This window comes from Prionailurus viverrinus, chromosome C1 (genome assembly GCF_022837055.1).
Source record: "Prionailurus viverrinus isolate Anna chromosome C1, UM_Priviv_1.0, whole genome shotgun sequence".
NCBI lineage: Eukaryota > Metazoa > Chordata > Mammalia > Carnivora > Felidae > Prionailurus > Prionailurus viverrinus.
Window position 1 is genome coordinate 3,798,210 of NC_062568.1, and position 120,128 is coordinate 3,918,337.

The 120,128-nt window shown below is 40.9% G+C and overlaps 1 protein-coding gene across 5 annotated transcripts; it reads right to left on the minus strand.

The window, feature by feature from the left end:
* Nucleotides 1–11,086: 11,086 nt before the first annotated feature.
* On the minus strand, nucleotides 11,087–110,617 carry SP100 (SP100 nuclear antigen). 5 transcript variants are annotated; one of them, XM_047869562.1, is made up of 27 exons: nucleotides 110,471–110,617; nucleotides 70,825–70,987; nucleotides 68,898–69,066; nucleotides 65,376–65,459; nucleotides 63,039–63,101; nucleotides 62,255–62,401; nucleotides 61,714–61,797; nucleotides 58,747–58,893; nucleotides 57,953–58,033; nucleotides 56,365–56,448; nucleotides 54,715–54,804; nucleotides 53,522–53,575; nucleotides 52,798–52,881; nucleotides 49,135–49,194; nucleotides 48,155–48,208; nucleotides 37,824–37,874; nucleotides 31,682–31,750; nucleotides 28,882–28,929; nucleotides 27,546–27,650; nucleotides 25,726–25,868; nucleotides 21,877–21,918; nucleotides 19,901–19,933; nucleotides 15,141–15,256; nucleotides 13,582–13,702; nucleotides 13,228–13,299; nucleotides 12,546–12,689; nucleotides 11,087–11,381 (listed from the first exon to the last, which is right to left on the minus strand). In XM_047869562.1, exons 1-27 carry the CDS (start codon nucleotides 110,500–110,502, stop codon nucleotides 11,256–11,258), a joined length of 2,466 nt encoding a protein of 821 aa, XP_047725518.1. In that variant the 5' UTR covers nucleotides 110,503–110,617; the 3' UTR covers nucleotides 11,087–11,255. The 5 variants fall into 5 exon arrangements, with proteins under 5 accessions (XP_047725518.1, XP_047725520.1, XP_047725519.1 ...); XM_047869564.1 differs by lacking the exon at nucleotides 65,376–65,459; XM_047869563.1 differs by lacking the exon at nucleotides 37,824–37,874.
* Nucleotides 110,618–120,128: the final 9,511 nt, after the last annotated feature.

Here is a 120,128-nt window from a genome sequence, read left to right on the forward strand (position 1 = left end):
CACACCAGACACAGGGACAAAGATTATATGGAGAGAGAAACATAGGGGACAAAGTAAATGCCAAGGAAAGGGAAAGTAGGAGAGGGACGCAGAGAAACCCTGAAGACCCAACGTTCAATGGGAGTGAATGAAACGTTGCTGGAGGTCAGTGAGGCAGGGAGAGAGGAGACACAATGGGACATCAGGGGGAGAAGCTTCTGCCACAGGGGGGCCATCCCTGTAACAGTGAGTTTTCAGAACCCTAAATGCTGGACACATGTTTTGGCAAACACTACATTACTGATGTATGGAAAATTCTACAGAAGTGGTTCTAAGAAGTATTATTGATGTAGACATGTATTAAACTACCTTTGCAGAAAAGAACACAAGAATAAACACAAAATTCAGCCAAGATCATTTTCAGTGAGCGAATGAGAAGAGCAGGCTAAGAGAAAAGAGGAAAAACAAAAAGGTAGAATTCAGGGTAAAAAGGAAAGCCCTTGAGAGATGGAGAGAGAAGGACACAGAGGTACAGACACACTTCTCAGGTGGACTGAGGAGAGAGGGGGACAAGGGGTCTATGAGGGAGACAGCTGAGGGGTCTTTATGGATCATTATATATCCCAGGGGCAGAGCTATCCAGATACAAAACTCTAGTACAGTCTTGTGTTGTGGGTCTGGTGGATATACAGAAGACAATTTCATCCTGTCACCCCAGAATTAACCAAGAGGGCCAGCCAGCAAGGACAGCATATGGCCAAGCACCTGAAGTAATCAGTAAGGCTGGCTGAGGGAGTCTGATGTGGTGATGCTGTGTATGTTGCAGCACAGTGTCAGCAGGTGGCCCGGGGAGGCAGGAGAGGGAGACCAGTGCGCAGCAAAGGGGCTCTTGCCCAACAGACGAAAGTTGGGCGTGGAGTGGGGATGTACTGAAATGGGGGGGTTCTACAGGGATGTGTAGAGCAAGATGGCAAGAAGAGGTGAGGGGACAAAAGGCACATCAGGTCATAAGAGGCAGAAATGGAAAGCCCTGAAGAGAAAACACCCCGAGGCTGAGAAGAGGATAAGGAACCACCAGAAAGAGAGGCAGAGGCAGGGAAATGGGGAGAGACAGCTGGAAGGGGAAAAAAGAGTGAGTGGCCAGAAAATGGGGAGCAAGATGAGCAAAACTGGCCGCTTCGGCCACTTGTCCTTACACAGTGTCTGGTGAGAATGACTGGAGCACCATCAACTTATGGGCCACAGGATTCCTTGAGAAGATGGCACCATCTGGAGCAGGGACATTCCTGCCCGGAAGTTACCCAAGCAGCCGGATCTTTCCTGGTGTCCCCTTATTATGGGGTTTCCTGTTGGTTCCTTGGCCCCATGTTAAAACCGTAAGGGGTTTTGTTTCTTTGTGCAGTGATCAGCAGTGAATCCAGCGAGGAGGAAGAGCTCCCTAAGCTCTGAGCTCAGCACAGGGACAGGAACATGGGCCGGATGAGGAAGGCGAGGCTGGTGACTTGGGGCTGCAGACCATCAGACATCTGAATTCAGAGCTCCTGCTTCCTGATGCGCTGTACTTGAGCACGCTCTACAGCCTGTGGTCCTGTCCACCCTGGAAACACATTCTCTGCATTTACCTCATGTGCCATTTTGGGAAATGTGAGAGACAAGGCCCTATTCATTGAGCATGTGTGCTCATATATAAATGTCAGAGTAGAAACAAACCAGCATATCTCTGTTTGTTTTTTCTTTCACGCCATCATGCCTGTTGTGGTGTAACAAAAAATAGGTACTTGGTCTTTGTCCCCAGTTCCTGGCACAGAGCTCCCCAAACCCTTGGAATTTCCTGAGTGATAAGAGTGTCTTTATGCTAATTAGAAGGTTAGAACTTTCAGCTCCACCCCTTGACCTTTGGGGAGAAAAGAGGTGGGCCATTAAGTTCAATCACCAATGGCCAATGATTTAACCAATCATGCTTACATAATGAAACCTTGATTAAAAAAAACCCCTTGAACAGTGGGGTCAGGAGCCTCCAACTTGGTAAATACACTGATGCGCTGGGAGGGTTGGTTGCGTGCTGGAGAGGGCATGGAAGCTCTGCAACCCCCCCCCCCCCCGCCCCCCACTCCATCCCCATACTCTGCCCCATGCACCTCTTCCATTTGGTTGTTCTTGAGTTGTATTCTTTATAATAAAACTGTAATCATAAGCAGAGCACTTTCCTGAGTTCTCTGAGTCATTCTAGCAAATTATTAGACCTAGGGGGCATCATGGGAACCCCCAAATTTATAATTTGTGGGTGGAAACATGGGTAGCTTGGACCCCATTTGTAGCTGGTGTCTGAAAGGGGGGCAGTCACATAAGACTGAGCCCTTCTGCTGTGTGGTCTGTGCAAACTCTGGGCAGTTAGTGTCAAAATGGAATTGAATTGTTCAACACCCAGTTGGTGGTGAAGAGCTGGAGAATTGACTGGTGTTGGAATGACCTAATTCCCGTTGGAAAAGACACTGCACAGTTGGTGTCAGAAAACACACACACACACAACTATTCCTACTGATGTCTTCAATTTAGGTACTGATTTCTGCCTTAACTAACCCGCATCATCCATAGATCACAAAAAAGGTAAGTGATTTTTGATTGCTTTGATACACATATTGTTATATGAAACTTGGAAATATCTAAAAAGCCCAACTAAGTCCTTCTGACAGGAGTTCTCCAACATGCCATTAGCTTATACTCCAAAAATAATTTTGGAAATAATATCTCATAATTCTCAAACATCAGTAAGGAGTAGGTGGAATAACTATTACTATCCTTGTTTTATAGATGAGGCAACTCTAGCACATAAATGTTTAAGAACCTTTTCCAAAGTCAGATGGAGAGTTAAAGGCAGAGTCAGAACCATTGTTCCGGATGCTCCGATTTCAATATAGCAGATGTATTCCCTTTAGAAGGAAGAAAGGGGGAAAACCAATCAGACACATCTGCAAGTGTTCGTTGTTACAGGATTTATAACTTTTATCAAGCAGTTACTGTTTCTCTTCCATGGATTTTATGAACAAAATTAATTTGAAAATATACGCCATGTGTAATAGCAAATAAGATAACTTAATGTCAAAATGCACATTTTTTTTCCAACAAAAAGATTCATTTTAATTGTTTGCTATATTTTTCATAAGCAAAAACTAAGTTTACTTTTCTCACCGCCTGTTTTTAACAAATGTGTATTTTCTTGAACACTAGAAGTCTATTTGTTACTCATGGAAACAGGTTCTGGGTTGGCGAGGGATGCTGAGTAGGGCTGGGGGCAAGGAGGGAGGGGGAAGGGCTCTGATCCACACACTCATTCTGGGATCCATCTTCCGGTGTTGCCCCGGTCAAGAAATAGAGGCAGAGGAAATGTGTAGGGATTAGTTGGAAGGATAAACAGAAAAGCGAGGTGTTAGGAAAGGCAGAGCGATATATAGCAAAACTGCCCAACTTGGGAGAATTTTCTCAGCTACTGGTGATGGCGACAGAAACAGTGTTAACCAAAACCAAGGGGGTCTGTTGAATTCAAAGAGCAGACTGGGGTTCCAAGAGTTTAATCATATTCCCTGGTCTTTCTCATAGTTTTCTTAAGGAATTTCTTTTTATGTTGGCTCCTTGCCTGCACACTGTGGATCTGATTGCTCTGTGCACACACAGCAGCCTCCTGGAGGGGAGGACTGCAGAGGAGACCAGGAGCCTCTAGGTCACCCTGTGGAATCATCAGCAGGAAATTCAAAGGGACTCTGGAGCATTAAGAAACAGAGAATTATATAGTTGGTAAAAAGGAATGTCCAAGTAAGATTGCTAAATTAGGTGTACAGCTGGTTAATTTCTATAGAGGAATAAATATCACCTTTGCAGTTAACTTCTCTACAAGCCTATAAAGTTATAGCAGTGTATTAATTTCTACAGTTTACCTCTAACCTTACCAGGCTATTAACTGTCTGAGCCTTTATAAGTTGTAAGTTGTTGAAAACATGAATACACACTTCTCTAAAGAAGACATCCAGATGGCCAACAGGCACATGAAAAGATGCTCAACGTCGCTCCTCATCAGGGAAATACAAATCAAAACCACACTCAGATATCACCTCACGCCAGTCAGAGTGGCCAAAATGAACAAATCAGGAGACTATAGATGCTGGAGAGGATGTGGAGAAACGGGAACCCTCTTGCACTCTTGGTGGGAATGCAAACTGGTGCAGCCACTCTGGAAAACAGTGTAGAGGTTCCTCAAAAAATTAAAAATAGACCTACCCTATGACCCAGCAATAGCACTGCTAGGAATTTACCCAAGGGATACAGGAGTGCTGATGCACTTGTACCCCAATGTTTAGAGCAGCACTTTCAACAAGAGCCAAATTATGGAAAGAGCCTAAATGTCCATCAACTGATGAATGAATAAAGAAGTTGTGGTTTATATATACAATGGAATACTACTTGGCAATGAGAAAGAATGAAATATGGCCTTTTTGCAGCAACGTAGATGGAACTGGAGAGTGCTATGTTAAGTGAAGTAAGTCATGCAGAGAAAGACAGATACCGTATGTTTTCGCTCTTGTATGGATCCTGAGAAACTTAACAGAAGACCATGAGGGAGGCGAAGAAAAAAAAAAAAGAAAGGTTAGAGAGGGAGGGAGCCAAAACATAAGAGACTCTTCAAAACTGAGAACAAACTGAGGGCTGATGGGGGGTGGGAGGGAGGGGAGGGTGGGTGATGGGTATTGAGGAGGGCACCTGTTGGGATGAGCACTGGGTGTTGTATGGAAACCAATTGGACAATAAATTTCATATTTAAAAAAATAAGTTGTAAGTTGTTAATCAAATTATTGTAATATTCTCTCAGAGTGGCAGACTGAGGTCAGTCAGGCAATTAAGAAAAATTATCCACACTTGGCAATAAGGCAATAAGGTGAAAGGCATGTCCTGATTTATTATTTACTATTAATTAGGGCCTGACTTTGTGAGGTTGCATGTTAAAATTTATAGATTTTTTGTCCAGCAGAGATGCATATTATTTGTTTGGTAGAAAAGATAATACCAGAGATTATGGGTTTATTGCCTTGTAGGACATTAACCAGTTTGGGGTCTCATTTAGGAAACTTGTTTCAGCCAGCATGCTATTACTGGCCAACTTTATAAACCTTTGTTCCTTGAATTCTATGTTGGGGGGTCACACACACTGCAATTAATAAGGAAACTCATTCATTTATTTAGAGAATATCAGTGACAACGATTTGGAAACAAATGTTGGAAAAGAGAGCCAGGAAGCTTCTAGCTCACCATCAAAAATTGTGGGGCTCCTGGGTGGCTCAGTTGGTTAAGTGTCTGACTCTCAGTGTTGGCTCAGGTCCTGATCTCACGGTTCGTGGGTTCAAGCCCTATGGGTTCAATAGCTCGGAGTCTGCATGGGACTCTCTCTCTCTCTCTTTCTCTCTCAAAATAAATAAGTAAACTTGAAAAAGGTATGTCAGATAGGCATGCAAGTCTTGGGTTTGAGGATTTTAGGAATCTGAATTCAGAGCTACTTTCTCCTGATGCCTTTTACTCTAAGCACCAAACAGATGAAAATGAATCAATGATATTAAAACCCCATTCTCTGCATTTCTTTGCCCTACTACCTATGCAAAAACATAAGCAATCCTTATAAATTCATATTTAATAGTATGGCCGCTGTTGACTGAGTAGATCCACTCATATTTTGATGCTATAGACACATGTTCATAAAATGAGAGCTTTGTGATTAGCTATTTCACGCCTATTAATACTGAAGTCTGGAATTTGTACGGTGTTTTCCACACCCATTCTCTTCTACCTTTTTATCTTCTGGGGAGCACAGAATGCTCAGTACTTCTCTCCTGGGTAATCATACTGTTATCATTTGGTCAAAAACCCCCAAAAGCTCAGAAGTCCTGCTATCTAATTACTGTCAAAAAGAAAGGAGTCAAACAGCCACAGGCCAAGTCAAGTTTTAGATTTTGATGGAAGTCCTCCAGCAAGTTGTCCTGATTCAATCAGTTGAAGATTACCAGGGACAAACAAGCCTGGATTTCAACAGATTTATTGACTCCTTGCAACAAGAGAGAGGAACACACACCAGAGAACCATGGACATTGCCCTGAACAAAGATACAGATAGTTATTATACGGTTTGGGAAAGGGTGGAGTTTAAGCATAATTTGTTGGATGCAGTGATTTGATAGGTTCAAACCAAGCCTGAGCTGTGTCAAGACCAGGTCTGGATTGTGAAGTGAACCCAGGGTCCCGTCGCTGGAAAACTACAAAGTTAGGAAAATGCGAAATGTTGTCTTTGGAAACCCTGTATTGGAAGCTGTGCCCCTGGATTGGAATCAAGATTCCATTTCTATCAAAATAACTCAGGGACACGTGGGTGGCTCAGTTGGTTAAGTGGATGACTCTTGATTTCAGCTCAGGTCATGATCTCACTGTTCATGAGATCGAGCTCCAAGTCCGGCTCTGCATTGACAGCATGGATCCTTCTTGGTATTCTCTCTCACCCTCTCTCTCTGCCCTTACCCCGCTCATGCGCACACACTCTTTCTCTCTCTCTCTCTCATGAATAAATAAATAAACATTAAAAAAAATAACTTAAACCTTCTGAGCAAGGGTGAAATGCTTTTTTTTCTCTCTTGCTGATATCATTTCAAACAACAAGTTTCTGAGAGTGTGTGGATTTTGACAACAAAGTTCCTCAGTGAGTAAGAAAGCACTAGTCCTTCAAAGAAGGGTTGTTAGGACATTTTATAGCTGCAGCAAGTTCTTAGGAGAATGTTTCCCATTAAATTTGCAGCTGGCTTTCTCTGTATCTGTTATTGGAGTCTCATGAATGGCAGGGCAGGTTTTTGCTTCTCTGACTGAACTAATTTCGACTTTCTCAATGCCCTTGAGTACGTGGTGGTTTACCAAAGGACTCTGCAAAAAAAAAAAAAAAAAAATATCTCATTTTAACTTCACCATGATCAGGAAATGTAAGGCAGAACAAATGTTGATAGCCCTGTTTTATACATGAGGAAACCAAAGCACACACGTTTAAGGTTTTCCCTTCCTTCTTTTTCCACAATGCCAAATAGCAAATTAAAAGAACAATTAGAGGGGCATCTGGGTGGCTCGTTCAGTTCAGCAGCCAACTCTTGATTTCGGGTGAGGTCGTGATCTCACGGTTTGTGAGCTCCAGCCCCGTGCCGGTCTCTTTGCTGACAGTGTGGACCCTGCTTAGGATTCTCTCTCTCTCTCTCTCTCTCTCTCTCTCTCCCTCTCTCTCTCTGTCCCTCCACTGCTCTCTCTTAAAATAAATAAAAATAGAACTTAAAAAAATAAAAGAACAACTAGAATTACCACCTTTGATTTCTAGAACTCAGTCCCATAGCTGTTTATTTTCTTTAGAAAAATAGACAGAAATAATATTCAACATGTCTCAATTCTGACTGTGAATTGTGTGAAATATCGAGATGTACCGCTCTTCAAAGTACAAGTTGCTATTTTCTTCTCATGCTTTATAAATCTCATGGGTATTGGAGACACTTTTTTACTCCTGGCATACCTGTTAGAAGAGAAATGTGTGCAAATCAGATTCCTGGCGTGCAAAGGAATCTTCAACAAAATTTCCACAACACGTTAAATCCAGTTGTCTGTGAGATCATTCAAAGGTAAGATAATAGGTGTTAAAGAGTCCAGATTAATCTTTTTTATTAAAGTGGGCCATCTGTTATATGAGATAGAATCTGAACATTTGTAATTGGTAAGAGAGAAGTTGTTTCTTGCTTGCGGGAACGAGCTCTGTGGTATTCTAGGCCATGAGTAGGAGGAGGGGTCTGGGGAGATTGGGTCTGGATTGGTGTTACCTCTGGTTTATAGATGAGAGGCAAAAGTGAGGGTCTCGACAATGCCAACACTCCCACACGACGCAGCTCTTATTCGTTTTGTAAAGGGAATGTCCCCCGGGCTCATCTGGGTCACAAGCCATATGGCATGTCTTCAGGTCTCATTGATACACCCACGTGAACATTCCTACCTCTCTGAGCCTTCTGACCCCTTCTTCGGTACTAGGCTAAGGCATTTGGTGCATCTCTCCACTTCATTTGCTAAATGCCATCCTTTTGTCTAAGCTTCAAAGAGCCAGTTCAGTCATAGACATGACCAGGTCCGGGTGCCTGTGCCTGGGCCTTACTCCCTGATCAGAGGAGAGGGCTTCCATGTCAATGAAGTCTCCATTATCCAGGTTTTTTTTAAGTTTATTTATTTATTTTGACACAGAGGCAGAGAGAGGGAGACGGGCAGAGAGGGAGGGAGAGAGAATCCCAAGTAGGCTCCTCGTTGATTTCATGGATCTCACAAACCGTGAGATCATGCATGACCTGAGCTGAAATCAAGAGTTTGGATGCTTAACCGACGGAGCCACCCAGGCACCCCTCCATTATCCAGTCTTATGTTCTACCCTTCCTGGTCGTACACCCTAAACACCCACTGCTACAAGTGCTTTGCTCTCTTGTCTCCAATACATGTCAGCCAGCTCTTTCTGGGTCACGCTATGGCGATAAACAACGCTTGAGTTTTAGTGGTGTAGACAACAAAGTTTCCTTCTTGCTAACTCAAAGTCACAGTGGATCGGGGAGCCCTCCTGGGGTGGGGTCAAGTACCAGGTGGGATCAATCTCTAGGCTCTCTCATCTCAAAACAAGGCCTCCATAATCAACGTGGCAGGAGAGGGTACACAGGGAATTCTTAGTGCCTTTCTGTGAATTAGCTTGCAAATGATGTGATCATAATACATCGGTCGGTGTTTTAGTCATTTAGACGTGCCTAATGCAAGGAGCTGGAAAACTTAGGGGGATATATATGATATTTGGACAATACTACTGTTTCTGCCACAAAATAAAAATGGGAGGTTGAAAAGAACCAATCCTAGATAATAGTGAAAGAATGAATCCACATTGCTGATCCCCGCAGTTCAACAAAGCAAACAAAAAAGAGGTAGCATTTAAAAGGTAAATCGAGTGGCGCCTGGGTGGCTCAGTCGGTTAAATGTCCAACTTCAACTCAGGTCATGATCTCACTGTTCATGAGTTCAAGCCCCGTTTTGGGCTCTCTGCTGGCTCTCTGTTTTTGGCACAGAGGCTGCTTCGGATCATCTCTCCCCCTCTCTCTCCTCCCTTCCCCTGCTTGTTCTCTCTCTGTCTCTCTCAATAAATAAATAAACTTAAAAAATATTCTAAAAAATAAATAAAAGGTAAATCTAAATGAAAAATAGAACTTTATCAGGAGGCAAAGGACTAAAAATAGAATATGTTAAGGAGAGATCTTCAAGAATAAAATGCTTTGCTTGGTCAGTGATGGAGTTTATTGAATTTTTCTAGCTAACTGTAGCCCCAGAAAGTTTATTTTCTGGCAGGACCCCCGAACTTTTTACCTGTGTAGGAGACCATTCTCCTTTCAGTCATAACATCAGGAAAGGGAGACAGAGCTTCAGTCACATTTGTTTCTGAATCACCCCTAAACACTCTCATCAGTTGCATTAAGAAACTTCTCCCACTAGGTGTACCGGGAGATTAAAACCACATTTACTGCCTGAACCTCTTCCATCAGGCCATCGTGACATTTCAGGCCCCACAATTAGCTGAGGGTCCATTCAATAATCTTTTAAGGACATGGGAATTTTCTCTCTCTTTTTTTTTTTTTCAGAGCATCGTTACCTTGGAAAGTAGACAAAGGTCTCTTTGGGAAGGGCTATCAATTTTGGCTTTTATGGCCTCCATTTGTCTATCTATCAACTAGCTAAGTAGACAACTAGAAATGCCTCCTTTTGCTTGAATTAACATTCTGAATACAGAATCCCTACTGTGTGCAGCCACAGTGGTATATTCATGTGCCTCTGACATGATTTTAAACAGCTCACATACGTAAATTAATTTCATCTTCAAAATGTCCCATTCCAACAACAAAATTTCATGATTGAATGAAGTGGTGTGTTGGAGAGTCACCTTTGGAACAAGCTGGAGGCAATCATTCCCGAGTTGAAGTATTTCCCTGAAGGACGTAGTGCATGCTCTGAACCAGCTACCAATCTGGGGTACTCCTTGTCAGGTGCTCTAGCCAGAAGATGCTGGATCCGGGAACCTGTCCAGCAAGGCTAACTGATCTGGCTGGTAAAGAAACAATGCACCTTTTTTAGATTCAGACAGTTTATGACTTATGTAGACAGCAAAAGCAAGAAGAACACAGGCACCCGCTCCCCATGTCCTTTGTCTCGTGGGGTGGCACCCAACAAAAGGGGACGTGGCATTTGCAGCAGCCTGAGATGCGGCACACGCTCAGGTCACAATGGAGCAGTTACGGGGCCCAGCAGCCGGAGTCTAAAACAAGAGGCAGAGGCCTCACACCTCATTGGAATTTTACAGCCTGAGGAGACAGCGTGTCGTGATAACCTCTGCAAGATAAGGCGGTGAGTGGCACATGTCACCAGCCTCCTATGCTCTCGTGTTCTGGAATGATCGCAGGGCCGTCTGCCAAGACTCAGATCGAATCAGCGGCAGTTAAACTCTGCCTATGTGGTTTATGTGGAGACGTGCAAGGTCACGAGAGTGCCACGGCAGAGCCATTCATCAACAGAACCAAAAACTGTCGGAGATTTCAGGGCCCAAGTGAGGAATGCTTCCATCAGCTGAACCAATTATGATCCGTGAATTGAAAATTGGCTACTCTGCTTCCTGATGCCACTGGGTATGAGGCAAAGAAGGATGCTATCCAGTATTCAGTAAGGTAATCGGTGACCACAGTATATAAATTACAGTAGCTTTCTATTAGGGATCAATATTTGGTAATAAAATATATCGGGGGAAAAGTTCACTTTCACAATAATATGAAAAAATATTAACTACCTGAGAGTGTTAAAAAAAAAAAAAAAAAGGAAAGAAAGAAACAGATAAGTCCTGTGTGGAGAGGAGAAAAGAGGTGGAAAACTTTACTTAAGGACCTAATAAAAGATTCAAATAAATGGAAGCACACAAGATGAGCCTTTGTGGAAAGATGCAACGTTTTCTATTATAAATTTCGCTCCAAATAATTCAATAAGATAACTTGACAGGATAATTTTAGATTTTATTTAGAAAAATAAATGAGTGGAAATGGCAACAAAAAAAATATATTCGAAAAAGTTTTTTGCACAGCAACAGGCAAAATGTTCACATTTTGACCACAGCGCCTTATCATGTAGTTGCTAATGATGGAAGGGGGGGGATGGGCTACTTTATAAAAGAGGGGGCTCCAGCTGAGAACTGTTCTCGCTTCTTTCCTGAATCGCAAAGGTGTTTCTGAAATTATTCTGAAATACGTCCTCTACTTGACTTCCCAGTCTGATGAATTTCTGGTTGTTCTGGAAAAGCAAAGACAAAAACAAGAGTAACCATTGCTGCTGAGTTTGGCTCTCATTGTCTCATACAATCCAGGCTTCATTTTAGACGGTCCCACGTGTTAAGTGAGAATTAATACAGTTAAGAGTAGCTTATGTTCCCTGATAACTTGATCATTTCTCTCAGAGATCATCTCTCCTCAGAGATGCAAAAAATTGTACTGTATTATAGTCCAATTCTTCATCAGAAACGTATTGATTCATTTTTTTCCCCCAAATTCTAGTTGTTCGATTTTCTCACATAGCACCTATGCCTTGCATGACCACGGTGGGACGGAAATGTTGAAGGCAGATTCATGATGTCCCCTTTCCTCCTTCACCCCTTGAGATATTCCTTGTTTATTACTTTTTTGATATAGCCCTAAAAAATTCGTATATAAAGAAATCCAGGATTTTGAAATTTGAGAAATTTGATTGGGTATCTTCCTTTAGAGAAAAGAGACACTAGTTGCCTTTTACAACACACTTCTCGCAAGGGAGTGATCTGGGAGGCCTGGCGCCTGTAGGGATGCCCTTCCTGGCACCATGGCCTTGAGGGATCTGTCTGGAAGCAGCCTCCCATGCTCTGCGTCCGGACTGCAGCCCTGGGAACCAATGGAAATAGGCACTCGCCCGGGTGTGAGGGGGGAGGCCGCTGTCCGCACATCCCAGAGAGGCCGGATACCAGCAGGCAGGTGCACAGTGGCAACAGCAAACTGTGCACGGGCAGAGTCTGTGCCTCGGCACCCAGTCTCCCTCCACTGGCTCCCTTAGTTAGGCCGAGTAAGCGTAGGAACCCGGGACAAAGGTGGAGACTCCTGGGACACGCACATAGCTACCCAGGTCCAGGAAAACATGCGTTTCCATTTCTTCTGGAAGGAGGTCGTCAGTCTACTGCTCTCTGTGGGCAAAAACTGAGTATCTACAAGTGAGTAAACGATGAGGTCCCAAGGTCATGTTTGCAAAGACAGCTTCTGGCTTGCTATAATTTTCCCCACCTTAGACCACGGGCTTTTAGAATACTTCCAGAATTTGTACTTGTGTGGGCTGGCCACACGATAAGGGAAACTGCAACATTTCCCTGATACAAGACCATGAAAGGCAGAGTGGCTTTAAGACAGAAAGAGGGACGCCCTGGGTGCCGCTCACCTTGTAAAATGCCCTGTGGTTCTGAAAGATGAGGCTCATGTCCTGCACAAACCCCTCCACTCGGATGTACAGTTTCATATTCAGCTTTTTCTTGATTTTGCTTAGCCACATGGGCTTTTTCAGGCCATGAGATGCCTCTCGACCCTGTTGGTCAAAGTGCCAAAGGACAGGCTATTAGCACTGTTCCCAGTCTACCCGCTGTTACAGATGGACGGCTTGTGCCCTCCCCACCTCCCCCTCACCCCCCTCATTCCTGGGTTGAAATCCTGTAACCCCCGTTGTGATGGCGTCAGGAGGTGAGGATTTGGGAGACGATTAGATTGTGAGGGTGGGCTTCATGAAGGGGATTGGTGCCTTGATAAAAAGACCCCAGACAGCTCTCTTCCTCTCTTTCCACCTTGTGAGGAGACAAAGAGAAGTTGGGAGTCTGTAAGATCACACTGGCACCCTGATCTTGGACTTCCAGCTGAGAAATGAATGAAAGCAAAAATGTGAAAGCTAAACGTCTGCTGTTTAAGCCGCCCTGTGTGTGGTACCTTGTGACAGCGGCCTAAGCGGCCAAGGGCTGAGTAACCTGACCCAGCCATCCATCAATAAGACGAAAGATAATAACACTGGTACCCACTGGATTCATCTCACAAATTTGAGAATGCCAGTTTGGGGCTTTGTTGCCGTTACTTACATAATGCGGTTTTGAGGCAAAAAAGGAGCTTTTTGAACAGGAGTAGACCTTCAAAAGGACAAACTCACATTTCTGCAAAAGATACAGGAGATTTTAAGTAAAAAGCAGCTTAGAGAGAATGAGGTGTACATATGCTGGGACAGAATGCCCAGCTCCCAGACCTGTGGTCTGTGAAACAAACATGGAATGGGAATTTTCTTTGCAATACAAACTTTAGTGTTAGGTCATGTGATCAAAGCACAGCAAGGAACAGCAGTTCACCCTTGGGCACCATCCCTCCAGCCCCTGCAAGACTGTGTTGCTTCTCTCAAGTCAACAGAAAGGAGGAGACTTCAGGTTTACATTTCAACTCACCAACTGCTCCTCAGGCAGCATCCGCCTCTTCAGGACCTCTGATTCCTGGTGACATACCTGGCTTTGTGGGTACCTTTCCTTAATAGCTTCTACCCTGCAGATGATGCAACTCCATGGGTCCCTAGAAGGTTGGGCATAAGGTCAGCAAAGGTAGGTGCTCTGTGAATCAGCCACTGTTTCTATAGCTGCTGAAGCCCTCTGTTCAGGAATGACTGGTGGTTTCCACCTTTTATCCAGCTTCTCTTTTGGACACTCCTTTGCACGAGAGCCCCATTTGGGCACCCTTGCCAGGCACCCCTCCCACTAATTGTGGTACCAGGACTGACCGTTTGTTGAGTGAGATGCCGTGGTGGGTGATGGTCTTTCACCTCAAAACTAAGAGTTCTCATCTGAGCCACTGTGGGCTCAGTAATGAGCCCTGTGAGGATTGGAAACTGGTACCTTCAGCGCTGGAGTCTTGGGCTTCAGAAAGACATCAGACCGTAGTAACAATCAGGAAACCAGCTCTTGTTTCTCAACTTTGCTGAATTAGCAAAAGACCACAGAGCTATAGGCATCCTCTCCTCTGGCATTGCCATATCTGTGCCTAGAATCTGCGCTGCAGAAATTTCTTGGAAAGGAAATCTATTGACAGAGTGGTGCCAGACATCTGCCATATTCCTCCAGATTCATTCTTCATTCTTCTCTGCCAGGCTACCTGTGCTGAAGAGCTCTCGATAATCAAGTGGATACAGTGATCCTTCTTAGACATGCCATTTGCCTCTGTCCCTGGCTACCCCAGTGCTTGCTTGAGGGGCCCACTATCAAATATCCATGGTGTGAAGTTGGGGACTATACACGGGCTCAACAATAAAGCAGACCTGTCTTCTGCCTCTGCAAATTGCCCAACTACAGAGCTTTATGCTGAATCTCTGAGATGACACCATTCCCTGGGGACTACCTGGGAGAAGGTAGATTACATTAGACTCTCCCATTATGAAGGGACAATGCTCTGTCTTCATAGGGACAGACACAATCCTGGTTGAAATCATCCATCCTCCTTGGCCATAGCAATTCTGCTCACACTACCACTTTCAGAATGCCTTATTAGTCTCCGTGTTATCCAACATACCATCAGCTCTGACCAAAGATACATTTGCTGGGATTTTAGAGCAAAGGAATGCAATGTAAATGGCCTTCTGAAGGCTCACCACAACCCCAGATTTGTCAACTTTTTAATGTTCCCATCACAGGTATGTTCTTTAAACCACCAGCTAATGTATGGTGTCGTCACCCCCATCAAAGTTCATGGGTCTGTGACCTGGTGGGGGGAGTGGGGGTAACATCTCTTTCTATTACACTTAATAACCACTTGAAGAGTTTTTGCTTCCCATTAATCTGCTGCTTCCGGCAGTAGTAAACAGCTTTGGGCCATATTTCTGGATCCTGATACTTTAAGACTCTGGTGCCTCTGCATCAAGACCCATACAACCAGAGTCAAACTTTGCAGGATGAATGCACATGGTGGGAGGAGCTGTGCCACAAGAAGGAAGGGCAAGAGGGGGCCAGGTCTCACCAACCTTTTAGCATCTATAGGGTGGATGTGGCATGTCTCATGAAAGGACCTTGAACAAGTATCACAGCAGAACAGCATCCCGTGTCCACCGCACACCTCACATTCATTTGAGTTTTCCGGCTGGAAGGGGAGATAATGTAGACATCACTGGGACTAGTAAGTCCCCAGAAGGTCAACACATGGGGCTTTAGAACACATGGCCTTTGCTTGTACCAAGGTGACACTTACAAATTTCTGTCCTCAAAATATTAAGGAACAACACTGAGTGAGGATTTCAAAAGAAGACATTCTGGTCTGCAGTGAAGTTTGGGAGGGGGTGGTTATTAGACCATTACGGTTTTCTTTATGAAGGCAGAGATTCTGATACAGACTAGCAACGACAACAACAAATGAGGGATTAAAGATAACCTGAGAAATTTATTAACAAATAAATGTAATACGGTGAATATAATACAGTGTCTTATCTAGTTGTCTACATTGCATCATCTACATTGAGTCATTGAAGAGTGATTTATCTAGAGTTTAATGTAATGGATTAAACTTATGACATAACACTGCATCCCATTTTCTTGGCCATAAGTTTCCCATGATTTGAAGGACCTGAGAAGGAGTTCCTGCACTATGGCCTCTGTACCTGGAGGGTCCTTGGGCCTGTGGCAGTACCTCTGGGTTGGAAAGACATGGGCACAGATGACCAGAAGGATGCCAGAGCTCTTTGGTTCTGGGAGCCTGGGGGAAGATACCCATGACTCAGCTCGGCATGTAAGGTGCGGAGGTGCTACCTCCAAATGGCCAGGGAGGGTCCTACCAGCAACTGCCACTGTTGAAGCCCAAGGCCTTACGCTCATTTTCTGAGCACATAGAAGATTTGGTGTTTTTGTATATAAGGAAGATGGAGGGGTCCACAAAATTGGCTGATGCTGGATTTTTCACCTCAATCTGTGGGACCTTTAGCCAGATTTAATTTCATTTAGTAAAGTTAAACATTTGATAGTGTTTGTATCTAAGTATTATGGAGTAACAAACATATGTTAAGAACAATAGAATTAATAGACCAAAATAAGAATTGGTCAAGGAATGAGCCCATTGATGGGCAAAAGAAATCACACCTTTTTCCTCCTGTGTTGTGTGTGTGTGTGTGTGTGATAATCTATGTGGCAATAACACGTGAATCCCTACATACTATAATTTCTATGTAAGAAGGTGGTGTGTCTGTGCTGGAGAAATGCCCAGAGGATGAACACCTGAATACTCTCCTGGGACTACCTGGGAAGCAAGAGAACCAGTTGAGGAAAGCCGCATGGTGGGGGAACATTTCATCCAATGGGTGGCAGTTCTACACCTAGATGAAAATATCCTGTCTATACTGCGGACTGGAAGAAGGATTTATGTCCTCATGTGACAATCTAGGTACAAAATAGTGCACAGACTTGGGGACTGGCCAACCCAGTGATATGGTTGGGTCTCTTGATGGTGATGAGGAAGGGGAGCAGTGACAGGGGGCACCATTTCGCCTCTTCCTTCTAGAAACACTCTTCATACTTTGTTCCAGGATATTCCACTCTCTTGGATTTTTTCCCTAACCCTCTGTCTCTTTTTGTTCAGGTTCTTCACTTGGAATGATGGGAAATCTTTGGGGCTCTGTCCTGTGTCCCCTGTTCATTCCACTCTGCTGGATGACCACAACTCCTCCCATGACCACGCCTTCCACATCTATCCCCAGACTTTAAAGCGGTATCTCTAGTTACCTTTTGAGTCCTCAAACATCCAAACTCAACTTTCCGTCACCTCCGGGTGGATGTTTTTCATCATGTCTGAACACATCCCAACCCCAACCACATTCCTTGTCTTGGATCTGCTCCTCTTCGGTTGTCCCTCATCTCACCAAGCACTCCAGCATCCACCCAGAAGCCTGGAAGTGAACATATAACCCTCCCTTTTCGCATCCCAGATATCCATCCCATCACTGGTCCTGCTGATCTTATTTGTCAAATATCCCATCTTCTTCTTAGTGCCTCTGTGAGGTCAACAGCCACAAGGATGCAGAGCCCTTACTTACAATGCTGCCTTATTAGCCAAAGCACAGTGGCCTGTTTTTTGGGTTCCAGATCATAACAGTCAGAATATCATCCCTGTGCCCAATAAGCTGATGTAAATTGGGATATGTCTCAATTTGTAAATTCTTTTCATCTGTAAATTCAATATAAGAAGGACACAAAAGTCACACATAAGAGGAAATTCTAGGCTCTTGTATCTAGCCCATGTCTTCCCTTTATTGAAAGGGAAAACTTAAGGAATAGCCTGTCAGGGACATACCTGGGCACATCCCCACATGGGCCTGAGGTGGTCCTGGTATGGGGCCATGTAACCATTTTTCTTTTTTGTCATAACAGATGACATTCGTGGATGCTGACCATTGATGGGTCAAGATTTCTGGACCATCATCTTATAAAGTGCACTGCAAATAGGCCCTGAGAAAGAATGAATAAACATGCCAATCCCATGCTGGAATAAACATGCCAGTCTGTAGTCTAGGAAGCCTGTGAACTTGACATACGTCTCTTCAGTCTTTTTTCTTATTTTCTTCTTTAAATGTTTATTCAGTTTTCATTTTTTAAATTTTTTTTAATGTTTATTTATTTTTGAGACAGAGACAGAGCATGAATGGGGGAGGGGCAGAGAGAGAGGGAGACACAGAATCTGAAGCAGGCTCCAGGCTCTGAGCTGTCAGCACAGAGCCTGACGTGGGGCTCGAACTCACGGGCCGTGAGATCATGACCTGAGCCGAAGTCGGACGCTTAACCGACTGAGCCACCCAGGCGCCCCAGTTTACTCAGTTTTTAGTGTGAACAGGGGAGGGGCAGAGAGAGAGAGAGAAGGAGACACAGAATCCAAAGCAGGCTCCAGGCTCTGAGCTGTCAGCACAGAGCCCGATGTGGGGCTTGAACCCACAAACTGCGAAATCATGAGCCAATTTGGAGGCTTAACTGACTGAGCCACCCAGGTGCCCCTGTCTCTTTAATCTATTTAGCAAGAAATTTGTCCTTTTGCTTGGCAGTGGTTCTCAACCTGCTGTACAGTAGAATCACCTGGGGAGCTTTAAAAAAAACTCTGATGCCTAAGGCCCACCCTCAGAGATTCAATTAATTGCATGTGATTTTGGTGGTTTGCTTCACCAGGATGGACACATAGTATGTTTTAAACATTCCCCTGGTGCAGTCATTAGTGGAGACCTCTGGCTTCTAAAGCAGTGGTTTCTGGATCAGCAGGAGCAGCATCCATTGAAACTTGTTAAAAGTGTAAATTCTCAGGCCCCCCACCTCACTCACTGAATCAGAAGCCCAGAGATTCTGATGGGCACTACAGATTGAACAGCACTGGCTCACTGTGGTCAACTTTGTGCATTAAAACCACTAGAGTTGCTTTGGAAAATGTCAACCTGCAGGCAGCACCTTAGAAGACTACTATGAGAACCTCTGAGGGTGGGATCTTCAGCTGATGGCAATGAGCAGCCAAGGTTGGGAGCCCACGGTCTAGAGGGATTTCTTCCATCAAGGCCTGGGAGCTGTAAGTAGAGTTATTATCAGCCCACGAAGTCTGTCACAGAAAGGTTATGAAAAGGAGTGAGGACATTCTTGCTGGAAGAGGTGCCTTTTAATCTTCACAGAGGGCTTGGTGGTGAGCTGTAAGAAATAACCCTCTGTGTCCATTTCAGAAATCAGAAAAGTTGCACAGACCCCAGGATTCAAGGGTCCCACCTCCAGCAGAGGAATGGGAGTGGTGTGGATGCATCTAGATCGTGCTGGGCAATGCATTTGCTAGAAGGCCAGCATGGCCTTGGCGACCTTTTTCTATCCCCTCTCTGTTGGCGTCCCATATCAGTACAGCTGCACATCATACTAAAATGGGAGGTTCCCCCTGGAGTTGTGCAAAAAGCTGACTGCCTAAAATGTCCATCTTGTTGCAATGAAAACAATCAAAGTGTGATTTATCTTAGACAGAGGGGTCATCTCTGCTGTTGGCCGACTCTAAAGCAGCCAGCCATAGCAAAGCAGAGAATGGACAGAATGGTCTGCCATCGAGCACTACCCGAGCAGTTAGCGTAGAACTGTCTGTGACTTGCTCCGTGTTGATGGCTTCAGTCTTAGCCAGCTCAGCATCCTGATGGCTCCCTTCAGATGGACTCCAGGGTTTCCATAAGGACCGTGAATGCATTACTCTGCAGCACCCACTTGCCCTGTGTATATTTCTCTGCAGGACTCGTGACAGGGTCCACCCCTGGACTTGCCAGCTGGGCCCAGCCTGTTCCTTCTGGCTGATGCTTAAAACCATCTTAGCTCTGCCTGCACCTTAGAGTAGATATTTGGGGTTTTCCTTGTCTTCCCTATCACCTTTTTTAAATGCTGATATTCTCTCAAATTTGCTCCTTACCCCTAATCTGCAGGCCAGTCTTGACTATTACCACTGGCTCTAGAGGCCCCAGTGATCTAGAGTTCTGCCTCCCCTACCCACTTTCGAGGGGAAATAAAGAAACAGGAAAGCTTCCCTGAACAAATTGAAAGGATGCTTTCATGCAGAGACACCAGCTCCAGAACCATCTCCCTGGTGTGGGTGATGTGTCTGCCGTTCTCTGCTCATCACACACGGTGACATGCTCCAACTGAGTATGCACATGCTTTGGGGGAGCACAGCAGTGACACAGATAATGTATGGAGGAACAAGGCCAGTATTATTCTGGGGTTACAGGTGGGAATTAGTACTTACGTAAGGGTCATCTCTCCCATGCTCTGGGACAGTCTGTAGAAAAGAGATAAAGATTGAATGACAATATTGTATATGATTTTTTATTGACCACACATTTGAGCAGACTTCTTTATGTAAAGGATTCATGCCACAGCCCTCCCTCTGTTTTATATCTGTTTTTATGGATCTATATATCTAACAGGAGAATTAAAAAGCATGAAATTGTTTGTTTCTGGCAGTTTGGCTCAATGTAAGTTCATTCTCTGGCTCTCAGACCCAAGGCAGGCCTTTGTGAAGCTATGAGGGGACTGTGGCCCTGGATGCCACAGATGGGGCTGGGATTGCAATGAGAGAATCAGGCTGAGGACTGAATATCCACGGCCCCCAGCAGCCACAGTGCCCAGAATCCTGGACACCATGCAGCTGTCCCAAAGAACCCCACTGTCTTCTGCAGCTCACTCAGGACATAGCCCTGAAGATAAAATGGGTCTAAGGTCCCCAGTCCTACAGTTCTTCTTCCTGAAGCCAAGCACCTCACCACTTTCTCCTAAATCCCAAAAGCTTGCACTGACTGATACCTGTGGAATGAGTTGGCTTTCTTCAGTCTGGAACAACGGCGGCCTCAACTTTCACCTCCAGCCCAAGGCATAGAGGCTATAGACAAGTCACACAGTGTGATCCAAAGTACAATGGCTTGGGAGGCAGCCACATCACTGCTTGCCTCTCAGAAGGGCCTAGAACCTCCACCCCACCCCGATAGTTATGGTCCCATATTAGACAACAAAGTTGAAACAATCCTTTGGGTCTGTTTGGCCTCCTGCGCACTGCTGTTGGCCAAGCATACACTTAGTGCTTAGCGCTTGTTCCCCAGGTGTTTGTTAAATGGATACATAAGTGCACAAACAAATGAACACAACTGTCACTCAGAGACAAGGTTTCTTAGCAGCTGGTAAATGATTGGATTGGAGTTTTATAGCTTACTATCTTGGAACACCTCAGCTATCACTATCAGGCTTAACAGGAATCGTATGAGCAGGGAAACCGCCAGAAGCACCACCTGTCATTTGATGACACAAAGGACAGAAGCCTAGGGTCTGGGGAAGGAAGAGACCCTCTGGAGCGATGCTCTGAGACCTGAGGTGGTCACAAGGCTGTAACCCTCGGCTCCCTAGCACTGGGTGGAGATGTTTGCTCTTAGTGAACAGAGCAAATAGTATCTCTTTCTCCAGAAAACCCAGTGGATGCAGACCCTAGTGACTGAGTCTCTAGCATAAGGTCAGTGGGGCAGGTTGTCCCAGAAACCAGCTTGGTGAAGACCGTGACTTTCTGGTGCGGCAGAGATGGGCCAAGGTCACCTCTCAAGGTCACCTCTATTGGAGGTCAAGAAAATGGAAGTTCTTCCATATCCTTTCTGCACCACACAGGTTCTCTCTCACACATACTCTTGGAGAGGCCATAGAAGACACCAACTATCCCACCACCTTCCCTGGAATCCATACAGCATGAAAACCACTGGTCCATGAGCTCCAGAAGGGGACTTTGAAGGAAAGAGAATTTGCTCCATAGACAGAACTGAGGTGTGCAAAACCCATCTGGTGAGGCCTGATGCTTTTACACAGAGACGCTCAGCTACAAAATCATGTCCATGGTGTCTCTCCACAAAGGAAAACTCTTCTGGGTCAACAATGTCTTGCCCAGTGCATATCAGCCTTCCAACCTCTCTATTCTCTAGGATTACATCTCCATAAAGGAATTGAAAGTTCCCTTAAAGAAAGACCTCTTGAAGAAGTCCTCAGTGTGAGTTTGTGTGTGTGTGTGTGTGTGTGTGTGCGTGTGTGTGCGTGTGTGTGCGAGCACACGTGTGTGTGCATGAAAGAGAGGAAAGATATAAGAGAATGGGAGAGAATGTGATTTGGGTTTCTTGCTTCACCAGGTGACACACGACTATTATCTCTTCCAAGGGGTGAGACATTGGTAGAAGGTCATGTGATAATTACCTTTCTTCTCCTTTTTCTTGGTGGGTCTGGTAGAAATTTATTCTGAAATAGAAATGAGATTAATGCCAAATGGGTCCTTGTTTCTACTCTGTGAGCTTTGTATCTCCAACTGCCTTCCAGATATGCCCCACTGTCAGCACAAATTCAAAGTGTTTTCATGGAAAATAACATCCCTCTCCGAATCCCTAACACACTGCTCTCTCTTACCCAGATTTAGCTTTAAGGGCAACTTTAAAAACCGTGCCCTCTCTTTTGCTCCCCTCATAGCCATGCCAGGTTTTCCTTCACAATGTCTTCTATACCCACTGCTTCCTGTCCGACCTCCAGGACCTCTCTAGCTTGTGTCTTTATACCTCACATGCTATAGCTACTCCACTGGCACTTAGCCAGTGAGTGACAGACTGGGGCAGGCTCTTAGTGGCCTTGGGCACATAAAGGTGTCCATGCCTTTGGGGAGACAAGTGCGAAGAGCCATTATGTAATGGTGATGGTGATGGTAAGGTGATGATGGTAAGAGTGATGAAGTGTAAACCATGCTCTCACAGAGTATTTTGGATCCAGAGATGGGTCAGTATGGTAGGCTAAACAACGACCCCCAACGATGGTCAGATTCTCAGACCTCTGAATATGTTAAATTAAGTGGTAAAAAGGACTTTACAAATGTAATTAAATTAAGGATCTTGCAATAGGAAGATCATTCTGATTATCTGTGTTGGGCCAATGTAATGACAAGCATCCTTTTGCAAGGGAGGCAGGAGGGTCAGAGTGAGTAGTAAGAGGTGTAACGATGAAACATGAGGTTGGAGTGACGTCAGGAAGAGCCTTGAGCCAAGGAATGCAGGCAGCTTCCAGAAGCTGAAAAAGGCAAGGAAACTTCTGGAAGGTTCCAGAAAGAACCAGCCCTGCCAACACCTTGCCTTGAGCCCAATGAAACTGATTTCAGACTTCTGGCCTCCAGAACTGTTAGGATAATAGATTTCTATTGTTTTAAGCCACCCAGGTTGTGAAAAGTTGTTACAGCAGCCACAAGAAACAGAGGCAGAGGGTTTTAAAGGACTTTAGAGAGTATGCTGTTTGAACTGGGCCTTACAGGCTGATTGGGGGTGTATCAGGCACAGAGGCAGTCAAGGTCACATGAAGTATCTGTGGCTGCAAGCACTCCATCCTCCAACCCATCTTGCATTCTCTGATCAGATTAATACTTCTATTTAAAAAAAAATTTTTTTTTTAGAGAGAGAAAGAGAGCACAAACAGGGGAGGGGCTCAGGTAAGAGAGAGAGAGAGAGAGAGAGAGAGAGAGAGAGAGAGAGAGAGAGAAAGAGAGAGAATCCCAAGCATGTTCCACATTCAGTGCAGAGTCTGACATAGGGCTGGGTCCCATACCCTGGAATCATGACCTGGGCCAAAGCCAAGGGTTGGATGCTTACCGACTGAACCACTGGGGTATCCCTGACTGGATTAATACTTCTAAAGCAGTGTATCACCTATGTCAGTCATCACTAACTCAACACCCCCCTCCCCCCATGATCCCCTTATGATGAAAGGAAGGGTCCAGACTCCTTCCTCTGGCCTTAAGATGTCTTCCATCCGCTCAGCCCACGTAACAAGCCTACAACTTCTTGACAAATCACAGGCAGGATTTTCACTCCATCCTTTCTATGTAGAATGCCTTGTTCTTACATTTTTGCTCATCAGGACTATTCTTTTTTTTTTTTTTAATTGTTTTTAATGTTTATTTATTTTTGAGAAAGAGAGAGAGAGAGAGAGTGAGCAAGCACTGGGGAAGGGGCAGAGAGGAGACACAGAATCTGAAGCAGGCTCCAGGCTCTGAGCTGTCAGCACAGAGCCCAACGTGGGGCTCGAACTCACAAGCCTAAGACCATGACCTGAGCCAAAGTTGGACACTTAACCAACTGAGCCACCCAGGCGCTCCAGGACTATTCTTTTAAGACTCAGTTCAGAGCACTATCAACAATAGCCAAATTATGGAAAGAGCCCAAATGTCCATCGGCTGATGAATGGATAAAGAAGACGTGGTATATATACACAATGGAATATTACTCAGCAACCAAAAAGAATGACATCTTGCCATTTGCAACAATGTGGATGGAACTAGAATGTATTATGCTAAGCAAAATAAGTCGGTCAGAGAAAGATAAATATCATATGATTTCATTCATATGTGGAATTTAAGAAACAAAACAGATGAACATAGGGGGAAGGGAAGGAAAAATAAGATAAAATCAGAGAGGGAGGCAAACCATAAGAGACTTGTAAGTACAGAGAACAAACTGAGGGTCGCTGGAGGGGTGGTGGGTGGGAGGATGGGCTAAATGGGTGATGGGCATTAGGGAGGGCACTTGTTGGGGTGAGCACTGGGTGTTATACGTAAGTGATGACTCACTAAATTCTATTCTCGAGATCATTATTACACTATATGTTAACTAACTTGGAAGTAAATAAATTTATGTTTTACTTTTAAATCAATATTTTTTTTAAATGTTTATTTAATTTTGAGGGGGGTGGTATGGGCAGAGAGAGAGAGAGGGAGACACAGAATCCGAAGCAGGCTCCGAGCTGTCAGCACAGAGCCTGATGCGGGGCTTGAACTCACAAACTATGAGATCATGAGCTGAGCCACAGTGGGACACTTAACCAACTGAGCCACCTAAAGTTGTCCCTAAATAAAATTTTAAAAATTAAAAAAAAAAAGACTCAGCTCAGTGGAAACCATTCCATGAAACTGTCCTCAACCCCAAGCTCAGAAATAATCCTCCCTTCCTGGAGCCACTGCATCTCTTCCTGCCAGCACCCCTCCTTATAGCACCGTGTGCTGTGTGGTCCCCTGGTGACGAGGCTCGTGTGCCACCTACTGTATCAAGGAGGTACCTGGTCCTGTGTCGTAAACACGTAGCCCTCTTCCGGCATGGCTGGGGCTCACACCTTACACCCTGTGGATTTAGATGCAACTCGGTAGATATTTGCTGAGCAAAGAGCTTTTCTTCATCATTAGAGTGGCACAAGGAAGGGACATCTGGGTCATGCGACAGAGTCAGAAGGCATGAGCTTGTCTGCAATAGAGACCCAGCCTGTTTTGTCCACGTCAAGGGGCTGATATGGGGGCCAAAGGAGATATTTTGAAATGCAATGTATTTATATTCTCTTTCAAGGATGAATCTCAGAAGGCTATCAAAAGAAATAACGGTAAAATATTCTGCAATCCAAGAAACATTTATACTGATGTGTTATTTTCAGATACAGAGATCTACCATGCCACTTTAAACTTTAGTCTCCCCCCAACCCCCGACACACACCAATTTACTTTCTGTGACCAGATTACACAGTGGCAATTATTAGTGGTTGAGTCAGAGACATAATTTACGGTTCTGCCTTCAAAAGGGTAAGAGCTTGGGGGGTGCCTGGATGGCTCTGTCGGTTGGACATTTGGCTCTTGATTTCGGCTCAGGTCATGATCTCTCTGTTTGTGAGATCAGGCCTGCCTCAGGCGCAGTGCTGACGGTATGGAGCCTGCTTGGGGTTCTCTCTCTTCCTCTCTCTCTCCTCCTTCCCTGCTCATGCTCTCTCTCTCTCTCAAGATAAATATAATTTTAAAAAACATTAAAAAATTCCAAAAAACAAAAGGATAATAGCTCATGCATTTAGAGGATTAACGTCTAATATAAAGCAGCCAAAATACTCTTGAGTGGAATGTTAGTACATAACATGTGCATTGTGATCTGGGCAAGGGGGTCATGGCAGTTTTCTGGACACTGAGAAATTCTGCTGATGCTTGGAGCTGATGAACCGTGACACTAAACCCTTGATTTAAGCCCTGTGTCATTGGGATACCTCAATCAGCTGTTTCAGGGGGAATCCACCACACCTCACGCTCATCTTCCAGTTCTTGGATGGTCCGTGGTTTCCTTCAATTTCAAATTCCCTGAGGGTGAACCACCTTCCATCCTCCCCCTTTATACACCTCTGTGCGATTCCTGTGAGACAAAAATAAGAAGTCATAAGGGAGTGCCTTCTCAACTATAAAACCCCCCCAAATATGCCCCCCCCTGCCCCGTGGATCTTGGCTCAGAATCTGTAGCAAGAGAGCTGAGATCCCTCTCAGGGCCCTACAAGCAGCCTGAAAGGCAAGGGCAAGAGGGAACTTCCTGCTGTGTGCACACATATCATTGACCTTTGTGCAACAAGGAAAATAATTAACACCAACATGTATTTTTTAAAAGTATTTCACTACATTCAAAAGAGAAACAACTGAATGGCCCTGAAGATGGATGAGCAGGCTTCTTTTTCCTGCCTTCTCTGAGAGGTAGGCTGGGTTTCAGAGGGGACGCGAGGCCACACAGGTGGATGAGTGGCTGCTGTCACCACCGCCACATCTGCCTCACCTTGTTGGTCATCCAGCTAATGGCAATCAGTTATTTCTCATATTTTGGACTCAAAGCTATTTTATGCGAAAAGCATGGAAATATCATCAAGGAAGGGGGCAAAGTTAAAGTACACACCTGAAATTTGGCCCCAGGGAAACATTAACACTTGTTGGTGCCTAAAGAACTATATTTGGGGAAGGGGGAATCAATTATGACGGATGAATGTTTGTAGTGTACTTTAACAGTGATGATTTGCAAAGTATTTTATATCCATTATCTCATTTTTTCCCCCTCATAATAACATGGCAAGTTTTATCATTATTCTCATTTTGTACAGGAGGAAGGTCAAGGTAAGAAAGACCAGGAATTTGGCCCAGACGAAACACACACTTTTGGTATTGCTGAAACATGAATCTGGGTCCTCGAATTCTAAATCCTGTGCTCCTCCCAGCGAGATCAAGGCTCTACAGATGTTATGAGGATGGTACCGTGAAGGTTGTTGCCAGATTTCTCAAACATGTACCTTTTCTGCCCTGATATTAAACTACTTGATCTCATTGGGTGCTGGACAGCATCCTGTGGACCATTTCCATGGGGGAAAGGAAAAATGTCCTGTTATGTTTGCTAATTTTAAGTGTGGAAATACCATTTTTTCCCTATCTGGGATGCTGTGCAGAAAAGACTTAACAGGGCAGACCTGAGGCTGCTACCTTTAGAAACGTCTGCTTGCAAGGTTGGCTCTTGACTGGTATCTGGGAACTTGCATTTAGGGAGGGGTCCTACCATTCCTAGAACTTAAGAGTGTCTCGCTGCCCTAAACTGTTTATACAAACAATATGGTTTCCTTTTGGGAGTCTAGAACTTTGGCATGTGCTAGGCAGAGGGCACCTACGTGATGACCCCCTGATAAAAACCTGGACTCTGAGACTCAGAGGGGCAGATTCTTCTGGTAGACAGCATTTCATACATGTTGCTACAATTCATTGCTAGAGAATTAAGTGCACCCTGTGTGACTCCACCAGGAGAGACCCTTGGAAACTGGCACCTGGTTTCCTTTGGACTTTGTCCTGTGTGTCTTTTCCTTCCTTGATTTTACTGTGTACCCTTCCAATTTCGGAAATCATCACCATGAGTTCACTATATGCCGAGTCCTACGAATCCTCCTAGGGAATCACCACACCTGGGGATGGTCTTGGGAAACCCCTGACACAGGTGTCTACCCCTGAACAATATATTATTCACACAGGTACTTTCCAGTTGAAAAGCATAGAAGACCATGAAGCCCACCTTCTTTCATTTTTCTCTTATATAAAATCCCCTTTGCCTCTCCACAGGTCACAGGAACTTTTGGGAGGTGAAAATTCATATTTGTATCTCTGGGAATTCTTGGACCTGCAAAGAAGCATTATTGTTTTTATTCCACTTTTCTCTACAACTATGCACTGTTCTGACCTCCTCCCTCTTGAGATCTTTCTTTTATAATTTAAAATGTATTGGAGGGATTTGCCCCATGAACTCATTACCCTTCTAGGTCTTTCTTCTATAGCAGATTAGATGCACAAAGATAATGTCATCCTCTAAAAGCCTGCATTAAATGTCTTGTGTGGAGGTGTCTGTATCTCCAAGTTTGTTGACTACAACTCCCCATCATGCAATAATTTTCCTCCTATCATATTATTGCTTTGAAGTTATGTAGATGGAGATAAGCCCTTCAGCTTTTAGTTTTGTCTCCTCACTTGAGGAATCAGCTGAGGGACAGAAAACAGGATTGTAATGGAGTGCCTAGAAGGGATGGTGTCTGTCTTCCCTCATTGTTCTCTGCCTGTTGCACTTTTACTTCATGTGAGCTTTCTCTGTGGCTAAAGGAGAAACTCAGGATGGAGTGTGCTAGAACTGAAAATTGCTCAGGGAGGGGACCTCTGCACAACCTTTGGGCAGGGTCACTGGGATCTGATTCTGCCGAAGCAGGTGTTGCAAGTCTTAAAACTGACTTCAGAACATTCTGGCCAACATTTAGGGGGATTCATTAAAGACACACGCTGGGGCTTCTCTCTGGGATGGGAAAGATGGGTGGCCATGGTCTTCCCAGAGTCACTTCGGTTACAGCTGGGGTAGGCCTAGAAGGCCACCCAGTCTAATTTACCTGCCACTCACCCAGAGAAGAAAATGGAGTAAAACACCCACAAATGGTGATCCAAAGTCACATAACCAAAGGAAGTTTGGGAATTAGGACATAGGTCTTGTATTACCAGCGAGGGTCCCTCTTGATGGGCAACCTATGGCTCTCTAAGCTGTAAGAGATCAGCTAAAAATCATGTGAGTCACATCCTTTGTATTTTTTTCTTTATATTTTCCTTCTTCAAGCATCATCAGTATAGTGAAAGAAGCTCTGTATGGGCCCAAGGAGGCCTAGGATCTCTCAGATCAACTGACTAATCAATGGAGTGGGTGTTACTACCATCTTGTCTTGTTGTTGAAATTAACCAAGGCCAATGAATATCATAACATTTGTCACTTGCTCTAAGAGCCAGTTAAGAAAATTTATGGATAACTCCAAACACAGAGTATAAAACAAGAATTTAGATACTTAATTATCAAAAGTATATTAATTTCTTCCTTTTACCTCTTTTTCTGACTCTTCTCAAAGGCCCAGTGTGGACTGTTTTTCTCCCTGAGAAAGTAAAAAAATAACATAAATGTGTCTTGTTTATAATATTACATTTCAAATAGTATTGTTTTGCAAAAACACCATTCAAAGGTAACTTTTCAGAAGCCTGTCTAGTACTTTGAGAAAAACAGCAAATGTGTGGATCAGGAGTCAGGAACTTTTTCCTGTAAAGGACCAGGGAGTAAATACTTAAGTACATAATTGCTGTTGTGACTACTCAAATCCGGTGTTGTATTGTGAAAGCATTCATAGATAACATTGAAATTAAAATATGTGGTTGTGTTCCAATAAAACTTTATTTATAAACAGTCAGTGGGCTAGATTTGTCCTGTGGGCCATAGTTTGCTGAACCCTGGCCTAGACTTAGTTACAAAGATGATACTTAACTGAGATTCATCTTATATTTCTTTTACTATTATCTCTAAGTCAGTCCAAATAAATTTGGAATAGTGTTTTATGTATTTCCAAAGCAACTGGGTAAGAAGAGTGAGTTAGACATCTATTGAGTGCTTCTTGTGTGCCAAGAGCTATCCTTAGACCTTGTCCTTATCAACTTACTTCATCCTTAGAACAAGTGATCAGATAGGAACTAATACTGTCCTCATCTTACATATGAGAAAAGTTAATGCTCACAGATAAAAATACAAATTAAAGGAAGATGCTGAAGACTTCCTTTGGGGGAGGGGAAGGGGAAAAATAGCTTCAAAAAGAGAGGGAGGCAAACAATAAGAGACTCTTAAATACAGAGAACAAACTGAGGGTCGATGGGGGGCAGGGGAGAGGGGAAAATGGGTGATGGGCATTGAGGAGGGCACTTGTTGGGATGAGCACTGGATGTTGTATGTAAGTGATGAATCATGGGAATCTACTCCCAAAGCCAAGAGCACACTATATACGCTGTATGTTAGCTAACTTGACAATAAATTATATATGTTTTTAAAAGGCAGGAATATAAGGTCTCAAGAGAGATCACATGGTGGATTCTACAAGTAGATAGCTGCCCCAAACTCCAAACTTGAAAGAAGATTTTTGTGTTGAAAGTGGTGGCAAAAAGGATCAAGGAGTTAAGAACTAACCCAATGAAAGGGAACTTCTAGAAACTGATGCCCAAATTCTAAAAGGTGTAGGTAGTGATAGCACAAAGGGTTGATTTAAAAGATGTCCCAGAAGAATGTAGTATCTAATTTATGTGTTGATTGTGTCCAAAAAAAGATTGAGTCATGTCCATGTGCATATTTGTATCTACCATTATTCAAAAGTGTTTGAATGTTGAGGGCAGGGACACACCTGGATGCTTTTTCTTTCTAAAGGTCTGTGCCCATGGCTGGAATCCTGGGGTACTAATTTGGGTGGTTCAGGGTCCAGGATAAAATCTCCTCCAGATACTCAACCATCTGGTCTTTCCTTTAAGCAGACTATGATCAGATGAGGCTGGAAAGGAATCTTTTTCTTCAACCAAGCACAAAAATCCTTCATTTTGGGGGCCTTTGCTATAACAAAGGGTTTTTAAAAACTCATCAAGATACAATGGACCCAGGAGATATTTATTGATGATGCCTATTCTAAGAGGAATCACATCCCAAGATCAAGCATGTTCTACTCTACAAAGTATCACCCTAAGGAAGTTTATCAAGATTTTATGGAGGTGCATAGAGAGGAGAGATTCCCAAACCTTCATAAAGGAATCATAAGCATAGCTCTTGATACTAAAGATTCAAGAGATGTAAAATAAGTAACACGTAGACCTCAAATAAATAAATAAATAAATAAATAAATAAATAAATAAATAAAACTTTCTTTAAAAATTGCTCTACATTGATCGGTTCCAAAGAACATGATTGTGCCAAGTATGATAGTTAGTATGGTGGCCAGGTGACAAAAGCCAACCCACAAGTGTGGCTCTCTGTGGAACAGCCCTTTCCTGTCACTTGTGATGATGAAGCGGTAGGTTTGCCCAAGAAAACTAGCCAGTTTTGACTCAATCTACTTCCCTTCCTTCCTCCTCCCCCCCGCCCCTTCTCTCTTTTCTTGCAAGGGTCAAGGCCCACTGTCCCATGAGAAAGCTCTCTCTACTTTCTCCGTGCTGTCTGTCCTCTCCTTTCCCATAGGTGGCCAAACTTAAACCCCAGCCCTAGCTACAGTCTGAGTCTGTTGAGTAGTAGCCATTATTGGCAAACATGCATTCTCTTGCTCTCAGTTTCTCTATGTCTAAGTCCTCTTGGGACTAGTGTGTGAGCTAGACTCTCCTTTCATCAAAATCACAGGATATAAAGCTGTATGTGAGGTTGAGATGGGCCTTGGAAGGCAGTGAGTCTATTACTATTTATCTTACTTTATAGATAAGGAAACTGAGGCAGAAGGGAGAGAGTGACACACTCAAGTTCACATGATTACCTCAAGGTCATGGGACATGAGGAAGGACAGCTACATCATTTGTGAGTGACATAGTGTTTTATGGCTAAAACGACTTCTAAGCTGAAAAGCTATCAGCTCAGTAGAGGCAGCACTGCAGTGGCACTTGGGCCCCAGTTTCTGATTGCAGATTCACCACCAAATTACTTTTTTGTGGTGTTGCCATCTTTCTCTCCCTGTCACATTTTGGAAATTGACTAAATCTGATGTATTTCTCAATAGTACAGCTACATAAAGCAATAGGGAAGTAGGTTGTTAAAAACATAGAATAAAGCATGAAAATTTAGATGTTTAGTTACTGAAAATGGAAAATGCATACATATTTTACATCTTTTTTTTTTACCTTTTGGTCTGCCTCTTTTCCTTGGAGCTCTGTTACTCAGATTTTGGATTCTACGTTTGTATCTCCTCACTGAGAAAACAAAAATATAAAAATATTGCTAAACATCCAATAGGTCAATGAAGAAATCAAAGAAGAAATTTAAAAAATACATAGAAACAAATGAATATGAAAACACAACAGTCTCAAATCCTTGGGACACAGCAAAAATGGTTCTAAGAGGGAAATTTATATTGATACAAGAATACCTCAAGAAACAAGAAACATCTCAAATACATAATCTAACCTTACACCTAAAGGAACTAGAAAAAGAATAAACAAAGCCCAAGGTTAGCAGAAGGAAAGAAATAATAAAGACCAGACCAGCAATAAATGAAATAGAGACCACAAAATAGAAAATATCAATGAAACAAAGAGATAGTTCTTTAAAAAGATTCAAAAAATTTAGCCAGACTCATTAAGAAAAAAAAAAGAGAGGAAACAACATCAGAAGTGAAAGAGGAGAAATAAGAACCAACACCACAGAGATACAAAGGATTATAAGAGAATGCTACAAAAAAATTATATGCCAACATATTGGACAACCTACAAGAAATGCATAAATTTCTAGAAACATACAATCTTCCAAAATTTGAATTAGGAAGAAATAGAAAATCCAAACAGGCAAGTTACTAGTAATGAAATGGAATTGACAATCAAAAAAATCCCCCAAAGTCCAGGACCAGATGGATTCACAGGTGAATTCTACCAAACATTAAAGAAGAGTTAATGCCTATCCTTCTCAAACTATTTCAAAAAATAGAAGAGGAAGGAAAGCTTCCAATTACTTTCTATGAGGCCAGCATTACCCTTATACCAAAACCAGACAAAGACCACAAGAATGCAAGAAAGCAAGAAAGGAAGGAAGGAAGGAAGGAAGGAAGGAAGGAAGGACGGAAGGACAGAAGAGGGGCACCTAGGTGGCTCAGTCAGTTGAGCATCTGACTTCAGCTCAAGTCATGATCTCATGGTTCATGAGTTTGAGCCCCACATCAGTCTCACTGCTGTTGGCCTGTCAGCACAGAGCCTGCTTCAGATCCTCTGTCCCCCTCTCTGCCCCTCCCCTGCTTGTGCTCTCCCCAAAATAAATAAATATTGAAAATGTTTTAATTAAAAAAACAGAAAGAAAGAAAGAAAGAAAGAAAGAAAGAAAGAAAGAAAGAAAGAAAAAAAACTACAGGCTAGTATCCCTGATGAACATAGATACAAAAATCCTCAACAAATTATTAGCAGACTGCAATCAACAATACATCAAAAGGACCATTCACCATGACCAGTGGAATTTATTCTAGAAATGCAAAGATGACTCAATATTTGCAAATCAATATGATGTACCACAACAACAGAATGAAAGATAGAAATCATTTCAATAGAGGCAGAAAATGCATTTGACAGAATTCAACATCGTTCATGATAAAAACTCTCAACAAAACAGGTTTGGAGGGAATGTAACTCAGCATAATAAAGGCCACATGTGAAAAACCCACAGCTAACATCATACTCCATGGTGAAAAACTGAGAGCTTTTCTTTTAAGATCAGGAATAAGACAAGGATGTTCACTCCTACCTCTTTTATTCAATATTGTACTGGAAGTGCTAGCCACAGCAGTCAGACAAGAAAAAGAAATAAAAGACATAAAAATTGGTAAGGAAGAAGTTAAACTATCACTATTTACAGTTGATATGATACTATATATAGAAAACCCTAAACACTCCACAGAAAAACTATTAGAAGGAATAAATGAATTCTGTAAAGTTATAGGATACAAAAGTAATGTGCATAAATCTGTTGCATTTCTATACACTAATAATGAAGTAGCAGAAAGAGACATTAATAAACCAATTCCGGGGGCACCTGAGTGGTTCAGTCAGTTGAGCATCTGACTCTTGATTTCTGCTCAGGTCATGAACCCAGAGTTGTGGGATGTGGCCTCATGTCAGGCTCTGCACTGACCATGGAGCCTGCTTGGGACTCTCTATGTTCCTCTGCCCTTCTCTCCCACCCTCTCTCTCTCTCTAAAAAGAATTCCATTTGCAATTGCACCAAATATAACAAAATACCTAGGAATAAACTTAACCAAGGGGATGAAAGACCAGTACTTTAAAAACTATAAAACATTGATGAAAGAAATTGAAGATGATGCAAACAAATCCAAAGATATTCCATGCTCATGGATAAATAAATATCAAAATGTCCAGAGTAATCAAAACAGAGGTTCAATGCAGTCTCTATCAAAATACCAACAACATTTTTCACAGAACTACAACAAATAATACTAGAATTTGTATGGAACCACAAGAGACCCCAAATAGCCAAAGCAATCCTGAGAAAGAAGAATAAAGCTGGAGGCATAACACACCCCAATTTCAAAATATATTACAAAGCGGTAGTAATCAAAATAGTACGGTAATGGCATAGAAACCGATGCACAGTCAATGGAACAGAATAGAGAGCCACACTAGTATGGCCAATTAATTTATGGCAAAGGAGGAAAGAATATGCAATGGGAAAAATACAGTGTCTTCAACAAATGGTCCTAGGAAAACTGAACAGCTACATGCAAAGGAATGAAACTGGACCACTTTCTTACACTATATACAAAAACAAAATGAATTGAAGACTTAAATTGAGACTTGAAAACATAAAATTCCTAGAAGAAAACACAGGTGGTAATGTCTTTGACCTCAGCCTCACTAACATTCTTCTAGATCTTGCTCCTCAAGCAAGGGAAATAAAAGCCAAAATGAACTATTGGGACTATACCAAAATAAAACTTTTGCATAGTGAAGGAAACCATCAACAAAATTAAAAGGCAACCTACTGAATGAGAGAAGATATTCACAAATGATATATCCAGTAAGGGGTAAAATATATAAAGAAGTTACACAATTCATAAAAAATGGTTAAAAATGGGTAGAGGATATGAATAGACATTTTTTCCAAAAAAACCCACCATACAGATGACCAACAGACACATGAAAGATGCTCGACATCACTAATTATCAGGGAAATGGAAATCCAAACCACAAGGAGATACCACATTATACCTGTCAGAATGGTTAGAATCAAAAAGACAGGAAACAAAAAGTGTTGGTGAGGATGTGGAGACAAAAGAATTCTTGTGCACTGTTGGTGGGAATGTAAATTTGTGCAGCCACTGTGGAAAATAATATCGAGGTTCCTCAAAAAATTAAAAATAGACATAAAATATAATCCAGTAATCCCACTACTGGGTATTTACCCAAAGGAAAAAAAAAATTCTAATTCAAAAAGAAGTATGCATTCCTATGCTTGTTGCAGCATTATTTACAATAGCCAAACTATGGAAGCAATTGAAGTTTTCATTTACAGACGAGTAGATAAAGAAGATGGGGTGTGTGTGTGTGTGTGTGTGTGTGTGTTGGAATATTACTCAGCCATAAAAAAGGATAAGATCTTGCCATTGGTGACAACATGGATGGACTTAGTAGGTATAATACTAAATGAAATAAGTCAAATAGAGAAAGAAAAACACCATATAATTTCACTTACATGTGAAATATAAAGAATAAAACAAATGAATAAACAATAAAAAAGCAGAAACAGATCTATAAATATAGAGAACAAACTGATGCCAAAGGGGAGGAGGTGGGGGATGAGGAAAATGTATGAAGGAGAGTGGGAGACACAGCCTTCCATTATGGAAGGGCTAAGTCACAGGCATAAAAATTATAGCCTAGGGAATATAATCAATCTAGGTAGGGTGACTGTGTGGGGAACCAGCTGCACACCCACTGACAGTAGGACCATAAGAAGACATGATTCTCATGGCCCTCTCTGGGGAAAGGAGGAGCTCAATTAGCTTTTCTTGAAAGATATTCTGTCCAGAAAGATGAGATGAACTCAGCAGGGGTGTGGACCTCCTCTAAGGGGGAAGTGGTAAGCACTCAGCTCCTGTTTTAGAGGAACTTTCATGGACAGATTCTCTTAAAGAGGAGTTCTTTAAAGAGCCCACAAACGTGGCTCATGCATCCTCCATATCTGGAAGACAGGAAGAATTGATCATAAGAAGGCTATTCCTGCTTCTTCCTTCTCCCCCTCTTCCACAACTTGAATTAGCTGAAAACACAGATACTGAGTAGGGTTAGATAAGAGTATGCATAAAAGAAGCAGCTGGTCTCACCCAACTTCTTCACTACATGCTTTCCAGTTGTAATATTATATCAGTTCAGGCTTTTTAACATTGTATGAGAATATCACCGCTGCCCAAAAGGATGAGCACAACTCCAAATCTTACCTACGACTTCGTCTTGGGACAAGAAGAGAACGATTTCAGAGAACAATTTTGAAAAGAAGTAGAAGGAACAAAGGTGATTTGTGCTTAAACTACCAACTCCAACATTTTAACAAAGCAGGCAAGACAGAGAGGTTTCACAAAAACTCAGAAGAACAAAATCTGGGACCTGGGTAAGTGTAACCTAAGAAATAAGTAAGGTAGGCAAGTATGGAGGTAAAATGATAGAGACAGTAGAAATATATGTATATATTTATTCATATGTTTATATTTTATTTATATTGTTTACATAAATATAGGCATGTATTACATACATATGAAATGGGAGGAGTTCAGTTATGTTATATATATAATGATGAGATGACAGAAATAATCAGAAGAAATGGAAAGGAAACAAAATATATCCAAATATGTTTTGACTCCACAAGAAATACCCTGCCACCTCTATGTGCCATATCAACTTAGTAGCAGTATTTCATAGGATCTGATGTTAAAGAATGAAGAAAAAGAAATGTACTCTATAAGAGGAACATAAGTAGAACAGGATTGGGAAAGAGAAAAGAAAGGACAGATACCATACGTTTTCACTCTTATGTGGGTCCTGAGAAACTTAACAGAAGACCATGGGGGAGGGGAAGGGGGGAAAAAAGTTAGAGAGGGAGGGAGGCAAACCATAAGAGACTCTTAAAAACTGAGAATAAACTGGGGGTTGATGGGGGGTGGGAGGGTGGGGAGGGTGGGTGATGGGCACCTGTTGGGATAAACTCAGGGAGTTATATGGAAACCAGTTTGACAATACAGTTCATATTAAAAAAAAGAAAGAAAAGAAAGGAGAATAAGATGAGGAAAGAAAGGAGGAACACAATGGAAAGAAACAATTGCAAAGCTGGATGCAGAGAATGAAGTGTCACTCATTTTTTTTCATCCTCTGCTGCATGAACACAGTATGGCGTATGCTCTGATTGAGCTTGGTTTAAGTAACTGTTTCCCAGGCTTAGATCTGATGTGATACCAGGACTCTAGCTTCTGCTTAACTGATTCAAGTTCCCTCTGTCTGTTTCCCCTCATTCTGTTGAGGGGTGTGTTCATTAGTTACAGCAAACATTTCCAACATTTTCTCTTGGTGCCTCATTTCCCATTCAGGGCTAGTTTGTCTCTGACCATGTAGCTCTGTGCTATATTCAGGTTCTAGCTCCTATTCTTGCCAAAGAGTCTCAGGTGCCAAGAAGGCCAGGTTTGAATCAATAATCTGAGTTTTCTTCCATATGTGAGGAAGTCAGTGACTTTGGACGAAAACGTGAAGGGCAAGTAGCAGATTGCTATTTGTCCCCCATGATCATTCTCTCCTCCTTTCATAGAAATAGAGTTACAGCTGAACCCATGGCTGCCTGACTAGAGATTATATTTCTTGGCCTCACTGGCAGCTAGCGCTGGCCATGTGAGTAAGTTTTGGGCAATAGGATGTGAGGAGAAGACTCTGGATCTTTCCATTAAAAGAAATAGATAGGTGATTTCTCTGCCCATTTTTCCCATTCCCACTGGTTGGGAGACAAAGGTCTGGTTAGACCTGATTTCTTGGACCCAGAGAGGGAAACTATGTGTTGAGGAAGGCAGGTTCTTCCTCCCATTTCTGGACTGTTTGATGAAAGAGAAATAAATTATGTGGCTTAGACCACTGTATTTTGGGCTCTCTTTGTTACAACAGCTTAGCCTGTACTCTAAAAAATTCATTATTTATGAAGCCCATTGGAGATTTCAGAGGTGCAGCAAAGAAAGGTCTGGAAGGAATATCAGAGTTGCAGTAGCGCACACGTGTGAATTCACAGATTTACCTGTGCCTTTTCTGAGACTGCTTTTTTTACATTTATATCTTCTCTTTTTTCCTTCAAAAAGAAAAGAAAATAATCCTTTAGAATTATAAACAGAAATTTACAAGATTTACATGCCAGTTACCTTCAAGCATTTTATTTTTAAATTTTCACTCCACTTTTGTAGTGCTAAATCTCCAGCTACTAACATACTATCTTGGTTGTCTTTACACTGAAAACAAAAATAGCAGCAAACACAACCTACATTTATACAGTACTGGTCATTTACTATATACTTTTACCTATTCACATGAGGGTTTCTCATTCACAATAAAGATAATGCAAAAGGCAGCTGAAGTTGAATAGGGGCTGACAGAGAAGAGGGGGACTGTCAGAAGGATCAAGGAAAAGTAGGTATCAGAAATCACAAGTATATGTCCTGGGTTTTGGGGTTTGCCTTGAAAAGCTAAAGATATAATCCATGTTTATAACAACAAGAACTTAAGAAATAAGTAGAAAAAAATCAGAGAAATGAAGACAAATTTAGAAGGGGATAAACGAGATTAGATGTTTCAGAAATTAAAACGAAGAACATAGATTTGTAAAAAAAAAAAAAAAGAAACAAAAGGAAACAGGAAGTATAAGAACAATTAAGAAATATTAGAAAAAAATAACCAATGGAAGATAGTGAACAAGTCAGCAGACTTCCTAAGAAGAAATTCAAAATAATAGAAGTACTTCAAGATAAATTCAAGAGCAAAGTTTTTGAAATCATAACAAGAAATGGAATATACATATCATAAGTACATGTATTTTCACCCTGTAGCAAAGAAAATTGACTCCAAACCACCAACCCTGAGATATAGTCCAGCAAATTTACTGGACTTTAAAGATAAAGAAAGAATGGAATGGGCATTGTAGACAAAAATGTCAAGTCATTTTCAAGGGTGGGGATCTTATTGGCTATAGAATTTTCTCCAGTAACACCTAATGCCACAGGAAAAATGGAGAAAAATCTACAAGATGCTTCTAGAAATAGTGAGTAAATTATTTTTCACATGTGAAAAACAAAACCAAATACTTCTAAACAGGGAAATTCTGAGAAGGTTGTTCCTGGGAGTAATTATTGAGAAAACTACTAGGGGATTCACTTCAGCAAATCAAGATGAGACAGGAAGAATTTTGGCAAAAGAATTACAATAAAAGTGGTGAGTGAGGTGACAGACCAGAATGTTAAACATACGTGCCCTGACAATGTAGAAATGATATAACAGCAAAAAAAATGTGTGAGGAAGGGGGAAATATGGGTGGTAGAGTAGGATCATTGACTGGTGGGGTCACAGCATGTTATTTGGGCAAATCAAGGAGTAATATAAAAAACATTTAAGAGCAGAAAGCTAGGGGTGCCTGGGTGGCTCAGTTGACTAAGTGTCTGACTTTGGCTCAGGTAGTGATCTCATGGTTCATGAGTAGGAGCCCCGGGTCGGGCTCCGTGCTAACATCTCAGAGCCTGGAGCCTGCTTCGGGTTCTGTGTCTCCCTCTCTCTCTCTGCCCCTCCCCCCATTCATGCTCTGTCTCTCTCTCCTTCAAAAATGAATAAACATTAAAAAAATTAAAAGGGCTGAAAGATAAACATAAGGGTAACATCATGATGGATCTGGAGAATATAATGCTAAGCAAAATAAATCAATCAGAGAAAGACAAATACCTTATGATTTCACTCTTTTGTGGAATTTAAGAAACAAAGCAAATGAACAATAACAAAAAAGAGACAAACCAAAAAACAGACTCTTAACTACAGAGAACAAACTGGTGGTTACCAGAGAGGAGGTGGGGTGGGTGGGTGAAACAGGTGAAGGGGATTTAGGGTAAACTTATCATGATGAGCACTAAGTAATGTATAGAATTATTGAATCACACCTGAAACTAACATAACACTGTATGTTAACTACACTAGAATTAAAAAAAATACTATTTGACATCAAAGGAAAAAAAAAAGAAAAAGAAAATCATGATCTAAACTTGGATGGGAAAGGAAGAGTGGACAGAGAAATAGGGCACATGCTTAATTTATCAATTTGGGGGGACAGAAATTAATGGGTACTGTCTAATACAGTACAGAGGGTATATAAAAGGAAGGTATATGAAAGTAATGCTAAGAGTAACCACTAGAACAAAAATATAAACATTCCTACGTATCACAAGTATATACTTACTCCTAACCAATGAAAATATGAGAAATGAGTACAGCTCAACCATTCATTTCTTTTAAGGGAAAGACCCAGAAGTGGCTTGCACTTCTTTAGCTCAGGGGCCTTTTGCCAGAACTTGGTCACAAGTCTGGGACTAACCACAGGGAAGGTTGAGAGGTTTAGTCTAGCTAGGCAGCCATGTGCCCAACAGTAACCACTGGAACAGAAATGCAAACCTTCCCAGCTATCAGAAGTACGCACATGCACATAAATGCATAGAAGATAATGTCGATATTTTTAATATCCAAGACACTAGAATACATAATATAAATTAGCATAACAGGAACCAGACCACACATTTTGGTCCTATCAATAAAAGTAAATGGATTTAAATCACTTGTTTAAACAAAGAATTTGAGATTGAATTCCAAACTAAACTCCAGCTTTGAATCATATATACGAGACCCTTGGAAAAACATATTTTTAAGATGTTGAAGACAAATGTATAGGCAAAAGTATATTGAGCTTACATCAACAAAAGAAACCAGGGAGTCATCATCTTAATATCATAGGAAGTATAATTCAGGCCAAAAAGTTTTAAGAAAGTAGACATTACGGAAATACGAGAAACAGGTAGAAACACACGACTAGTAACAACTTTATTTTTACCTCCCTCAGTCAATGAGAGGTCAAGTGCACAAAACAAGAAGGCCCAAATAATACATTTAACAGGGTTGATATGATTAATTGATATTCAACTTCATATCCAAAAAATAGAGAATGTTCATTTCTTCCCAACTTTTTTTTTTTTTTTAAGGTTTTATTTATTTTTGAGACAGAGACAGAGCATGAACAGAGGAGGGGCAGAGAGAGAGGGAGACACAGAATCAGAAGCAGGCTTCAGGCTCTGAGCCATCAGCCCAGAGCCCGACGCGGGGCTCAAACTCTCGGACCGCGAGATCGTGACCTGAGCTGAAGTCGGACACTTAACCAACTGAGCCACCCAGGCGCCCCTTCCCAACTTTTCTTTTCTTAAACAATTCTTGGGTCGGGGCGCCTGGGTGGCGCAGTTAAGCGTCCGATTTCAGCCAGGTCACGATCTCACGTCCATGAGTTCGAGCCCCGCGTCAGGCTCTGGGCTGATGGCTCAGAGCCTGGAGCCTGTTTCCGATTCTGTGTCTCCCTCTCTCTCTGCCCCTCCCCCGTTCATGCTCTGTCTCTCTCTGTCCCAAAAATAAATAAAAAAGGTTGAAAAAAATTAAAAGAAAAACAAAAACAAAAAAAACAATTCTTGGGTCAAAGAGGACTTATAAATCCAAATTGCAGACTATCTAGCAAATAACAATAATGAAAATATTTGCTGTGAGAACCTATGCACTATCTAATTTTAAAAAGCACTAATTTTGGAAAGAATGAAAAAAATACATGCATACAGTCAGTCGTTTATTCACAGATTCCATATTTGTGCACTCACTCGCTAAAATTTATTTTTAACCCCCAAATCAAGGCTCATGGCACTTTCATGGTCATTCATGGGTGGGGACAGAGCAGTGGGTCCTTTGAGTTGCTGATGGCGCATGTTCCCAGCTAAAGTGGAGCAAGGTCATGTTCTACCTTCTTGCTTCCACTCTCATTCTGTACACAAGGGTCCCTTTGCCACTTATGTAGTGTTTTTGCTGGTGATTTTGTTGTTTAAAATTGCCCCCAAGTGTAGTGCTGCTGTGTGATCTCTTGTTCCTAAGCAAAATAATTGTGATGCACCTTATGGAGAAAATCTGTGTGTTAGATAAACTTCATTCAGGCAGGAGTTCTAGTGCTATTGGCTATGACATATATTGGCTATGAAATACATACATACATATATATATATATATATATATATATATGTGTGTGTGTGTGTGTGTGTGTGTGTGTGTAAAATAAGATATCTTTAAGTAGAAACACTCATAAGAACACAAAGGTATGTGTTGATTGGTATATTGTGACCAGAGGCTCACAGGAACCTAACCCTATATTTCCTCTAGAAGCCATGGTTCAGTATTAGCTAATTCTGTGTTTAGGGTGACTTTATAGAACGTATCTACTCTGAATAATGAAAATTCGTTGTTTATGTACATATATATGGATATGTATATATGAGTATACAATGTATTTTCAGAATCCATCCACTTTTTTTCATTGCCTTTTATTTCAAACATATTTTTCAATCTCAGAATTTTTATTTGGTTCTTTTTTATAATTTCTATTTCTTTGTTGATATTTGCTATTTGCAGAGAAATAATTTTCTTACTTTTTACAAGACTTTATTAAGCGTGTTTAAAATAGTTGACTTTAAAGTCTTTGTCTAGTAATTCCAGTATCTGGTTTACCGCACATACAGTTTCTATTTTTCCTGAGCACGGGGCCATACTTAGTTGTGTTTTTTTTTTTCTCTAACGTTTATATATTTTTGAGACAGAGAAAGACAGAGCATGAACGGGGGAGGGTCAGAGAGAAAGGGAGACACAGAATCTGAAACAAGCTCCAGGCTCTGAGCTGTTAGCACAGATCCTGACACGGGGCTTGAACTCACGGACTGCAAGATCATGACCTGAGCTGAAGTCTGACCCTTAACCAACTGAGCCACCCAGGCGCCCCTTAGTTGTTTTTTTTAAATTTTTTTTTTCAACGTTTTTTCTTTATTTTATTTTTTTTATTTTTGGGACAGAGAGAGACAGAGCATGAACGGGGGAGGGGCAGAGAGAGAGGGAGACACAGAATCGGAAACAGGCTCCAGACTCTGAGCCATCAGCCCAGAGCCCGACGCGGGGCTCGAACTCACGGACCGCGAGATCGTGACCTGGCTGAAGTCGGACGCTTAACCGACTGTGCCACCCAGGCGCCCCTTTTAAATTTTTTTTTGCATGTCAAATAATTTTTTCTTAAAAACCTAACATCTTAAATAATATGTAGTAAGCCTAGAGATCAGATATCCCCCTTTCCTCAAAGTTTGTTGCTATTGCTGTTGGGTTTTGTTGCTTATTTTGTGCTTTGTTTCTGTCAAGTCTGTGTATTTTGCCATGTGGTCCCTGAAGTTTCAGCTCAGTTAGTTTAATGGTCAGCTAATGACTGGAAAGAGATTTCCCTGAAAAGCTAGAACCGATAAGTCTTCCAGTATTTGTCAAGGGGCTGTAAAAGCCTGTGTCGATGCATGCCTTCAATGCACAGCTAGGCAGTTTACAATTCCACCTTAGCTGTCACTTCCGGCTTGAACAGAGCCTCCAGGTTAGAGCTGAGGGTTTTCTTAGGTCTTTCCTGAGCCTTTGCATAGCCCTGAGCATGTGCATTTTCCTAGACGTGTGTGTGGCCGTCCAGATGGCCAGGGATATTTGCGAGTTTTCTATCTATCTATCTATCTATCTATCTATCTATCTATCTATATTTATATATTATATATAATGTATTACATATTTATATGCATACAAGCTATACATATTATACTATAGTACTGTATATTTATATTTATGTATAATATATAAACTGTAACATTTATATGTATAAAATATATACTTTTATAACTTTATATATATTTATTATTTATGTATGCATTGTCATATAAATATATAATAGCTTTATACTTTATATTTATATATTTATACATTACATATATTATATAATTTATAGACATATTTTATATATTTAATTATATATGTGTCACATTCTACCTGTAGTTTACTTATAATTTTTATATATTTTCACATATGACACATTCATATTTATATATTATATATTCTATTTATCTATATAAATACATTTCCACATTATATATATTTGCACATAGTATGTAATTATATATCTTTAAATAAGATATATAAAAATATACACTTACATACATGTTGGTGTGTTATATGTGTGCATGTTTTCAGAATCCACCTATTTTCAAACACCTCTACTGCTCCCAGCTTAGTCCAGCCCAACAGTCCCCTTGCCTAGATCATTACAACAGTCTCCTTACTGACCTCTCATGCTACCCGCCTAAAGTCTATCCTCCATGTGGACTACAGAGCAATCCTTTAAAAACATAACTGAGATTCTACCGTTCCCTAGCTCAAACCCCTCCAATGTCTTTTCCTCTTACTGAGACAAGAATCCAAAGTCATTGCTATGGCCTCTGAGGTCTATATGACCTTAAAAACCACTTTCCACTCACCCCTCTTTACCTCTCCAGCCAGCGGTCTCCTTGACATTCCTCAAAAGACCCTGCACATCTCAGCCTCAGCACCGTGGCTTATTCCTTCACCCCACTCAATATCTACTTATGTTTCAGTTTGTCAGTGAGGCTCTAACTGGCCACCCCGTATAAGATGCATGTTTCTGCTTGTGCCAGGCTGTTGCTCAGTAAGCATCTTGGCTGCCACCGTTTTCACTACAAACATTTTGCTGCATAACTAATTGGCTGTAAGGCAATTTTGCTGTAAAAGATAAATCGTGGAAAATAAAAGAGGGATGTAATGGAACATGAAAAATGAATAACAAAATTAAAAACACTTTATTGGCAAATAAAAAAATATCCGAATACATTTAAAATGTGTAGTGCAGGTTCATGGCAACACTGAACACACAAGTAACTGATTTTATTTTGTGGATTATACCTAAGCCCTTTCTTCAAAGTCTTTTGTTCATAATATTATAATAAATAAATAAATAAATAAATAAATAAATAAATAAATAAATAAATAAATAAATAAATATATATTTCTTTGCTTGTTGATTTGTCTCCATATTCAGCATTACACTTTTTCTTTCTTCACTAAAATTTCTTTCATCATCAAGAGAGGTGTCAGTTTCCAAATACTAGGATGTTTATCTGTAACTGAGCTTTGTAATGTGTTGTGAAAGTTTTCTACGCTGTTCTTGGCATATTGTTACATGTCTATTGAGGGATATTCCAAACTTCTGTGGGAAATGTGGCCTTAAAACTATACCACTGAATAGACCGTTATGAGGGCTATGACTTATATAATACAAAAATGTGAGTACTGTGTCAGTGAAGAAACAAAACCAAACTGCCATCCAGTTCTTCAAAAAATTTTTAAGGCAAAATTGCCTTATAGCTAATTAGTTATGCAGTAAAAATGTTTGCAGCAAAGATGTCTACAGCAAAGATGCTTACAGTGAAAATATGAGACACAGTTTCTGTCACTCTATACCTTCAATTACTCTTTATTTTCTCTTCACTTCAGCTGAGGGGAAAACCATTTTATGTAGTGTCGACATCAAGTGCAAAGGTCCTGAGGCAGAAAATTATTTGGTTTGTTCAAGGATGCCAGAGTGGTGTGTGAAGAAAAGGATAATAGACGAGATTTTAAGAGATAATCTTAATAATATTAAGGGATAATAATAAGGGACATCTAAAATATTATATATTTATTTACTTGTGTATAGTCTATACCCCCCGTCCACTAGAATGTAAGTTCAGTGAGATTTTGCTCACTTCTTTGTTCCTATTGAGCAGCTTTGGCAATAGATACTTGTTGAATAAATAAATGAAGGATGTAAAAAGAAAACAGAATACATAAGTAGTGAGAAGGATCGTGTTCGTGAGTTGAAAGACTCAATGTTTTAGAAATGTCAGTTCTTTCCAAATTCATCCTAAGCAATTTCAACAAAAATTCAATAGGATTTTCAAAGGAACTTGACAAGATGCTACCAAAATTTACATGGAAGAGAAAATGCCCAAAATAGCTAAGATAATTTTGAAAAAGAAACAAGTTGAGAGAAACTTGCTTTACCAGATATCAAGGTATTATTAAGTGACAGTACTAGAGTGATGCAGAATTAGATAGAGCAGTGGATGAGACTAGAAAGCCCCCAAACAAAACCATATATACACATGGCATCTCAATGCAAGCCATATGTGACATTACATATGGAGAAGCTGGGACAACTGGTTATCCACGTTGGAAAAAAATTAACCCCCCTACCTTATATCACACTAAGAAAATCAACTCCAAAAGGATTAAAGAACTAAATGAGAAAAGAAATAAGAGTGTCTTAACCTGGTATTCCCCAAAACAAATTTTGAGTTAAGTGTTTGTGTTCAGGAAGTTTATTTGTGAAACTGTGTCAAGGATTGGGAGTCAGAATGGGAAAGAGGCAAAGAGTAGGAGAGACAGCCAATGGGGATGGTTGCCACTGTGGTCAACTGGGTCCTGATGCTGCTCATCTTAGAAATGGAAGAGAAAGTATTTATTCCTGGATCCTGTCCTTCATTCCTCAAGATATTCGTCCATTTTTGGTTCAAGCTGCTGAGTATATGTATTGCCATTTGCCGAGATAAGGGTGACTGGTAGTGAGTTACAGGTTTGGGAGTGAACTAAAGAAAATTGCTTGGGGTTACCTGGGTGACTCAGTAGGTTAAGCGACTGACTCTTGATTTAGGCTTAGGTCATGATCTCACTGTTGTGAGATCGAGCCTGCATTGGGCTTCACACTGAGCGTGAAGCTTAAGATTTCTCTCTCTCTCTCAAAAAATTTTAAATTTTAATACAGTGTAGTTAACATACAGGGTTATACCAGTTTCAGGTATAAAATATAGTGATTCAACAATTTCCTATTGGCCATCATATTTTAACTGACATCTGGATCCGCAAACTGTATAAGTGTTTGTGAGATTTTTTTTTTTTAATTTTTTTTTCAACGTTTTTTATTTATTTTTGGGACAGAGAGAGACAGAGCATGAACGGGGAGGGGCAGAGAGAGAGGGAGACACAGAATCGGAAACAGGCTCCAGGCTCTGAGCCATCAGCCCAGAGCCTGACGCGGGGCTCGAACTCACGGACCGCGAGATCGTGACCTGGCTGAAGTCGGACGCTTAACCGACTGCGCCACCCAGGCGCCCCAAGATTTTTATATTCAATCAGAAAAAAAAATCCTTTGCATTCTGATTTCCTCACATGCAAGTAAGTAAATAAAATGACCACAGATTTCCTATTTAAATAAAGATTTGAGAGCCTTGTCTCATTTAAATTCACTCCGGATTATGTAATGGGAAGAAAGATATTCTTAGTAACAAGCAAATTTGTACACCATATAAGACTTTTTAAAAAGTGTAAGAAAATTCTTATTGGAAGAACATCAAATAAGATGTAAGTGGGTAAAAGTTTCTGTTCTCCTTAAATTAATATGCATTTTCAATGCATTTTTTTTCAAGTTTTTATTTAAGTTCTAGTTAGTTAATATATATAGTGAAATTGGTTTCAAGTATAAAATTTAGTGATTCATCACTTACATATAACACTCAGCGCATTTATGATCAGAGATTCCAGTAAACTTGGGAAGGAGGTGGGGGATCTTCTCAAGCTGATTCTAAAAATCACCCCCAGTGGGTCGTCAGGATGGTGCTACCTGTGAGCTCTTTTTTTTTTTTTTTCTGTAGCCCCTTTGATTACAAAAGAAAATCTAGTATATAGAGAGGTAAAGGCACTATGTGATTAAAGTGGTGGTTCAGTTACAGTGTAATAATGTAGGGAATATTTTTTAAATTCCCACCTCACGTAAAAGCAAAGGGGCAAAACCCATGGGATTATAGGTGTAAACATTACAAATGGGGCAACATATTAGCAACATATATGATGAAGATTTAATGCATATATCAGATAGGCTTTTCTATATTCATTTGGCAACGCAAGGAAAGACAACCAAACACCACAACAGGAAATATCGACACAGTACTCTATGACAAAAGAGTTCGATGAAGAAGAAAAAAGAAATGGCCAGTAACAAATGAAGAATGCTCAAGCACCTTAAAAATGAAGATAGTGCATGTTAAAGCAATAGTTCAATTAAGATGTTAAATGCTATTATTGTTTAGCTTTGATGTATGAATTTTAAAAGGCAAGATGGTATAGAATTACCATATTAAGAGAAATAACAATATATTCCAAACTGAGATAACACATGCATAGAAAAAATCTGGGAAGGCATACACAAATGTTTATAAGAAACATTTTAAAATCAGAATAAAAGGCAATGTGAAGATATGGCCATTTGGAAAAAATAGTTACTTTAAAAGGCATTCACTTTTTGTCTTATGAAAGGTATAGAAAATGATAAGCTTTAGCATTAAAAAAAAACAGTTCATTTGTAACATAAAAATCAAGTAAATTCTTATTCACTCTTACTTATTTTCTCATTGTGTTTTCCCGAAGTAGAACTGTTTCCAATATCCATGGTATCTAGAAAGTAATAGGTGGTGGTCAGATGACTATAATTTATAAATAAAAATTACAAATCTTATGACAATTCCTACTGTGGAAGGCTTGAGTTTATAATGATCTAAGTACCATTTCTGTCTTCCTTCTAAAGGAAACAGACAAGTACTGGATTGATATCTAAGGTCTTCCTTTATTTCTCGGAGACTTTGAAAAAACTCTTAATCACTTCAGTACATCAGTTTCCTCTTTCATGAAACCAGGGATAGCAACTGTTATCCTGTTTAGGCTTTAAATTTTTTATGAGAATAAAATAAGATCTTATTTACAAAAGTTACTGAGAAATCACCTGGTTAGTCAATAACATGTGGGAGGGCATCCTTCAAAAACATATGTTGAGTTTAAGAATAGTTATCTGGGGCCTTGGTTTCCTGACAGGTAACAGGGCCATTTGTCTTCCGAGGCTTTTCCAAGGTCGTGACAAAGTGACACTATTATCTACCAGCTGAAGAACACTTGGATTTCTTCATTCCATGGACAAGGGTGGATGTCACTATATAAATCCAATACTTTAGTATTGATATATTAATAGAGTAAATGAGATACTGCCATTTTTACCAGTGTATTTCTACTACATCATACATGTAAATCGACCAGCCCACCCTGTTAAACATGACTGTATAAAGATTTCTTGCCTCCTTGTCATTCCCAAAAGGCTCAGGCCAAGCAAATGCAAAGAATGGGATTTGGGCTTGGATGAATCCCTTCTTTATCAAAGGGTGCTCAGAGTCAAGTCCAGCAGGAAATGAAAGCTCTGATTTCAGACTCCTGACATCCTGTAGCCCAGGGCCATGTGGGGGTATATCCACCCCAAGACCCTTGGGCAGCCTTACCCATCATGTCAGATGCTTGGCTACTCTTACCCCTTGTTCCTTGGCCTCTTGACATACCTTTTGAAAAACACATGACACAGGAACACTTCTTATTTCCAAGTCCTTGCGGCTCTGCTCCTAAATTGTGATTTGTAAAGAGTTTTCATTTGTATCTCCTCTCTTCCAATGATCCTCTGTTCCCCCACTCCTCCACCAAAGGGTCTCTCTACCTCTGAGATCTCTTTCTTTGTTTTTTCCCCCATTGTCTTTGGCCTTTCTCTTCAACCTATTTTTTCACTTGAATCATTTTCTCTTTGCCCCAAATCTGTATTTTTGTTCTTCCATTTTTCTTTATATGCTTTTCCTATCCATTCATTTATGACATTTATTACCTACTTTTGTATTTACTTTATGTGATATTCTTAAAATAGTTTTTGTAAATATTCTGTATAACACTATAATAAAGTAAATTTTGCCAGAGAAATTTCCAAATGTTGGAATATAGGAAGTGAAATTTTTTTTCACTCATTCAATAAGCTTTCAAAGCCTCTTTCAGGTGCCAGGTGCTGAGATGGGTGCTGATAATAATTCAGGCACAAGACTACTGAAGCATAGTGGCTGCCAATCTTATGAGCAACCAGGGAATTGACACAGAAATAAATGAGGAAACATATTGAAATATGAAGAAGCATGTGCAAAGATCTAGATCCATTAAATGCAAGTAACCACAGGAAGTTTAGTATGTCTGAATACGAAGTGAAAGAATAAAGGGCAATGATGAGGATGGAGAAATAAACAGGAGCCCTGAGTTAAGTGACTTTAGAGGCCACATGAAGGAGAACTAACTTAATACTAAAGGAAATGAAAGGAAATTAGATGCAGTTTTGAAAGATCAATTTAGCTAAATCACTTAGCATACATTTGGTGGGAACAAGATTAGAACAGAACCCTGTAGACCTAGTTCAAGTGAGAAGTGATATAGATGTGGATTAGAGTGTTAGCACTGAGAATGGAGATGAAGGGACAGGTCGGAGACATTTAAAAGGAAGAACTGATACAGGTAGGTTATAGATGTGGTGTATCAACTGAGGAGACAACGTTATCAGGGATGACTTTGAGAATTTCATTGTGAAAGAATGCGACAATTAACAGTGTGTTTTAGAGACAGAGAACATTGAAGGAGCAGATATTTGTTTTAAGGAAGAAGATGATGCGCTCAGTTTTGGAAATGTTGTTTGAAGGTTTTGAAAGACACCTAAAATGGAGAAGGCTAGGACCTTCAGGACCTTGGACAGAGGCCAGCCTTCCATTTGGATGAGTGCGTTTAGATGTTTTGAAGACAGGGCTGGGCTGGATATGTATGCTTAGGAACTGTTAAGTTGTGGGTGTTGATTGAAACCATAGGAGTCGATGAAATTCCTGGGCGAGGCAACTTGTAATCTGTGTGAGTTATAGGGGACACGGATACCTGGACACACATTGCCCTGAAAACTCACTGCTACTGTGAGCCACCCTTTGCGCCAACATTGCTTTTGTCTTGTGGCCATTTCAGATCCCACAATTTCTCCACCTCACTTCTCTTCCTTTTACATTCTGCCATCTTTCTCTCATCTTTTAACTCTCTCTCTACATGGTTCTCTGTGTGCCTCCCCTTTCTTCTATTTATTCCCCTAGGTATGTACCTCATTCCATCTATTTTTCTATGCTTCTATCCCTGGATCTAGTTTTATTATTGAAGTAATCCTCTTCCTACTGTCACTTCCTTTTCTATTTTCTCTTTGCTTCTAGTCTGTTTCTTTTAATCTTATCTTGATCTTTTGGCTGTTTTTATAATTATAATCTTTGTCTTTATATTTTCTTTATCTGTATTCAGCTTCATCTCACAGATTGCTACTTTCATCAAAGTCAAATGCCTACTCTTTTGACATTGACCACACTGTTGACCATTATTACTTTTGCCAGTTTCCTATGGGCTCTCTACATTGCAAGACTCAGTCAGTCATGGACTTTATTACCATGTTTCTTCATGCAACTTCTGAGAGGTATCTGGAAAATCATCACTCTTCTCCCTCCAAAACTCCCCAGTCTGGTGATATTTGGATTCCATGTCCACTTGAAAAAACTTGAAGCTTACTCGGTCAGATGTCTTTCCATTTGGAGACCCCAGACTATTTTTTCCATGCTTCCTCCTTACATTATCCACTCAGTGTCACCTCCCTGCATTCAGGAACACAGCTCATCTTTCTCTTTTGGCTCCCTCAAACCTGTTGAAAGCAGTCCAAATCTGTGCACACATCTCTGCCTATGTATAGGAGTCTGTGTGCGTGAGTGTGTGCATTTGTGTGTGTATGTACATGCTATGTTTTGAGGGGAGAGGTAAGGTAAAGAAAGGAGAGCTTTTCCTCTGTGCAGACAGGAAAACAGAGATAATTCACAATATCAAAACTGGCTTCTCCATCAGATGCTTATAGGTTGGCATCTCTTCTGACTCTCTTCCTCTACTCATCTGAAGAGCTTAGAATTCATAGGACACTGAAGAGAAAGACACACTATAGGCAGTGACTTCGATGTGGTCACACTCATCTATGTTCACTGCTCAGATGAGTTGAGAAAACACCCACTCCAATGACTACACCTTATATCCAACAAAGATTTGCACTGTCACCTTTTCTATCTGGCCGCACCTCATTCTCCTCCTTATTTCTCAATTTTTTGACCATTTTCCTGCCTCATGCATTTCTATCTCCATCACTTGATTCTTTGAGCTTCTCTCCCTGATTTCTCTTGTCCTCTGTGTGGTTTTCTCTTTTCGTCAGTGATGTTCTTCATCTCTATTCCTTTTTATTTCTCTATTAATCATTTTTGGTTCTTCCCTTCTAGGTATTTTGAACACCTTATAGCTGGCTCCACTCCTACCATCTTTTTTTCTTTATGATTTTCATTTTTACCTATTATCTATCTATCTATCTATCTATCTATCTATCTATCTATCATCCAAATAGCTGTTAAATAAATTTTCTTGTGATACATTCTGCTGATACTATATATCAGTTCCCTTATATCTTCTTTCTGGACTTTGATCATGGGATACAGCTCTTATATTCCTGCCTGTTACATACAGCAGTCACACTTCTTGACCCTTGTACATTTGTATGTGTATTTCCTCATCCCAAAATGTGGATGACAAGAATTAGCCTGCCTAAGTCTTAAGGATATTGTTATGACTAAAGTAAAATCTTATTTGCCAAAGTACTTTAAAATAACACAATATAATCAAATTACAATGTAATGGACATCTGTTAAAAACTATACTAAAGTTTGAAAGTTGTTTATCTGAAGCTTTATTTCTGTCTATAATTACATAGCAGGACCAGTTGTCTTTTGAGGCTTTTACAATTACAAATGACATTAGGGCCAATTAATGTATCACTATAGAAGTCTAAGATCTTAGTGTTAGCAGGCATAACAGTAGGTATTAAAAAAGATACCACCAGTTTGCTATTAATTTCTTCTACAACAGCAATATATAATTACATACATTTATTCAATAGGACTCATCCTGTTAAACATGAATTTATAATAATTTCCTGTCTCCTTCTATTTTCTAAAATGCAGAAAAGGAGTTCCCAGGATTAACTGGATACAGGTCTTCAAGGTGCTCAGAATAAAATCATCAGGAAACAGTAGCTTTTAATTCCTGACATTCTGCAGGCCAAGGCTTGGCATCCTAATCTTCGTTACCTGACCCACTTCTTAGGTCTGAGCTAGAAGATTCCTGAGGTTCTTCCGTGTGGCTCAATTCTGAAAAGTCACCACTGCTGATCCCTGCAGAAAGAAATAAAATTCCTTAGCAGTCTCAGTCTGTGTCTTACAAACCAATCCGGCACCAAATTTTTTAAAAGGAAAATTGGAAAGGGAAGCTCATGTAGGAGAGGCAGGAGTATTCCTACTGCCAGGCTACCCTGTGGCTCCATCTGACCTGTCAGTCAAGGTTGCTCCAGGAACCATCCCCGGGGCTGGGCTAGAGGACAACTTTGCCATTTGTCACTATGTCCTACCCTCTCCACTTGTCTTTACATACTTCTTCCAGTTCTGTTGTTTATCCAGGAAGTCTGTGGAAGCAGCATTTTCAAGATGTCAGAGCCTCCATCAGCTAGGCCCTTAATAATCATGTGGAGCAGAACGCCTCTCTACCCTGGGAACTACTTTATCCTATTGAGGCGAATGAAGAATATACTTCTATTTTACTTGTGCCACTGAACCTTTTGAAGACTACATATTGTATCAATTAGCCAATCCCACCTATTTCAAAATGTGTAATATGAATCAATTAAATTACCAACAAATTCATTTTTTTTATTTTAAAGGATATAACAAAAATTTTGAGCAACGTTTTAGCAGTAAAGAAAGATATTTGTTACATCAAAAGTGTTTTTTTTACATCAAAAGTTTTAATTGAGCTTACGTCTTTTCCTATTGTTTATCCCCCAAATAGGTTTGTTTCCAATGTCCACAGGATCTAAAAAACAAAGGAAAACACAACTAGTCATCTACAACTAAAGTTGTAAAACTTATGACTACTCACATTGTAGACAGGATTTGGATTCGAAAGATACTATGATGATCATTTCTGTTTCTTTCCATCTAAAGGAAAAAGATCACTACTAAATAGAGCCAAGAACCACAATTCTTTGGCCCTAATTGCAAAATCAAAGAAGTTTTGAAAATCCATATTTTTCCTACAGGTTTGCAGCTAAGTACCTGGGCAGTGAATCTGGACTTGAGCTGTCATGAGTCCATGTAAAATCTTTATTTCTCACACTTGGTGTTAATTCACACAATTTGTTGCAGGAACATTAATATAGTATATTTGAGAATGGGATTCTGCCCCAGACCCTCTTGGATTTTTTTTTGTAATGTATAGGATATAAACCACATTGTCTTTCTGAAAAGAGATTATTATTGTATGTCTGGCTTCAAATATTTGAATAAAAGACTGTGGATGTTTGGTAGGAGTCCAGGCTGGTCTGTCTTTTCTGGTAACTTTCCATATGTGATGTGTAAAACATCCTTAAATGTTTATGGGCTAGAGTTTTCTCATCTGTGGAATGGGGAGAGAACAACAGTTATCTGGCCTATTTCTAAGTTGTTATAAACATAAAAGGATATTTTATCAGTGAATATATTTTCAAATATCATTATATAGGCCAATGTCATATTACGGTCATGTGTCATAAGTTATAAATTGAATTTGATGGTAATAATCAGAAGCTTTTCCTTCTGTTGATAAACAGAGTCTATGATCAGAGTCTTCTGAGTTTTGAGCAAGTTTATGACAAAATCAAGCAATGTCAGATACCCCACTTTCTCTACAGAATAGGAGTGGACAGGGGTAGAAACCACTACATAATTCAATACTTTGGGGTTAATAAATCGGAGAGCATGTCATACAGATTGTACTGCCATTCAACTAGAGTCATTTTGTTAAACCTGAATTTATAATGATTTCTCTATTTGCATTTTTCAAAATGGCCAAATGTGATAAATGCAGAGAATGGGATCATAGACTGTGAAGTGTGCTTGGAGTAAAATGCCCAGGAAACGAGAACTCTGAACTCAGATTCTTCATGTCTGGGAGTCCAGTATGACGGTCCTTACCCTCCTCATCAGGATCACTTCTCAGTGCTGAGCTCAAGACTCCTGGGGGCTCTTCTTCAGTAGACTCTGAAGAGTCATCAAATTTTTTCACTGCAGAAGGAGCAAATATCCCTTGAAAGTCTCAGTGTATGACAAAGGAACCGAGAAGGAAACACTTGAGAAGTTCTAAAAACCCAGGGCAAGAATATTCCCAAGGATATTTGGAGTCTGGTATTGAAGAAGGCAGATCTTCCCCTTGGCAGCTTCCCTGAATCCCACTTGAAACATGGGGGATGTTTCATCTAAACTTCTAAAACTTCTCAGAATGTTTACTTGAAAAAAAAATAATTCTACTGTGTTTGAGTCCTTGACTTCTTTGGGTTTATTTGTTATGACTGTTAGCCTAACTAACTAATACAAAAGTTAAAACAAAACCATTTTAAATTAAAGTAAATTTATATTTTACTTTGAAGGCTATAGCAAAGAATTAGAATGAATCTCTTGTGGAAAACGCTATTTATTTGTAAACATGAAGAGTTCTTATTTGCCCTTATCTACTTTCCAAACTCTTTTTTTTTGGGTATAGGTGATTTTCTGATATCCGTGGGCTCCACAAGGTAAAGGGGAGGAAATAATTATTCATACTCAAGAGTCTACAGATTCTGTGACAACTCAATGGGCTTACAACATTTTTTTTATTCCTGAGGGAGAGAGAGAGAGAGCGAGTGAGCTGGGGAGGGGCAGAGTGAGAGAAGGACACAGAATCAGAAGCAGGCTCCAGGCTCTGAGCTGTCAGCACAGACCCCGACGTGGGGCTTGAACCCACAAGCCATGAGATCATGACTTGAGCCGAAGTCAGATGTTTTACCAACTGAGCCACCCAGGTGCCCCAATCATAATAATGTTTTGATGATCATTTTCTTCACTTTTCTTCAACTGAATCCAGTTCTGGTGGCCTGGGTTCATAATGCTGAGTTCCTGCTTAAATTTCGTTTTCACTCTCCCTGTGAATTTGTAACTGACTTTTAAACATTACTAGCTCCAGTTTCCTGATCTATAAAGCTGGGATTACCTGGTTACCCTATCTCCCTGTTAAGGTTTTTATGAAAACAAAATGCAGCTTAGTTTACAAAAACCCTTTAAAAAATCACAGTGTAAGCCAATGGATTAAGTAATTTGGGTTTGAGAATAGCTGATCAGAGGCCATTTCCTCACCAATAATTAAATGTCAGCACAAATTATTCTTCGAAGATTTTCTGCATTTGGGACTAATGACAATATTGTGAACAAATAGAGGAACACCATGCTTACCATGTCGGCTAGAATCTAAAGCATATAGGTAGAGAATAAGTACATTATTTCAACCTTTAGCACTAATACATATAATAGTGTATAGTAAAAAAAGTTTGTCATTTTACCAATTTGTTTTTGCTACATTTTTTATATACCAATCAAATGGATTGGTACAGTTAAACAACAATCAATAATGCCTTCTTGTCCCCTTCTACATCCCAATAGGCTCAGAGAAATTAAATGCACAAAATAATCTCCTAGAAGTAATAGCATTAAGGCATATGGGGCATGCTCAAAACAAGATTCATCAGGAAAACAGAGCTTTGGATTTAGACTCTGAGTATTTGTTACCCAGGGTTTCAATCCTAATATTCTTACCTACTGTAATATGGAGTGGTGAGCAGGCAGCTTCTTGGGACTCTTTTCTCTTCCTTGATTCTAATGAGTCAAGGTTATTGGTCACTGCACAAAAGAATAGGAATCTTTAGGGGTCCCAGTGTATGACTAAGAAACTGAAATATTAGCAGGAAATCTCCTCATAAGAAAACCTAGAAAAATCTTGAAAACCAATGCATGTCATGGCCTGCAACAGTGCTGCCTTGCTTGGTCTGTCCTTCTAAGCCACCTGCCTTGTATGATCGTCACCTCCATCCCCTGTCCCCAGAGGCAAGGGGCAACTTTGCAGTGTTTGAACCTTACCTTCCTACATTTCTTCCTCTTCTACTTCTTAGCCCCTCTACTGTCACTTCACACTTCCTATCTCTGCTGCTTCTCATAGGGAACCCTTGGAAATCTTGTGTTGACAATAGCAAGCTTCCTCTACTCCTTGCCAACCTGGTGCCATGATGAAAGTTGGCAAGGCTGAGAAATAAGCGCTGTGTCCATATCATAGACATATTTTGGGGTTGCCTTTTAGAACAGTTTGCTAACCCTAAGACCAAAGCTAAAATGTGCACTCTTTAAAATTTGAAGCAAATTAACATTTTACTTTGACAGATATAGTGAGCGATGAGAATGAACATATCATTTAGTCATGGTTCATTTGTAACATCAAGACCAGGTAACATTTTTATTTGTTCTTACATATTTTCCAAGTATGTTTCCCCCAAATAGGCATGTTTCTAATATCCTATGGGTCTAGAAAGTAGAAAGAGAAAACGAATCACCAATTTGTGCACTAAAGAGCTCCAAACCTTAGGACAGCTCCTGCTACCCTGGAATTGAGGAAACACATTTTGATAATTGTTTTTAGCTCTGTGTTACAAAACAAAAATGCAGAATCCAGGATGCTAGTCTTGTCAGTCCCATTAATTTGCCATGACACTTTGTAGAAGACCTTGATATGATTGCGTTTTCTCTAGAAAACAAGGGTAACAGTGTTTAGTCTCCTTACCCCTTAAGATTGTTGTGAATTAAAAAGTAAGGTATTATTTGCAAAAGTCCTTTGAAAAATCACCATATATGCCATGAATTGCTGAAGAACTCTCAAAAATGATACTTGGGTTTCAGAGTACTTAATCTGAATCTTTTTTCTGCTAACACTAGATAGCTGGCTGAGTTGTCATTTGACACAATTTGTGATCAGAAGACAATATGACCTTCTAATAAAGGAATATTTAGCCTTCTGTTCCCTGTAGAAATCACTGTATAATTCCAACACTTTATAAGCATAGAAACTAGCTAATTTGAAAAACAAACTCATCATTTTGGAAACCTCTTTCTACTATATAATCCATACATGGACCTATCAGGCAATAGGCCTCATCTTCTATAAATATATATATATTTCGTATATGATTTCTTATCTCCCTTCATTTCCCAAAAAGGTCAAGTGAAATAAATGCAGAGAATGGGATTCCAGGATAAACTGAATCTATCATGCAGAATAGGCACAGGGTAAGATGCATCAAACTGTAGCTCTTAATTCAGATTCTTGCAGCCAAAGCCTGCTTTCCCACTGTCTTACCAGGTCCATTTTCCAGTGCTGACGTGGAGGCTTCTGGGGGCTCGTCTCCATCACTGGATTCTGCAGAGTCACTGCTGATCACTGCACAGAGGAGCAAAACCCTTTAGTTGCAGGTGGGGCCAATGAGCCCACAGAGCAGGCAACACTGTAAAAGAGCACTAGAAAGACCTGGAAGCTAAGTTAACACAAGGCACCCTGGTCTGTGCTTGAATGTGTATGACTTGTGGGCTGCTCCAGGTCCTAAACCAAAGGTGACGGAATCCATGCACGGAGGGCAGCTTTGCTCATCCTTCCATCACTCTTCTTTCCCCACTGTCCTGAGACCTCCTACGCCTGCCCTTGTGCTACCTCTTACTCCTGCTCTCATGCTACCTCTATCTTTTTTTCTCAATTTATTTCTTGACTTTCCTCTTGGCTCTGACCATTTCTCTTCCTTAGGCCTCTCTTTCTGGCAATGGTATCTCTTTACACCTCTCTTTGTCTTCCATCTCCTCTCATGAATATCTTGGCTCTCTGACTTTTTTTTCCCTTTCCTTCCACATCTACCCCCATACTTTCTTCTTTTGATTTAGAAATAGTCTCCTGTACGTTAATACTTTAACCTAACCTTTCTGTCTTTTGGTATTTTTCCAATTACTGGGACTTTCTCCTGCAGAGCTCACTGCCTAACTGGTTCCTCACCCCTTGCCTCCATCCAAGGCCACCCGGACTGCCTCGATGGACCCTGCTGACATGTCCCAGCCCCTTGCCTGGAACTGGTGACTCACATTACACACTCGTACAGTCATACTTACCTATTATGTCAGAGGCCTGGTTACAGTTAGTCCTCGCTTGGGCTTGCTGATCAACTGTCAAGTTAAAAAATGGCTTTTCTTTCTTTATATCCACCAGATATACAGAACAGGAATTTATTTGGATCCCATGGCCTGGTAGCTCTACTCCTGGATCAAATTGTAATAAATGAAGAATTTTCATTTGTCTCCCCCAAAGGGAGTAAACATGCTTTACTCCTATTGATAAGTCCTTCTCCCTGTAAATCCACTGCAGGGATGAAGCTTCACCCCCCACCCCTCTCCCTTCCTGCTGCTTAACTGTGTCCCTTCCTCTGTGCCTGTCTGGATTCTGGGCTTTGGAGGTTTTTTGTTTTTATTTTCTCTTCCCATCCTTTTATGAGTTACTTTTTGCTCTTTTAAAAATAAGAAGTATATTGGGATACCTGGGTGGCTCAGTCAGTTAAGCATCTGATTCTTGATTTCAGCTCAGGGCATGATCTCACGGTTCATGAGTTCAAGCCCTGAATCAGGCTCTGTGCTGTCAGCTGGGGCTTCTCTCTCTCCCTCTCTCTCTCTCTCTACCCCTCCCTGCTCACATGCACACACTCTCTCTATAAAATAAGTAAACATAAACAAATTAAAAATTAAAATTATATTTTATGTATAATGTACATAGATAAAAATAAGCAAATCATAAATTTTGAATCACCACAAAGTGAGCATATCTGGGTAACTATCACTCGGGTCCAGAAATAAAAGATTACTAATACCATGGAAGCCTTTTAGTGATGGCTTCCACTAATTGTCTCCATCATGTAATTCAAATTAATCACCACTTTGATTAGTAATTCCACTGATAATTAATTTTGTCAGTTCCAAAATATACACGAGTTTGTATAAATAGAATCATGCCTTTTCTCTCTCATTTGCTATTTCTCTGTCTTTCTGTCATGGGGCAGGGTGATCAATTCACGTTCCTTTCTCAGCATGATGTGTGTGGTAGTCATCTGTATTCACTTTGCTTTTTCACTGCTGTATAGTATTCCATTGTAGAAATAACCCATTAAAAATAAAACCATAAAAATGAATTTGTGCCATTTCAAGATTTTAGTTATTATGAATAGTCCTGACCTTATGTGCATTTCTTTTAGTTTTTTTGAACAATGTGCCTTTCTGTTGGTTTCTGTTGAGGAATGCAATTGCTGAGTAACAGGCTATGTGTATTTTCAATTTTGAAAGAGTATACCAAACTATTTTCCAAAAGCATGTGTAAAGGCAGAGATATAATTGAGAGAGCTAGTAAAATTCAAGTAAAGAAATGGAATTTGGTGTGGTGGGAACTTGGTGGAAGGGAGAATGAGGGGGGAATATGCAACTGCATGGGAAGTATCCTTCAATACTCCATACCAAACAGTGTCGACCTCATGCTGAGGGCCACAAGAAGGCACTGAGTTTAAATAGCAAAGACATATGAACTGGTTTGCATTTTTGATATGCCCATTGAGCTGAAGTGTGCAGAATGGATCTGAGGGGAGCAAGATAAGGAGGAGGCCAGCAGGAGAGTTCCTCTGTTTGAAGTGAGAAGTGATAGGAATCTGGATTAGAGTGAGCATCCTGGAGGTGGAGAGAAATGAGCAAGTTGGACATATTTTAAAGTTGGAATTGACAGAAGTGGCAAATAAAGTCACAGTTGTTTTAATCCACTGAATTTGGGGACTGTTTGTTACACAGCAGTAGATAACTGATACAGCCTCCAAATAGAGAGAGCTTTCAGATCTTTGAATACAAAAATTTAGGAACTTGAAGGGATGAATCTAGAAAGCAGGTCCAGACTGGAGATGTGTGTGTAGGAATCCATAGATCACAGATGGTGACTGAAGCCATGGAGAAATGAAATGCCTGGGTAAATGCTTATTTTTATCTGAGGGGGTTAGAAGGCCATTTTGGTCATTGCAGACACCTTACCCTTCTCAACGGTCTTAGAAAGGGCCCTTTGTGCTTTCATTCCAGTGACTGACTCTTCAAATTGGACACTGATTTGTCTTCTGTCTCATCAGTTGGTCCACTCTTCACCAGTTTTTCATTTATGGTCCCTTAGCTCATCCTCTACATAGTTCTCTCTATGCCTCCTCCCATTTTCTCTATTTACTGGTATTCATTTCCTTCTGTATATTTCTCTATCATGCTCTTTTTCTCAACAATTTTTTATCACTGTCTCCCAGGGCCCAGCAGTGTCTAGGATGGGGCAGGGGAGGTTGTGAGGGCACAAGAAACCAAGAGTAAGATTTTCTTTACATGTGCCCCAGGGCCTCGCTGCCTCCCCCGAAAACTGGCCCTGCTGTCCTCCACCTGATTTTTCAGTGTATCCATTCTCTGTTACATTTTCTACTTTCTCCCATTCTTCGTTTCTTAATTATTAAAGAGCCTCTTCTATATTGATTTTTTTCTTTCTATTCATCTGCCTCATCTCAAGCATTCCAATGATCATCAAAGTTCTCCCCCTGTGCCACTGTCCCCTGCTCCAAGTCCTTCCATCTGTCACTTCTTTCCTACAAGTCCTTCACTGGGGCTTCCGTACTCACAAACTGACCAGCAGCATCACACATGGCTTCCATGTTTCTGCTACAACTTCTGAAGAGCAAGTTGCAAATTACTCCTTTTCATCAACTCCACAAAGTGGTACTGTTTGGATTCCATGCCAATTTATCTAAAACCTATGTAGTTCATGTACTTTGCCACCAGTGTTCCATGGTTCACTTTTTCATATTTTCTCTCCTCACATCCTCTCTTCAGGGACACCCCCTCCATTAAAGACCTGAGCTCTGTTTCCTGCTTGCTTACTTAAAAGTAGTCAGAGGCTGTGCACAAGGCTGTGGGTCTTGGATAGGGCCAGAGAGGTGGTTGGTAGAAAGAGAAAAGAGGAAAGCTTTTTTTCTCATGGAAAAACAAGGATAGAATTAGAATATTGGTAGGAAAAGTAACAATTACTTTCTTCATCACAGGGCAATGTGCTGGGTGTCTCTTCTCTTGTATCTCCATTATTCACGTGGATAGGTGCTTGTTCACAGGACTCTGAGGATAAAATAGACCACAGCTGAGGCCCGACAGAGAGACCTTATTCTGCCCATTTCCATTTTGCATCTCACCTGACTTCTCTTTTCTTCTCATGTTTCTACTATAGCTTGTCTGCATATATTGCCACCTTCACCTCATGAAAGTGTCTGTGCTTCAGTGATTCTGTGGCCAATCTCTCCCTGACTTCTTTTGACTTTTCTTTCTGTCTCTCTTTCCCGATTAGGTACTGCAGAATTTCATCCTTTGTCTCTTTGTTAGTCCTTCCTAACTTTTCTTCCTCCAGGTCTCTCCCATCAATATATTAGCCTCCACTACTGCCCCCTCTGTGTCTGCATGAGTTTCCCCTTCTTTGTTAATAGATATTTCCTTGGGTTGTGCAAGACTCCATTCTCTGCCACCAGCAAGGACTCCTTGGCCTCTCTATGCTCATGCAAACCCAGGCAATCAGTCTTACCTGCTGGCTCAGACTCTTGGGCACACTCTTTATTTGCTTCTTGGCTTTCTAGTGCATCATTTTTGTCACTCGTATCTTTTCTGTTTGCATTTATCTGTTCTGTTTCACAGAGGTTCTCCGAGAGTCCATTTTCAGATGGGGTTGTACCTAAACCATGTTTTGATTCATAGATGTTTTATTCTCCTCTATATCAATCAGGGCCCAACAGGAAAATACAAATCGCTCTAGCTTTTACAGCAGAGGGAATTTAACCCAGGGGGTTAGTTATGCAGTTGAAGGAACAGCTAAGAAGTCCAAATAAAAGAATGCAGGAACCGGAAGAATATTTAACAGTAAGCTTTGGAAGGTCAGAGGGTGAGCACAGAGGCCAGGATCAATGGGTGGATAGAAGCTGGCCCCTGGCTGGCATGCTTGGTGGGAAGTGGTATCATGGGCGAGATGCAGCCGTTGCCAGAATTATGGACAGATCCGACTTCTCCCTTGTTCCTACTCTCCAATCTCTTGTTAGTGCCCCATGTCGGGAACTCAACAGGAAGCCAGCAACAAAAGGAGCTGGCAAGTAAGTCCACAGGGGACAGTGTCCAGAGATAGAGGGCAGAGCAGCAGAAGGTAAGGAATGAATTCCAGGGCAAACACCCCAGGACTTCCTTGGAGAAATTGCAGAAGGAAAGATGGACATTCTGGGTAATCAGCGATACAAAGAAGCAGCCCCCACCCTTCTAGCACATTCCAGAATGGAACGAGAACAGCAAGGGATCACAGAATACAGTCAACAGGAACAGACCGTTGTAAGATGAGGACTGTGGGCACGACCAGGTCAGGCTTCGATATGAGTTTTCACCAGTTCCTAAGGGGAAGAAATTGAAAGTTTCTTTCAGAAACTGAAGTATGGTCTGTGCTGTTCTTCCCCAATCCCCTTTTTTATAAAGTAGGAGGTGAAGATCCCCTCCAGGTATCAATACAGAGGCCATGTGGGCTTGGCAAATCCCACACAACTCTTGTAGTCAGACCCCAGATGGCAGAGTGGAGGACGAGGGTCGCCCGCATCCCAGGCTACGAGGGCCTCGTTCAAGCCATCTCACTGCGTGTCCTACACGAGGTACTTAAGTAACTGGAGATGGTTGATCCTGACTCCCGTGGCCACAGTGATGCCACCTTTGCTTCCAGAGCTGCCCTGACCAGCAGACTTACCTGGGTTCTTACAAAGTTCTGGGGCTTTGTCCCTACCTCCTCTCCCTCCACACCCTCCCTTTTCACATCTGTTCAGTCTATCTTGTTGGCCTGTTCATGAGGATTCTGGGTCTGATTCTCCCATTTTTGGTATTTTTTTTTCTGTATCTTTCTCTGCATATATTTCCCAATTTTTGTCTCATGTTTCTGTCTTTTTCATTAGATTACTGGAATGGCAGTACAGGGTTATTAATGCAGACTCTGTCACAGCCAAAAGGTAGAAACAACCGTCACCGACTGAGGAATGAATAAGCAAAATGTTATATAGCCATACAAGGGAATACTAACCACTAATAAAAAGGAATGAAGGACTGATTCATGCTACAACATGGATGAACCTTGAAAACATCACACTGACTGAAAGAAGCCAGACACAAAGTCCATGTTTGTGTGATTCCATTTACATGAAATGTCTGGAAGAGGTAAATCCAAAGAGACAGAAACTGGATTAGTGGTTGCCAGAGGCTCGGGAAGAGGGGCATAGGGAGTGACACGGAGCTGCCTTCTAAGGTGATCCAAATATGTTGGAACTAGATAAACGTAGTAGCTGCACAACATTCTGAACACACTAAATATCACTAAACTGTATACTTTAAAATGGTTAATTCTTGGGGCGCCTGGGTGGCTTGGTCGTTTGAGCATCCGACTTCGGCTCAGGTCATGATCTCAAGGTTCATGAGTTCAAGCCCCACGTCGGGCTCTGTGCTGACGGCTGGGAGCCTGGAGCCTGCTTCCGATTCTGTGTCTCCCTCTCTCTCTGCCCCTCCCCCGCTCAAGCTCTGTCTCTCTCTCTCTCTCTCTCTCTCTGTCAAAAATAAACATTAAAAAGAAAAAATTTAAATAAAATAAAATAAAATAAAATGGTTAATTCTATGTTATGTGAATTTTACTTCCATCAACACACACACACACACACACACACACACACACACACACACACAGACTCTGGGTTCAAAATGCCTGGGTTCATCCTTGCTCATCGGATTCCAGGCTAACGGCCCACAGGGTCTGCAAAATGAGCACATAAGCAAGGCTGACCTCCAGTGGCAGCCTGAGCACTGTCAGGCTACAAACCTACAACAGTCAGAGCAAATTGTTAATCAGTGAGGTGTTAGTAACATGGGTATTTCGGGGCACCTGGCACCTGGGTGGCTCAGTCAGTTGTGTCTGACTCTTGATTTTGGCTCAGATCATGATCACTGTTTGTGAGATCGAGCCCTGTGCTGGGCTTTGTGCTGATAGCACAGGGACTGCTTGGGATTCTCTCTCTTCTTCTCTCTGCCCACACCCTCCTCTTCCCGTGCACTTTCTCTCTCAAAATGAATAAACAAGCTTTAAAAAAAAATAACATGGTTATTTCGATTCTTTTAACCCTTTCTTCCCTGTTTTCATTTCCCTTCCTTCTCTCCCTCAAAGTGCCCACATCCTCCCCTCCACCTCTGTACCACTTCCTCTTTTCTGTGACTGGCATTCTCTGAATAGCATCTTGAACAACATCCCCCACATTGAAATTGGTCCCATCTGCCATCATTTAATATTGACCATGGGCCCAGTTCTTAGCCCTTCACAGCTTTACACTGATCTTCTCCTATAGGGGCCTTTCTAAATCACAATTACTTCCTGGTAGTTAATCTGCTTAAATCTGGTTTTACTGACACACTGGGTTTCTGTCCCTTCATCTTGGTTATTGGGCCAATAGTTTCTTGTCATAGCTACTCCTCCAGGATTTTTCCTCTGGTTAGATGCTCACACAAATACCGCTCCTTGCCTTCTCCTTGGTCCTTAACATTTCTTTCCTGATTCCCCAAATCCACTCAGGACTGGGGCCTGAGTTCCCTTTCTCCTTTTCTTCTTTGCAGATGAGAATCGGTATTTATCAGGTTACATTCACCTTGTTCAAGGCTCAGTTGGATATTAGGACTGTTCACCGCCTCTTCTCCATCACTTTCTTGGTAACTAAGTTTTTCTTGGATTGCTGAAGAGAGGGAGACAGAGGAGGCAATTAGGGATCCCCATCAGAGACCAGGAACAATACCTCAATATTGCACAGTTACCAGCTCCCATCCCCCAAGCTCAGTGTCTCTGATCCTCTTTGTAAAATTCCCCCATCATCCCTGGGATAGAAAAGAGAACTCCCAGCAAGAGAATCTATGTTTCTCACACAGAAAGGAGCTCCTCCAATATAAGGATAAAGGAAAACATCATGATCCTATTATTAGCCTTGTAAAAGAATTTGTGGATGGCCAGGAAATGCATGTATCAAAATAAGTAAAAGGACTGAAATGTGTTTCTGAACTGTTCAAACTGAAAGGAAGAAACAGGGATTTCCTTGGGAGATGAGCTAAGCTCCGAGAGAGATCCCTGGGTATGAAAGAGAAAGCCCAGCTACTTTAAAGATGCTGCTAGACAAGAGGAGGGTTGGGGTAGGGAGGGTGAGGGCTTCCCAAAGACACAAAGCAGGGGACACCAGGAGGAACGAGACAGACCTCTCAGGGGCCCAGGTCCCGGGAACAAAGGACACTCCGCAGCTCTGAGCACTGAGCAGACTGCAGTGCTGGAGGACGACCTCAGACGCCTTCCCCGCGGGCTCCGGGCTCGGGAGGCTGGGACACCAGCCCAGCGCCCCTGCCTGCAGGTGACCCAGCACACATGGGAGGAAGGAAATGAACCAGGAAGCCTGGTGGGGAGGGCTGTCTGTGGGGAGTCCAGAGAGGAGGGGGCACCAGGGAGGAGGGGACCTGCTGCCTCAGGGCTGATGACGGGAGCTCCTCCTGGGGCAGTGCCAGTGGGGGTGAGTTCCACTGGACGGTGGGAGCCACGGGTGCTTCGTCATGCCAGGACGTGGCCTCAGATCCTGGGAAAACCAGGTGGAAGATAAGAGAGAACAAAGGGAAAGGTGAAGGGGGCCTGTGCGTGGAGGGTCCCATGGGGGCTCAGGGGCCTCTGAGCACCAGATGAAGGTGGGAATTGGGGCACAGGAGAGGGTGCCGCACTCGGGCCACAGCCCCCCGAATCTTGGCTTTGGGTCGCTGACCGACAGCTCCCGGGGACAACAGGGTCCGGGAGGTGACAACTGCCACCTCCGCAGGGACAGGTGGGCAGCGGCGAGTGTAGGTGCGTGTCACCCCAGCTCGGGGAGCCCTGGAACCTAACACGTGTGATGTGGACAGTGAACCTGGAAGGGGGGGGGGGTCCCTGCAGTCCACGGAGAGGATCAGAGCCCCTGAGATGTAGGCAGTTGACATGTAACCACCATTCTCTTTGTTCCCATGGCCCAGGGCATCCTGGTTGCAAATGTAATATTGACTTGAAATTTCTGATTAGGTATTTAATTTCCTTTATTCCATTTCTAACTGTACTGACTTGCTGTAGAAATTTTGTTCTCAGATAAGGTTACTGGTGACACAAATCAACAAAGCACATGCTTTTTAATTTTTTCCTTGCTTATAAAACTGTTGATATCTCTTTATTGCCTATTAATAAACTTCTAATTTCTTAGCTTTTTCTTTCTTTGAAGAAAATCTTCTTCAAACTTATCTCTCACAAATCAGGTCCACAGTCTTCTTCTCACTCTCTGAGACAAATCAAATTTGTCTTTGGTTTTTTGTTGTTTTTTTTTTAAATTTTTTTTAATGTTTATTTATTTTTGAGACAGAGAGAGACAGAGCATGAATGGGGGAGGGTCAGAGAGAGGGAGACACAGAATCTGAAACAGGCTCCAGGCTCTGAGCTGTCAGCACAGAGCCCGACGCGGGGCTCGAACTCACGGACCGCGAGATCATGACCTGAGCCGAAGTCGGATGTTTAACCGACTGAGTCGCCCAGGCGCCCCATCAAATTTGTCTTTGTTTTGAAGACACGCTGGACCCTTGGACACTCCATGCCTGATCCCATAATGCCAACCCTCCTCAGGACATGTGAGCCTTCTTCTTATGATGTGTCTCTCCCTTATTTGGAGAACTCCACTGACACTAAACTCTGTTGAAATAAAAGGTTTTCTAGGCAAGTAATAAAATTATACATACACACACACAAGCATTCTCTTAACTCTTGCAGGCCTTAAAATAAATGAAAATAAAATCATTTAAAAAATAAAATAAAGACTCATGCTTTCCCAGGAAAAAAATCGAGAATCAAACCTTTAGTTTTGTAGAACATCTGGCAGAGCATTGTTTTTGTGATTATTTGAATAATGTTTGTTTCACCCCGAAAGACTTAATAAAACCAATTCTCCAAGACACCTGGGTAGCTCAGTCAGTTGACAGTCCATCTTCGGCTCAGGTCGTGATATCATGGTTTGTGAGTTTAAGCCCTGCATCAGGCTCTGTGCTGACAGCTCAGAGCCTGGAGCCTGCTTCTGATTCTGTGTCTCCTCTCTCTTCACCCCTCCTCTGCTCTCTCTCTCTCAAAAATAAATAAACATTAAAAAAATTAAACAACAACAATTCTCCTTCTTTAAGGGTAAATTTAACCTTGGGTTAATTTTCTGGCTCGTTACTCTGGAAACCTAATCAAGGTGGCCTCTCTCCTGTGTTATTAGGCCAACATCAGCCTACTTAAAACCTAGTGTAGGGGCACCTGGGTGGCTCAGTCGGTTAAGCATCTGATTTCTGCTCAGGTCATGATCTCACGGTTCATGAGTTCAAGCCCCACATCGGGCTCTGTGCTGACAGCTCAGAGCCTGGAGCCTGCTTTGGATTCTGTGTCTCCCTCTCTCTCTACCCCTCCCCTACTTGCAGTCTGTGTAGCTCTCTCAAAAATAAAATAAGCATTAAAAATTTTTTTTAAAAAGCCCTCGTTTAGCCCTAGTTTAGGGTTAAAAATGACTGTAAAATGCATGTGGATTGGGAGGGATTATCTGGACACTACAAAGCACACTCTGGTCTTCCTTCAGTGTGGTGACTCTTTTAACTCTCCTTGTCCCTTGTGAGGTCCCTGAAACTTGCAACTACAGCCCTGTTACATGAGATATTGATACCCATGGGCATGGTGCTGCTAAGCCGGGGTGGGTCCTTTATCCACAGCTAAGCTGACAGTTGAGTTGGGTAGTAGTCAACTTGGTGGACTGCAGTGTGGACCACTGCAAGGAGTTCCACAGAAGAGGAGCAACTGCTATTGGCCTGTTGGGATGCTGTATTTCCTGTAATGTGTCCTTCTAAGTCAATCTGATGCCATTTGCTTCTGGTTATCCTGTGAGTCTAAAGGCCTAGTTAAGCAGACCTCCAGGTGGGTGTTGTACCATAGCCATTATACCATAAGCTTTAAGAAGGCTCATGATTTGTGTTTTCTTATATCCTCACTGCCCGGCACTGTATGTAGCAAATTGTAGTGGCTCAATTACACCTGTCCAAAAAAAAAAAAGAAAAAAAGAAAAAATATAAAACATCAAAAGGTAGATAATAAGCCTAATTACCATTTTCGAAGCTCTTATAAATGTGATCTAAATCAGGGTATTCTTGCATGTTGACCTCGCTGAACAATGCTTCTAGAAGTGGCAGGTCAAATGTCTTCTCCAGCTCATTTAGAACGTTATACACCACTCTTTGTACAGGGACCAGGTTTCTACAAGAATCTTGACAATCCTTAAAAAAATATTGAATAGAGAAAATATAAATACAGACTTCCAAGTTACAGAAGAGCCCCCAGAAAGTGATTTTATGGGTAATGTATTCCAGGTTCCCTCCATAGGTACCTTCTCATATAAAGTTTTTTTTTTTTTCGTTTTTATTTATTTTTGGGACAGAGAGAGACAGAGCATGAACGGGGGAGGGGCAGAGAGAGAGAGGGAGACACAGAATCGGAAACAGGCTCCAGGCTCCGAGCCATCAGCCCAGAGCCCGACGCGGGGCTCGAACTCACGGACCGCGAGATCGTGGCCTGGCTGAAGTCGGACGCTTAACCGACTGCGCCACCCAGGCGCCCCTCATATAAAGTTTTAGAATTTCTACATATTTGTATGTAACTCCTTCCTCCTTAAAAATATTCACTTGTAAAACTGATCTCCTCACCGTCATTTACGTTAGATGTGAGAGCACCTATGAAGAGTAACAGTTTCAAAGTTAAATAATATGTAGCCCTTTAAGAACCTGGCCAGATGTTTTAGGAATACATGTTTAGGAATGATGAGCAGCTGTCCTGTTACGTGCACAATCCTTGCCTTTTCCCCAGGACTGACTTGGCCTTAAAGAGCTCAAGGAAAGCAGGTGACAGTTCTCCCCTTTTGTGAACGTGGCCGTAGAGAAAGCATATTCATAGGGCAAAGAGAAGACTTGCATTGGGGCACCTGGGGGGCTCAGTCAGTTAAGTGTCCAACTCTTGATTTTGGCTCAGGTCATGATCTCACGGTTCATGAGATCGAGCCCCTAGTCAGGCTGTGTGCTGACAGTGAGAAGCCTGCTTGGGATTCTCTCTCGCCCTCTCTCTTTGCCCCTCCTCCGCTTGTGTTTGCTCTCTCACTCTCAAAATCAATAAATAGGGGCGCCTGGGTGGCGCAGTCGGTTAAGCGTCCGACTTCAGCCAGGTCACGATCTCGCGGTCCGTGAGTTCGAGCCCCGCGTCGGGCTCAGGGCTGATGGCTCGGAGCCTAGAGCCTGTTTCCGATTCTGTGTCTCCTTCTCTCTCTCTGCCCCTCCCCCGTTCATGCTCTGACCCAAAAATAAATAAACGTTAAAAAAATTTTTTTTTTAAATCAATAAATAAACATTAAAAAAGGAAGACTTGCATCTCTGTATCTCCATTAATGCCTACTACTAAAATTCACCCAAATTCCAAGACTCCAGAGGTACCATTAAAAAAAAGAGAAAAAGAAAAAAAGGAAAAGAACCCTAATAACTGAAAACTGCTGGAGAAAGAATAACAATCATCAATTCCCACATTTTGTCCTAACAGGACACCAGTTTCCTGTAGGCTTTAATGTTTTCAGATCTAAGGACTCAAACTGATGTCCATTGAAATGTGTTAATTATTATTCTATTAAATTAACTCATTTACGTTACACAGCAATTCATTAAAATTACCTTTAATTCTTAGTTTATGTTATATTCTATGCATTCCTACAAGGCATTATGCATCTCTGGAGAACTCCTGGTTCAGATCCAAGTCCAGTGGGCACCATGGAGCTCCAGTCCCTAAGTGAGAAGCAGGGCTGCCTCTGGTGATGACTGATTCTCCTTTCACTTTTTGCTTTATAGGAAACACTTACAACAATACTTGGAAAGGCCTCCCACTCATAGGAGACTCCTCAGTCAGCCAGTTGTGCTTGATGTTTACGTCCAGGGTATTAAAATACAATTTCATTTGGGGCCAGTTTACCATATCGTGACATAACATACGTCACTTACTTCATACATTTTATTGGTGATGAGTTCACGGTCACGGAGGCATTCAAGGAAGGGAAATGTCTTTTTTATTGCATTTGAAATCTCCACCTTGTGTCTTTTGAAGTGTTTGAATACAGTCTCATAGATGAGTCTGTCATCGATGCTCTGGTCTTCTGCAGACACCCTAGGAAGGAAGGATACCATATGAAAATGGTCATCGAGATTTCCAAGATGTTTGTAGTGGCTGTAAGATTCATATATAAAGGATAAGCTGTGAAAAACTAACGTATATAAGTTAAGTGGTCCCGAGTAGAGACAGAATACATGGAATTAAAGCAATAAGCAAAGATATTATGAAGAAAACATAAGGGTTAAGAAAGACTGAAATAAAAGAAAAAAAAAAAAAAAGAAAGACTTAAATGCAGGATTGAAAAAGTCTGTTCCAGTCTGTCTGGATCAAAGCCATTGTAACGATATCTTCACATATCTGAAATATTTTTGTAATTAAAAAAATTAAATTTAAACAAAATTGAGATATAGTGAACAGAGGAATGAAAAGCAATGGAATAAACCACACTCAAATAAAACAGTTTTGAAAAAAAAAGAAAGCAATGGACTAAAAATCTAACCTTGAAAATACTTCCTAACTAACAACTAAGAGAAAAATAATATCAGAAAGAAAAAAACAAGCTGTCCCCTTTCTGATGTAGAGCTGTTAAGAGAAATGCCATCCTGCTAATATTATAAAACTAGTTTACAAAGGATAGGATGTGGTTAATAATGATATGACACAGTATAAATTGATAATTTCACAAGAATATCAAACATTTCTCCTGGGACATCTGCCCTGCTTTGTGTTAATATAAATCTGTCTGCGCTAGTGAATCTTTTCAGGCACCTGAATTTCAGAAATCACTGATGTTTCCTGTGAAATTAATTTTAAACTGGGGTCTGTAATTCCAGTTGTTAGTTGATCATTTTATTGCTCTGATAATAATGTTTTAATCAACATCTTGTATCATGAAGACTCAGAAGCTTTCTTTGTCAAACCAGAAGAGAATCATTGCCACTTCCCAGTACTTAGCGTGCCTCAGGGAATAATGATGTCACATTATTGTGAAACATCCCTGAAAAAACAAGTTTCAGTTCAAAGACTGCAGGTTGAAAAGAAGCATGTGTCTTGTCTTTTATTAAAAACCCTGCTAAAAATGATAATAAAGAAATTGGATTCACACTGGCAAGGAGAATCGCTGGGCAATGAGAACAAGAGAGATTTCCATCAAAATCCGTAGACAAAAGTGGGCAGAGGGGTGCTAATTGCTGTTGTAGGTGAAGGATGCTCCCAGAGGTCAGAAAAACAATGGGTTTGCCCTGAAGAACCCTGAAGAGGCAGTGGAGATCACAAGGGATGGTGCTGGAAACTTATGTGTTAATTTAAAAATGGCAAATAGAACAGTGTACGTCTAACCTCTCCACCTGCAAGCTGACCCCCTGGATCCAGGCAACCTCTCAAAGGCAAACATTGCTGACCTCTCTATCACCATGTGCGAATTTAGCCTGTTACCGGATTTCATGTACATGGAATAATCATACATCATGTATGCTCTGTGCCTGACATTTGCTCATTACCCATGCTGTTGGATGAATAGAAGTCTGTTCCTTTCTGTTGCTGAAGGTATCCCATTGTGTGGACCTATCACAATCTGCTTATTCATTTTCCTGTTGATGGTTATTTAGATTGATTCCAGTTTGAGACTCGTGTGAAGAAAGCTGCTGTTCTTGTACGCATCTTTTTATGGCATGATGCTTTCGTTTCTCTTGTGTAAATAACTAGGAGTGGGGCATGGTGTGAATATGCTTAGCTATTTTAGAATCTGCCAAACTGTCTTTTAGAACCTATTAGATACAGTTTTCCTAATTTAAGCCACTCTCATGTGTATGATGTGGTATCTTAGATAGTTTTAATTTGTATTACTTTAATGATGTTGAGCACACTTTCATACGTTCATTGGCAATTATGCATCTTGTTTTGTAAGGTGTCTGTTCAAGTCTTTGACCGATTTCTATTGTTGAGTTATCTTTTACTACTTACTGATGTGTAGCAGCTTGTTTTATATTATGGAAAGAATTGTTTTGTTTGATTTATGTATTATGAACATTTTCTCCCAGTCTGAGATTTGCTTAACCGTGTGTTTTGATGAGGAGAAATTTTTAATTTTGATGAAGCCAAATCCATCACTTTTTTTCTGTGGTAAAAACCTTAAGGTACTAAGAAATCTTTGCCTATCACAAGTTAATGAAAATATTCACAGAGCAACTTACAATGTAGGCATGGCTCTATTTCTGGACTTCTTATTCTGCACCACTGATCTATTTGCCTATCCTTATGCCAACAGCATATTGGCTTGCACAGTGTAGCTTATAGAAAATCTTGAAGCCAATTCGGGAAAAATTGTCTTGACTTTTCTAGCTCTTTTGGCTTTCTATATATCTCTTAAAATCATTTTGTCAATTTCTACAAGAAAAGCCTTTTGGATTTTTATAGGGTTTGCTTTGAACCTATAGATAAATTTGGTAACAACTGATATCTTAATGATATTGAACTACAGTCTGTTAACACTGTATAGCTCTCCATTTATTTGGTTTTCCTTAATTTTGTCTAGAAATGTTTATAGTTTTCATAAAGAAGTCATATACATCTCTCATTAAATTTACTCTTAACTAAGAATGGTATTGCTTTTTTAAAACTGGCATTGCTTTAAATGGTATTGCTTTTTAAATTGCTTGTTATAATTGTATGGCAATAAACTAATTTTCAAAAACGTTAACCACGTATTTATAAGCCTGCTAAATTCTTGTATCCTTTTTTTTTTAATTTTTTTTCAACGTTTTTTATTTATTTTTGGGACAGAGAGAGACAGAGCATGAACGAGGGAGGGGCAGAGAGAGAGGGAGACACCGAATCAGAAACAGGCTCCAGGCTCCGAGCCATCAGCCCAGAGCCTGACGCGGGGCTTGAACTCATGGACCGCGAGATCGTGACCTGGCTGAAGTCGGACGCTTAACCGACTGCGCCACCCAGGCGCCCCTAAATTCTTGTATTCTAATAATGTGTTTATATATTTCTTTTGGATTTTATAGAAAATAAAGAATCAAGTAAAACCCCCTTACTTTTTTCCCCCAACAATTATTTCTTTTTCTTTCTTATTGTAATGGTTAGGAGTTTAGACACAATGTTGAAGAAAAGTGGGGAGAATGGACTACCTTGTCTTGTTTCCAATCTTTAAAAAAAAAGCACTTAGGGGGCACCCAGGTGGCTCAGTCGGTTAAACATCGACTTCGGCTCAGGTCGTGATCTTGCAGTTCGTGAGTTTGAGCCCCACATCAGGCTCTGTGCTGACAGCTCAGAGCCTGGAGCTTGCTTCGGATTCTGTGACTCCCTCTCTCTCTGCCACCCGCCCCCCACACTCATGCTCTGTCTCTCAAAAAATAAACATTAAAAAAATTAAAGAAAACAAGTATGACTGATATATTAATAGAAAAGATAAGATGGGCTCATATAAAATGCTAACTTAAAACCAGACAAGGTAGAAAAAGAAGGAAAAAAGAAACAAAGCAAATGTAATGAATAAAGAACAATAATGTAGATGGTAGATATTAATAAATATGTAAATAAGTATTTTCAGTATGAATGGTGTAAACGTTCTAATTCAAAGCAGAGATTGTTGGTGCAGGAGCTAAGACGGTAACATAGTAGGAGAACCCTAGGCTCATCTTGTCCCTTGAACACAACTAGATAACAAATCATTCTGAAAACCCAACAAGTCAGCCTGAGGGCTGACAGAACACACTGAACAAGTAGAGGGAGAGAAGAGGCCACAGTGAAGAAGGTAGGAAGTGTGGAGACATGGTTTGGGGGAGAAAGGGATGGTGGGATGCTGCAGAGGAGAGAAAGCCCTGGTTGCAAAGAAAGGTGAGAGAGGGGCACACGGAGATATGCACGAGGAGAATACTTCCTCAGAACCGTTGGCTGGGGAAATGAGAGGGGCTGATTTGAGTGAGTTCTTGCAACCAATGGGGCTTGAAGTGAACTCCAGTGAGTTTTAAAGGTCTTTGGGCACGGCTGGGATAGAGCCTTGAGAGGACTGCCCTGCTCCTGGAAAGGAGGCAGGGAAACAATACCGGGACAGACAGCACAACTTGAGGATCACCTGGGCACACAGTGGGGAGATTATTCGCCCTCCTTGGGGCACATCCCTGAGAGAAGGCATTCACAGAGACACCTCTCCATGGGACAAAGTTGCCCGCAGGTATCATTTCCATCCCCCACCCCGCCACGCCCTTCAGCATAAGCACAGAACCACCTGACCCGGGCAGCTCAATGCCAACACTGGCTGCCTAGCCTGCCTGCTCCAAGTCCCACACCCCTGCACTCCAAGAAGGTGTGACTGCCCTTCTTGGCCAAACCTCCTTCAGTCCCAGTGTGGTGACACCTTACCCCAGAAGACCAGTGTAGGCCCTCACCAGAGCACTTCCCCAAAGTTTGGAGTTTTAAAAGTCAGCAGGGTTGGCTGGGATAGAGCCCTGCGGGAAATGTGCTGCTCCAGGAGAGAATGCAGGCAAGCAACCCAGTGGCAGACAGCATGAAAACAGTGAAAAATGCCTGGAATGCACAGGGGGAGAATATTCACTCTTCTGGGAGTGCTTTCCTGAGAGCAGCAAACATGGAGACCCCTCTCTGGGGAAAAAGCAGTTGGCTGATGCCATTTCCCTCCCCTGCACCTCAGCATCAACACAGAACCACCTTTTAATAAACAGCACAGCACTGACACGGGCTGCCTAGCCTGCTTACATCAGATCGCACACCCCTGCGTTATGTTCATATTGCCCTTCTCGGTCAAGTTTGCCTCAGTCCCAGCGTGGCAGGGCCCTTCCCCAGAAGACCAGCAGAAACCCCTGCCCACACCACATCTCCTGAGCAGACTGTTCTGCAAGGCTTCAGTTCTAGTGTAAGTAGCATCAGGTCCCATTTAACAAGCAGACCAGACCACGCCTCATTAAAACTTGCCATGATTTGACCAAGAACCAAACACTGCCCATTGCAGGCAAGGAGAGCCTCTGCAGATGCCTGCCTGAAGGATACAGCAGCCACAACACAACAGCAGAGTGCACGCAGCACATACCAGAAACACTTCCTGAAGCACCAGGCCCTGGATACCACATGACCTCTTTTTCATAAAGCCATTACTCGCAGAAGCAGGAAACATAAGCAGCTTTTCTAACACAGAGAAGAAGACAGAGATGACAAGATGTCAAAATGGAGGAATTAATCCCAAATGAAATAAGATTAGGTCTCAGCCAGAGATCTAATCAAAACAGATATAAGTAACATACCTGACAGAGAATTTAAAGCAACAATCATCAGGATACTCACTGGGCTTAAGAAAAGCATGGAAGACATCAGGGAGAACCTCATTGGGTGATGGGCGTTGAGGAGGGCACCTGTTGGGATGAGCACTGGGTGTTGCACGGAAACCAATTTGACAATAAATTTCATATTAAAAAAAAAGAAACAGTTAAAAAATAATCAGTCAGAAATAAAAAATGCAGTAACTGAGATTCAAAACAGACTGGATGCAGTGGCCACAAGGATGGAAGAAGCAGAGGAATGAATAAGTAATATAGAAGATAAAATAATGGAAAATAATAAAGCTGAACAAAAGAGAGAGAAGAATTATGGAACACAAGAATAGACTTAGGGAACTCAGTGACTCCATCAAACATAATAACATCATATCATGGAATCCCAGAATAAGAAGAGAGAAAAGGGGGCAGAAAATTTATTTCAGGAGATAATAGCATAAAACTAACCTAATCTGGGAAGGAAACAGACATCCAGATCCAGGAGGCACAGAGAACTCTCATCAAAATGAACAAAAGCAGATCAAGACAAAAGAGGTCACTAACTTACAAGGGAAGACCCATAAGTCTAGCTGCAGATCTCTCCATAGAAACTTGGCAAGCCAGAAGGGAGTGGCATGATATATTCAATGTGCTGAACGGGGAAAGTCTACAGCCAAGAAAACTCTATCCAGCAAGGCTATCATTCTGAATAGAAAAAGATATAAAGAGTTTCCCAGACAAACAAAACTAAAGGAGTTTGTGACCACTAAACCAGCCCTGCAAGAAATTTTAAGAGGGACTCTCTGAGGGGAGAAAAGATGAAACAAAACAAAAAAGACTAAAAGCAACAAAGACTGGAAAGCACTAGAGAATATCACCAGAAACTCCAACTCTACAGGCAACACAGTGGCAATAAATTCATATCTTTCAGTACTCACTCTAAATGTCAATGGACTAAATGCTCTAACCAAAAGACACAGGGTAACAGAATGGAAAATAAAACAAGATCTATCTATATTCTGTTTACAAGAGACCCATTTTAGACCTAAAGACACCTTCAGAAAGTAAGGGGATGGAGAAACGTCTATTATGCTAATGGTCACTGAACGAAAACCAGAGTAGCTATACTTATATCAGACAATCTAGACTTTAAAATAAAGACTGTAAGAAGAGAATGAAGAAGGGCACTATATCATAATTAAGGGGTCTATCCACATGAAGATCTAACAATTGTAAACATTTATGCCCCCAACCTGATATAACCCAAATATCTAAATCAATTAATCACAAACATAAAGAAACTCATTGAAAATGATACCATAATAGTAGGGGACGTCAACACCCCACTTACAACAGTGGACAGATCACCTAAGCAGAAAATCAACACAGAAACAATGGCTTTGAATGACACACTGGATCGGGTGGACTTAACAGATATAATCAGAACATTTCATCCTAAAGCAGAATACACACTCTTCTCGAGTGCATATGGAACATTATCCAGAATAGATCACATACTGGGACACAAATCAGCCCTCAGCAAGTACCAAAAAGATTGAGCTCATACCATGCATATTTTCAGACCACAATACTATGAAACTCGAAATCAACCACAAGAAAAAATTTTGAAAGACAACAAATACTTGGAGACTAAACAACATCCTATTAAAGAATAAACGGGTTAACCAAGAAGTTAAAGAGGAAATTAAAAAGTACACGGAAGCCAATGAAAATGATAATACCACAGTCCCAAACTTCTGGGATGCAGCAAAGGCTGTCATAAGAGGGAAGTATATAGCAATCCAGGCCTTCCTAAAAAAAAGAAGAAAGGTCTCAGATACACAACCTAACTTTACACCTTAAAGAGCTGAAAAAAGAACAGCAAATAAAATCCAAAACCAGCAGAAGACAGGAAATAATAAAGATTAGAGCAGAAATCAATGCTACCGAAATTAAAAAACCTAAACAGTAAAACAGATCAATGAAACAAGGAGCTGGTTCTTTGAAAGAATTAACAAAATTGATAAACCCCTAGCCAGTTTTATCAAAAAGAAAAAGACCCAAATAAAATTAATAAAGAGGAGAGATCATAACCAACACTGCAGAAATGCAAACAATAATAAGAGAATATTATGAGCAATTGTATACCAATAAATTGGCAATCTGGAAGAAAGGGAAAAATTCCTAGAAACATATAAACTACCAAACTGAAACAGGAAGAAATAGAAAATTTGAACAGACCCATAACCATCAAAGAAATATTATTAGTAATCAAAAATATCCCAAAAAACAAGAGTCTAGGGCTGGAGGCTTTCCAGGGGAATTCTATCAAACATTTAAAGAAGAGTTAATACTTATTCTTTTGAAGCTGTTCCAAAAAATGGAAATGGAAGGAAAACTTCCAAACTTATTCTATGAGGCCAGCTTACCTTGATTCCAAAACCAAACAAAGACCCCACTAACAAGGAGAACTATATACCAATTTCCCTGATGAACATGGATGTAAAAATTCTCAACAAGATACTGACCAAATGGATCCAACAATACATTTAAAAAATTATTCACCACGATCAAGTGGGATTTATACCTGGGATGCAGGGCTGGCTTCAATATCTGCAAATCAATCAGTGTGATACATCGTATTAATATAAGAAAGGACAAAAAGCACATAATCCTCTCAATAGATGTAGAGAAAGCATTTGACAAAATACAGCAAATTTGACAAATACAGTTTTGATAAAAACTGTCAAGAAAGTAGGGATAGAAGGATCATACCTCAAGATCATAAAAGCCATGTACAAAAGACCCACTGCTAATATCATCACAATGGGGAAAAACTGAGAGCTTTCCCTCTAAGGTCAGGAACACAACAGGGAGGTCCACTCTTGCCACTGTTATTCAACACAGTATTAGAAGTCCTAGCCTCAGCGATCAGACAACACAAAGAAATAAAAGTCATCTAAACTGTCAAGGAGGAAGACAAACCTTCACTTTTTGCAGATGACATGATACTCTATATAGAAAACCCAAAAGATTTCACAAAAAAACCCCTGCTAGAACTGATCCATGAATTCAGCAAAGCTGCAGGATATAAAATCAACGCACAGAAATAGGTTGCATTTCTATACACCAATAATGAAGCAGCAGAAAGAGAAATGAAGGAATTGATTCCACTTACAATTGTACTAAAAACCATAAAATACCTGGGAATAAACCTAACCAAAGAGGTGAAAAATCTATACACTGAAAATTATAGCTTATGAAGGAAGTTGAAGAAGACACACACACAAAATAAAGGAAAAATATTCCATGCTCATGGATTGGGATAACAAATATGGTTAAAATGTCAACACTTCCCAAAGCAATCTACATATTCAATGTAATCCCTATCAAAATAACACAAGCATTCTTCACAGAGCTAGAACAAACAATCCTAAAATGTGTATGGAACCAGAAAAGACCCCAAATAGCCAAACCAATCCTGAAAAAGAAAACCAAAGCTGGAGGCATCACCATTCCGGAATTCAGTATGTATTACAAAGCTATAATCATCAATACAGTATGGTACTGGCACAAAAACAGACACTTAGATCACTAGAACAGAGTAGAGAGCCCAGAAATGGACCCACAAACATATGGCCAACTTTGTGGCCATATGACAAAGCAGGAAAGAATATCCAATGGAATGAAGACAGTCTGTTCAGCAAATGGTGCTGGGAAAACTGGACAGCAACATGCAGAAAAATAAACCTGGACCACTTTCTTACACCATACACAAAAATAAACTCAGAATGGATGAAAGATCTAAATGTAAGACAGGAAGCCATCAAAATCCTTGAGGAGAAAGCAGGAAAAAAACTCTTTGACTTCAGCTGTAGCAACTTCTTACCACATCTCTGGAGGCAAGGAAAACAAAAGCAAAAATGAACTATTGGGACCTCATCAAAATAAAAATCTTCTGCACAGTGAAGGAAGCAATCAGTGAAAGTAAAAGGCAACCAAAGGAATGGGAGAATATATTTGCAAATGACATATCCGATAAAGGGTTAGTATCCAAAATCTATAAAGAACATATCAAACTCAACACCCAAAAAACAAATAATCCAGTGAAGAAATGGGCAAAAGATATGAACAGACACTTCTCCAAAGAAGACATCCAGATGGCCAAGTGACACATGAAAAAATGCTCAACATCACTCATCATCAGGCACATACAAATCAAAACCACAATGAGATACCACCTCATACTTGTCAGAATGGTTGAAATTAACAACTCAGGCAATACTAGATGTTGGCGAGGATGCAGAGAAAGAGGATCTCTTTTGCACTGCTGGTAGGAATGCAAACTGGTGTAGCCACTCTGGAAAACAATATGGAGGTTCCTCAGAAAGTTAAAAATAGAACTACCCTATGACCCAGCAATTGCACTACTAGGTATTTATCCAAAAGATACAGGTGTGCTGTTTCAAAGGGGCACATGCACCCCAATGTTTATAGAAGTGTTATGGACAATAGTCAAAGTATGGAAAGAGCCCAAATGTCCATTGGCAGATGAATGGGTAAAGAAGATGTGGTATACAGATACAATGGAGTATTACTTGGCAATCAAAAAGAGTGAAATCTTGACATTTGCAACAACATGGATAGAACTAGAGTGTATTATGCTAAATGAAATTAGTGAGTCAGAGAAAGACAAATATCATACAACTTCACTCATTTGTGGAATTTAAGATACAAAACAGGTGAACATAAGGGACGAGAAGCAAAAATAATATAAAAACAGTGAAGGGTATAAAACATAAGAGACTCTTAAATATTGAGAACTAAGGGCTGCTGGAGGGGATGTGGGTGGGGGGGATGGGCTAAATGGGCAAGGGGCATTAAGGAAGACACTTATTGGGATGAGCACTGGGTGTTATATGTAGGGGATGAATCACTGGATTCTACTCCTGAAATTGTTATTGCACTAGATGCTAGCAAACTTGTATATACACTTAAAAAAATAAATTAATCGCTTAAAAAAATCACTCTGAATGTAAATGGACTAAATGCTCTATAAAAAACAAAACAAGACCCATCTATATGCTGCCTATAGAAGATTCATGTTAGACCTAACAACACCTGCAGATTGAAAGTGAGGAGATGGAGAAACATTTATCATGCAAATTGAAGTCAAAAGAAGGCCAGAGTAGCAATACTTAATCAGAAAAATTAGATTTTAAACCGAAGACTGTAACAATAGATGAAGAAGGGCACTATATCATAATAAAGGGGACCATCCAAAAAGAAAATTTAATGATTGTAAATATTTATGCCCCGAACATGAAACAATACAAATATATAAAACAATTAATAACAATCATAAAGGAATTCATTTATAATAATAATACAATAACAGTAGGGCACTTTAACTACCCCCCTTTCATCAATGGACAGATCATGTAAGCAGAAAATCAATAAGGAAACAATGGCTTTAATGACAATGGACCAGATGGACTTAACACATATATAGTAAAAGGTTGGATTGCGAGTAACTTGTTCTGTGAGTATTCCACAAGACGAGCAAACGTTTCTAATAAATTTTAACTTGATAAACAAGCAATGGCCTGCAATATGAGTAGTACATGATGCTGAACATCACGTGATCACAACTGAGCCAGTGGTTCTTCTCTCTCTCTCTGAGGCCTCGTGGGTGATCGTCTCCCATGCTCAGATGCTCAGTCTCAGGCCACAGTGTTTGGCAGAAATCAGTGATTTTTCAGAATGTTGGAAGGTGCCCACAACTGGCACTAGTATCAGTTTTTGTCACTTCAAAGCACCTATGGACAGTCCTTTGCTTTTCCATATAAGAGTAAGCTCAGGAATGATTTGCTTCATTCTAGGTCAGGCTGCCTGTGGATGTAGACCCTTTCCTCTGCTGCCTTATTGCCAGTTACATTAAATATGGTATATGACAAGAATTTATTAATACTTTACCGTAGTCAACATCCATGAGAGCATATAAATGGCCCCCATGCAGAAAAAGTTTCTATTGAACAAATAGATAGCAGTGATTCCGTTAGTGATAATGAAAGTCATCCTACACAAACCCTCTTCTCTCCTGTTTCCTCACACCAGCCACAAAGGTTTTCAAACGTAAGTGCAGGTTAATTTATTTTTCTTTATATTCTGTATTTTCTTTATTATTTTGTATTATATTAAAGTGTTGTATCACTTTATATGAATTTTTGTTTTTGTTTTGGCTGCAGCAACTTTTTACTCAACATGTCTCTGGAAGCAAGGGAAATGAAAGCAAAAATGAACTATTGAGACCTCATCAAAATAAAAAGCTTCTACACAGCGAAGGAAACAATCAACAAAAGTAAAAGGCAACTGACAGGATGGGAGAAGGTATTTGCAAATGAAATATCAGATAAAGGGTTAGTATCCAAAATCTATAAAGAATTTATCAAACTCAACACCAGGGGCGCCTGGGTGGCGCAGTCGGTTAAGCGTCCGACTTCAGCCAGGTCACGATCTCGCGGTCTGTGAGTTCGAGCCCCGCGTCGGGCTCTGGGCTGATGGCTCAGAGCCTGGAGCCTGTTTCCGATTCGGTGTCTCCCTCTCTCTCTGCCCCTCCCCCGTTCATGCTCTGTCTCTCTCTGTCCCAAAAATAAATAAACGTTGAGAAAAAAAATTAAAAAAAAAAAAAACTCAACACCCAAAAAACAAATAATCCAGTGAAGAAAGGGGCAAAAGACATGAATAGACACTCCTCCGAAGAAGACATACAGATGGCCAACTGACACATGAAAAAAAATGCTCAACATCACTCATCATCAGGGAAATATAAATCAAAACCACAATGAGATACCACCTCACACCTATCAGAATGGCTAACATTAAAAACTCAGGCAATAACAGGCTATTGGCAAGGATGTGGAGAAAGAGGATCTCTTTTGCATTGTTGGTGGGAATGCAAACTGGTGCAGCCACTCTGGAAAACAGTATGGAAGTTCCTCAAAAAATTAAAAATACTATCCCTACGACCCAGCAATTGCACTACTAGGTATTTATCCAAGGGATACAGGTATGCTGTTTCGAAGGGACACATGCACCCCAATGTTCATAGCAGCACTATCAACAATAGCCAAAGTATGGAAAGAGGCCAAATGTCCATCGATGGATGAATGGATAAAGAAGAAGTGGTATATACATACAATGGAGTATTACTTGGCAATCAAAAAGAATGAAATCTTGCCATTTGCGACTATGTGGATGGAACTGGAAGGTATTATGCTAAGTGATATTAGTCAGTCAGAGAAAGACAAAAATCATATGACTTCACTCATATGAGAACTTTAAGAGACAAAACAGATGAACATAAGGGAAGGCAAGCAAAAATAATATAAACACAGGGAAGGGACAAAACATAAGAGACTCTTAAATATGGAGAACAAACAGAGGGTTATTGGAGGGTTTATTGGGGGGGGGGGCTAAATTGGTAAGCAGCATTAAGAAATCTACTCCAGAAATCATTGTTGCACTATATGCTAACTTGGATGTAAATTTAAAAAATAAATTAAATTAAATGGTAAAAAAGAAGAAGAAGAAAAGAAACAGACTCTTAACTATAGAGAACAAACTGATGGTTACTGGAGGGGGGTGGGCAGAGGGATGGGTTAAATAGGCAATGTGTATTAAGGAGGGCACTTGTGTTGAGCGTGGGGTGTAGGTGATGAATCACTAAATTCTACACCTGAAACTAATATTACACTGTATGTTACCTAACTGGAAATTAATTAAAAACTTGGAAAGAAAAAAAGAAAAGCAGAGATTGTCAAAGTGACTGCAAAAACAAGACCCAACCCAGAAAAACCAGTATTGTCACCCAGAAAAACCCATAAATAAAGGACTCAGGTTCAGAATGGAGAAAGAGATACCATGCTAACACTAATAAACAAACAAACAAACAAACAAACAAATAAACAAACAAAAAAGATGGAGTAGCCACATTATTTCCATACAAAAAAACTTCAGAATAAGAAAAATTATCAAGGAGAAAGAGAGCATTTCATATGATAAAGGGGTCAGTTTTCCAAGCAGACATAACAATCCTTAACATATATCTCCCTAAACACAAAACATCAAATTATGGAAGCTAAAAGTTGATAAAATGATAATAGAAATAGACAAATCTGTTACTACAGTTGGATACATGAAAAGCCCTTTTTTAGTAATTAATAGATCAAGCAGGTAGAAAAGCAATAAGAATGTAATTGACCTAAACATCTTTGCCAAACAATTTGATCTATTTGACATTTTTATAATACTGCATCCAACAACAGCAGAATTGCTGCTGTTGTTGGAGTATGAGAATACACATACTCCCCCAAATCACGCAGAATAACAACCCTCACCAAGACAGAGCACACAGTAGGCCATAAAACACATCTTAAAAAGTTGAAAAGAATAAAAATCATAAAGTATTTTCTCAGACAACACAGGAATTAAACTACAAATCAATAACAGAAAGAGCTAGAAAGTACCCAATACTTGGAGATTTAAAGATACACTTCTAAATAACACCTGGATCAAACAAATCTCAAGAAAAATTTAGAGATATTTTGAACTAAATAAAAATGAACAGACAACTCACCAAAATTTGTGGGATGCAAAAAAAGCTATGATTAGAGAGAAATGCATTCTATTAAATGCATATATTAGAAGACAAGAAAGATTCAAAATTAATAATCTAAGTTTCTCCACTTAGAAAACTGGAAAAGAAAGAGCAATTTAAACCTAAAGCAGAAGTAAGGCAGCAAAAATTAGAGCAGAAATCAATGAAATTGAAAATAGGAAATAACAGAAAATTCCACCAAACCTAAAGCTAGTTCTTGGAAATGATTTAGAAAATTGATAACCTTCTACCCAGGCTAACCAAGAAAAAAAGAGAGAGAAAGAAAAGACACAAAATGTCAAAGTGAAAGTAAGATCACACAACTGATTCCATGGATGCTAAAAAGATAACAAAGGAATACTATAAACAAAGGTGTCTCCACAAATTTGATAAGTCAAACAAAATGAACAAAATCCTAGAAAAACAGAAACCCACAAAACTCACACAAAGAGAGGTAATTTGAATAGACCTATGCTCACTTTTTAAAAAACTGAGTCAGTAATGAATAACTTTGAAAAAGATAAGCACTAGGTTCAGGTATTTTTGCTAATTCTACAAAATATTTAAGGAAGAAATGGTACCAATTCGCCACAGTCTTGTCCAGAAAATAGAAACAGAGGGAACACTTCTTAATTCCTTCTATGAGCCCAGCACTATTGTAATACCAAAACCAGATAAAGACAAACTACAGACCAATATCTCTCAGACTATACATCCAGAAGTCTTCAAGAAAATATTAGCAAATCTCATCCAACAATGCAAAAAAATTAACTCCAACCACGTGGAGTTTATTCTAGATATGCAAGGCTCATTCAATATTCAGAACCAATCAGTATACTCATCTAACACATCAACAGGCTAAACTAGAAAATTTGAATGATATCAACTGACACAAAAAAGTCATTTAATGAAATCCAACACCTATTCATGTAAAAACTCTCAGTAAACTAAAAATAGAGAGGAACTTCTTCAACATGAAGTCAAAAAACCTTTACAAAAAAAACCTTATAGCTAATAGACTGGAGAGAACTGGCACACTTTTCCCTAAGATCAGGAACAAGGCAAAGATGTCCTCTCTTACCGCTCCTATTCAACATCTTACTAAAAGGTGTAGTTAGTGCAGACGATGAAGAAAAAAATAACGTATAGAATTTGGGAGGGAAGAAATTGTCTTTATTTGCAGATTATATAATTGTTTATGTAGAAAATCTCAGATTGCCAAAAAAAAAAAAAAATCTCCTGGCACTAATAGGTGACTATAAGCAAGGTCACTGCACACAGGTTAATATACAAAGATCAACTGCTTTTGTGTATACCAGCAATGAACAATTGGAATTTGAAAAAAAAAAAAACAACTACTACCAGGAGCACCTGGGTAGCTCAGTTGGTTGAGTGTCCAACTTTGGCTCACAGTTTGTGAATTTCAGCCCCATGTGGGGCTCACTGCTCTCAGTGCAGAGCCTGCTTCGGATCCTCAGTCCCTCTTCCCCTCCCCTGCTGTGTTTTCTCTCTCTCTCTCTCTCAGAAATAAATAATCTTTAAAATAAAATGAAATAACATAACATAAAATACTACCATTTACAATAGCACAAAAAATGTGAAATACAGTATTAATCTAACAAAATGAGTACAGTATCTACCTGCAGAAAATTATTCTAGAAACTACAGGTTCAGTGAAATCAGACTCTATAAAACCCTATGGAACACTAAAAAATAAAGGAAAAAAAAAGAAAACACACCTTGCATTTTTCAGAGAGAACAAACAAGGAAAACAATAGGAGTTCTAAAAGTTAAAAAAGGAAAAAAATACCCATATGAAAAATATATTTAAAATATTAAATGGAAATGCAAAAAAAAAAAAGGATAATATTGAAAGACACAGATCAAAAATGGAATCCAAGAAAAGATACAAAAAAGACAAAGTGACACAAAATTTGTAAAATCAAAGAAAGGTAGTTATGGTATTCAAATATAAACAAAACAAAAAATAATGGTATTCATAATCATAGCAAAGCAAAAATTAAGAAACAAATAATGAAACAAATGTTTTATGGATGTTGAAAAGCAATTCACCTCTGATTTTTGACTCTTCACATATTCCAAAAATGATCAAAATATACAGGCTCTGGATAAATTAACAAGAATAATTTATTATTTCATCTTGTGACCTAAAAACAAGTAACACACCATTTTCCCCCAATGTCCTTGAATGTGTATCAGTATGGATTATAATCTTGACTACAAAAGGGGCGCCTAAGTGGCTCAGTCAGTTAAGCATCGACTTCAGCTCAGGTCATGATCCTGAGGTTCTTAAGTTCGAGCCCCATGTTGAGCTCTGTGCGGACAGCTCAGAGCCTGGAGCCTGCTTCAGATTCTGTCTCTTCCTCTCTCTCTGCCCCTTCTCCCTCTCTCTCTCAAAAAATAAATAAATGTTAAAAAATTTTTAAACAATAATAATAATCTTGGACACAAAATAAGTCTCAATAAGTTATAATAAGTAGAAGCTAAACAGGCTGCAACATAACGAAAATAAACTGCCCAGAGATTTTACAAGAAAAATAAAAAGTACTATGTTGAGTCTCAAAGATGAAATAGACCTTGTGGTTAGAGGCTATTTCAAAAATAGAGGAAGAGGACTATTCCACTATATTTATACACCACATCCTCTTTACCTATTCATCAATCAGTGGACACTTGGGTTGCTTCCAAGACTTGGCTATTAAGCATAGGGGTGCATTTATCTTTTTGAATTAGTATTCTTGTTTTCTCTGGGTAAATACCCAGTACTGGAATTATTGGATCATTCGGTATTTCTATTTTTAATTTTTAGAAGAATGAGATCTTGCCATTCATGACAATATAGGTGAACCTAGAGAGTATGATGCTAAGTGAAATAAGTCAGACACAAAGAGATAAATACCATATGATTTCACTTACATGCAAAATCTAAAAAACAAAACAAAATAAACCAAAAACCAAAAAAAACCAGACTCTTAAATACAGGGAACAAACTGGTGGTTGACAGAGGAATGGTATGTTGGGGGATGGGTAAAATAGATAAAGGGGATTAAGGGGTACAAACTTCCAGCTATAAAATAAATCAGTCACAGAGATGAAAAGTACAGTAAAGGGAATATAGTCAATAACATTGTTATATGGTGTTATATAGTGTTATATGGTGACACGTGATAAGTACACATGGTGATGAGCACTGAGTGATGTGTAGAATTGTTGAATCAGTACATCAATCACATGTGGGTACACTTGAAATTAATAGAACATTGTATGTTAATTATAATTAAATTTAAAAAATGATCAATAATAAAAAAATTCTAGCCTAAAAAACATCAAACTACTTTACTAAGGAGAAAAAGAGGAGGAAAAGGAAGATAACAAAATGAGTAAAGATGGTTCAACATTAAGAAATATCCTTATATAATTCAGTACATCAACAAATAAAAGGAGAAAGTATATAAATATACCCCTAAATTATCTTAAAAGGGAATTGGTAAAACCTAGTAGCTATTTTTATAAAAACTATATGAAATAGATAGATGCTATTATAATATAAAGCCTCCAGAAAGAACAAACATTACAGTGAATACTGAAATGGTGAAGTCATTTAAATAGGAAAAAAAAAAGGACAAGTTGCTTACCTATAAATATTTTTAGAAGGTTTAGCCAAGGCAATAGGGTAAGAAAATTAAGTCATTGGTAAATATGAACATGAGATACAACATTATATGTCTTACAATTATATACATAGAAACCCTAGAGAACAAAAGCAAAATCTATAAGAACTAGAAAAGGAATTTACCAACATGCATGAATTTTAAAAAGTAGATATATAAAACTTACAGATTTTATTTGGAACAATATAAATTTAAAAGACATAAAATCATACTCCAGACACAATAGCAAATAAAATGCATGTATATTTATAAACATTTCAAAGGTATAGACCTATATGAAGAAAACCATAAAATCCTACTAAAGGAAATTAAACAAGATCCAAATAAAGAGATATATAAGGCACCCCCAATTAGGAAAACACAGTAATTTAAAAATGTCAATCCTTCTGAAATTATTGTGTAAGTGTGGTGTATTTGCAGTTTGTAATTCCACTGAAACTGGATAAAGTAGTTCTACAGAAACTTACATGATAGAATGAATATCTGAGTCAAGCCAGGAAAAAATATGTAAAGTAGGTGGAGGAAGATTTAATATATTTAAATGTAAAAAAAAAAAGCAATACAGATATTAGAAGACAATGTAGAAAAGTATTTTCAACACATATGAGAAAGGGTTAATTCATTTGATACACAAAGATTCCAGGCTAATAATAACATTTGACAAACCCAAAGGAAACAGACCTAAACGCGTAGCTTAGGGAAAAGAAAATTAAAATGTCCAATAAACATGTGAATACAGATAAACTGAAACACCAGTGAGAAACCATTTCTTCGTAGTTAGAGTGGCAGACAGAATTTTATATGTGATGCTGCAGTGTGGGAGAAGATTCAGAGAAACATTCCTTGTTGGTGTGAGCTTGAATTGCTAAAGCCATTTCAGAAAAGGATCTGGCAATAATCTATGAATTTTAAGATATACTACAGATTAACTCAGCAGTCATTTTTGGAACCTAGCCTATGGAAATAAAAACAATATGCATCTTGTAGAAACTCCAGAACGTTCACTGGCTCCCCATTTCCCTCAGAGTAAAAGCCAGGTTCTTACAGTGTTCAAGGGACCTGAAATGATACAGCCTTTCTCTCCTCTTCCCTAGCTCAACCCTCTCTGGCCCCACCCTACTCTGTGCTGTTTCTTGACTACATCGGGCACACTCCAACCCTAGAAACTTGGTGCTGGCTCTCTCTTCTGTGTAGTATGTCCTTTGTCCAGACACCCGTGTGGTGAACTAATTCCCTTGTCTCCTTAAGGAACTTGCTTCATGGTATCTTCTCAAATGAGGCCTGCTCTGACCACCTCACTCCCTATTCTAGCTCTATTTTGATTCATGTCCTTACCACTCTCTAACGTATTGAATTACTTATTTATTTCATTTAGTGTTTATTGTCTGTCTTCTCACAAAATATACGTACCACAAGCACAGGGATTTTGTCTGTTTTGTCCCTTGAGTTTTCTTAAGTACCTGAGATGCATAAGACATTGGTCAATATTTATTGGTTATCAATATAAATAATTATCCATATTTATTGATGCCTACAAGTACAAAAGTTTTTATTGACACATTTTCTGTAGCAAAATACAACCATAAAGACTACCCCCAAAACCTTGGCACAAAAACAGACACATAGACCAATGGAATAGAATAGAAACCCCAGAACTAGACCCACAAACGTATGGCCAACTCATCTTTGACAAAGCAGGAAAGAACATCCAATGGAAGAAAGACAGCCTCTTTAACAAATGGTGCTGGGAGAACTGGACAGCAACATGCAGAAGGTTGAAACTAGACCACTTTCTCACACCATTCACAAAAATAAACTCAAAATGGATAAAGGACCTAAATGTGAGACAGGAAACCATCAAAACCTTAGAGGAGAAAGCAGGAAAAGACCTCTCTGACCTCAGCCGTAGCAATCTCTTACTCGACACATCCCCAAAGGCAAGGGAATTAAAAGCAAAAGTGAATTACTGGGACCTTATGAAGATAAAAAGCTTCTGCACAGCAAAGGAAACAGCCAACAAAACTAAAAGGCAACCAACGGAATGGGAAAAGATATTCGCAAATGACCTATTGGACAAAGGGCTAGTATCCAAAATCTATCAAGAGCTCACCAAACTCCACACCCGAAAAACAAATAACCCAGTGAAGAAATGGGCAGAAAACATGAATAGACACTTCTCTAAAGAAGACATCCGGATGGCCAACAGGCACATGAAAAGATGTTCAGCGTCGCTCCTTATCAGGGAAATACAAATCAAAACCACACTCAGGTATCACCTCACGCCAGTCAGAGTGGCCAAAATGAACAAATCAGGAGACTATAGATGCTGGAGAGGATGTGGAGAAACGGGAATCCTCTTGCACTGTTGGTGGGAATGCAAATTGTTGCAGCCGCTCTGGAAAGCAGTGTGGAGGTTCCTCAGAAAATTAAAAATAGACCTACCCTATGACCCAGCAATAGCACTGCTAGGAATTTATCCAAGGGATACAGGAGTACTGATGCATAGGGCCACTTGTACCCCAATGTTCATAGCAGCACTCTCAACAATAGCCAAATTATGGAAAGAGCCTAAATGTCCATCAACTGATGAATGGATAAAGAAATTGTGGTTTATATACACAATGGAATATTACGTGGCAATGAGAAAAAATGAAATATGGCCTTTTGTAGCAACGTGGATGGAACTGGAGAGTGTGATGCTAAGTGAAATAAGCCATACAGAGAAAGACAGATACCATATGGTTTCACTCTTATGTGGATCCTGAGAAACTTAACAGGAACCCATGGGGGAGGGGAAGGAAAAAAAAAAAAAAGAGGTTAGAGAGGGAGAGAGCCAAAGCATAAGAGACTGTTAAAAACTGAGAACAAACTGAGGGTTGATGGGGGGTGGGAGGGAGGAGAGGGTGGGTGATGGGTATTGAGGAGGGCACCTTTTGGGATGAGCACTGGGTGTTGTATGGAAACCAATTTGTCAATAAATTTCATAAAAAAAAAAAAAAAAAAGACTACCCCCAAAACCTGACTGTCCCTTCAGCTGAATAGCAGAGGAGCTTATGGAAAATCCATACTTCGAAATGGTATGTTGCTATTTATTCCTAGTAATTTGGAATGAAGGGCATAATTCTACTGATAAATGAAAACATCAGGTTCAGATTAATATGTTATGACCCCATTTGTATACAGATCAAAGTAGTAAAAATCTCTCATTTGTGTGTAAAGTTTGGAACAAATTTTGGGAAAAACATGGAGTGCTACATCCTAGGCTGTTAACATTGGCTTAATGAAGAGAATCAGAATTCCACCCAGGTCCCTTCAGATCCATCTTTGACCATATTTTGGTAACATCAGAGGAAATATAAATAATAGAGCCAACGAGAGGGGAGGAGCCAAGATGGCGGAACAGCACGGAAGCATTTTGTGTGCCTCGTGTCCATGAAATCCAGCCAGACCAACGCTAAACCATCCGACACACCTAGAAAACTGATGGAGGATTCACACAACAATCTGCACAACTTGAACCACAGAATTCAGCAGGTATGCGGCGCGCAGAGGTGAATTTGGGGAGCGAGAAGCCAAGGAGGGTAGGGAACTGCTTTCGCGGGTGGAGAGAGGACAGAGACTGGGGAGGGGGGGAGAATACGGGAAAAGCACCCTTCCCCAAAAGCAGCTGGAGAGAAAGTGGAAAATTGGAAACGGCCGTAGGGACTAAACTAAAAAGGGAGAAAGGAGAAAGGAGAGAGTTAAAATTCCATTACGACTGTAAACAAGGGGAGCGCAAACGTTGCAACTCCACAGCACGATACCTGGCGGTGCTCTGGTGGGAAGGGCGAGTCCCCAGGAGCAGAGTGGGGTCCGGGAGGTTCTCGGGCCACACGGGGAAGAGCGGTTCCACTGCTGGAAGGGCATTTGGTAGAGACTGTTGAAGCCACCTGTTACCAGCAGACCCCAGAAAACGGCCACATTCGCTGGTGCGGGGGCAAGGTCGGTAAGGGTGAAACCTGGTGCCAGAAGTGTGTGGTGCTTTTCCATAATCCCTGAAAAGCTGCTGCTACGCTATCTCGTGAATTTTTTCTGGGGCGGGCTGGCCCCTGGCCGCAGTCTCGGGGCACCGGCAGCAGCAGGGTCCCACAAGCGTTCCTGGGCGCAGCTGACATTCGGCCATTGCTCATTCGGCAGGTGCTCGGTGAGACCCTCCCGCAGAGGGGCGGAACGGGTCAAAGCCGCGGTCCTTCGGAAGTAAGGGGTCGGGGAAAACAGCCGCGTCTGAGACAGGACTGGGGAGAGAGGTGCTGCCTGGGACTAGGTCACGGACAGCGAAGAAGCCGGGAGTGGACGAAAGCTGAAGACAGAGGACGGTTGAGCGATTGCTGATTGCAGAGAAAATTCCCATACTAGAGACTGAGGAGCTGGGAGACGCCATTTTCAGCCCCCCCCCCCCCCCCGCGCAAGCGCATACGCACCTAAGAGCGCCGCAACCCTCCACCCCAGTAGGGTAGCAGCGCCATCTAGTGGAGAACGGAGCCAATACACCGAGCCCCGCCCAATTGGGTCAACCTCGCTCTTCAAGAACACAAGTCTCACCGCCGGCTTAGTTTATGGACTATAAAGCGCTGCATAGTCTGGCTTCTAGGGGAAAACAAAGTAATTTCAGTCCTATTTCAATCTGCTAGGTCCATCTATTCAATTTTCTTTCTTTTTTTCTCTTTTACACTACTTTTCTTTGTCTTGAATACAAAAAGAGAAAAAATTCATTTTTATTTTCAATTGTTATTAAAAATATTTTTCTTTAATTTTTTTACTATTTTTTTACTTTTGTGTAAATTTTTTCAAATTCCATCTTACTTCCATCATTTTATTTTAGTTTACTTCAGTGTATTCACCTTTTCAATTTTCAAATGATTTTTTTCTTTTTTCTTTCTTTTCTCTCTTTTTCGTTTCTTTTCATTTTCTTGAATGCAGAAAGAGAAAAACTTCATTTTACTTTCAATTTCCATTAAAAATATTTTTCCTTAATTTTTTCACTGTATTTTTTGCTTTGATGTAATTTTTTTCAAATTCTATTTTACTTCCATCATTTTATTTTAGTCTACTACAGTGTATTCACTTTTTCAAATGATTTCTTTTTTTCTATGTTTTCCCTTTTTCATATCTTTTTTCTTGAATACAGAAAGAGAAAAAATCATTTTTATTTTTAATTTTTATTAAAAATATTTTTCATTTTTTCTACTATATTTTTACTTTTGTGTAAATTTTTTCAAGTTCTATTTTACTCCCATCATCTAATTTTAGTCTACTTCAGTGTATTCATTTTTTCAAATTCTCAAAGATTTCCTTTTCCCCCCCCTTTTTTTCTCTAATCTGTCAAACCACTTTCAACACCCAGACCAAAACACACCTAGGATCTAGCATCCTTTATTAGATTTGTGTGTGTGTGTGTGTGTGTGTGTTTAATTTTTTAATTTTAATTTTTTTTAATTTTTAATATTTTAAATTTTAATTTTTCTACATTATTAATTCCTTTTATCCCTTCAAAATGACAAAACGAAGGAATTCACCACAAAAGAAAGAGCATGAAGAAATGACAGCCAGGGATTTACCAACACAGATACAAGCAAGATGTCTGAACCAGAATTTAAAATCATGATAATAAGAATACTAGCTGGAGTCGAAAATAGATTAGAATCCCTTTCTGCAGAGATAAAAGAAGTAAAAAATAGTCAGAATGAAATTAAAAATGTTATAACTGAGCTGCAATACGGATGGATGCAGTGGCAGCAAGGATGGAAAAGGCAGAACAGAAAATCAGCGATATAGAGGACAAACTTACAGAGAATAATGAAGCAGAAAAAAAGAGGGAGATTAAGGCAAAAGAGCACGATTTAAGAATTAGAGAAATCAGTGACTTGTTAAAAAGGAATAACATCAGAATCATAGGGATCCCAGAAGAGGAAGAGAGAGAAATAGGGGTAGAAGGGTTATGTGAGCAAATCACAGCAGAAAAAGTTCCTAACCTGGGGAAAGACAGACATCAAAATCCAGGAAGCACAGAGGACCCCCATTAGATTCAACAAAAACCGACCATCAAGAAGGCATATCATAGTCAAATTCACAAAATACTCAGGCAAGGAGAGAATCATGAAAGTGGCAAGGGAAAAAAAGTCCCTAACCTACAAGGGAAGACAGATCAGGTTTGCAACAGACCTATCCACAGAACCTTGGCAGGCCAGAAAGGAGTGGCAGGATATATTCAGTGTGCTAAATCAGAAAAATATGCTGCCAAGACTTCTTTATCCAGCAAGGTTGTCATTCAAAATAGGAGAGATAAAAAGTTTCCCAGACAAACAAAAATTAAAGGAGTTTGTGACCACTAAACCAGCCCTGCAAGAAGTTTTAAGGGGGACTCTATGAGGGGAGAAAAGATGACTATCAAAAGCAACAAAGATTAGAAAGGACCCACAAACATGGCCAACTAATCTTTGACAAAGCAGGAAAGAATATCCAATGGAATAAAGACAAAGCAGGAAAGAATACCCAATGGAATAAAGACAGTTTCTTCAGCAAATGTGGCTGGGAAAACTGGACAGCAGCATGAAGAAAAATGAACCTGAATCACTTTCTTACACCATACACAAAAATAAACTCAAAATGGATGAAAGACCTCAATGTAAGACAGGAAGCTGTCAAAATCCTCGAGAAGAAAGCAGGCAAAAACCTCTTTGATCTTGGCCACAGCAACTTCTTATTCAACACGTCTCCAAAGGCAAGGGAAACAAAAGCAAAAATGAACTACTGGGACCTCATCAAAATAAAAAGCTTCTGCACAGCGAAGGAAACAATCAGGAAAACTAAAAGGCAACCAACGGTATGGGAGAAGATATTTGCAAATGACATATCCGATAAAGGGTTGGTATCCAAAATCTATAAAGAACTTATCAAACTCAACACCCAAAAAACAAATAATCCAGTGACGAAAGGGGCAAAAGACATGAATAGACACTTCTCCAAAGAAGATATCCAGATGGCCAACTGACACATGAAAAAATGCTCAACATCACTCATTGTCAGGGAAATACAAGTCAAAACCACAATAAGATATCACCTCACACCTGTCAGCATGGCTAACATTAACAACTCAGGCAACAACAGATGTTGGTGAGGATGCGGAGACAGAGGATCTCTTTTGCATTGTTGGTGGGAATGCAAACTGGTGCAGCCACTCTGGAAAACAGTATGGAGGTTCCTCAAAAAATTAAAAATAGAACTACCCTATGACCCAGCAATTGCACTACTAGGTATTTATCCAAGGGATACAGGTATGCTGTTTGGAAGGGACACAGGCACCCCAATGTTTACAGCAGCACTACCAACAATAGCTGAAGTATGGAAAGAGCCCAAATGTCCATCGGTGGATGAATGGATGAAGAAAATGTGGTATATATATACAATGGAGTATTACTTGGCAACCAAAAAGAATGAAATCTTGCCATTTGCAACTACGTGGTTGGAACTGGAGAGTATTTTGCTAAGTGAAATTAGTCAGTCAGAGAAAGACAAAACTCACATGACTTCATTCATATGAGGACTTTAAAAGACAAAACAGATGAACATAAGGGAAGGGAAACAAAAATAATATAAAAACAGGGAGTTGGACAAAACAGAAGAGACTCATATATATGGAGAACAAACTGAGGGTTATGGGAGGGGTTGTGGGAGGGGGGATGGGCTAAATGGGTAAGGGGAACTAAGGAATCTACTCCTGAAATCATTGTTGCACTATATGCTGAGTAATTTGGATGTCAATTTAAAAAAATAAAATATAAAAAAAATATATAATATATTATAAATAAATAATATATAAATATATATTATAATACATAATAAATATATATAAATATATATTATATAATTATAAATATACAATATATATTATATTTATAATATATATTATATATTTATAAATTATATATTATATATAAATTATAAATAATATAAAAATATAATAAAATTATATATGTATATATAATAAAATAAAAATAAAAAATTATAAAGAATTTAAATAATGTAAAAAATATAAATATATATAAATTATAAATATATATATATTATTTTAATAGCTATTTCTTCAAAAAGATATTAAGAAGGTAAACACAAGACATCCAACATCATTAGTCATTAGGGGAAAAGCAAATTAAAACCAAAATCAGATACCAGTGCATACTTACTGACTTGGCTATAATCAAAGACATAATTAGCAAGATTGTGGAAAAATGGGAACCCTTATACACTGCTCGTGGGAAAGCATAATGTTACCATATAACCCAATAATTCCACTCCTAGATATCAACCTAGAAATGAAAACATGTTCACACAAATATGCAAATATTCATGGCAGCATTTCCATAATAGTCAAAAAATGGAAAAATTCCAAATGTCCATTAACAGGTATAAATGGATAAATAAAATGTGGTAGACCCATCCAGTATGTATTACTCAGCAATAACAAAGAATGAAATACTAATCATGCTACAACATGAATGAACTTCAAAATATTATGCTCAGTACAGGGCGCCTGGGTGGCTCAGTCGGTTGAGCGTCCGACTTCGGCTCAGGTCATGATCTCGCAGTCTGTGAGTTCGAGCCCCGCGTCGGGCTCTGTGCTGGCAGCTCAGAGCCTGGAGCCTGCTTCGGATTCTGTGTTTCCCTCTCTCTCTGCCCCTCCCCTCCTCATGCTCTGTCTCTCTTTGTGTGTCAAAAATAAATAAACATAAAAAAATTTTTTTAAAATATTATGCTCGGTAGAAGCCAGATGTGCAAGACCACCTACTGTATGATTCCATCTATATGAAATATCCAGAAAAAGGAAATCTACAGAGACAGAAAGTAGATTAGTAGTGACCTGAGGCTGGGGGATAGGAACAGGGACCAACTACAAATGACAAAAAAAACTGCAAACTTTGTGAGGTAATGAAATGCTCTAAATTTGGATTGTGCTGATGGCTGCAGAACTCTATAAATTTGCTAAAAATAATTAAGTTGTACACTTAAACAGGTGAATTTTATAGTATGTAAATTATACCTCATTAAAACTGCTTTAAAAAATAAAGGTAGGCATATTAATAGCTGAATAGACTCAGTTGAAGAAAAGTTAATTAGATGTATTTTTTTTCCTGGAATGTAAGAAAAAAGAAGATCTGGCAAGTGTGAAGAAAATAAGATATACTGCAAAATCTGATGTTTTGACGTTCTGCCAGTGGGAATTTTAAAAGGAGAGGAGAAAGAATGAGGACACAAAATCCAATAAAAAGAGGGGGGAGGGGAATTTCAGAATGAAAGCTAGAACTCCTTTTTTAAGTTATTATTTAAATTCCAGTTAGTTAACATACAATAGTTTCACGTATAGAATTTTGTTACTCAACACTAACATACAACACCTGGTAATCGTCAAAACAAGTGCCCTTCCCAATCCCCACCTCATATTTAACCAATCCCCCTGCCCACTTCCTCTCTGGTAACCACCAGTTACCCCACCCATGTTTGTTTGTTTTGTTTCTAAAATTCCACATATGAGTAAAATCATATATTTGTCTTTCTCTGTGCATTATCAACAATAGCAAAACTATGGCTAGAACCCCAAATGTCCATCAACCGATGAATGGATAAGGAAGATGTGGTTTATATATACACTAGAATATTAGTCATAACAAAGAATGAAATCTTGCCATTTGCAATGACATGGATGGAGCTAGAGTATTATGCCAAATGAAATGAATCAGAGAAAGGTAGAACTTTATATTAAAAAGGCTCATCAAGTACAGAGAATGAGTATTTAAAACACATACCTAGATGTATTATGGTGAAATCTAGAACATCAAGGATAACAAACAAACCATAATGGTTATAGAAAGTAAAAGCGACTTACCTACAAGAAATGAAAATTGGATGGAAGTTGGAATTTTCCCATGCAACACCGAATTCAGGAAGACAGTGAAGAAAAATGACCAAAATTTAAGTGAACTTTAATTTTAAACATACACAAACATTCATTCACGTATAAAAGTAAAATGAAGACATTTTCAGACTCAAAAATTTCATGGAGGGCATAGGAAGAGGGATGAGGAAAAGAAAATCAAGTTCCAGTTTTTAGCTTAAAAAAAGGTACTAAATAACTCCAGGCATTGGGAGAATAATACAAGCCTAAGTATGTTTATTAAAAATTAAATTTCAACAACAACAAAAAAGGCAATACTTCCAATGTATCGGGGGGAAATATGGAGCAAAGGAAATGCAACCAATTCAAAAACAGGTAAGAAAGAAGGTGAGAGAACCAGAAGAAATTCTTGTAAATATTAATAACTAAGAGAGTAAGAATAAATATAAATATACTAGTGATCAAAATAAATGCTAATGGAATAAAGTGACATAAAATATGAGAATATATAGATTGGATAGGAAATAAAATTCAGCTGCATATATTTTTTATCGATCTAAAATTGGCATATGATATTATATTCAGGTATACAACATAATAATTTGATATTTGCATACACTACAAAGTCACCACAATAAGCTTCATTACCACTCATCACCGTGCAATTGGTCCCCTCACCCATTTTGTCTACCCCCACCCCCATCCTCTCTAAATAACCACAGATCTGTTCTCTGTACTTATGAAGGGTTTTTGTTGTTTCTTTGTTTTTTTAGATTCTACATATAAGTGAAATCATATGGTATTTGTCTTTTTCTGACATTTCACTGGGCATAATACCCTCAAGGTCCAGCCACATTGTTACAAGTGCCAAGATTTTCTTCTTTTTTATACCTGAGGAGTATTCCATTGTATAGTATTATATAGAGAGTAGTTATATCATATATAATGTTGCAATGAACATAGGATTGAATATATCTTTTCAAATTAGCATTTTTCTTTTCTTCAGATAAATACCCAGAAGTAGAATTGATGGGTCGTATATATGATAGCTCTATTTTTCATTTTTTGAGGAACATCCATACTGTTTTCCACACTGGCTGTACTAATTCATATTCTGATTAATTGTTCATGAAGTTTCCTTTTCTCCACATCCTCACCAACACTTGTTATTTCTTGTCTTTTTGGCAATAGCCATTCTGACAGGTGTGAGGTGATATCTCATTGTGGTTTGGATTTTCATTTCTCTGCTGATTAGTAATGTTGGGCATAGTTTCATAGTCCATTGGTCATTTTTATTTCTTTTTTGAAAAAAAAACTGTCTATTTAGAGCCTTTGCCCATTTTTAAATCAGACTTGGGTTTTTGCTATTGAGTTGTTTGAGTTCTTTATATATCTTATACATTAACTCCTTAGTGAACATATGATTTGCAAATATTTTCTCCCATTCAGTAGGCTGCCTTTTCATTGTTGGCTGATGGTTTCTTTTGCTGTGCAGAAGCTTTTTAATTTAATGTATCCCATTTGTTTATTTTTGCTTTTGTTGCCTTTGCTTTTGAATCAAATGCAAAAATTCAACACCAAGACCAACATCAAGGAGCTTATCACCTATGTTTTCTTCTAGGAATTTTCTGGTGTCAGGTCTTACATTCAAGTCTTTAATCCATTTGAGTTCATTTTTGTGTACACTGTATTCTATTTATAAGGGACATAGAAAAAATAAAATGGCTCAAGAACACTGGAAATAAAGGGATTGGAAAAGACACATGAAACAAACACAAAGTAAAGAGTGCTCTGTAGCAAAACTAAAATCAAAAGCAAATGGAAGTTAGGTTGAAAAGCCTTACAAAGAATGTAGAAGGTTATTTCATACTCATAAAATATACACTTCACCAGACTTCATGGTAGAAGTCATTATGTGTAAGAAAATATCTTTAAAATATTGAGGGGACATGTTTTACAGCTATGTAGTGCCAGAGCTAGGGTTTGGAACACCTCTCCCCAAATTTCCTACCTACTCTCTCAGCTCCTACCCTCCATCCTGGCTGGCCTTCGATAGCACAATATTAATCACTACATTATATTACCCTTCAAACATGAAAAACCTGCAAAATCACATGCATTAGGCCACAAGAAAAATAACAATAGATTCTGAAATGGAAAACAATCTTAAGGAACACATTTTCTAACCACATGTCATAGATCAGAACAAACAACCAGGACAAAGGAACTCCTCCAATATTATGCACTGGGAATATTTTAAAACTCTTTCCAAACAGTCCTTAGTTTAAAGAGAAAATCAAGATAGAAACTACAGATGAGTAAGAAATAAATTCTAATGAAAACATATAAGACCACAAACATATAAGAACCACGGATATACCCAAAGTAGCAAAGAGATAAGCATTCATGGCCTAAGAAACATTTTTTTAGAAAATAAGAGACACTGAAAAGTAAACTAAGTTTTAAATTTTTTTAAATGTTGATTTATTTTTGAGACAGAGAGACAGCGTGTGAGCAGAGGAGGGGCAGAGAGAGAGAGGGAGACACAGAATCCAAAGCAGGCCCCAGGCTCTGAGCTGTCAGAACAGAGCCCGACACGGTGCTCGGAGTCATGAACCCACGAACCGTGAGATCATGACCTGAAGTCAGACACCCAACCGACTGAGCCACCCAGGCGCCCCAATAAACTAAGTTTTAAATCAAAGTATTAAGAAAAGAGGTCAAGGAAATTCCACCCCCCAAGGAAATTGAAGACAAAAATGAGGAAAGAAAAAAAATATGAAAATAAAGAAAAGCAGGATTTAATTAAATCTCAAACAAAAAAATCAGAGTAATGGATCAATACAACCAAAAGATGATTCCTTGAAGAGAACAACAAAATGGAAAATTTGATCAAGAGAATGAAAGACGGGTGCCTGGGTGGCTCACTCGGTTAAGAGACTGACCTTAGCTCAGGTCATGATCTCACAGTCGGTGAGTTCAAGCCCCGCTTTGGGACCTATGCTGACAGCTCAGAGCCTGGAGCCTGCTTCAGATTCTGGGTCTCCCTCTCTTTGCCCCTCCCTGACACTCTCTCTCTCTCTCTCTCTCTCTCAAATATAAATAAACATTAAAAAAGAGAGAGAGAGACCAAAAGAAAAGACATAAATGAACAATGCTAGGAATGAGGAAAAGGATGTGTCTGCAGTTAAGGAAAAGATTAAAACTTTACAAAAGAAATCTTTATATATTAAAACTTTACAAAAGAAATCCCTATATATTAAAACTTTACAAAAGAAATCCTTGTATAATTTTCTACCAATAAATATGACAACCTAGAAAAAAAAAGCTTACTTTTTAGGAAAATATGAATCATCAAAACTGAGAGTCAACATGAGAACTAAATAGAATTAAAAGTGATAGAATAAATGTATAATGTACTTTGAGACATACCCTATCCCTGCCTTTTCCCCACACCTACACACACAAATATCAGTTTCAGAGGCACCTGGATAGCTCATTCAGTTAAGTATCTGACTCTTGATTTCTGCTCAGGTCATGATCCCACAGTTGTGAACAGAGCCCTATGTCAGGCTTTGCTCTGGGTGTGGAGTCTGCTTAAGATTCTCCATCTCTCCTTTTCCCTCGGCCCCTCCCCTGCTCACTCTCTCTCTCTCAAAAAATAAAAACGGTAACAAATATCAGTTTCGAACAGTTTTATGGACAATTTCCAGCAATCCTTCACAAAACAGAAAATGTCCATATTAAACAAACCATTTCAATATATTTTTTTAAATTTCAAATCACCCCAAATCATCAATAGACTACTATATTTCTTCTATAAATGTCAGATAAATACAAGGTAAATGAAAATCCTCAATAATTAGCAAACCAAATTCAACAATACATTAAAAGATCATACACCATGATCAAGTGGAATTTATTCCAAGGATACAAGGGTGGTTCAATATCAGGAAATTGATCTACATGATACACACATTAATAAAATAAAGGATACAGGTTATATGATCATCTCAACAGATGCAGAAAAAGTATTAGACAAAACTCAACATCCATTTATGATAAAAATTCTCAACAAAGTAGGTTTAGAGTGAACACATCTCAGCATAATAAAGGGCATAAATGACAAACCCACAGCTAAGATCATGCCCAATAGGGAAAAGTTAAAAGTGTTTCCTCTAAGATCATGAACAGGACAAGGATGCCCTCCATCTTGCCACTTGTATTCAACATAGTACTGGAAGTCCTAGCTATAGCAATCAGACAAGAAAAAGAAATAAAAGGTATCCAAATCAGTAAAGAAGATGTAAAACACTCACTGTTTGCAGATGACATGATACTATATGTGAAAAAAAACCTAAAAACCACCAAAAACACTATTAAAGCTAATAAATACATTCAGTAAATTTTCAGGATACAAAATTAATATACAGAAATCTGTTGCGTTTTTTCTATACTAATAATGAACTAACAGAAAAAGAAATTAAGAAAACAACCCCATATACAATTGCATCAAAAATAATAAAATACTTAGGAATAAACTTAACCAAGGAGGTGAAAGAACAGTACTCTGAAAACTATAAGATATTGATGAAAGAAATTGATGATGACACAAATAAATAGATATACTATGGTCATGGATTGGAAGAATTAATGTTAAAATTTCCATGCTACCCAAAGCAATATACAGATTCAATGTAATTTTTATTAAAATACCAACAACATTTTTTTCACAGAACTAGAACAAATAACCCAAAAATTTGTATGGAACCACAAAGGATCCCACGTATCTAGAGAAATCTTGAGAAGGAAAAACAAAGCTGAAGGCATCACAATCCCAGATTTCATGATATACTACAAAGCTATGATAATCAAAACATTATGGTACTGGCACAAAAATAGACATAGAAATTGATGGAACAGAATAGAGAGCCTGAAAATAAACCCACACTTATACAGTTAAGTAAACTATGACAAAGGAGGCAAGGATAGGGGGAAAAGACAGTCTCTTCAATAAATCGTGCTGGGAAAACCGGACAGCTACGTGCAAAAGAATGACACTGGATTGCTCTCTTACACCATACACAAAAATAAACCCAAAATGGCTTTAAGACCTAAATGTAAGACCTAAAACCATAAGACTCCTGAAAGAAAACATAGGTAGTAACCGCTTGGACATAGGTAGTAAACTCTTAGCAATGTATTTTTTTGGATCTCTTTAGGCAAGGGCAACAAAAGCAAAACTAAACAGCTGGGACTACATCAAACTAAAAAGCTTTTGCACAGTGAAAGACACCATTAACAAAATAAAAAGTCAGCCTACTAAAGGGGAGAAGATATTTGCAAATGATATATTCCATAAGGGGTTAGTATCCAAAACATATAAAGAACTCTTACAACTCAACATCAAAAAAGCCCCAACAATCCAATTAAAAAAATGGACAGAGGACCTGAATGGACATTTTTTCAAAGAAGACATAGAGATGGCAAACAGACATAGGAAAAGATGCTCAACATCACTAATCATTAAGGAAGTGCAAATCCAAACTACAATGGGATATCACCTCACATCTGTCAGAATGGCTGGAATCAAAAAGACAAATAACAAGTGTTGGCAAGGATGTGGAGAGAAAAAAAAAAACTTGCACCCTGTTGGTGGGAATGCAAACCGGTGCAGCCATCATGTAAAAACAGTATGGAGGTTCCTCAAAAAATTAAAAATAGACATACCATATGATCCAGAAGTCTACTTCTGGGTATTTATCTGAAGAAAATGAAAACACTAATTCAAAAAGATATATGCACCCTAGGTTCACTGAAGTACTGTTTATGATTGCCAAGATATAGAAGCAACCTAAGTTTCCATCAATAGATGAATGATTAAGGAACATGTGGTGTGCGTGCGTGTGTGTGTGTGTGTGTGTGTGTGTGTGTGTGTGTAATATTACTCAGCCATAAAAAAAGAAGGAAATCTTGTCATTTGCAATGACGGGTGACTTAGAAGTTATTATGTTAAGTGAAACAAGTCAGAGAAAGACAAATACTAAATGATTTCATTTATGTGTGGAATCTAAAAAATACATGAATAAACAAAACAAAACAGAAACAGACTCATACATACAGGGAACAAAATGATGACTGCCAGAGAGGAGGTAAGTAGGGGAATGGGCAAAACAGGTGAAGGGGATTAAGAGGTACAAACTTCCAGTTATAAAATAAGTAAATCAAGGGATGTAAAGTACAGCACAGGGAATATAGCCAGTAATATTATAATAATTTTGTTTGGTGACAGATGGTAACTAAACTTACTGTGGTGATCATTTCATAATGTATACACATGTTGAATCACTCTGTTGTACACCTGAAACTAATATAACATTGTATGTCAACCATACTTTGATTAAAACAAAAAACAAACCCCAATTAACAAAAACCAAAAGACATCAACTCACAAATTCAAGGTCTGGAAACCCCAAAAGGATAAACGCAAAACAAAAACAAAAAATTAAAAAAAAAATTTTTTAACGAATCTAGACTCATTACAGTATACATTCTAAGAGAAAAATCTTAAAAGCATTCAGAGAAAAACTTCGTGAGTCACAACCAAACGTCAAGCAATAAACTTTGAAAACTGCCAGTTAATCAACCAATCCATCAATGACTGGAAGTTCCTGGTGTGGTGGCACAGGATTCAAAAACTCCAATCTTCCCCAACTCACACAAGCCATACAGATTTCTGTTGGAAAGACCGTAAAAGTTGAGAATAGCATCTAAGAATGTTACTGAAGACATGAAACTATGTATGGTGAGGCTTCACCAGGAGGAAGTAAAGCGAAAGGAGAGACCAGAGAGGCAGGCAAGCAGCCGCTTTTGACTTAGGGGCATTTGCTGATCCTGGAGAATCAGAACCTCAGGTCTGACAGCTTTAAGGGGAGAGAGGGACAGAAATGAAGTCTAGAGTCCATACAAGATGGAGGGTCCAGGGGTGCCTGGATGGCTCAGTGGGTTAAGCGTAAGATTCTTGGTTTCGGCTCTGATCATGATCTCACAGCTCACGAGTTCAAGCCCCGCAACAGGCTCTGAGCTGACAATGTGGAGCCTGCTTGGGATTCTCTGTCTCTGCCTCTCTCTCTGCTCTTCCCCGCTCACTCTCTGTTTCTCTCTCTCAAAAACAAACAAACAAAAAGATGGAGGGTCCAGCGGGAGTCCCAGCTACCACCACCACATCTTCCCAGTGAGAATTCCGTGAAGGGGGCAGCTGTAGCCTGGAATAACGGCACTCCCAGAGAACCACCTGGCTTCACCCAGGTGCTCTCAGACGCTGACCCGTGTTCAAGAGTTTTCAGAGACACCTGGGTTTGGCAAACAGAAACCCTTTCCAAACCTTCATTGCAGTCCTTGATTTACCTACAAATAATTTCCCCAATACAATGCTAATACACAAAAACACCCGGCAAAATGATCTTTGTAATCAGAAGAAAATTTATCCCTTTGTGGAAAGGGGAAAATGGTAACTTTACAGTGGAGGAGCCTGGCAAATGCCACCCTAATTAAATAATCAAGGTCAACTTCCCTGGTGCTAAGTCAGGTTGGCTATATCCCCAGATATGATGTGATGAGAAGGGCACTTCACTTCTGTGGTATTCTCTCAAAAAACCCTCAATCAGTCTAATCATGAGAAAAACATAAAGATGAACAGAAATTAAAAAATGGTCTACAAGATGGGGCGCCTGGGTGGCTCAGTCAGTTAAGCGGCCAACTTCGGCTCAGGTCATGATCTCGCGGTCTGTGAGTTCGAGCCCTGCATCGGGCTCTGTGCTGACAGCTCGGAGCCTGGAGCCTGTTTCAGATTCTGTGTCTCTCTCTCTTTGACCCTCCCCCGTTCATGCTCTGTCTCTCTCTGTCTCAAAAATAAATAAACGTTAAAAAAAAATTTTTAATGGTCTACAAAAAATAAAAATAAAAAAAGAACTAAAAAACCGCCCAAAACCCAGAAAACTAAAATAACTAACCAAATAAGAACAAAAACAAAACAAAAAGAAAAAAAAAACAGCCTACAAAATGCCTGACCAGTAGTACTCTTCAAACTATTAAGATCATGAAAAACAAAGCGAGACTGAGAACTTGTCACAGACCAGAGGGAATAAGTGACAGGCTGGCTAGATTAAATGTGGAGCCCTGGATTGGATCCTAAAAACAGAATATGTGCGTTGATGGAAAATCTGTTGAAACTGAAAACAAGTCCAGGGTTTAATTCACGCTGACGTTACCAATATTGGTTTTTCATTTTTGAAAAACGTAACCAGAGTCACATAAGAGGATAATGTCGCAGGAAATAAGTCTGGGTGTGCAGAATACAGAAACTTCTGTACTGTCTTTGCGACTTTTCTTTAAGTATAAAATTATTCCAAAATTTAAAAGTTTATTTAAAAAAATGGTGAGAACCAGCAGAAACAACAGAAAACAGGGCTACAAACACCTCCTATGTTGAAAATATCAGATGCCAATATAAAACTTCTCTAATCTAAGTATTTTATAAAGTCTTTTCATAAAAGAAACCTACAGCAAACATCATCCATAACTGTGCAGTGATAAAAACTTTCCCTTTGAAATTAGGATCAAGATGGAATCATTACCATCAGTACTTGTATTTGCCATGTACAAAGTACCTAGCACACACGGTAAGGCAAGAAAAAGGAGTAATACATAGAAGGATTAGATCAGAAGAAACAGAACTGTCATTGTGTTTACATTATGTAAAACCCCATATATACATATATATGTACATATATATAAGTCATTAGAATTCAAAAGAGTTTGGCAAAGTTTTCATTTATTTTTGTATCTTTGTTACAAGCAGCTAGACAGCCTATTTTAAATTATGTAGATTTGATATAAAGATATCAAGTATCTATGAATAAATCTAGCAGAAGTATAAGACCTCTATAGAGAGAAATATAATTTTTATTAGCAAATCTAGTTTAATTAGTAATACGCATATACCACAGTAATGAGATAGAAGACACAATGTTGTAAAGGTATGAATCCTCTGCAAACTGATCTATAGATTCAACGCGATCTAAAAGAATTCCTGGCAAGATATTGACAAGCCAATTTGGAGACGCAAAGGGCCAAGCCACTTTGGAAGAAAAGAAGGTAAGAAGATTTACTGCCACAGATATCAAAAGTTCATCTGAAGTCATGGTCACGATGACAACGTGGTGCGTGGGGAGTAAGAAAAGGCTCGTGCAGGCCAGTGCTGGAAGAGAGAGCCCTTGAAATGGGCCCTGCATACAAGACCACTGAGTAGTGAAGACAGTGGTGTTGCAGATCAGCAGGGGAAAAGGATAGTGTAATTAATAAAAGTTTCCTCAGGGAAAAAAAAATTTTGATAAGAATCAAATTAGAGCCTTTCAACTGTAGATCAGATGGGAAGCAATTCAGTCTCAGATAAGATGAGACATTTGGGGGGAAAAAACATTCACCCAGATCAAGTCTGTGTATAGCGGAGTTGGGGGGGGGGGGCGTCCATCACGAGTGACATAGGCTATAAAACCACCACAGGCCTGGGAGAAAGCAAGTAAAAACAGCACTGAAACCAAACTGCTGACAGAATCGACCTGGAAAAACAACCCAGGGGATAAAGAAAAAATCCCCGAAGCGCTTACAGTCATCCAAAAGCCTGCAGAGATCTAGATACAAATTCAGATACCTCATCTGTCCCCCCACCAAAAAAAAAAACACAACCAACTTTACAAAAAATGGAAATAACAAGAAATGAAAAAGCGACTAAAAAATAATTGTCATGGAAGAAAAGTTTGAGACCACCCTTCTGAGCAGAATGTTAAAAAGTGAAAGAGGTGAAAATTTAGGGAGCAGATAGAAGCGGTGAAGGCTAGCATTGCTTCGGTGGAAGAATCGTTTGGCCCCCAAATTGAAAAAGTAAACGTTTTGGAGATGTGAGAGAAGAAACTTCCTGTGCAACGAAGATAGACTTGAATCCGCCATCTTCAGAACACAAGAACTGTGGTTCAAGAGTATGCATGGAATTCATCAGTAATTTTTCTGTTTCACTTTAATTATTTATAACAACGAGGGTGCATCTAGCTCATGAAGTCAATACTATAGTAAGTCTACATTGTACGTCGTCAGCTTTAACAAGATAAAGTCACCATAAACAGAGTTCAAAGACAAGGAGAGTATATACCTTTCAGAATATTTAGCAAATTCTCCCTTTTCATCAAAGAAAGGACAGTCATGTCACTGAATGACATCGGCCATAAATAAAGCAGCAATTCACAAAAGAGGCAGATGGCCAATAAACGTGAAAAACTGTCCAACCTCCCCCTGCAATTGGGAAAATGCACATTAAAAGAAGGTGCAGCTCCTTATCCAGCACCTTTGCAAAGGTTGGGCATGGGGAGATGGTTTATCTCATTTGATATTGTTAAGAGAACATATCGGTTTAGCTTCTTAGAAAGACAATTTGGCAGGATCTATAGACAAGTAAATATTAGTAACCTCTGCCTCCACGATTCCACATTTTGGGTTGTTGACACAAGACAATACTTGTAAGCGTGCAAAAATATAAGGAAATAGATTATTCTTATCATAGCTTGTTGGTAAAGTGAACAATCAAATATGACCTAAATTGTCCATCAATGGGGAGTGGGGGATGATTTAAAAATTATGGCATATCGATTATATGGGATAGCAATAGCTATTAAAATAGCTCTTAAAAAGAATGAAGTATGGAGCGCCTGGGTGGCTCAGTCGGTTGGGCATCTGACTTCAGCTCAGGTCATGATCTCACAGTCCAGGAGTTCGAGCCCTGTGCTGACAACTCAGAGCCTGGAGCCTGCTTCGGATTCTGTGTCTCCCTCTCTCTCTGCCCCTCCCCTGCTCATGCTCTCTCTCTTTCTGTCTCAAAAATAAATAAAAAAAAATCATTTTTAAAAAAGAATGAAGTAGATCTATATGATTATTAAGGTGATCTCTAGGATCTTCACTCTTAAGAGAAAACGAAAAATGCAAAACAGCATATACAATATAATCCCATTTATTAAAAACACAAAGCACAGAGTGCATATATAGGAAAATAAGCTATACATGGAAATACGTAGAAAACAATCTGAAAGGCTGTGCCTGAAACGCTTAATAGGACCCAGATTAGAAGCTGCATTGGGGTAGGCAGTAAACAGGAATTTTTCCCTCTACATACCTTCATTTGGTGTAAAATTTTATGAACAAGAATGTATAATGTATTCCTTTTGTATTAAACAATAAATTAATTAAAAATATTAAGTAGTATCATTTCTGACCCAATGCTAGAGAATAAGATAGGATTTCTACCTCCCTCCTCCCCGCCTTTTTCTTTTCTTTTCTTTTCTTTTTTTTTTTTGTCCGAGGCATAACCCATTCCAGAACAGAAAATCAAAGTAAAGACAAAAAACCTGAGCCTGCACTACTCTTTGGCGGTCTGGGCCCTTCTCTTCCCTTTTACTTCCTTTGGTCATGATGACGAGGAAGAACCCCCCCAGCCAGAGACAGGAATGGCGCAGGCGCTGACAGAAGCCTGTTCACAGGACAGGTGTGAGACCATAGCCAGTGTTTGAACCTGTCAGATGTTTCCCCTGAACTTTATGTTTTCTCAACTGCCTTCTTTGAAATGGCTCGTGAAAGTAGGGGAGGCCTGAGGGAAATGAGAAAGTTCAGAGGTCACGAACAAAAAACAAATCCCTGTCCTAAAACCCTGGGACTTCAGACGGGCCTCTGTCTGAGCAGCATGACAAAACGGGAAAGTCATGTGTGCAGATGAAAACCTGATTTCCTCATTGCCTAGTCCTCTACTTTATTTACGTTGCTAGTGAGCATTCTTGGAAACTGGGTAAAGTAGAGATTTAGGTTAGTGTCTTTAGAAGGACACCGGAGCAGACAGGCCATGGGCAGAGAGAGAGGTTCAAAGGGAGGGAGATGAAGACTAACCTGGTGCTGAGGTCGCTGCCCCCATCAGCCATCTTTCCGCTCTGGGCCCCGCCTGGGCCTCAAGTGTGGCCTCCGAACCCTCCAGTTGGGGTGGCCCGGGTCAGGGTAGCTGCTGAGCCCAGAGCAGGAAGTTTGTGAATTGACTCACGCAGAGGCAGCTCCGCCCAAATGGGGAAAAGGGAAGTGAAAGTATCTCTCAGTTGCTGGGCAGACAGACTTGTGGCAGCAGGAACAAAGGAGTGACAGTCAGGGCCTGGAGGAGCAGGGCCAGCCCCCTGGAGGGGGGCCACTTCGGTGTGCAAAGACACGGAAATATCTATGTGTCCATAAGTGTTTCTGTCCTTCTATCTAAGGTTTCCGAGGGTAATAGGGGTGGGGAGAGGGGAGCTGTGTGTTTGCCACCTTCCCCTCGCCAACGAGGCTGTGGGGGGGACAGAGGGAGAGACAGAAACTTAAAATCTCCCTTCCTGCGGGAGAGCCTGGACCCCGACCAGGTAAGGTCCCAGCATGGGAACACAGGGCTGGAGAGAGCACAAATGCTCAGCATCATAAACCCGGGGGAATGTGCTTAGTGTTCCTGGAACTCAGTCAGACGTAAGGGAGAAATCAGCAAGGCTGCAGCCAAGGTGATGACGGTGGCTAATATCTCAGGTGCAAAGGTTTAAGGTGCCCCCAACTTCTGAATTGCATCCAGGGAGAAGGAGACACGTGGAAAGAAGTCTCTGGAATGCTGACCGGCACAGGCTTCCCTTGGATGCAGATGGAGATTGGAACCGAGATGATCTGGAAGCAAATACATGGGCAGGCGAGCCCCGCTGGGAGGGTGACCCTCTGCCTCGGAGTCCTGTCTGTTCACAGATTTCTCATTCGGATTTGGAGTCATCATTCCACAAAGCATGAGACTTAATTACATTTGAAACTGCAGGGGAAAGAGGTTTCTACCCTCTTTCCGTGGATGTTCTGTCTTCCCCGCAGAGGGGTGAACATCAGTCTGGTTGGGATTCCAGGATGCTTCCAAGGACGTCTTTAACCACGAGCAGGGTCTCTGTGTGCACCAGGTGCTGCACGCTTGTGGATCTCGTCCCCTCTCCCTCTCTCACTCACTCTCAGGGGTACAAGGACTAGTAAGTTGAGCTACTGTTGGGCACAACTGTCCTCTGCTTCTTGCCTCCATAGGACATGTGGCCCAGACAAGGCCTGACACAGACGACACGACTTTTCTAGCGTCCCCTGTCTCTGTCCCTGGGCAGCAGGCTGACCCAGGCGACCACTGTGCCGGGTGTTGGCATAAACATGCCAGCTTTTCTGTGGCTCTGCTTAGGGTCGCTGAGATGAGCACTTGGAATAGAGGCCACCGAGCAGCTAGCCAGTGGGGTAGGGAGATCCACAGGTGGCCCTCGTGGGGCTGACAGTGACACCTGGGGCTGGTCCTGGCCTGGAAGGAGGGAAGGGGCTGCCCCCGTGGGGCCAGGGGGAGCTGGACATGCATCACCTCTGTAAGAGCAGCAGTGGTTCCTGAGGAATCTGGAGGCCTCTGTAAAGAAAGCAAAGTTTCTATGATCCAGAAAAAGCCAGACCCGCCAGGTTAGGATAGGGACAGGACCAGCTTGAGGAGCAGATTTCACTCCTAAAAATCCTCCTGGACTCATTTGAAGGAAACAAGGAAGCGCCTGGGGCACTTTCTGCAACTTCAAGGAACACTGACACCAGGGCCACCGTCACTGTTCCGGAAGTAGCACAAGTGCTCGACCTGGAGGCCTGGAAAGCCGGAGAAGCCACACTGAGGAGGAACCACAGGGCAGAGAAGCCACCAAGGGGACGGGCTCAGTAAGTGTCACCAGGAGCAGATTCTGTTCAGACTTTGAAGGTGGGTCCAAGTCTCCAATCTGGGAGACCCCTGTGGGGACCAGAGGTTTGTCACTGGGAACTCAAGGTGGGGAAGAAGGGGTAGAAGGTCAGGAAGAAGGGGCAGCAGCAGGGGAAATGGCTGCTGGGGCAAGGGGCTCAACACCCTTGGTACCTCTGTGTATGTAGAAATGGAGGGGGAGCCGGTGCCTGGGACCTATGGCCCTACTCCAATGTCCCTGGAAGGGACATCCATCAGCGGGACTCACCCCTGCCCCTCCCTCCTTTCTGGGGTGACTCTCTGGTGGAAGGGGTGAGTCTGCTCCTTGTTGGGTCTCCCCGGGCTCATCATGCCTGGAGAGGCCAGAGCTCTGTTGGCTTTTCCAAAGTCAAGTGCACAGGGACAGGAGCTTGGGGGGCTTTGGGAGGTTGGGGGTGTGTATGATTGATTGGAGCAGCCTGAGGCTGAATATGTGTGGATAAGCTCAATTTGGGGGTTTGGTTTTAGGGACCCCTTTTTTGCTACACACTAAGCCACCACCCCCAGGGTAGCTTTTATCAGGATGAAAGCTGGTATTTTGAACCCCATCTGCTTCGCTTTTGTATCTATCTGTTGGTTTGGAACGCAGGTGAGGGAAAGGGACGCACTTTGGAGGGACCCACTAACACCCTAAATTTGGGTCCAGCATATGGGCATACATCTCTTTCCATGAGTTCTTGTCTACCTGTGCCCGGGATGGATAGAGAGGCTGGGAGTCCTACGCCTTTGCAATTGCATGGTCACGATACGGTTATCACACGTGGGTTCGGTGGGCATTTGGTGACAGTATTACAGTTTTGAGGGACCAGGGTGGGGTGGTGCCCCTTCTCCTTCTAAGCAGAATCTCAGCGACCGGGCAGGCGTTGGTTGCCCTGTGGACTCCTGAAGCTGCAAAGTTGGTACAAAGCCAGAGGGATTGCTGGGGGTGGAAATGTGAGGATTTCTATAGGGAAGAGAGTAAATCCTTGGAGGAGGGGCTGGGAAGAGGCATCGGGGCAGGGAAGGAAATGGTTAAGGGGTGAGTGGAGGGAGGGAGAGAACCATTGGGCAATTTGGGAAAATCCATCCGGGCCACTTTCTGGAGGTCTGCACTTCCCTCTAGTGGTCACGCTTGGTATCACAGCCTCCTGAGAACTGGCTTCTGTTGCCGGTTCAGAGAAACTGAAACCGAAAATCCCTCTGGTAACTATCGAAACCCCTGGAAATTAGTCGTAGCAGCTCCATCATTTCTTTCCAAATAAAGGCTAACTAATTTAAGGATGGGATTCTGAGATCATTTTGATATTTGGCAGTTCAAACACACACAAACAAGCTTATAGCCTGGACGGAGAGGTCTAGGGCACATCTGCTTACCATTATTTGGAGGTGAAGGGAAGGGAGCCTGCCTTACCAACAGGAGCTCTTGTTAGAGATTGTTGTGGCTGGGGAGACCTTGGGCATTCCCGGGGCACCTGTGCCCAGGGCTGAGAAAGTCCTGCACAAAGGATAAGGTTGTCCTTCTCAGACCATCAGCTGTAACAGTCCTGGCCCAGGAGAAACCCAAATAGAGTCTAATGAGCTCTCCCCTGGATCAAGTCCTGTGCTTTTTCCCTGCCTGGGGCATGTGCTTCCTCACATGTACAAGTGCTGTGCCCGTGAAACGGGCTGGCATCCTGGCGGGTCCAGCACTAGTACACAAGGACCACGTGGCTCCGGCCAAGTCCTAAAGTGGCCCCGGGAACACATCGGCGCGGCCCTGAAGCTCCACCAGCCTCTGCTGGGCATCGTATGTCTCACCTTAGAATGAGGTTTGCGGGTGGGTTGCAAAGCTGCACAGTTTTTCAGGAGCAGGTGGCCGCCAAGGTCTCCTGGTACAATGGTTTATAGGCAAGACCACAATCAGCATAGTCGTACCGATTTCTCAAGACAATGACACTGAAGCTGAAAACATACCTCTCTCATTGGGCTCTGGTCCATTATCCTGGGGTATAATGGGTATACGGGGAAAGTTCCCGGGAGATCGGATGCCATTTCTGCAGCTTCTTCCACCATTTGAGAATGGCCAGTGTCAGTCTACAAGGTGACACCCTCCCCTCCATAGAGAAAGGAGACCTCTCTGCCCTTTCATCAATATGGGGGCCCCATAGGCATTCCACCAAAAGCCTATGGGACCCCCTCCCCTGAATAATTCTAGGGAGCAGGGGTGGGGGTGAGTGGGGCGGGGAGGGGACTTCAGCCTCCTAAACATGGAGCCATGGTGAGTGAGGGGCTCACATATATATCCAAGAGCCTGGATTGTGTCCTCACTGCACAGCGTGCTTGAACAGGTTGGGCCTGGAGTTCCCACTTGCCATCAGACAAAGGTACAACGTAGGAAACCAGGGCCCGTCTGTATTTCCTGAACAGACACAAAGTAAAGACATCAGCTCCTCCTGTAGGGCACTTCAGGCCACAGGCACTGACACAAGATTTTGCAAAAACTCCTAAGAGCAGGCATGTGCAAAGGCATACAGAGTGCATATGCCATGGGCTCTATCACTATTCCCAGGGACCCCGAGGAGAGGTCACAGACACCAGACAAGCCAGGGGCCCCGTCATTTAAAACAATTTTCATGTTTATTTATTTTTGAGAGAGACAGAGCATGAGCAGGGGAGGGGCAGAGAGAAGGGGAGACACAGTATCCGAAGCAGGCTCCAGGCTCTGAGCTGTCAGCACAGGGCCCAATGCGGGGCTCGAACCCATGAACCACAAGACAATGACCTGAACCGAAGTCGGCCGCTTAACCGACTGAGCCACCCAGGTGCCCCAGGCCATGTCATTTGATAGCTAAGACTTGTGCTCCTGAGATCTCAAGGCCGGGGTCCTGCCTCTCCCACTCCCCTCCCCCATCCAGACACAGACAGCTGTAGATGGGCCGTTGGAGGTGGCGGGATGGCACGTGGTTCTCCCTACCTCCCCAGCAGCTCTGCCAGAATGCGGTGGAAGATGCAAGACAAGTGTCTCAGCTCCCTGAACGCTCCCCACTCTTGTTTCCAGTAAAGATGTAGGTGAGATTACCATGATGGGGATCGAGAATGCATTGTTGGGTATGAACCAGTGTAGACTCTTTCCATCCCCCACACCATGGGTTCCGGGGGCAAACCTGAGTGAAGATTGGTGGGGGAGAAAAGTCCCAGACTTGATGGCATGTAGGAATCAGTCGTTTCAGGTCAGATGAAAACAATCTCAGGCCTATCGGTCCGAGGAGCAGTACCAGCTGAAGGTTTGATAAGTACCTGATGGATATGGTTCCGCACAACCTCCTGTGTCCAGGCTGGGTCTAGATTTACTAAACGGGCCGCTGACTGGCACCTCTCACTAGGATCAGAATGTGCTCAGCTCGTCTTAGCAGGCCACTCACGTGGCCAGGCTCAGACTGCACACCCTGCCTCCTCTTTGGGCACAGCTCAGACTAGTTCAGACTGGTTTCACTCAGTCCCGGGCATCAACCAGTGGTTTGGGGAGGGTCTAGACACAGAAATTTGGGGTTCCTCTCTGTGACTTTCTCTTTTCCAGCCTTTCCCCCTCACCACCCAGAAAACTTAGTGGCCCTGGGCTTCTTCCCTGGCTTTGCTACCCAGAGGGAAGGTGTGAGCTTTCTACCAAAGTTTTGCCCTCCCCCCCTCCATGCAAGACTGGCCTGGCTACTCTCAGGGCCCTGTGCTAATAAACGGTAAACATCTCGTATTGGCTGTTTCCTCTCGAGTTTCCAATTCGCTCCAAAGTTGGTCTGCTTTGGCTTACTTTTCAGTTTTTTAGATGTTGTCCAGAGCGTCTAGCAGTTTTCTAGAAGAGGCTGGTTGGTTAGGAGCTCTCATCCTTGGTCCTAAGCAGTAGACCAGCCCTGCCCACCCCCGGGGCCCGGCCCTGCTTCTGGGGACATCAGTGGTTTCAGTGCCCGCTAAGCCCCCTGCTCACCCTAGGGGACAAGATCCTATGCTCAGTACATCGAACAGAAAGCACCCCTCTGTCAGGTAAGGCACAGTCAGATCTATGCAATCGTGCACTTCTGTGCCCGCGGGAACACGAATGCTCACCCACTTAGGGCGGGCTTGTTCACTAAACAAAATGACAGAGCAAACGATGTGCCTGGGAGGACAAACATGGATTATTCTAGAATTTCAGTTGGAGTTAATACTTACAAACCTATACAGATAAGGCCTACAACTTGTTGCCCAGAAGCCCAAGACTCTTTTTCCTTTGTTAAAAGAGGAGATGGAGCCATCTGTATCGAGCCTGGTTTTTGTTTCAAGGTCTTACTTTTATGCAGCCCTGTCTTTCCAAGGAATCGGGTCCACAGCCCGCCCTCTGCCTCCCTCCCGCACAAACTCCCCATGCACAAACTAGGGAAGGAAGAGCCCCCGACTGGGTGTGTGTGAGTGAGCGTTTGGCCTGATAGGAAACCCGGCCAGGTCGTTCGGTCCCCGGGCTCTGATCTCGAGCCTTGTGAAACCTCCCCACACGGTTTTATGCGGAGAGAGCTGGAGAACGCCCTAGAGCTGATGCCCAGAGGAGCTGCCCTGGGAAGCTCAGGCTGAGAGGTCCTTACCAAGAGCCCCAGGTCCTCCTGTAGCTCCCAGGGACACAGGCACACAGCCCTCCCCCTGGAAGGTCACAGCCGAGCTCCCTAGGATCTCGGCAAACAGCCCCCAACTGAGTTCAAGTAAACCAGACTGATGGGATGATAGGCTTAGTGCCCTTCGTTGCCCTTGGCTGTCCTGAGGGTGGGGTGGACACCTTCCCTTCAAGCATGAAGACCAACTCAGCCTTTCTCTGCACAGCACAGGGCAGCGGGAACTCAGTCAACCTGCTCCCTTTGGTTCCGGGACCTCGGCCCTTCTGACTGACCTTGCACTGCCCCATCCACTGTTAGATACCAGGGCCTACCTCAGAGGGTCTGTTGGTCAGGCCTGATTTCCTTGGCCATCCGGCCTGTTCCCCCACCTTCCTAACAGCACCCAGTTTCCTCTGGGGAGACGACCTCTCCCCTTCGTGTGCGGGAGCAGAGGGACTGCTGTTCAATAGCTGGCCCCTGAGCAAGCCGGGCCAGCCAGGAGCTTTGGGGAGTCAGAGTCTTGAGAGAAGTTTGCTAAGGAGTTTAAAAAAAAAAAAAAAAGACGGAAAACATTCATTCCATGGTGGCTCCTTGACAAGACGGCTGAGTTGTTCCTGGTGCACAATTCCTGGATCTGCTCTGCTATACTGCCCTGGTTCTGGGCCATTGGTGAGCTCCGCACCCAGCCTTCCCGCCCTTGCGCGAGCCACTGGGCATCTGTTCAAACAGGGTCTTTTTGTCTCACGGAGGTAAAGCCAGTCTCACTGGCAAGGAGCCCCAGCTGACACAAGGACGTTTGTAGGTGATTTACTTACTGTTCTCAGGATCAGGCCCTTCCTAGGAGCACAGTAACTATTAACTCATTCATCCTCATGACCCAGCGAGCTAGGTACTAGCTTCTCCATTTCACACAAGGCGCTAGTGCACAGGGGAGGTAGGTCGCGTGCCCAGGGACGCACCGCCGCTCGTGAGGAGCTGGGATTCCACCTCCTATGCTGGCTTCGTGGTCGGTGTTCTCAAACGCTAAGCTCTGGTAGAAGGGCCAGCTGCGACTGAGGCTTGATGAAAAATAACAGCTGGGACAGGGATGACACAGAACTGTATTTACCAACATGTAGCAATGCTCATTATATACTATGAAGTGAAATACATTGATTAGAACACATTTTATTGTCAAGATGGTGTAAGCACTGTTACCCTCCCAGCTTGCACTCCGCTCCTCTGCATTACAAAGCCTAGAATAATTTTCATCAAATTGGCAACCATAGGTATTCTTCTTCCCTGCAGAGGCCTACCAAGCATTGTGCTTCTTAGTGGTAGAAGACGACTTGGAGCTTTGGAGGGGATATCCTGATATGCCCCTGACCGTTGAACCCCTGAGAGCTTACCTGTATGTCATGTCTCTGAATTCTTAGTAGGGTTTCTCTCTCACCATCTGGGACACATGTGACTCGACAAGGCTTTCAGAACACCCAACACTTTTTGCTGTTCAGGTCCAGTTAGCATACTGTCACTGTGATGGTTAATTTTGTGTCCACTTGACTGGACCATGGGGGTCCCTGATTAAACATTATTTCTGGGTACTTTACTGAGGATGTTTCTGGATAAGATCAGCATTAAAAAAATTTTTTTTAAAGGTTTATTTAGTTTTGAGAGAGAGACAGAGTGTGAGTGAGGGAGGGGCAGAGAGAGGGAGACACAGAATCCGAAACAGGCTCCAGGCTCTGAGCGGTCGCACAGAACCCGACGCGGGCTCGAACTCAATGAACCGTGCCATCATGACCTGAGCTGGAGTCGGACACTTAACCAGCTGAGCTACCCAGGCACCCCGAGACCAGCATTTTAATCAGTGGACTCAGCAACGTAGATTGCCCTCCCTAGCATGGGTGGACACCATCCATGTTGTTAAGGGCCTGGATAGTGGGAGAAAAGGGGAGAAACGGAAATTCATTCTCTTCCTGCCTGCTTAGTTGAGCTTTCCTCTTGGATTTCTGACTCTCTTGGACTGAGATTTACACTCTCTACTCCCCTGGTTCTTGGGCCTTCAGACTTGGGCTAGAATGACACCTCATCTTTACTGGTTCTCTGGCTCACAGATGGCATATCGTGGAGATTGCCTGCATCCATAAGTATGTAAGCCAATTACGCATAATAAATCCCTGTATATATAAATGTATGGTTCTGTTTCCAAAACTATTGGTTCTGTTTCTCTACAGAGCCCTGATTAATACAGTCAACAATATAGCGGATTGATGTACTGTGTTGTGGTGTCAGGATAGACTAGGTTCCTTCAGACTATATTGTAACAGAGGACAGGAGAATTCACACCGTCCTGGGGCAGGACAGTAAATGTGTACACCTGTCCAGTCCATGGGAACATGAACTGCTTCCGATCCTATTTCCTACTAGATATTTTAAAAGCACATTTTCCATATTAACAGTTGCACAGCACATACCATAGGCCATGCTACTCTGCTCTAAAAGAACACGTCTAGCACAGCAGCTAGTTGTTTCTAGTAGCCATGAACCAAGTAGCTTCTGCTGAGACCAGCCCAAAAATAGTTGTAATGAGGACCCAATAGCTGCCTCCTTTAAATCTTTGCAGGTGGCACTAATCTCTGTCATTCTCCGGCCCAGGAATATGACATTACTTTTGACTATTTTCACCATAGGGAATTTCAGTTTCAGGGCCTTCCACTGGGCTTTTCTTAAGACAGTGATTATTATTTCACGGGATGCTTTGTAGGTTAAAGAACCGGTTCATCCAACTTCCATGTGTATCCTGATTATACCCTCAGGAAGTGGGGCGGCTTCATGGATTGAGTGGACCCATTGTGACATGGATATTACCTGACTTCCATACACTTTACTCAACAGGGACCATGATGGTGCTTTACGAGCCTAGAGTAGCATCGAATTCAGATGCTATATTCAACAACCTTTGAAACGCCTATATATTTTCCTTTATGGGACATATGGTTTCTAGAATAAAAGACCGTTGGTCCTTTTGGTGAAGAACTGAAGAAATCACTATGTGTACATTTGCAAAGTTCTTTTTTTATAAAACCTGCCTTCATTTCCCTCAGCATGTTTGGGGTCCAAGAATTGACTCAGGTCTGGAAACTGGGCAAGGGATCTTGACTTTTCATTGAGTCAGCTGAACTCAGTTCTCTGATCATCTATTTTTAATCTCTAATCT

What these genes read in the sequence shown, in the direction of transcription:
- SP100 (XM_047869562.1), bottom strand. Translation starts at nt 110,502, where the DNA reads ATGGCTGATGGGGGCAGCGACCTCAGCACCAG. An exon ending in ATTGCCCTGTGATGAAGAAA is followed by an intron (nt 58,894 to 61,713) that starts GTAATTGTTACT and finishes AATTTGATCCAG; the next exon opens with GAGTAGAGCTACCAGGCCAT. An exon ending in ACCACAGGGCATTTTACAAG is followed by an intron (nt 11,382 to 12,545) that starts GTGAGCGGCACC and finishes TTGCTTTTCCAG; the next exon opens with AACAACCAGAAATTCATCAG.